General features: G+C 38.5%; 1 pseudogene; it reads left to right on the top strand.

The window, feature by feature from the left end:
- The first annotated feature begins 36,698 nt into the window (after nt 1-36,698).
- LOC145087376 (scarecrow-like protein 15 pseudogene) lies at nt 36,699-38,610 on the top strand (annotated as a pseudogene).
- The last annotated feature ends 105,569 nt before the right edge of the window (nt 38,611-144,179 follow it).

Below are 144,179 nucleotides of genomic sequence, written 5' to 3' on the forward strand. Positions count from 1 at the left end.
TCACAGTTATTCATACTTTTGGAAGTACGTAACGAATCAAGACATGCATTGTTTGTAGATTACCTATGGAGATTAAACATTGCATGGGGATTGCTATGATATTCATGAGTACTTGGAAACTCAGGATTTTAAGTAGCAGATAAACACACGCTTAGAAATCACTTCATGGATTTTATCACGAGTAAATCTAATATCTACTATTCTTAAAGCAGAGATATATAGTTTGTAGTTTGCGAATCAGTTGTGCATTGGTTTACCCAAACCCATCTTGTAATTGGATGTTATAAAGAGTAATTCTATGAATGATTTGGTAGGTAAAGTATATGAATATATAGTCAAAGTAATCTGTTCCTTTTTCCCTAATGTGATATCTTTTGTCCTCTCAATGATTTGATGTTAACACTGTAGTGGTAGGCCCAACCGAGACTAGATTGATGTGTTCAATTAGTATTCTGATAACGTCATCATAAATCAGTAAATCAAGAAACAAAATCTTGGATAATGATATTGGTTATAATCCATGTCTCGTATCCATACGATATCAAGAAGAGCGGATGAGTTGTTGATCACTTATCTTAGGGCCAATGATTGATTTGAATCAGAGTATGGCAATGGATTTGGAAAGCACTCTTTTTTATTTGGTTCAAGGTTGAAGGTTTGTATCAATCGTATACACTTCAAGTATAATAAACAAGAAAAAACTAAACTAAGAAAATAAAAAACGGAAAAGTAAAGAACATGAAGAATTCTCCAAATTGTCTTTCACCAAGAAAGGGATTGTTTTCACCAAGAAAATGGGTTTTCACAAAGATGTTCACGGAGACGAATACATTAGGGTTTCACCCTAATGTTGAATATATACTAATCTATACATGTATAATCCTTGATTGAAGGGATTTAATCTAAGCTATTCTAAGAATCGATCTTCATAACAAAGATATCAGATCTAATATCTATTCTATATTTATCTGTATCATTACCTAATATAGAAAAGTTACACGAAACTACTATCTACACGATGACGCTGATAGAATTGAGACGATGGCGTTGATGCTTATCTTGATTCTGACGTTAATAGTTAGCGTATAGAGTTTAACTCATCAAATTATAAGGTGTGACCTTACAATCTCCTTCTATGTAATGATGTCAAATCTAATCTTCAATAGATTATTCAGCTCGTGCTCCCCCTGAGAGTAAGATTGAAACTTTAAGTTCTTCAACCTTGACGATGCTCCCCCTGAGAAAGTGTGACTTCTAATTTTTGATCCTCACTGGTAGAAGCAACTTTGACGAATAAATGATGAGCTGATAGAATGTTGATATCAACAATCAGCTTGGCTTCCCCTTAGATTTTGCTTTTCTTCAAATCAACATTAAGTAGTTGACAATTTCTCCTCCTGTTTGACATCACCAGCAAATATGGAACTAGAGGAAGTGATCAGTGTATCAAAAATTATAGCCCGTAACCCAGTATGATTGTGATGGCTCTTGATAGTGAAATAGTATTGCGAGATTTCATCAACGTGTGGTTTCATACACTGACTCATTAATCACTTTTAATAGAAGAAAAAGGGAAAGAGTGGTATGATGCATGTAATACATTCTGGTATGAAATGTACCCATCGGCAAAGATTTTTCTAATTCTTATCGGTGTCTGCCTTCATACGCAGAATCATAAAATTCTATAGAAGAATATATGGAGAGAAAGAATTGATGCGCTTGATAAGCTGTGGTGTTTTAGCTTAACCATCAGCATATATTTATCAAACTCTCATCAGCGTATGGTACATTACGCTGAATCATAACGCTTTAAAGAACAAAATAAGTAGAGATCTAGCCAAGAACAAGACGATAGTTGTTCGTTCGAGTCCGGGTCCCACCTGCAACTGCTTTTGTCCTTTGGTCTGTAGTGTGCACAGTATACACCCATTACTCTCTTTTTTTTCTTCTTTTGTCGATTGTAGGATTAGAATTGACAGCTCATTACTGTAATATTTTGTACAGTCTGCTAAAAATGTGAACTTTAAAAATATATCCTCTTTTTTTTGTACGACCTCTTACGTTTGTATGAATCACTTTTTATAGAGCTGCTTTTTTAGTAGAACTCATTTCCATCTTTTTTTTACTTATGGGATGGACTGTAACTAATGTTGAAGGTAAATATAATTGGATATATTTTGGTGACAGGGATTAATGAATCTTGGGTGGTTTCATGATGGTTTGAAAAGATAAAAGTTCATAAAACTTATTTCTTTCTCCAAGTCACTAAATAACTTGAGTTAACTTCTACATGGAAAAGCATAAATAAGATAAGATTTTCTGGAAAATATGAATAGAGATGGGTAAAAAACTAAAAACCCATAAAAACTTATTCTCTCTTCTTTTTTTCCTCTGAAGGTTTTGTAAGATGTATAAGCCATATGGCTGTATGTACAAATAATTGTTACATAGATGGGTTTCCATACAAAAAATCATAGCTAAAACTCTTAAAAACTTATTTTCTTCCTACTTGCTGAGCAAATCTTCAAAATATAAAAGAGAAACAGATCTAAGAAGAGTTTTGTTCTTGAAACTTCATTTTCTTTAGCTTGCTCAACAAGCTATGAAGATATGAACAAGGAACAGATCTGGAAAATTTTTCATTTTCTATCTCTAAGCTTTTAGAGAAAACACTAATTAGACAACTCCAGAAGAGCTTTACAAAGAAAATCATAAAGTGAAGGTGATTTCCTTGTAACATAAGTTGAAAATAAGGTAAAAAATCACAAAAAAATTCTTCTCCTCTAGAGTTGCTGGGATAAACACCAAAATATGAACAAAGATAGAGAAATGGTCGAAAGAACCTCTTCTCTCCCCAAAAATACAAGTAAAAACGGGTCTGAATTGGTGTTTTTAAACTTGATAGATGATTGAGTAAACAAAAAATGTTTGGATCTAAAGATCTGAGCTAAAAATGAAGTACATCTACAGATCTTGAACAAAGAGTGCATCAGATCGAAAGATCTGAAACATAGCTAATCAGATCTGGATAGATCTTTGCCAAGATCCAAACGGATCTGAACTAAGGAGTGTAGAAATGGACAGATCTGAGCAAAACTTAGATGAAAATGATGGATTTTATACAAACAATCCTATGTGTGCATGCAACCCTAATTTGGATCTATGTTTTCACTATTAGATACACAACATTATGAACACATGGATAAAACCCTAATGTAGCATGCTATTTTCAAAATTCATATATAAGGTTATATCACATACCTCTTGTTGTTATATTGCAATAACAACTTAAATCTTCAAACCCTTAGTCTTGAAAGCAAGCACCACAAGTGTAGTGCCTCTAATGGCTCACAAACACCACAAGCAATTGGAGAGGCTATAGGTAGAGAAGGGAGGAGGTAGAATTCGTCCTTAGATGCTCTAGGGATCAAGTGGACGAAATCCTAAGGCCATAAGGGTCTTTATATAGGGTTGGGATTAGGGTTTCAGTCCTTATCCTTATCCAGTTACTTGCCCACCAAGCAACCACAAGATAAGCCTTGAAAACCCTTATCTCTTGGACCTTGGATGATTTTAAGGATATCCTTATCCTTGAATTCGTCCATCCTTTAACAAGGATAACCATTGCCCTATTTTGCAACTATCACATAATTACAATTCAGCCCCTCTAGTTTAATTAATTACACTTGATCACAAAATTAATTCCTAATTAATTATTGACCAATATTAATTAAACAAATATGATTTCTCCTTTAATATATTATTCTTATAACATATTAATAAATCATAATAACCTCTTTCTCTATTTATTTCTCCAGTCCAGTTGCTTTGGTGAAGGCAACCCAAAAGGACCATGCACAATCGGGTCAAGTACTTACCAAATATGGTTACGGGCTTAGACACTAATCCAACAGTCTCCCACTTGGATAAGTCTAGTAACCACCAATGTAACGTACAACTCGATTAGCAATCGTAGCTCTCACAGACGTTGTCGAACTCTGATCTCATCAGTAACTTGTCCTCTAGATAAGGGATCGTATAGTCCTCTGTTTAGATATTGTGCAGACAATCTCATGGAACTAATTGTCCAACAGTTGGTTTCTCGATCTCAGATTCATTTGACATAGAACTTAATTGAACACATCAATTCAGTCCTGACCGGGCCCGACACATAAGTCAAATCAAATCATCGAGCGGCCGTGATATCGCTTTTACCCTCTTAGGATAAAAGTAACAGATAAACTTCGACTTATATGCGTTTATTTATCCACTAATCAACCATACACAACAATGTGTTTTATAACATCAATTTACTGATGCGGTTTCGCATTATCTATGCACAACCAATTAGTAAATAATAAACCATATATCTAGGTTTTAAGACCATATGATATTATTGTCTTGCGATCACTTTTTGTCACATTCCATAAAATGATTCCAGCAAGCGCGGGTTTATTCCAATGCTCAAAACTTGTTCATAAGCACTCATGAATATTGCAGCAAACCTTTGCTATGTCTAATACCTTTTGGACACTCTACATACCAATTCATGACAATCTTCATTCATACCTACTTCCAACATATGAACGATTGTGGACCATTCGAATAATTCGATTATTCTTAATAACTCAATTACTCAGGAAGTCAAAACATGCAAATTGAAACAATAGTTAAACAATCAACATAAGACAGTAACTTTACTTATAAATAATACTCCTTTATTTAATCATCAAAATGTCAATTACATTTATCTATTATATGTAACTAAAACTATCTAATCTAAACTAATATCATCCTTCAGCCCAATGCTCCTAGCGTGCTGCAAGTGCTTAACCATACTCAGTCCCTTCGTAAGCGGATTTGCTGGGTTATCTTCTGATGATATCCTCTTAACTACGAGGTGTCCTTCTCTAATCGATGTCTAATAAAGTGATACTATCTGTCGATATGCCAAGATCTACCATGATCCCTCGGTTCCTTGGTCAAGGCAACCGCTCCTTCATTATCACAGAAAATTTCCATAGGCTCCTTTATGGCAGGCACAACTCCAAGGTCACCAATGAAGTTCTTCAACCATATCGCCTCCTTTGACACTTCGCTCACTGCAATGTACTCTGATTCGCACGTTGAATCAGCTACAGTTTCCTTCTTGGAACTTTTCCAAGTCACTTCTCCTCCATTTAGGGTAAAGACCCAGCCTGATTGCGAACGGTAGTTGTCCTTGTCGGTCTAGAAGCTGACGTCACTATACCCTCGCACCTTCAAGTCATCACTCCCTCTGAGGACTAAGAACCATTCCTTGGTCCTTCGAAGGTACTTAAGTATATTCTTGACCGCAATCCAATGAGCTTTGCCCGGGTTCCCTTGATATCTACTGACCATGCTCAAGGCAAAGGCCACATCAGGGCGAGTACAAGTCATAGCATACATGATCGAGCCAACTGCGGAAGCGTAAGGTACTCGGCTCATCTCTGCTATCTCGGCTTCGGTACTCGGACTTTGAGTCTTACTCAACTTGGCATTACTCTGTATCGGTAGTTCTCTCTTCTTCGAGTTTTCCATACTAAAGCGTTTAGTATCTTATCCAAGTAAGTATTCTGACTAAGTCCTATTAGTCTCTTACTTCGTTCTCTCACTATCCTTATTCCCAAAATATAGGAAGCCTCTCCGAGGTCCTTCATAGCGAAGCACTTCCCGAGCCAGGACTTTACCTCCTACAGAGTTGGGATGTCGTTTCCTATGAGCAGTATGTCATCGACATACAAAACAAGGAAGCTAACTATACTCCCACTGGCCTTGACATATACACATGATTCATCTTTGCTTCGTACAAATCCAAACTCTTTGAATTTCTCATCAAAGCAAAGATTCCATCTGCGAGATGCTTGCTTAAGTCCATAAATGGACTTCTCAAGCTTGCACACTCTATTGGGATGCTTCGGATCGACAAAACCCTCTGGTTGAGCCATGTAAACATCCTCAGCCAACTTCTCATTAAGGAAAGCGGTCTTGACATCCATTTTCCATATCTCATAATCATGAAATGCAGCAATGGCTAGCATCACCCTAATAGATTTTATCTTAGCAACTGGTTAGAAGGTCTCATCATAGTCAACTACGGGAGTTTGAGTAAAGCCCTTCGCCACCAGTCGTGCCTTATACGTGTGCATATTCCCATCCACGTCAGTCTTCTTCTTGAAGATCCATTTACACCCAACCGTCTTACGTCCGGGCACATTGTCAACCAAATTCCAAACTTGGTTGTCATACATGGACTGAATCTCATTGTCCATCGCCTCCTTCCATCTTACAGACTTTGGGCCTGCCATGGCTTCCTTATAGCTGTTAGGTTCATCTAGATTTACTAGTGTACTATCACTAATATACGTGTCCCCTTCGGTAGTAATATGAAAACCATAAAACTGGGGTTGAACTCTAACTCTTTCGGAACGTCTATGAGGTAAGGACCGGTCAATTGGTTCAACCGGAGTTTCCTCCTTGGGTTGAGCGCCAGTGGTAGAGGTTCCTTCATCGCTCGATTCTTGAATCTCTTCAAGATCGATGTGCCTCCCACTGTGTCCTTGTCTTATAAGTTCTCGCTCTCGGAAAACCCCTCTCCTTGCAACGAAGACAACATTGTCACTCGGTCTACAGAAGAGATATCCAAAGGATCTCTGTGGGCAGCCGATGAAAATACATCGCTCACTACGAGGTTCGAGCTTGTCGTGATTCTCTCGTATTACGAAAACCTCACAGCCCCAAACCTTGATATGTGCCAACGAGGGAGCCTTCCCTGTCCACATCTCGTGAGGTGTTTTGGCAACCTTCTTTGTAGGGACTCGGTCAAGGATATGGGCGGCAGTCTCTAATGCATACCCCCATAATGAGATAGGTAGTGAAGCACGACTCATCATAGAACGGACCATGTCTAACAAGGTTCGATTACGCCTTTCTGACACACCATTCAACTGCGGTGTCCTAGGTGGCATCAATTGCGAAACTATTCCACATTCCCTGAGATAGTCGTGGAATTCAAGACTTAGGTACTCTCCTCCTCGATCGGATCGAAGCATCTTGATTTTCCTGCCCAATTGATTCTCCACTTCATTCTTGAACTCTTTGAACTTTTCAAACGTTTCAGACTTGTGCTTGATTAAGTAAATATACCCATATCTACTATAATCATCGGTGAAAGTCACGTAGAATCGGTTTCCATCCTTTGTGGTGGATCTAAAGGGTCCACATACATCGGTATGTATGAGATCCAATAAACCCTCACCCCTTTCACAAGTGCCAATGAAGGGTGACTTGGTCATCTTTCCAAGTAAACAAGATTCGCACGTGTCATCTTCCCTAAGGTAGAATGACTCCAACACTCCATCCTTTTGGAGTTGGGCTATGCGCTTCTTGTTGACATGTCCAAGACGACAATGCCACAAAGATGCTTTATCCATACTATTGGAAGAATCCATACACAACACATCATTTCCTAGGTTATCTACAACCATAACAGTTTCATAAATTCCATTACAAGGCATTGCTTCAAAATATAAAACACCATTAAGATAAGCATAAATTGAACCATTCTCATTATTAAACGAATATCTAAATCCTTGTCTAAACAAACCATGAAAAGAAATTATGTTTCTTGCCGTATCTGGCGAGTAGCAACAATTATTTAAATCTAAATTCAATCCATTACTAAGCACTAAAGAATACACTCCAATCTTGGTAACAGCCGACATTCTTCTGTTCCCCATGATTAGATTTATTCTTCCAAGCTCCACATCCCAATTTCTTCCTAGTCCCTGCAAATCAGAACAAATGTGGTGACCACATGCTGTATCAAGAACCCAAAAAATAGCATGAGATGAATCATTAGATTTAATTGTGTATATACCTGCATAAGATGGCTTGATCATTCCATCCTTGATGGCTTGTAGATATTCCAGGCAGCTTCTCTTCAAGTGCCCTATTTTATGGCAATGATGGCACTCTGCCTCTTTTGGGTTAGGGTTGGGCTTAGCAGGATCAACCTTGGTCCCACTAGAAGAGGAACCATCTTGGGACTTTCCCTTGCGGTGGCTCTTTGATGGAGCCTTCCTCTTCTTTCCTCTTCCCTGCCCTATAGCCAAAACAGGAGCAGCGGATGGATTAGGAGTTGGTGCAACAGACTTGTCCTTAAGGTTGCTCTCATCATTCCTTAGAAGCCCTTGGATTTTGCTTAGGGTGACCTCTTCCTTGTTCATGTGGTAGGTCATCCTAAATTGGTTGTAGCATGAGGGCAAGGAGTGAAGAACAATGTCGATAGCCAAATCTTCCCCAAAGTTGACATTCAACTTGCAAAGACGATCAACATACCTTTGCATCTTTCGCAAGTGCACGGTTAGAGACTCTACACTTCCCATTTTAGCAGTGATCATATTCGTAATGATCTCATAGCGCTCTTGCCACGCGCTTTGGTGATATCTCTCCATCAAGTCTTTATGCATTTCATAGGGATACATGTCCTCATAGGACTTTTGGAATTTGGAGTTCATTGTGGCTATCATGATGCAATGAACTTTCGTTGCATCACACTCATGGATCTCAAAGACAGTCATCTCTTCGGGAGTAGCAGTTTCCGGATTGATCTTTTCGAGCTTCTCATTGAGAACATACTCTTTGTCCTCGTAACGCGCGATAGTGCGAATGTATCTTATCCATTCGCTAAAGTTCGATCCATCGAAAGTCACTTTTTGATAAAGGCTCATTAGCGTAAATGAGCTAGCAGCAGCGTTATTTGCGTTAGACATCTACAAATAGAAAGGACAAAGTTTGATTAGAATTGAATCCCTAATTAAACACCCAAAATGAAAAATTAAAGCTAGGACCCAACAACATTATTTACATATTAGAAAAGGGATTCTGTAATCCAACATGCAAATAATTTAGAGGTAAGTGAATGACGATTCACTAATTCTTCACCTTGAAAACATAACCTTAAGTTTTTTTTATTGAAAATTCCTAGATTTTCTTTGAGATTCATTGAACCTTTCAATGGCATGTTTAAATCTCGATATGCCCCTCTCGTTTGTGACTGGGATGCCGAGGATCACAAAGTGGGTGTGAATAACCATGCAAATCTACATGGTACCTTCATTGTTACAATCACCTATTCGATGTGCCGGTAAACCACACACGCTCCATCGAACTATGACAAACAATGAATCACCCTTTACCACCTTTGCTTAGAACCAATTAGTGTGCCGGTAAACCACACACGCTCCACTAACTTCTTCGTAAGGGTGCAAAGTGTAATTTCATGGGATTGCATCATTTTCACTTTTGCCTAAAGTAACTAGGATTGGGAATTTTAAAAAATGTTTAGTTACTTTATATAGATTCATTATACTTATTAATGAGGAGAGGATTGCCCTATCCTACCCGTTCGGCTAACGACCCTCCATCAGTCAAGAAAGCGGTGGGTGTGAGTGTACACCTATTAAGCGCCATTTTATAGGCAGCAACCTTATACCCACCTTATAGACCGGCTTCGTGAATGAGGTCTACTAACGGTAAGACTAGCATTTTAATTATACATATATATATATATATATATATATATATATATATATATATATATATATATATATATATATATATATATATTATTTATTTATTAAGCTTGTAATAATATAATAGTATAGGGTGTATTTTAAACATTTCAAAAATACTAGGGTTTTAATCTTCAATTTAAAATTTTCGAAATTTAATACCATTTAAATTAAAATTTTAAATATTAAAACTCTTGATTTAATAATTATCACAAATTAAACTATTAATTTAAATTATTAAATCATAAGGGATTATCTAAATCATGAGGATAATTACCATTTAAACAATTAACTTATCCTAATCCCTTTTATCCCTCTAAATTTTGAAAATTATGGGAGGGGATAATTCAAAATCTTTAATTACCATATTTAACTATTAAAAGATAATTACAAGATATGGGATTATCCAAATCCCTAAAATTTACGATCTTATCTTGGGGAAGGAGGCAAATCTCGAAATCTAAGGGTTAAAAGGAAAGGATTCAAAAAACCCTTTCAAGATTTTCGCAAATTAGGGTTAGGAAACCTTAATCTCGAAATCTATGGCCTCCTAGGGTTTATTGGCTATAAACCCTAACTTGTCAAGTTCATACAATTGAATAATACTAATTGAAAAAAAGTTAACCAAAGGCTCTGATACCACTAATAGATTTTATACAAACAATCCTATGTGTGCATGCAACCCTAATTTGGATCTATGTTTTCACTATTAGACACACAACATTATGAACACATGGATAAAACCCTTATGTAGCATGCTATTTTCGAAATTCATATATAAGGTTAGATCACGTACCTCTTGTTGTTATATTGCAATAACAACTTAAATCTTCAAACCCTTAGTCTTGAAAGCAAGCACCACAAGTGTAGTGCCTCTAATGGCTCACAAACACCACAAGCAATTGGAGAGGCTATAGGTAGAGAAGGGAGGAGGTAGAAATCGTCCTTAGATGCTCTAGGGATCAAGTGGACGAAATCCTAAGGCCTTAGGGGTCTTTATATAGGGTTGGGATTAGGGTTTCAGTCCTTATCCTTATCCAGTTACTTGCCCACCAAGCAACCACAAGATAAGCCTTGAAAACCCTTATCTCTTGGACCTTGGACGATTTTAAGGATATCCTTATCCTTGAATTCGTCCATCCTTTAACAAGGATAACCATTGCCCTATTTTGCAACTATCACATAATTACAATTCAGCCCCTCTAGTTTAATTAATTACACTTGATCACAAAATTAATTCCTAATTAATTATTGACCAATATTAATTAAACAAATATGATTTCTCCTTTAATATATTATTCTTATAACATATTAATAAATCATAATAACCTCTTTCTCTATTTATTTCTCCAGTCAAGTTGCTTTGGTGAAAGCAACCCAAAAGGACCATGCACAACCGGGTCAAGTACTTACCAAATATGGTTACGGGCTTAGACACTAATCCAACAGAAAATGCATCAGATCTGAACAAATCTGGGCAAAAACGAGCTTGTAACCAACTTAGGCTTTTGCTACTTGCTCGAATCCGGGATGGCGCCAAATGATGCGACATGGACCTCTGACGATTCTTCTTCTGGTCTTCTGCTGCGGCGGAGATTTGGACATCACAATCAGAGAGATGTGTTAGAGTCGTCCCAGGGACTGTACCACGGGAGCAGACTCCAACGATCAAGTTAGATCAGCTGATAGATCTGAGATGGTCCTCCATAGCTGGAGAGAACTATCTTGGTGTTGGTGGTGGTGTATGGTGGCTGATGGCGGCGGGTGGTGGCTGAACCACCCGGTCGGAGTATAGTGTGGCGGCTGAGCCATGGGGAAGATCCTTCTCCATAGAGGAGATACTATTCATTATATAGGGGATAATTAGGTCAAGGGAATTAGGTCAGGCCTTGGGCCAGCCCAATTCAGGCCCAACTAGCAAGGAGCTTGGCAAGGCCGCCCGTAGGCATCGGGCAGGGCTGGCGGGTGCGCACCAGGAAAGGGAGCACCAGGTCGGGCTGGCAGGAAAGTCCCCAGCAAGACTGGCATGGGAGCACCAGGCATGGCTGACAAGGGAATGCCAGGCGAGGCTAGCAGGAGCGTGCCAGGCCAGGTTGGCGCTCTAGAGTGGTCTAGGCCATGCTAATGGACCATATATCATCAAGTCCCCCCATTCTGGTGTTATTGGTACATGACCAATGACATCGGACTGGACTAAGTCATATAAACCAATAGGATAGTCCCTAACAAGGTTGGCAAGGGAGTCCCCGGCAAGGTTGGTAAGGGAAAGCCAGGCAAGGCTGGCAGAAGCGTGCCAAGCCAGACTGGCGCGCTAGAGCAGTCTGGGTCATGCTAATGGACCATATATCATCAGTCACACTGAGGTGAAATCAGCGTGAATCATCAACAATGATAACCCGTCAGCAATAAATGGTTTAATCCTTACATCATAGAGTTAGTTGCAGTCTAGAATCAAAGATTCACCGTTAATTTGTTATGGTACCATGTCATACCTCAGTCTAGGAGGTCAATGACATGAATAACCCTTTCTCATTTAAGGACCAAACAAGTAATTCTTACATTGATGACTATACAATCAAGGTAAGCCATTGGGTTATGCTCGACGTTTCAGCAAAACATGAGACTTGATGCATATGATAAGCATGCTTTTAGGGATGGAGTCAGGTAAGATAGTTAACTAAGAATAAACAACCAATCCTTTTTATAATTTTTTATTTTCACCATGAAATCTCACTTAGAAAGTTTAGACGATGCTAGACAATCAGTGTGAGGCGGTGACTCAATGATATCTCAGTAGATGGTCTCGCTGATGAGATACTTAGAGAGAGATTTTGTCATATACATCAGCATGCTTCTTGGGATGATGAATTGTCAATAGTTACATACTTGTCTTATAAAATGCCACTGTCAAGTCTTTAAAAATGGTACAAAATAATAAATAATATAAGAATACAAGAAAAAGAGTTAGTCAAACAAGGAAATATTCTAAAAAGGATATTTTTGAAGCCTTTTCAGAAGCATGATAATGACTTGATCCATCAATTCATTTGAATTGAATGGTCATAAATGTACTTCCATTTTCTGAGATATCTATTCCTCAACACTGTCTATAAAAGAATAAGCAAACAAGATGAAGTATATCAAACACAAATACAATTCATAGAAATCAAAGATATAGAATGCCTTTAATAGTTTAGATATTACAAATTGATTCCAAGCTTCATGTTCACCAAGTGAAAGAGATTAGCAGAAAATAATCTTTGTAACCAATGAGTTAACTGGATCAAATCCACGAAATCATCGTGTTGACAAGATTAACATTAGGACATTTGACATTTTATAGGATTATGAGTCAGTAGATGAAAATAAGACTCACAGCATTGATGGTTGCTCCTTTAATCCAAAACAGTGAGTCGAGGAGAAAAAGGGAATTATCAACAAGAATAGGACATGATGCTACTATTCTTCTCAACACGAATAACATTCAGAACATTTTGGATAACTCTAGCTCTTGCAAACTCTAGAGGAAGGAGGTGCATATAGATCTTAGATAGGCCTGAAAGATAGATAAAAGAAAGAGAAGAGAATACTAATAAATATTAGAAGCAAAGCTTAAGCGGAAAATGTAAAGATCTTTCAACATAAAAAAAGCATTTATTTTTGTGTTTTTTGTGTTCATTAGAAAGCAAACAGAAGCAATGTTAATTTAAACAAGCTAGAAAAAAATTAATTCAATTAAAGCATGCCAATATCCGCAATCAATTTGTTTAGATTCTTCTCGTCCAATGCCTTGGTGAAAATGTCAGCCGGTTGATCAGTGGATGTAGAACAACTCCACTTTTCCATTTTGAACAATGTCTCTGATGAAGTGATGATGGATATCTATGTGCTTGGTCTTGGAATGCAGCATTGGATATTGTATCATTTGAATGGCACTGGTGTTATCATAGTATATCGGAGTCTTTAAGAAGTTTAGACTATAATATAAGAGCTGATTTTGAATCCATAGAATCTGAGCACAACACCTTCCAGTGGCTACATATTCAGCTTCAGCAGTAAAGCAAGCCACTGATGTCTGCTTCTTGCTGGACCAACTTACCAATCTATCTCCAAGCATTTGAGCCCCTCCTGATGTACTTTTACGATCAATGCGACATCCACCATGATCGAATTCAGTGTATCCAACCATCTTGAACTCATAATCTCAAGGATACCATAACCTAAGATTGGGTGTATGCTTAAAGTAACAAAAAATTCTCTTTACAGCGTGAAGATGAGATTCCTTAGGACTGGCTTCACAACGAACACATAATATGGTAGCAAACATAATGTCAGGACGTCTAGTAGTAAGATAGATTAGTGAGCCTATCATTCCTCGATATAGAGTTGCTTTCATATCCACGCCATTTGGATCAACGCCAACAGGCGATGATGAAGAAATTGGAGTCTTTGTTGGTTTGTAGTGAAAAACACCATACTTCTTCAGCATATATGCAATATATTTAGCTTGACAAACAAAAATACCATCAGTTTGTTGTTTAACCTGCAGACTTAAAACGAAAGTTAGTTCACGCATCATGCTCATCTCAAACTTCTTATCCATGATCTCAGCAAATTCAGAACTTAGTTTCTCATCAGTGGATCCAAAGATGATATCATCAACATACACTTGAGCAAGAATGATGTAAGATCTTGAATGCTTAATGAACAAGGTGTTGCCAATTTTTTCTCTTTTGTATCCACTTTCACGAAGATATCTCACCAATGTGTCATACCATGCTCTCGATGATTGCTTTAATACATAGACAGATTTATCAAGACGATATACATGATTTGGAAACTCATCACTTTCAAACCCCGGAGGTTGCTTCAGAAACACTTCTTCTTGAAGATCTCCACGTAATAAGGCAGTCTTAGTGTTAACTTGATAGACTTTGAAGTTCTTGAATGCATGAAAAGCAAGAAACAAATGAATTGCTTCAGGTCTAGCAACATGAGCAAACCTTTCATCATAGTCTAACCCTTTCGGCTAACAGAAACCTTGAGCCACAAGTCTAGCTTTGTTTCTTATGATGATCCCAACTTCATCCATCTTGTTTCTGAAAGCCCAGCGAGTGCCAATGATAGTTTTTCCTTAAGGTTTGGGAACAAGAGTCCACACACGATGACGTTTAAATTCATTCAACTCATCATGCATAGCCTTGACCCAGTCAGCTTCTCTCAGCGTGTCAGCGACATTCGTTGGTTCAATCATCGAGACAAAATTCACAAACATGCAAAAGTTGTTGCTAGCTGTGAAACCCAAAACTAAATTATGAGTGTGTAATTTGAATAAAAATCATGAATCAATCACCATAAAGTTCCAAGTAATTTGTAAATCTTTTGTATGTTATTGATTTAGAAGTGGAACATACAAAGAGACTTTTTGAGAAAAAGCTTACCTAACAAGCTAAGCTATATGCTATATATATGAGATAAAATAAAACATGTGTTGAATAAAAAAAACCCACTAAAAAGACTAAAAACTCTTCAATAATCAATACGAAATGCCAAATCAGTTTCTATATCTCCAAAACTCAACACTAACTCTGCTACGAGTAAGAATCCCAGAATTTACATCTCCAATGATTTGAGATTCAGGATGATCTCAAAGAATTCTAGGATCAGGATCTTCATTTGATTTGTTAGGAATAGAATCTTATTGAATTTATGGTTCAACTTCTTCAGAGATGATAGGCTGATCTTCCAAGATAGGTTGTGAGCTGATAATTTAATCAACACCGGGAACAACAAGCTCAATGTCATTTGGCAAGATTTCAGGAACAGGGTCTAAAGGATTGTAATTAAGTTCATTCAGATTTAATGAGGGATGATCAATCCGATCACGAATGAACGAGTCTTCATTAAAATTGAAATGAATTGTTTACTCAACACTTTTCATTGAAATAATGAATACATTGAAAGCTTTAGATATACTAGAGTAACCTAGAAACACTCCTTCATCAGCTTTAGGTTCAAACTTGGAACGTTGATTTGTAACATCCGGTTCCTGGTACGCATTTAAATTTAAGTAATTTCATGATTTGCTCTGGGACTCGGTGAGTTGGAGGCCCAACTCATCGAGTAGACTGGATTTCTGGTCGTGGGGTTAAGTGACATTCGGGAGCCCGACTCGGCGAGTAGGTTTGTTTGGATAAAACCATAATATTTAGGGATTGAACCCTATTTAAAAACCTTAAGTGGTTCCCTTTACAGCCCCCAACACCCTCAGACCACCCCCCACAAAACCCTAACCGTTTTTGAGTGATTTTGAGATCTTTGTGCCATTTTGTGCAAGTTAGAAGGTTGAAGAGATGAAGAAGGAGCTTGGGGATTCAGAAGGAGCAAGGAGATCCAAAGGTTTATCTTCATTTCCTGTTTATTGGAGGTAAAATGTCCGGACCTTGCTTCTCCTTTCATTAGATACTCTTTTTGGAGTAACTTAGGGCTTTTGGAAGCCATTTTGGAGCAATTCTTGGAGGCAACCACGATTTTGGGATAAGAACTTCAGATCTAGAACCATTGGGGGTTCTTGTGGCATAAAGGTGCCAAATTTATTGCCATAAGAACCCCATGCACCATATTAACACCCTTTTAGATCCTTTTGAGCAAAAAACCCCATGCATGGACATCAAGTTCGTAATTTTACGTATAATATGGACCCTAGGAGGTCAGATCTATGATTTGGAAGCACTAAGACCAACTAAAATCGATTGTATAGTTTTGGAAAAAGAGGGAATCATCGAGTCACTTAGGTGACTCGGCGAGTCGGGTCGCAGTTTCCCCCAAACGTCTTCTGGAAATGGTCTTTGGACGAGTTGAAGGAAAATCAGCCTATTGGGGGTTTTTTATGGACTTCAAGCTCGAAGGACTCGACGAGTTCAAGGAGGAACTCGGCGAGTTCAAGGAAATATCCCAACCACATGAAGACAGACTCAATGAGTTCAAGGAGAACTCGGCGAGTCATAGACTAAACACCTTCATACGGATGAAGATGAACTCGACGAGTTCAAGGATGAACACGGTGAGTTAGTTGAAGAAGGTCCTGATGTTTTAGGGAAGGCGAACTCGTCGCACTCTTGCTAGACTCAACAATTAGGGACAAGGCTGTAGCGTTTTGTGGACGTGGGGACACGACGAGTTGGTGGACCAACTCGGCAAGTCTAGTCCACCAGGTGTTGACTTTGACCAGGGTTTTGACATTGACTTTGACTTGGACTTGAGTGACCCTTGTGAGGGTTAAGAGTATAAGATGGTAATTGAGAAGGATTGTTGTGTAGGAATTGAGGCTTGAGCACAGTTGATTTCCGTACCACGGATAGTGCAGACACTACACGACATCGAGGTGACTTACCTTCCAGTAGAGGTGGGTCTACGGCCACAATGCCGACCCACCAGCAGGAGTTGTCTTTAGATGATTATCTTTGTGATCATTGTATAGGTTTGCTACTACCTGATATGACTTATGTGCCAGTATGATATGTTATATGCGATAGTGGTAGTAGGAGGGGAATAGTCCCCGGATTCTGTCGTTAGGACCGAAGGGTAGGTCGGACACCCCAGATATGTCTGACAACATGATTATGATATGTTATTATGTGATAGTGGTAGGGGTGAAACAGTCTTCGTGGTCGGTTGAGATAGATCGGAGGGTAGGCAGGCACCCTAGAATGGCCTGACACAAGTATGTCAGCACCCGAGAATGGCTTGACATGGGTAGGTCGGGCACCCCATAATTTCCTGGCAGTATGTATGATTGTATGGAATGTTGTATGATACGGGAACTCACTATGCTTAGTGCTTATGATTTCCAGTTTTGGTTTCAAGTACCTCTTCGTCGAAGAGGAAGGAGCCGGCAGGGTAGCAGCTCACACACATGATTCTGCATTTGAGATTTCTGGGATTGTACTCTGTCATTATTACTAATTGACGATATGGTTTTAGAGACATGTAACCATGGTTCCATAAATTATTATGATATCAGTAATGTTTTCCTCAAACAAGTTTTATAAGCAATATAATTAGAACAAAAAATTTTGGTCTCGATTTTTGGGATGTTTCATAATCCCTATGATTCAAAATTTAACAGACAAACCTAAAAACATGAAAGTAAGATATGTATGGTTTCCTTACCTTAAGTAGCTCATAGGAAGTTTTCCCAAGACGCTTAACAATGATTGACCGATTTTGGGTATAAAACATTGTGTTGACAACTTCAACCCAAAGAAACAAAGCAAGACTAGCTTCAACAACCATAGTTTTTCCAGCTTCAATGTGTGTTTTGTTTCTTCTTCAGTTGTGCCATTTTGTTGGCGTATTCTAACAGCAGCGAAGTTCTGAGAAATTCCTGAGTTTGAGCAAAATTCTTATAGGGAGGAGTTATTAAAACTCAGTTTCATGATCACTACATAATTGCCTAAATTCATCTAGGGAGGAGTTTCTAAACTGAGTTTGAGCTCTTTCTAGACTCGACGAGTAGGGACGACGTTGTAGCATTTTGTGGACGTGGGGACTCGACGAGTTAGTGGACCAACTCAGCGAGTCTAGTCAACCAGGTGTTGACTTTGACCAGCGTTTTGACCTTGACTTTGACTTGGACTTGAGTGAACCTTGTAAGGGTTAAGAGTATAATACGGTAATTAAGAAGTATTGTTGCGTAGGAATTGAGGCTTGAGAAAAGTTGATTTTTGTACCGCGGACAGTGCAGACACTACATGACATCGAGGTGAGTCACCTTCCAATATAGGTGGGTATACAGCCACAATGTCAGCCCACCAGCAGTAGTTATCTTTACATGATTGTCTTTGTGATAATTGTCTAGTTTGCTACTACCTGATGTGCCTTATGTGCCAGTATGATATGTTATATGCGATAGTTGTAGTAGGAGGGGAATAGTCCCCTGATTCGGTCGTTAGGACCAAAGGGTAGGTCGGACACCCCAGATATGTCTGACAGCATGATTATGATATGTTATTATGTGATAGTGGTAGGGGTGAAACAGTCCCCGTGGCCGGTTGAGATAGACCAAAGGGTAGGTAGGCACCCCAGAATGGCCTGACAGGGGAATTTCAGCACCCCAGAATGGCTTTACATGGGTAGGTCAACACCCCATAATGGCTTGACATGGGTAGGTTGGGCACCCCAGAGTTGCCCGGCAATATGTATGATTATATGGTGTGTGGTATGATGGGGAAACTCACTAAGCTAAGTGCTTACGGTTTCCATTTTTGGTTTCAAGTACCTATTCGTCGAAGGGGAAGGAGCCGGCAGGGTAGTAGTGCATCGCGCACACATGATTCCGCATTTGAGATTTATGGGATTGTACTATGACATTATTACTAATTGACGATATGGTTTTTGAGACATGTAATTATGGTTTATGAATTATTATGATATCAGTAATGTTTTCATCAAACAAGTTTTATAAGCAATATAATTAAAACAAACATTTTTGGTCTCGATTTTTGGGATGTTGCAAGTTGGTATCAAAGCCTTGGTTTGAGGGATTCGGGCACGCCTTCGGGGATGTCTAGACTCAAATCGACGGATTGAAAGATTTTTACAAGAAAATTGTTTTCTAAAATTTAAATAAAAATAATAATAAGTAGTTTTAAGAAAGAACAAGGTGTGTGAATGCGTGCGAACGGCCGATATGGTCACTATGAGTTCGTGGTGACTCGGCAAGTCAGGTCGCAGTTTCCCCCAAACGTCTTCTGGAAATGGTCTTTTATTGGGGTTTGTTATGGACTAGAAGATCGAAGGACTCGACAAGTTCAAGGAGAATTCGGTGAGTCATAGACTAAACACCTTCATACGGATGAAGATGAACTCGACGAGTTCAAGGATGAACTCGGCGAGTCAGTTGAAGAAGGTCCCGATGTTTTGGTGAAGGAAAACTCGTCGAATTCTTACTAGAATCGACGAGTAGGGACGAGGTTGTAGCGTTTTGTGGACGTGGGAACTCGATAAGTTGGTGGACCAACTCGGCGAGTCTAGTCCACTAGGTGTTGACTTTGACCAAAGTTGACTTTGACCAAGGTTTTGACCTTGACTTTGACTTGGACTTGAGTGACCCTTGTAAGCGTTAAGAGTATAAGATGGTAATTGAGAAGGATTGTTGTGTAGGAATTGAGGCTTGAGCAGAGTTGATTTCCGTACCACGGATAGTGTAAACACTACACGACATCGAGGTAAGTTACCTTCCAATAGAGGTGGGTCTACGGCAATAATGCCGGCCCACCAGCAAGAGTTGCCTTTAGATAATTGTCTTTATGATAATTGTCTAGGTTTGCTACTACCTGATGTGTCTTATGTGCCAGTATGATATGTTATATGCGATAGTGGTAGTAGGAGGGGAATAGTCCCCGGATTCCGTCGTTAGGACCGAAGGGTAGGTCGGACACCCCAGATATGTCTAACAACATGATTATGATATGTTATTATGTGATAGTGGTAGGGGGTGAAACAGTCTTCGTGGTCGGTTGAGATAGATCGGAAGGTAGGCAGGCACCCCCAGAATGGCCTGACACAAGTATGTCAGCACCCGAGAATGGCTTGACATGGGTAGGTCAGCACCCCAGAATCGCTTGACATGGGTAGGTCGGGCACCCTATAATTTCCCGGCAGTATGTATGATTGTATGGTATGTGGTATGATGGGGGAACTCACTAAGCTTAGTGCTTACGGTTTCCAGTATTGGTTTCAAGTACCTCTTCGTCGAAGGGGAAGGAGCCGACAGGGTAGCAGCGCATCGCACACACATGATTCTGCTTTTGAGATTTCTGGGATTGTACTCTGACATTATTACTACTTGACGATATGGTTTTTCAGACATGTAACTATGGTTTATGAATTATTATGATATCAATAATGTTTTTTTCTAACAAATTTTATAAGCAATATAATTAACACAAAAAATTTTGGTCTCGATTTTGGGATGTTACATAATCCCTATGATTCAAAATGTAACAGACAAACGTAAACACATGAAAGTAAGAGATTTCTGGTTTCCTTACCTTAAGTAGCTCATAGGAAGTTTTCCCATGAAGCTTAACAATGGTTGACCGATTTTGGGTATAAAACATTGTGTTGACAGCTTCAGCCCAAATTGACAAAGGAAGACTAGCTCCAACAACAATAGTTCTTCCAGCTTCAATGAGTGTTTTGTTTCTTCTTTCAGCTGTGCCATTTTGTTGGCGAGTTCTAACAACAGAGAAGTTCTAAGAAATTCCTGAGTTTGAGCAAAATTCTTCTAGGGAGGAGTTTCTAAACTCAGTTCCATGATCACTACATAATTGCCTAAATTTGTGATCATATAGAACTCCCCATTGCTTAATGAGAGAAATGATTTCATCAGAGGCATGACTCTTCTTTCTTAAAAAGATTACCCAAGTATATCTTGAAAATTCGTCCACAATAACAAGAGTATACTTCTTCCGAACTCTTGACTTAATCGGTACCGGTCGAAGACATCTATGTGGAGGAGATGAAGAGGTTTGATAGTGGAAGGACAAGACTTTGGCTTGAATGAAGACTTGGTTTTCTTTCCTTTTTCACACGATGAGCAAAGATTATCTCTTAAAAATTGCATCTTAGGAATCCTCTTACGAGCTAATTCCCTAAAATCTTTGATATGTTCTTGAAGTTTAAATGAGATAACTTCTTGTGCCACAACCGATTATGATGATACTGATCACGAGAGAAGAAGCAGTGACGGAGAAACTTGTCAACATAGAACATATCAAAAACATAAATGTCATTATGTGGATTAGCAGTCAGAACAATGGCATTCTTTTGATAAACAACCTTTCCTTCTCTCTTGTTAAAGTGAACTTAAAAACCGGCGTCACATAGTTGGCTGATTGCAATGAGATTGTGTTGAAGACCTTTCACGTAAGAGGCATTCTTGATTACAACAGTGTTGCACTTGATGGTTCCATATCCCTTTGTAGCTCCTTTTCCATTATCTCCATATGTAACAATAGGACCATCCTTCTTTATGAAATCTTCCAAAAGAGACTTGAATCCGGTCATATGTCTTGATCAGCCGCTATCTAGATACCAAATATGTTCCTTACCCTGAAACTAAAATATACATTATCTCATTTTGAAATGGTCACTTAAGAAAAGATATTATAACAATCATCAAGGAGATAGTTCAAAGAGTTTCCCGTTTTGATCCACTTATCATTATGAGTCATGATTTTGACAACGCAAGTTGAGTTGTTTTCAAAAGTACACTCGTCGTGTGAGAAGCATCACCACATTGATAACAAACTTTGATTCAAGGATTCTTTACTTTAACATTTGATTTTGATTTCTTTGCAACTGTTGAATTCAAAGAACTTTGATTATTTTAATTAAGAGTTCTTGTTTTAGTTCTGGAACAAGGAATATCCTCAATGGTATGCTCAGATGATACCTTGTCACGAGGCTCATGAAGCATTGAAAAGTCATCTGAAATAGAAGACTATGATTGATCTTCAGGTTTAGATTTGCTAACGGAGCACTGACGAAACATGCTAAAAATTTTGTTTACCGAGTGAATTTCAGCATTACATATAGGAAATTTTAGGAAAATCTTAGTGGAGGGAAGAGCATACTCACGATGAGGAGGTTGGCGGGAAGGATCAAGAGCAGATAATTGAGAAACACATTTGATGTTACCATTAGAGTCAGTGGAGAAATGAGTATCAATTAAAGTTTGATTTATAAAATAAGAACTCACAAATTTATTTTTAAAATCTTTTTCTAAACAATCTACGTTATAGATGGTTTGTTTAGTCTCGACACTTTTTATTAAGGAAACAACACCTTCTATATTGCCTCCAAGAATTTTCTCACACTAATATAAAATCTGAGCATTAATAATTATTGTGACATTATATTGCGAAGAAGCCTAGTTTTCTAAAAACAAGTTGAATGTTTCTAGCATGATCAACAACTTTTTCTTTTTCAGAGTGAAGAAAATTGTTGGTTAGTGAGATACAAGTGTTTTCCTTTTTTAAAAGAGAAAGAGATGTTTCAAAAAAAAGGATACTTTTTCTTTGTTTTTTTAATTCAAATCTGAGAGAGGATCTTTGTTTGATTGAATAATCGAAATGTAAGTGATCAATTTTGTCAATTTTGTCAATTTACCCGATACGCTGAGGTTCATCCCATTCCTTAAGGTTTATACCAGCTTGAGAAGGCTCATCCTCAAGAGTGCCAATGTTGTCATTTTTTATGTTAGCGCAAGACAACGGTTTGGGCCACAAGAAACTTACCTTTTGAAATTTGTCATGTGAGAGGCTTATTTTTCAAAAGAAGATGATAGAATGATCATCATCTCTTGAGGAGTTGAGTAGATTTGAACCAAATGATAGACAGAATAAGTAAGTGAGTTTCCAGTGGCAACTCTCGCCTTTCCATCAAGATTCATCACCCTTTTTCTTCCTTATTGTATCCCAACATAGATTTCTGTTTTAGCTTACTATCAGATGCAACATCATTAGATGATTGATGCATAACGGCGATAGGACCTTTATTGATAATGTCAAGCATATCAAATTCCACGATCTTGAGAGCATCCATGGCCTTTGACTTCCAAGCAGTGAAGTTGAGGTCATCAAACGGAGTAATCTTGTTGCAAGCAGTCAATTTTGGATTGGAAGAGGTCGACATAATTACTTAAGTGTATCAAAAACCTGATCTGATACCAATTGAAGGTTTGCGTCAATCAGATACACTTTCAAGTATAATAAACTAGAACTAACTAAACTAAGTAAGTAAAGAACATGAAAAATTCACTAAATTCTCTTTAACCAAGAAAGGGGTGCTTTTCACCAAGAAAAAGAGTTGTCACACAGACAGTCCCCAAGACGACTACATTAGGGTTTCACCCTAACGTTGAATGTATACTAATCTATACAAGTATATACCTTGATTGAAGGGATTGTATGTAATCTATACTAAGAACCAATCTTCATAATAAAGATATCGGATTTGCTATCTATTCTATACTTATTTGTATCATTAACTAATATACAAAAGTTACACGGAACTACCATCTACACGTTGACATTGATAAACTTGAGACGTTAGCACTGATGCTGATCTTGATGTTGACGTTGATAGTTAGCGTATAGAGTTTGACTCATCAGATCATAAGGTGTGACCTTACAAAGGTTATATTAGCAATTGTAGTTATAGACTTATCCAAGTGGGATACTGTTGGGTCAAGGTGTTTAAGCTCATAACTAAATTGGTATAAACCTGTAATAAGAAGCAGGGTTTCCCTCATAACTAGAAATTGATTAGAATGACATTTGTAGTGAGGGGAACTAATTTATTAGTTTATTATATGACTAATAAATTAATTAGAAATAGATTAAATTAATTAAGAATTGATCAGAATTAATTTGGGATCAAATGGAACTAATTAGAAGTGCAAGGGTTGCTTTGTAATTGCTTAATAGTTTAGCAAATGAGAGATTCTAGAAACCTCTTGGTATGGAAAGTTTCAAGGTGCCTTGTAGGGCAATCTAGAATTGTCTAATTGATATAAGCAAAGTAGATAACTACCAAGATTTTAAATAATATTATTTTAAGTTCAAATCTAAAGTTTCTAGGGTTTCTTAGCAACTGTATAAATGGGTCATTGCCTTGGAATTTTCAGCTAATCAATCTTAGAGATACGCTAACTGAAAGCTACATCCTTTCTCCTCTCTTCTCTCTTTTATTTTAATTTCTAGTTTTGGGCATGAGCCATTAGAGGCGTCATAATTTTGGTGCTTGCTTTCTAAAGATCTACAAGGAAGGAATCAAGGAATTGTTTGCAGTAACAATTCAAAAGGTATTTAACCCTAAAACTAGAAATTTTCGATTATACTGGAGTTCTTGTAGGGTTTATAGTTTAGAGTATGTTTCCTTGAATGTGAAGACATAGATCCTTATAGGTTGCATGTATCCTTAATTGTTAAGTGTTATTTTTCCGCATGTACATGAGTTTTATAACCTATAAAACCCAATAGTTACTCATCTAACATCTTCTAAGTGATTTAAACTTATCTGGGACATTTTCATGAAGTTACCACTTCATATTCTCATATTTTCTCATAATTGACCTTTTTTCCCTTTTGGTCAATATTTGACTAAAACTCAACTTACTCTAAATTTAGGTTCTTATAACTTGTGTCACTTTATGCACGCCCACCAGGCCTGCATGTAGATCATGTAGTGCTTCTTGGCATGTACTTCTGTCGACCCACTTCAGCAAGGGTGCCATGAATCCTTTTTATAAAGTGTCCCCCCTTGAATTGCATATCAAGGAGCTTTGATTATTATCTTTCGTGCGTCCTCATAATTGTCAGTAAGGATGTCTTGTTGGAGATAGTCGAAGAGGGGTCCATCTAGTTTTCTTTCCCAACCGAGAGTGTGTTTACCCGACGCTCGTTGATGCTTCTCTCCACCAATACTTCTACCAAGAATTTATTGGATGGATGGTCGAAGCATGTTGATGAGAACTTACTTAGGGATTCTGCTCGCTTGTTGTCTCCACATAGAATTTGTTTTATTGAAAAGCTCTTGAAGGAGATAATTAACTTCTTGACCTCGTTTACATATTTTCCATCCACCTATCTTTTGTCTCTAAGTCCCTGTTAATCTGGTTCAGTTCTAGCATTAAATCCATCATTTCCACTACGTTGTCTGCCTCGAATTTGCCTGCTAGCCTTAGGCCGACCAAAAAGGCCTCATATTCTGCTTCATTTTTTGACGTGTTTAAAATCAAAGCAGAGTGTGTAGGTAATCTCCTATCCATCTGGACTCTTCGGTATCAACCCTACTCCTGATCCTTCCTTGTTGGATGCATCATATGTATATAGCCTCCATGTCTCTGTTATTTCCAGGTTCTCTATCGTCGGTGCATTATAGGCCTTGGCTTGGGCTTGTATTTTCAAATCCCTAGTATCTCCAATAGGAAATTGGATGGATTTTAGACTTTGATTCTAGCATGGGGATGGTAGCTAATGTTGTGCTCCTCCAAAATTTATGGCCCATTCAACTAGTCGGCCTGACTTCTCCGGCTTGGGGATGATCTGTTTAATTGGGTAGCTGGTCATGACCTCTATCTGGTGTGTTTGGAAGTAGCATCTTTAGGCATCTTTTTGCATATAAAAGTGCCAATACCAGCTTCTATAAGATAGGATAATTGACTTTTGGTCCTTGTAACGCCCGACTAACAAAGTAAATTGGGAGTTATCTTCCCTCCCTCTTAACCGTGAGGACTGAAGATATGGCCTCGGTGGACGCTGACAAAAATACCGAGAGAGTTTCTCCTAGGACGGGACTGGCCGGTGTGGGAGGTTCGTGAAGAGATTCTTTAATTTGTTATAGGGTAGCTTCGACTTCCATCATCCATTGGAAGTTGTTTTCCTCTACGCACTCTTTGAGCATCTAGAAGAGCGGTATGGTTATCTTCACCAATTTGGATATGAAGTGTCTTAACGCTGTCAACTTCCCATTCAACCCCTGCATTCCTCGTTGGGGTACGGAGATTTTGTGTCCATTAGTTCCTTTACCTTGGGTGGGCTCGTTGAATGCCTTCTCTCGTAACGTAGTAACCTAAGAACTAACTTTCATCGACCCGAACGTGCATTTTCTCGGGTTCAGCTTCATCCGAACTGTTTCCAAGGTTTTGAAGATCTATCCGATGTAATTGAACAACGTGGATTTATCGAGTATTTTGATGACCATGTCATCCACGTATACCTCCATATTACGCCTAATTTTCTTAGTGAAGATATAGAGTCTACCAGTCGTTGCAGTAATCAGCCCAAATGACATTTTCTTGTAACAAATGTATCGTGATTAGTGTAGAAGGCTGTTTTCTCTTCGTCTTCTTCGCTCATGAGTATATGATGGTATCCCTTATAGGCATCTATGAAGCATTTCTATTTTAACCCATGAAGTGGTTTTACCTTCTGATCTATCTCTTGGAAGGGGTAACATTCTTTAGGGAACACCTTGTTCAAATCTGAATAACCGACACACATGTGTCACATGCCATTGTGCTTTTTCAACAAGACAAGGTTTGCGATCCATGTTGGGAAGATAGCTCCCAAAGTATCCTACTTCAATAAGTTTAGTCACTTCCACGTTGATCGCATTGTTCTTGTCTCCCCTTGGCCTCATTTTTCTATTTGACTTATTTATTTCCTAGCTTGATGTTCAATTTAGGCTCTATCACCTTCCTGTCGACCCCACCATGTTTATAAGCTTCCATACGAATACATGGTTGTATTTCTTGAGAATCTCTAGCAGTTCTTCCCTCGACATTGGTGGTAGATTGGTTCCTATCCATATTGATTGGTCTTGATATTCAACATTTATGACTTCTCTCTCATTTGGTAGTTCTGATATTGGTCTCTTTGTTTCTATGGTGATGTCTGACGGCTACATAATATGGTGGCATTGTAGTCTTGTTGGTGACATGGCTAGGACTGTCCCTAGGCCCTTTGTTGTACATAATTTTAGAATGCCATGTATAGTGGATGGCCTTGCCCCAAACCTTAGCAACATTGCCCGCCCCAGTATGATGTTGTGTTCTGTCGGGTTCCGGATCACCACAAAATCAATTAAGGTTGTCTTCCTTTTGTACCCTTCATGGATGGTAAGCGTGAAGGTAAATGGATTGTCCCCAGAGGCAACGTATTATGTCTGGTGAATCCTGTCAGTCTTTCTATCATTGGGGTTAGGCGTTCCTTCCATTTGTCTATTAGTAGACAAAAACAATGTTTATATATGATGTATGCAAAAATGCCAGTATCAACGTGTACCCGATGTATATTGGTGTTCTTTATCGGCCCTTGGATGACGAGTGGTTCATCCTAGTGCCATTCAGGAGGGCACAAGTTTGTAGCTGAGGATGACATGTTTAACCTACTTTTGTGACACCATCGAAATCGGTGATGCCCCTCCTGGATTCTCTTTTACAATTGAATTGTATGGCTAGGATTTCTTGGGTCCGATCATTGGTTCGTTTGTTCTCTCTAGGTTGGTCTGCTTCAAACTTGGCACGTAAACTTTTTGCAATTTCCACCTAGTTTCCCTTTAATTGTTTCTCTTCCATTTCTCATTTTAGCATGGCGCAGTTGGTTAAGATTTGCACTTATGGTATTCACAATATCTTGTCATTGTGCCCACGTGCTTTCCAGTAGGTCTGTCCGTCATAGTGTAGATATATGATCGTCACCCCCTCCGTTCTTTTCTATGAAATGGGTGAAACTTTATTAGTGGTCTTCCTCCTTGTCCATGATATTGATGTCTATTTTGGTTGCCTTGGTAGGAGTTGAATGAGTGGTATTGTTTTTCTTGGGGTGTCGCCATGGTGTTCAAGTATGTTGTCTTTGATGCTTCTCCTTCTTCTTACCTTAGGTAGCGCTCTACCCTTTCTTTTAACCCAGTGCGCATATGTGGTTTCTTCCCCCATGAACTTTTGGGATATGGGGCCTGGTAGGAGGCCCCATGTGAAGGATCCTACAATCATTCTATCAGCATGCCCTAGTACGTCCAATGTAGTGTCAATGAAGTGTTTGTAGTAGTCCTTGACTTATTCTCCCTTCCCTTGTTTACCACCCGATGATTGTGTGTGAATTGCCTTCGTATTTTCTCCGTTGCATGAAGTTTCTTATGAAGAGATATTTCAATTAGCCAAAGTTGTAGATACTTCCTAGCCGGAGTGTTTTGAGCCATGTTTCGGCGTTGTCGTCGAGTATTATAGTGAAGTATGTACACCCGAACAGCTCGTTGAGTTTCAATGAGGTTATCGTCTATTCATGCGTATCTATGTGGTTGTCTGGATATGTGGTGCCATTGTATGTCTTCAGATGTGGTACATTGGTTGTATTGGATATTTCATATTTGAGAGGTTCTTTTTCAAATGATGATTTGATGCTTCTTGAGAGGCGGTTTAGATTTAGGATATGGAGGCCATAATGTAGTTGAGGGTGTTGTAGTGGTTTGTATGGTTGCATAAACATGTTGTATGTTGAAAGGGTTGTTTGTGTTGGACTGTAGATGTTTTCTGCTGGTGTTTGTTGTGGAAGAAGGAAGGTAGGTGTTTGTGTGACTGTTGTAGGTGCTAGCATTTGTTGTTGTGGTGGTAAGACTAGGTTGTGTTGGATGAGCGGTGTCTGAGTTAATAGTGGTTCCATTGGAGGGGGTAAAATTTTCCCATTTGACATCATGACTATTGGAGGGGTCATCATACTAAGGGGTTGGATTGGTCTTTGTGGCTTTAACAAGAAATTTGGGAGAGGTGTTGTAGAGATGGATATCATCGGTTTCTACATATCGCTTATCAGTGTAGTGACTCCATTTGAATGTCGGTTGAATATATGGTATCTATGGTTGTTCGAGCTAGCACTGATGGTGTCGCCGAAGTGAGAATAGGTTCTAGTGATGACATTGAACCTATTGGGCTCGTAGGTGCTTCAATCCCTTTTTCGTTGGTTTCATTCATCATTTGAGAGATGGTTTGATGTGTGGTTTTTCATATCATTTCTCACACACTGGATGGAGCCAAATGATGTGTCTCAGATATTTGGATCGAACTCTGATGACGACAGCTGTGGCGAAGATCTGGAAGATCACAACATAAAACAATCCATTAGCCGATCTTCGGGAGGGGATCTGGAGGTTAAGTTAGTGACTTGAGATAGTGGTTATTCAAAGAGTATAAGTGAGAAATAGCTTACTTACTCGTTGGACACGGAAGACATTTTATACTGAGGTCTCACCGATAGTTCGTACGGAGGAAAAAGGCTTCACACCTGACAAGGATCAGGAAATCTGATTAGAAGATCAAGCTCTTTGTCATGTCAGAGCTTGTGATTGGTTCAAGTGGTAATTATCTAAGCATTGCCTTTTGTGACAACCTGAAATTTCTAGCCAATATAACAAATCCTAGTCGAAACTGGTAACCCGTTTTAAGTTAATAAAATATCTTGGAAAATAAAATGTTCAAAAAGTCTCAACTAGGTTTTCTAAATGATAGATATCGTTTCAAGGTTTCCAGAGATATCCAGATCACTCGACTCCGAGTTATAACAAAGAAGTTATGACCAACCGAAGATTCGTGTAAAAACCGACAAAACTTGTAAACGTAAAACGCGAAGTTTCAATACAATAATTATTAGCCTTAGGTGTCTAAACTAAAGTCGTAGATTACATTAAACCGTGAGCATGCATAAAAAGAATGCCCAAATCTGACTTCGTATGAGGAAGTTATGATTTTTCTAAGTTCCAAAGTGGCAGTAGACAGCTAAAAACTCGAAACAGTGATCGAGTGATTTGTGGCCGACACAACCTAAACGAGAATCAAAGATCTCGTCAATGGTAGCACAACGGTAAAAAGTCTGACAGAAACGGACATCGGATGAAGAAGTTATGGATTTTAAACAGACTTTAGATTATTAAAAATATATAATTAAAAATAAAGTCAAAATTTGCCAACGAAGTCTAAACGAGAGTTGTAGAGTACATTCTCACCTACGCGTGCATATAAAGAATGTCAAAAACGGAGCTTGTATGCGAAAGTTACGGATTTTACAAGTTCGAGGCACACATACCAAGACGATTTACGCCCAGCGTACCCTCGTACGCCCAGCATACTCGGGTGCTAGGCCTCGGTTCGTCCACGTCGCTCCAATGCTCCGTCTGAGGATGCAGTAAGCCATGACGCATGCGAACGTCCAACATAACCGAAGTACGCACAGTGTAACGAGTACGCCCAGCGTACTCCGAATTTACGCCCAGCGTAATCCCTCTTTCAGCACCCTATAAATAGGATCCGAGGGTTCCGGCCATTTTTGCTCATTTCCTCCCTTTCTCGCACTGAAGCTCTGCGTTTAAACCCTCTGAGCCATCCCAAAGTTCCGGTTTTCATATCCAAGTTCGGAAGGAAGTTTTACGTTCCCGAGATTCCCGAAAATCCCGAGAAATCCACTTTCTCGAGTACAAGTTCTGCTCGGTTTTCGTCTTGCTTTCTTCAATCTATAAAGTGAGTTCATACCCCTACAAACACACTTTAAATACATTTTAAATGCTTTTTAAATACTTTTAAGGGGGGGGGGGGGGGAATACAAGTAAACACCCGGTTATTATCGTGTGAGAATATCTATCATTTGCTATGTATTCGATATTATTATTTAATCAATCTTATGCGACTTATGATTAGTATACAAATGGATTTACTACACGTTTAGCTGTTTCACCAAACATATTACTTCAAAGGACTTTCTCAAACGTGTTTACATGATAAAACACTTTATCAAACTGTCTTACATACCTTATGTTTCCTTTCAAACGATGTTAGAATCGTGTTTCAAATAAAGGTTTTCTTATACTTAAAACTGTTTTTATCAAACAAACGGCTTTCATATCGTATTACAAACTGACATCAAGTTATTATTTCTTAGTTATTCAACTTTTCAAAGGTGTTACAAAACTTCTTTTATACTTTTATATTGTCAAATGCATGCCTATATATGTATAGTTATATAAGTAATGTTTAAAGGACTTAGGACAGCTAGCTCGCTTTATTTCCTTTTCCTCGTTGGGATGTGGCCTTACGGCATCGGTTATTCGTCCGAATGTCGTCTAAATATTAGTTATATACATCATGTATACATATATAGACATAAAAGTTCCATAAGTTGGTTCAGTACCTTTGAGTAGCAAAGGCATACCTTGGTTATACACATACAATACTAGTAACTATAATAGGTATAGTTAGGAGATACTACTTACTATTCCAAGTACAAGGAATCATACAAGAGTCAGTTCATTCATGAGTCTATGCTAATACATTACAGACTATATGAAATACGAACACATTACAAATTAAAGATACAAATACAAAGATAGTTTACTAGATATTCATGAAATTTTACATACTACAAGTACTATGTCAAGGAAATACTTTCATATACAAAAACAAATGGACTTTTATACGTAAATCTATTTAATACTAAGGTTTGTGAGACATTCAGCTTCACATACTTTCGAGTATGCAGTTAAAGTCCTGTATTATATACCATAATCTCTTGTAGGGAGAGCGTGATCCTTGTGTATAGATCTATACGGGATTGACAATCTCGCACCTAAATTGTTAGCTACAGTTAGACCGGCAGGTATGGGGTGACAAACGTCATAACATTTCAACGCCTGAAGAACGTTGTTACAGGCAGTCTGGGTCATTAGTATGGTTATAAAGCTCACATGGAGTATTAAAAACACGTTGATTTACGGGGTTATCAAATGCCTTAGTGATTTTATACATAGATAAATCTACTATTTTAGGCATGAAAAATACTATTGCATTTCAGTTTTGGGGACTTTTAAACTACCACCCACTTATGGACAAATATTGGAATTCTAAAAGCAAACGTTCAAAACAGTCGGGTCTTGGTAGAAGGCTACTTTTTATACTAGTAGGAAATATGGGATTTTCTAGGGTTTTTCAAACATTTACAACTACTTACAAACATGTTCATTGATACAAACTTTCCTTCAAACATTTACAGGTCTTTCTTTACAGTTTTACAAATCAAAGTCACATAAATATTTATGAACTCACCAGCTTTATTGCTGATACTCGCTTTCAAAATAACTTGTATTCTCAGGTCACAAATAGACAGGTACGACGACCGGGTTTTGTGAAGACGGAGCAGTCAAGACTCGTCTTTTATTTTGGATATTCATTATGTAGATTTATACTATGAAAGAACTCACATGTACTTAAAATTATACTATTAATGCAATGGATGATGTTGTTGCTTGTTTACTACTTTGCATTGTTGTGATACATTACATGACGTCCTCCGCCCCAGAACGTTTCCGCCGTTCTCGGTTTTGGGGTGTGACACCTTTGTCACTTAGAGTTTTTGCCTTTTGTCGTGAGGCAGAAATTTCTGTTGGAGAATGGTGAATTGGGCGGGCTAGCCATGGTGAGGAAGTCGCTTGTGGGCATAGGGCTTCGCTCGCCAGATGTTGTTTGGAGAGTGCCCAGTCGTACCAACAGTCACACACACTCCTTGCTAGAGTGTGAAACAGCGTCCCTCGTCCCTTACCAAGGGGTAGGTTATCAGTTACCCTTCATGAATAAGAAAAAAAAAATCTAAATACGTCACGAAACCCACATGTGGATGGGTGGGGGATATAAAGGTGCTTAAGCATTGACAAGAAAAGTCATACATCTTGGGCTCTACTGACAAAAGATATATTATGATGCAACATATACAACAAAGAAATATATTTAACGTCAAATGCTCGCCCCTATCTAAAGAACCCAATTGAATACTATGAAGCACCCAAGAAGGTGAAGCTCTTAGTGATTGTTGTTGAATATTTTCACATATTAGGTTGAAACAAAGCAACTCATCATAATTATAGGGAAAGCATGATCGTAATTTTATGAAAATATATTATAACCAAGCAGGGTCGGCCCAAAGGGTAGTGAGAGTTGGGTCGTTGCCCAGGGCAGCAATACAAAACAGGGCAACGGATTATGTTTAACTCTTGTAGGTATATCTCAAATGGCGGCAATTTTCAATCGGCAAAAAAATGCACGCCTTATAAAGAAGTCGAAGAGACTGAGAACTACGAGGAGGGTGAGAGAATGAGGTATTTGAGTATTTCTGGTTATAGGGGCATCATTTTTCTCGAATTTTCCCTAGTTTGGTTATTACCAAAGAGTTGAAGACGAAGGAGACGAATGAGCGTAAGTAGAAATCAGAACGATGTCACTTAGGTAACCCGAATGCCTATCGATTAAAATAGGCATAAAAAGGATCGATATTGTCTGAAAAGGTGCAGCCATGCCTGAAAAGGGGAAGCTTTGCGACTGGTTTTCAATCACCAGATGACTCGTTCACCACCCCTGTACTGTTTTTTCTCTCAATCTTATACTTTAACTGTTGTCAACTTGATTTTAGAATTGTTGGTTCAGTGGAACCCCATATTAGTATTTTATCAATTTGATCAATGCATTTCCTAATCTCAGAAGTTCATTATACTAACACTAGGCCTTTGATATTTGGACTTTTGAGTGAACATTTTCCGTTAGTAGGTAGCAATGTATAAAAGTGATTGTGGAATTGACAAAAGTATTGATTTTGTGATATTCTTTATGTGTTAATGGCATTGAAATGTTGTTGCATATGTGTTAATGGTATAAAAGTATTAGAGGCATTTAATTGTTTCCTTAATTTTCTTGTAATTACAAAAGATGTTGTTTTGTTGTATATGAACATCATGAACAATTAGGGCTCTCTCTGGGTAGTTATTTGTAGAATGTTTTTTTTTAACTAGAGTTGTTGTTTGTTGCATATGATCAGATTTCGTCATAAAGTGTTGTTATATTAAGATTTCTCACTTTATGATGGGTTTGAACTCAGAAAGGTAATTGGCGTGAGTTCTTGTTGAGTCAACAGTTTGGATGAGAAACCAAGAAGAAATTGACAACTTATTGAAGATTGGTTGTTAACTAGTTTTAATCAGCAAACAAGAAGGAAATCGGAACTGATTTCAGGTTTTTTTCTTCTATGGTCAAGCTTTGTTTAATCCCTGCAAGGAATGGGAATTCCATCATTGATCCAGATCATTTTTTTCATTTGTCTAAACAGTAAATAGTCGGTTGCAGAAGAGGAGATGAAGTACAACATCCAGTTAGAAACTTGAAGAAGGATCGATTGAGTGAAAAAACTTGAGAGATATAAAAAAACTCAAATAAATCTAGAGTTTATAATGGTATTTTAGTATTTTATAAATAAAAAGTAATGGAATTCAATTCCCTTACTTGGTGGATGGAAAGTTAATTTCACTTGGTGGGTAGGTTTTTTTAGGAATTTTAAAGCTAATTCAATTCCTGAATTATTTTGAACTGAGCATGATTTTTAATGGAATACAATTCCAATTCCTATGAATTCAAGCAAACTTCACTTGAGTGTTTTGCTTTAGAAATTTATATGGCATATTAACTTGTTTAACCTGTACTGTCAAAGCATTGGCCCGATGGGCATTATAATTTTTCTTCGCCCTGGGCATAAGAAACCTTTGGACCGGCCTTGTAACCAAGTTAGGCGACAATATAACTAACAATAATTGTCAATTTGCAGGAAAACCTAATGAAAGATAATAGGGTATAGGGCCAAAACTATGCATATACCTTCAAGAAGTACCAAGCCATGGATAAGTACCAAACCATGGACAAGTAACGAATCATGGATAAGTACCAAACCATCAATAAGTACAGAACAATGGGGAAATAACAACTAAAGTACAGTATGTCGTCACTACAATACCAAAGGACATGGGAAGTCAAAGAAATACAACCTGTATGATAATAGATGATTGACAGATCCTTACACTTACGAGGAACAGTTGTTTAATAGCTACTAAGTACATTAACATGTACCTGCGGGCACCTAGCCATAAATACGACAAGACGGTGAACCTGCTCGGTACAAGAAGAGGTCGCCATCTTTTTGTCACGCCTATAAATAGGTAACCTAAACCACCTTCACAAGGTACGTAACAATCGATATCCAAAACGATTCAATACGCGTTTTACTTCCCATAATATCCCAAAGTCCTTACTGACTTTATCATTGGAGCGTGACCCGGAATCCCTCCCGGTCATCGACTTATGAATTGTTTGTGTTTCCAGATTAATTGGCAATCGAGAGCTTATACATCTAGCTTACCCAATAGAAGACGGGCCACCTAGTGACACATCAAGTGGTGCCAACAAGTGCATTATCCCTCACATTCAATAATGTTTCACTTCAGTGGCTTATCCTCAATTTAATGGTCAGAACGAGGTAACCAACAAGACCAAGATAATAATACCAAAGAGGCGACTATGCCAACCTATAAGAAGACGAGTGGTCGACCCTCTTTGTGTTTTGTGGGAGAATACGACAACCATCAGAATAGGAACCTAAGAAACACACTTCAATTGGACATATAAATCTGAAGCCATACACTCACTTGAAGAGATCCTAGTTTCCCCATGGTAGTAGAGTTTGATAAAGACTAGACATGACATGATTTAAGGATAAATTTATACATAATTGAAGAATAGCATGAGATATCAGTAGATAACAGGTAACGTAAACTACTACTCTCGTTACACTCCTGCTTGATGTATATTCTCACCTCCAATCTACCCTACTTTGATCGCCAGAGCGCAATCCTCCATCAAAATATGGGAAACTCTTTTCTTTTGATCACATGTCTCGAACACACCCGATTTCCTTCTCGAAAGCCACCACAAATCATTCTATGAGTCACATCAATTAATAAAATAATATATTATAGAATATGCGTTCTAAACCAAAAGATCATCCTAAACCTTGATGATCATAAAATTATACTTGATTAGGCATCATCATGTAAGAAGATATGAATCTATAGAATAGGTCCCAAGTTTAAGTATGTCGATGGGTCGGCCGAAGGTGACATATACTATTATTTTCATATTAACATGCATATTTGATTTGTTATGATTATACATAATATTAAAAATATATATATACTATAGATAGTGAATATTAGAGTATTACTCGAATTCAGACACGTTTAACTATAAGATTGTAACACTAACTAAATCCATTGTCTACGAAACAACAGAATTTCACGTTTAGGTTTAAAAAGTGATTGAAATTTGGAGCTTGGAGTAGGAGGTCAACCCACTTAACTCTAAAAAGAGGCAAACAAAAAGAATCCACAAAAGGCAAAGGTGTACTAGCTTATGACAGATTTAAAATTGTCAAAGACAAGACAGATAGCTTTATTAAATTGTACGATGTGAATTGAAAGTTGTAAATCTACTGGGTTTTGGTAACACTTTAAAGCAAAAGTTGTTTATTTTTTATAAAAAATCTTGAGGAAGAAGCTTCGGTGATATGGCTTAATCAATCAATCTTCTGACTCCTCTGCTCAACCCTGTGTTGTCAATTCAGTGTCCCTCATGTCCATTAACATGGCCGTCCATACCCCACCACCACCACTTTTACCGGTTACAAAAGCTCATAATCATCACCTCAGGAAATCCCCTTTACCCACAACACCCCTTTCTTCATATTCAATTATAAAACCTCTTGAAAATTCAATTAAGAAGAGGAGTGGAAGTTTTACGTACCTGCATTACGTTTGAGGAATGAAATTGCCCTTCGCTTCATCGCAAAACAATCTTAATTCTAGCAACGTCAAGCAGCAAGTTGCCGGTGGTGGTATTGGAAGTAATCGATACGAACCGAAATCGGTGCTCGACGTGCGACGGAGTCCACCTAGTCCGATTACTGGTAAGGCGTCGGAGTTCAATTCGGTTGATCATAATATTGTTGTGTTTTCGTCGGAGGAGGAACAGTTGCCGTTGGATAATATTGAACATGGAATGATCCATCAGTTTGAAGAATGGGATTCTCTCATGAAGGAATTGGGTCTTCATGATGATTCTACTAAATCTGCTTACCCTCTTGATCTTCCTGAGCTGCCTCCGATACACACCGAATCGGCTGCTCCGGCGACGGCTCTGTTCTTTCACTCGGATTTCGAAAACTTGAATCCGAATCTTAACGCGCTTGATTTTATGAGCCAGGATGATGACGATAACAGTAATAACAATGGAAACGGGTTTGATTTCGTGGATGAGTTGATCCGGATCGCGGAGTGCTTCGAAACTCGGTCTATCCAAGTAGCTCAAGTGATAATGACGCGACTCAATCAGCGCCTCCGTGCGCCTACCGGAAAAGCGCTTCAAAGAGCTGCTTTTTACTTCAAAGAAGCACTTCAATCTCTACTCACCGGGCCAACTCGGATGACCCAGTCTTCTTCTTCGTCAGAAATTGTACAATCGATCGAAGCGTACAAGACGTTTTCAAACGTCTCGCCGATTCCGATGTTCTCTGACTTCACCGCGAACCAGGCGATGCTGGAGGCGGTGGACGGTGCGATGATCGTGCACGTCATCGATTTTGACATCGGCTTGGGCGGACACTGGGCGTCGTTCATGAAAGAGATCGCGGAGAAGGCAGAAGCTCGAAAGGTTCATTCACCGGCTGTCAGAATCACAGCTATTATTCCGGAGGAGTACGAAATGGAATCAAAATTGATCAGAGATAACCTCTGGCAGTTCGCTCGTGGTCTAAAACTCCGATTCGATATCGATTTCGTGTCGTTTCGAACTTTCGAATACTTGTCGTTCAAAGCGATTAAGTTCATGGAGGGAGAGAAGACGGCAGTTCTCCTCTCTTCAACGGTCTTCCACCGTATAGGCGCCGGTTTCATCAACGATCTCCGGAGAGTTTCGCCACATGTTATCGTTTTCGTCGACGGCGAAGGATTGATGGGAAGCGAAACGTCGTTCTTCCGTCAAACGGTAATCGACGGGCTAGAATTCTACTCAACGCTGCTAGAATCGTTAGAGGCGGCGAACATTGGTGGTGGCGGAGGGAGTGACTGGATCAGGAAAATTGAGATGTTTGTGCTGCTGCCGAAGATAACTGCGGCGGTGGAGGCGTCGGGTCGTCATGTGCCGTCGTGGAGGGAGGCGTTCAGTAGGGCCGGCATGAGGCCGGTGGGGTTGAGTCAGTTCGCTGACTTTCAAGCGGAGTGTTTACTGAGGAGGGTACAAGTCAGGGGGTTCCACGTGGTGAAACGGCAAGCGGAGATGGTGCTGTGCTGGCATGATAGGCCCCTCGTTGCCACGTCAGCATGGAGGTTTTAGCCCTTTACGTAAAGTTAATAGTCTATTACTGTCATAGGCTTCTATTATCTTTTTTCTACCCCTTTTGCATATTGTGAAAAATAAATTTCTAAAGGAGGGATAATATTGTGGTGTCTTATAGATTAGAATAGCCAAAAATATTTGACAAAAGTTTGATGTACGATCTTTCTGAAACTAAAATAGAGTTATATGTTTCTAACTAAATTTGAAGCGCATCGAGATCCATGATAAATATGATGGTTGAATTAGTACGCAGGAATTTCATTGAAGCAAACCAGTAAGAAGCTAGAGTTACCAACCAAACAAAAAATTAGAGCGTCCAATCGTCCATGTATATAGAGTTTTTGGTTAAGTTTTTTCGTTGATATCTCATCACCAATTTAACATCCCCAAAATCTCAAAACATCAAATACAATATTAGAATTGTTTTCATAAACTTATTTACCTTGACCCGTAAACTTTAAATATGAGACCAATCAACTTTAATTTATAGGGAAAATGACTTTTGAGGGTAATTAACTTTTGCGTTTGTACTCATTTGGTCCCTTTTCTTTTTTTTGTATTCAATATACCATCGAACTTGTTGTTGATGTTTACCATAGCCCTTTTGACCGGCTTTTGACCTGTGATAGCCGGTCAAAGGGTTATGGTGAACACAGACAACAAGTTCGATGGTATATTGAGTACAAAAAAAAAAAGAAAAGGGACCAAATGAGAACAAACGCAACAGTTGGTTACCCTCCTGATTCATTTTCCCTTTACTCATTTACAACAAATCCCACATCATTTCCTACTGATATTAATGACTTTTATGAGATTCATTCTTGTTTCTCTTCAAAACATAACCTACGAAAGGACATTATTCATACAGGTACAACTTTGTAATGCACTTGAATATTTATTAGGGGAATCTTGACTAAGCAGGCGCATTTCATGACTACATTTACATTTCCAATCAAATAATTTATCGTATCATGGATTCTAGACAAGTCTACAAACGAGTGGAATCACAAGTGCTATGATTTTTGAGTTTACTTAGCTTTAAGATCGAACTCATGGGATAAGATACAACATCAGTATGTACAATACAATTGTGTATTGTACATACTGATGTTGTATCTTATCCCATGAGTTCGATCTTAAAGCTAAGTAAACTCAAAAATCATAGCACTTGTGATTCCACTCGTTTGTAGACTTGTCTAGAATCCATGATACGATAAATTATTTGATTGGAAATGTAAATGTAGTCATGAAATGCGCCTGCTTAGTCAAGATTCCCCTAATAAATATTCAAGTGCATTACAAAGTTGTACATGTATGAATAATGTCCTTTCGTAGGTTATGTTTTGAAGAGAAACAAGAATGAATCTCATAAAAGTCATTAATATCAGTAGGAAATGATGTGGGATTTGTTGTAAATGAGTAAAGGGAAAATGAATCAGGAGGGTAACCAACTGTTGCGTTTGTTCTCATTTGGTCCCTTTTCTTTTTTTTGTACTCAATATACCATCGAACTTGTTGTCTGTGTTCACCATAACCCTTTGACCGGCTATCACAGGTCAAAAGCCAGTCAAAAGGGCTATGGTAAACACCAACAACAAGTTCGATGGTATATTGAATACAAAAAAAAGAAAAGGGACCAAATGAGTACAAACGCAAAAGTTAATTACCCTCAAGAGTCATTTTCCCTAATTTATATCATTTTATCCTTATTCAAATTTGGTCTATCTATAATTAAATTAGAACAAGATAACAATATATGTATTTTGAGTAATCCACTAAAATGACAACGCAAAGACACCTTTTTAAATTAGCTCCAGATCGAGAACTGATTTAGTGGAAAATGAGAAACTGGAACCGAACCGAATATCTTGGTTCGAGTTCTGTTCTACAAGTATGCTTTATAGGAAGTGTTCGGTTTCGGACCGGATCCGAAAATCAAAGAAACGAGAACTGATTTAGTGGGAAATCGAGAATCGAGAACCAAACTAAGAGTGCGTTTAGTTGTGGAAAAATGAGTTGTTTTCCGGAAAAAATTTCCAAGAAAAATGAGAATTTTGAAAACGCGTTTAGTTCGTATATTTTTCTAAATTTTTCACGAAAAATGAAAATTTTTCGTTTTCTAAAATTACAAAGAAGTTAAAAATTTTTGAAAAAACTGATAATCATTGTTTTCCATATTTTTCTAATTCCAAAATTTTTCTAAAATATAAACACACACACACTCTCACCTCATCCACCTCTACCTACCCCCATTTAACACCCCCCCCCCCACCTACCCACACAACCCAACCCACAAACACACACACACACACACACAATTTTTTTATAGCTTATGACTATATGTTTTGTTTTTTTTTTTTTTGACCATTTATTACCATTAAAGTAGTAAACTTTTTTGTTTTTTTTTTTATTTTGACCACTCAATATATATTGAGTGGTCAATTTACTTTCACAACTAATATATTTACCTCTTATATATTAACCACATTTCAAATTACCTTTTTAATTTTAATTTAGTTTTAAATATTTTTTATTTCTTTACTAATTAATTATTTCTATTAACTATTTAATAACATCTTATTTATAAACGTAACTTTTATGACGATAATATATTATTTTTAATGTTTTTAAAATATTATTTGTGTTTAAAATAGACTAATTAAATGAGGAAATTTTATAAAACATTTTAGAAAGATGAGGGTAAATTAGTTAAATTTATGAAAGCTATGTAAATAAGCATAACCATTGCATTTCCTTCATCTTCGAGAATCATATTATGCAATATGATACAAGTATACATCATCTCACTCATTTTCTTCTCTTTAACAAAAACTTCAAGGTATTCAGTACATGCCAACGCTTTTTAAGAGCACAAAAGGCTCGTTCTACATATTTCCTTGCCTTCTCTAGAACTTTCTTAAACTTTAACCTCTGTCGATCATTAGGACAATATAATTTCTTCACAAAACAAGAACGCTCCGGATAGATCCCATCTACATGATAATACCCACACCTATAAGACGTTCCATGCATAACAAACAATGCATCTGGTGCAGTCCCATTATACATGTCGTCGAATATCAGAGACATGTTAAGAACATTTATGCCATTCATCGAACCAACATAATCAAAGAGTGTCTACCATATCCACAAATCCCGTGAGGCCAAGCTTTAAGTATGATGGTTGGATAACCATCATTACCTCAGATGTATTGGCCTTTATATGTATTTGGTCAATTGCCACATTCTTAGTGGAGGCAGTCTAGGCTTCATATGTAACGTCCAAATTTTCAGAATAAGATTTTCATTTTTAAACTAGCAGAAACATTCATTTTTATAAAGGTACATTCAAAGAAAACTATTGGTTTATAAACTGAAATCCATAAATTAGAGTTATAGTGAAAGTATTGCAGACTCAAATCATAAAACCACTGATGTATGTGTGTACAGTCACGGCTTTGCATTCCCATGAACTAATAAAACACTTGAAAATCATTTAATCCATAACTGTAAGCCAAAACTTAGTGAGTTGTCTAAAATATCACATATAACAAAACATAACTAAACATATATAACAACTATGGATTATCAGTAACCCCAAGTCATCAGTGACTCAAATACTACATATTAGGGTTATCAGAAACCATGAGTCATCAGCGACTCTAGTAGCAATTTTGGTTATCAGCAACCCTGAGTCATCAACGACTCACATACAACACATGATATAAGTAATACAATCATAATACTCACTTGAGCTAAACAGCCGAAGCACACCATCAATCCCATCATAAAAACAACTAACATAAGCCATCTAACGACAATCGTACCAATCCTTATATAAATACTCAATTCTACCCAAGTTTGACTAAAAGTTAAATGGTCAAAAAGTTAACTCCTGGTCAACCAAGTGTGTCGGGTCAATCATTTTTCCAAAAGGGATTTTGACTTATTCCATTAAGTTAAACCTCCAATTTTTCAAAAACCAAGATCTAAACTTTAAGTCTTAAAGAGTCCAAGAATGCATCTTTATCGACTTAATCCATTAAGTCAAAGCCCCCAACTTTCAGATCTGAATCAACATGATGTGTAAATGGATGAAGTTTTGAAATTAATCCATAATAATACCACAAGCTTTCAAGATCTAAAACCTTAAGCTAAGAAATGTCCAAAACCCATTTTCTTCATGCATGGAGTAAAGAGAGTTATTTCATACACTCATTACTCCACCAAATCACTAGATCTGAACTTTAAACATGAACCGAAACACAAGGAGTTCTTCAAACTCTATGGAACAAGTAACAAAGGGACCACAACTCATTAAAATGGACCAAAACACCAAGTTTCATAGATATAATGATGAAACATAATAAATCTTGGATCTTTAAGGTTTAACAAGGTACAAAACTAGAGAGAGAGAGAGAGAGAAAGAGAGAGAGAGAGAGAGAGAGTTGAATACTCTAAATTCAAAGCTTCTTTGAACAATCTTCCTTGTTTATTTCAATCAAGAGCACCAAAAGACCATTAAAAGAGTACCAAAATGGATTTAGGATAGAGTATGAGTTCCAAACACTTTAATGGAGGCTATGGTTTCATTAGAGGTGTTCTAGAAAAATTGGAGGTTAAAGACGATGTGTAACACCTATTTTCCAAAATGTATCAATTGGTGACCTGAAAGAGTCAAAAGTGTGGTTTTTAAGGGAAAAAAATTGTCACGACATGGTGTATGGAATTTCATGAAATGACATAGTTTCTGAGGGACGCATTTTTTATTGGGCACCATGATATGGCGGGTAGTGTGCCGTGTCACCTAACTGTGGCAGCCTAAGCCCATGATTTTTAGGTTTTTACTCATATTTAAGAATCTTAATTTATGGATTAGGTCTTCTCCATCAACCTCCATATTCTCATTTTAAAACCCTAGCCTCCATGCATGATTGAGAGCTTTTTTACTTGATTGCAGAGCTTGTTCTTGGATTTTGGTGAAGCTTGAAGAAAAAGGAAATTCATATTGGTGCAAGGATGTAACGCTAGGGTTTCAGGGCTAAGCATTTTTGACAATGTAATAGTCTAGGCCAACTCTTGTAACTCTTTTTGAAGTAATAAAGATGAAATATTTGAGTATTATGTGAATTATGTGTATTTATGTGCTTATTATTTAATTATAAATGTATAATTAATAAAGAATAAAAATAAGCGTCAAAATTAAAGTGTAAGATAAGCCTGATATCTTTATATAAAGTTGTAGTGGTCGAAACAAGGATTCCGGGGATATAAAGAACGCTGAAATCCGAGTTATAACGAAGAAGTTAGACCCATTGAAGTTTCGCGACGGAACCAACACGATACCGGGAAGCGTAAATAGTAAATTTACGATAGAGCAAGATTTAGCCTTAGCAACCTAAAGGGAAAATGACTCTTGAGGGTAATTAACTTTTGCGTTTGTACTCATTTGGTCCCTTTTCTTTTTTTTTGTATTCAATATACCATCGAACTTGTTGTTGGTGTTTACCATAGCCCTTTTGACCGGCTTTTGACCTGTGATAGCCGGTCAAAGGGTTATGGTGAACACAGACAACAAGTTCGATGGTATATTGAGTACAAAAAAAAGAAAAGGGACCAAATGAGAACAAACGCAACAGTTGGTTACCCTCCTGATTCATTTTCCCTTTACTCATTTACAACAAATCCCACATCATTTCCTACTGATATTAATGACTTTTATGAGATTCATTCTTGTTTCTCTTCAAAACATAACCTACGAAAGGACATTATTCATACATGTACAACTTTGTAATGCACTTGAATATTTATTAGGGGAATCTTGACTAAGCAGGCGCATTTCATGACTACATTTACATTTCCAATCAAATAATTTATCGTATCATGGATTCTAGACAAGTCTACAAACGAGTGGAATCACAAGTGCTATGATTTTTGAGTTTACTTAGCTTTAAGATCGAACTCATGGGATAAGATACAACATCAGTATGTACAATACACAATTGTATTGTACATACTGATGTTGTATCTTATCCCATGAGTTCGATCTTAAAGCTAAGTAAACTCAAAAATCATAGCACTTGTGATTCCACTCGTTTGTAGACTTGTCTAGAATCCATGATACGATAAATTATTTGATTGGAAATGTAAATGTAGTCATGAAATGCGCCTGCTTAGTCAAGATTCCCCTAATAAATATTCAAGTGCATTACAAAGTTGTACCTGTATGAATAATGTCCTTTCGTAGGTTATGTTTTGAAGAGAAACAAGAATGAATCTCATAAAAGTCATTAATATCAGTAGGAAATGATGTGGGATTTGTTGTAAATGAGTAAAGGGAAAATGAATCAGGAGGGTAACCAACTGTTGCGTTTGTTCTCATTTGGTCCCTTTTCTTTTTTTTTTTTGTACTCAATATACCATCGAACTTGTTGTCTGTGTTCACCATAACCCTTTGACCGGCTATCACAGGTCAAAAGCCGGTCAAAAGGGCTATGGTAAACATCAACAACAAGTTCGATGGTATATTGAATACAAAAAAAAGAAAAGGGACCAAATGAGTACAAACGCAAAAGTTAATTACCCTCAAAAGTCATTTTCCCCAACCTAAACGAAGGTCATAGAATACGTTAAATTGAGAGCGTCCATAAAAAGAACGCCCAAATCTGACTTCGTATGAAGAAGTTATGATTTTTCGAAGTTTCGGCTTAACAATGTACAACCCGAAATTCGAATATTAGATCGAGCGGTTTTTAGCCGACACAACCTAAACAAGAATCAAAGATCTCGTTAACAATAGCATAACGAGAAAAAGATGGGCGAAAACGGACGTCGAATGAAGAAGTTATGAGAATTTAACGGACCAATCCTGTCCCAACATGTTAATAATATAACTTTTAAAATAGAGCCAAAATTAGCCGACGGAGTGTAAACAAAAGTTGTAGAGTACGTACCCACCTTCATGTGGATATAAAGAACATCGAAAACGGAGCTCGTATGTGAAAGTTATGATTTTTAGAAGTCGGAGTATGAATTTGCGAAATTTGTTGCGAGGTGGTGACGTGGCTCAATCAGGGCCGTCGCTTGCTAAACACGGAGTCACTTCGGATGATGACACGTCGCTTCACATTACGCCCAGCGTCCGAAATGGAGTATGCCCCGTGTAACTTCGGTCCTGACCCCCTTCCGAGTGCGAGCCAGCTGTGCACCGCTGGCAACCTTATCCGAGACTACGCCCAGCGTAGCTCCTCCGACGTGCAACGTAGATCCGAGCTTCGCAACCTATAAATAGCCACGAGGATTTCCGAACTTTTCACACATTTTTCACTTCTCTCTCTACAATCTTTCTCTCTCTAAGTGCCCTAAGCCTCCTAAAACCCTTGGTATATCCCCTTAGCTCCCTAAGGAAGCCCCGAGGCTCCCGGAGTCCCGAGAAAAAGTGTCTTTCGGTTTCGAAACGCTGCTCCAAATAAAGTCCGGTTTTCTTTAAAATCCGCTATAAGTGAGCTATGCTTATGCAATTTTTAATATAGCATTCAAATAATTATAGTAATGTTATTAGGTCCTTCAAATAATTATTTGGGCTATTATTATGAGTTATATTGAGTGTTATTTAACGCTTATATAATATTAATAATAGTCAGACTATTAATTTGTCGCGGTTATCATTAGACTAAACCCTAGTGATATTGGGACTAGGTTTTATCGAAGGAAAATTGTTTTGAGAGTATCGAAGCTTTGTCCGAGTGCTGAGCACCACCTTTCAAGTGAGTGCATAGTTACTTTTAGCTTACACATAGATATGAAGTATTTTATATAAATTACGTGCTATGTGTGCATATTATCTGAATATTTGTTATCTATGTTGGATGAACGTTTTTATACACGTTTTCAATGATTTAAACTGTATATGTATTTTATATCTACGAAAATGTTGGGGTAAAACATGGGTAGATGTAATATGTGATGTGTGATAAAATGATGAGAGGCCTCGATGTTGATGTTGTTGATTCTGTCATCCTGCGGAGTATGGATGACGACCACGGACTCTTCTAGACAGTCCAGTGGAACACTAGCAGGCTCGCAACCTATAGGTGTTTGTGAACGATGTGGTCACCGGTGTACTCCATCCCCCACATGGTTGCCTTTAGGACATTTATTGCTGAGGAATCCCCTTAGCAGTAGTGTCCATCCCGATGATGATCCTTAGTCTAGGTACCTTATGATAGGTGTTTAGGGACGTAAAGTGAGGATAACGGGAATGGGTAATCGTGTTATTGTTGATTGATGAAATTAATAAACTTATTTATTATGGGTTGAAAAACCTATGTGCTCACCAGGCTCCTAAGCCTGACCCACTCAGTTTCTTGTATTACAGGTAGTGGCGCATGAGCATAGATGTGATGTTTGGATGAGGGATTACGGATATAGGCATGTAGATATGAAATAATGTAGTAAGGCTTATATTGTACTGTTTATGCTTTTAATCTGTATCGAACATGATATCCCAAGTCTTTTAATGAAATACATTTCTTTAGAAATGATTTTGATAAATCTTTATCATATTTTGGTTTGGGACAAATTCTGCAACACTTTTATTTAAAATGTTACTCTGATTTTTGAACAAAGCATAAACAAAATCGGTCTTTTCTGGCCGTGATTTTGGGGATGTCACAGTTGGTATCAGAGAATTAGTTTAAGCGAACTAGGAATTTGTAGGATTTCTAGACTTAAACTTAGAAAGCTAAGCGATGATTGTGAGGTGAGCACTAGCTTATTTTAGGAATTGTGCCTAAAATGCTTTTATGTGCTAAATGTTTTGTGCATGATATGCTGTTATTTGTTCGGATTTATGGTCTGTTGCCGAACGGATCTGGAAACCTTATGTGTTTAGGATTCTAAACGTATGACTACGATATTAGAACTAGCATGTAAACGTTTCGGAGTGATAATGATGATTTAAACATCAGTCCTAAATAAAGATCTAAATTCACCTTATTCGGTGTATAGATCAAGATGGGAAGGACCCGTAGCGGAAACGTAAACGCAAATGGAGATAGGAACCAACCTCTAGTGGTTCAGCAAATACCTGTTGTAGAAGAAGTTGCACCTGAGCCAGTCACCATGGCTGGAGTTCAAGCCATGATTCGGGCTATGCTAGCTGAACAAAGGGAAGAAATGAGACAGGTGTTCCACGAAAATAGGGATGAACCTACCATACATATTGAGCCGACCAAGCCAATTCCCAAACAATCTGAGGAAGGGAACTATAGCCACCAAGTGAGTCAAGTAGGGACTCAAGGTGAGCAAAGGGATGGCCCAGAAAGGAGAAACAACAAGGATAGGCGAATGTACAAGAATTTCTTGGGTGCGAAACCACCAAGTCTCTCAGGAAGCCCAAGGCCTGTTGAGATTATGGATTGGATCTCTGAGATGGAGATGGTGTTTGAGAGCTGCGACTACAGCGAGAAGCAGAAGACTGTCTTCATTGTGAGACAATTGAAACGTGGAGTCTTGAGCTGGTGGAAGCTATTGACGGATAAAATGCTGCGAGGAGAAGCTCTGAAAATGTCATGGGATGAGTTCTTGGAACAACTGAAGGCACATTACTGTTCGGAGATAGATCTAATTGATCTGAATAATGAGTTCCAAAACTTGAAGAAGGGAAGAATGAGCATCGACGACATGCTGCTGCATTCAAAGAAAAGATGAAGTTGTTTCCATACTTAGTGCCAACCAAACTTTCCAAAATTGAGAAGTTCGCAAACGGACTGCCAGCCGACTTTGGCCCAACAGTCAAGATGGCAACCACTCTAAAATCAGCCGTTCGAGCGGCTAAGAATGTGGAGACCCAACAAAAGGAAAGAGGTCTAGAAATGGCTGAGGTTGGTGAGAAACGAAAGTTCGATGGATCCTCGAAGGCCAACAAGAAGAGTAGATTCTCAAAGTCTGGTTCGAGAGGAGGAGGATCAGAAGCGAAGTGGTGTGACAAGTGCAAGAAGAAGCACTCTGGGAAGTGTGATGGAGGCGTCACTTGTTTCAAATGCGGAAAACCTGGGCACTATGCCAATGAATGCACCCTCACCCAGAAGGCTTGTTATGGGTGTAATGAAGAAGGGCACATTTTGAGGGACTGCCCGAAGAAGAAGGAGGCAGGAAGACCCAACATACCACCAAAGCCGAAGGCGAGAGCCTTCCAGATGACGCTCGAGGCTGCGAAGGAGGCAGCAGACGTCGCTTCAGCTACCTTTCTTGTAAATGGTTTGCCTGCAAATATACTGTTTGATTCCGGAGCCAACTACTCTTTTGTGTCGCATAACTTTGGTGGGAAATTAGCATTGCCTGTAGAAAAACTTGATAATGCCCTGATTGTAGAAGTTGCCAGTGGCAAATTCGTACCTGTTAGTAATCGTATTAAGAACGTAGTCATCGACCTAAAAGAAACGAATTCCATGAGGAGCTATTACCCATGGAGTTAAAGTGTTTCGACATCGTTTTTGGTATGGATTGGCTTAGCGCCAACGATCCCGAGATATTATGCCGAAAGAAGATAGTAAGGGTAAGCCCACCCGGGAAGGAATCATTTATGGTGTACGGGGACAAACACATAATGAATTCTGGAATCATCTCCCTGATGAAAGCCAGGAAATATTTGTCCAAAGGATGTGCATCATACTTGGCATTTGTAATCAATGCTAAGAAGGAAAAGAAAGAGGTGCAAAATATACCGGTCGTATGTGATTATCCGGAAGTCTTTCCCGAAAATCTTCCCGGATTACCACCTGATAGACAAGTGGAGTTTCGTATAGACTTGTTACCAGGTACAACACCGATAGCAAAGGCACCTTACCGATTAGCACCGACGGAGATGAAGGAGCTTATGACGCAACTTCAGGAGCTGTTGGACAACGGTTTCATTCAACCTAGTTCATCGCCCTGGGGAGATCCGGTGTTATTCGTGAAGAAGAAGGACAAAAGCATGAGGATGTGCATAGACTACCGAGAGTTGAACAAGGCAACGGTGAAGAACAAGTATCCATTGCCAAGGATTGACGACTTATTCGATCAAATACAAGGTTCGAGCTACTTCTCAAAGATCGATCTTAGGTCGGGATATCATCAGCTGAAAGTGAGAGATTAGGATATTGAGAAGACTGCATTTAGAATGAGATATGGACACTACGAGTTCTTGGTTATGTCCTTTGAACTAACCAATGCTCCAGCAACATTCATGGATTTGATGAATAGGTTTTGTAAACCATTCCTCGATAAATCTGTGATAGTGTTCATCGACGACATTCTGATCTACTCGAAAAGCCAGGAGGAGCATGGCAAGCATCTACGAGAAGTGTTGGAAGTATTGAAGAAGGAGAAGCTTTACGCTAAGTTCTCTAAGTGCGACTTTTAGATCTGAGAAGTCCAATTCTTGGGTCACATGGTTAACCAGGAGGGAATAATGGTTGACCCAGCAAAATCGAAGCTTTAATGAAGTGGGAACAACCAAAAAGTCCCACGCAGATTCGAAGCTTTCTAGGATTAGCTGGCTACTACCGACGATTTATCCAAGGCTTTTCTTCGATAGCTTCTCCATTGACAGCTTTGACTCACAAAGGAGCTACATATACGTGGAGTGAGAAACATGATGAGGCATTCGAGAAGCTAAACAAGAAGTTATGTGAAGCACTGATACTTTCTCTACCCGATGGAGTTGAAGACTTCGCGGTCTATAGTGACGCATCCGGAGTCGGGTTGGGTTGTGTTCTGACCCAAAGAGAAAAGGTGATAGCATACGCATCTCGACAATTGAAAGAGCACGAAAAGAACTACCCCACTCACGATTTGGAGTTGGCGGCGGTAGTATTTGCTTTAAAGATATGGAGGCATTATCTCTACGGCACGAAGTGCAGGTTGTTCACTGATCATAAGAGTCTCCAGTATCTCTTTAATCAGAAGGAGTTGAACATGAGGCAACGACGCTAGCTAGAGTTACTCAAGGACTACGACTATGAGATACTTTACCACCCCGGTAAAGCAAATGTTGTTGCTGATGCTCTCAGTCGGAAAGTCAACCTTGAAAGGAAAAGGCCAAGAGCGTTGAGAATTGAATTCGTCTCGACGATTGTGGAAAGTATCAGGAAAACTCAGCAAGAAGCTTTAGAGAAGAATGACCGAAAAGAAGAACGTTTGGGAAAAACGTTAATGTTCGGTACAAACAGACGAGGACTGAAGGTATTCCAAGATCTGATTTGGGTACCTAAGACGGGAGGAATAAGAGACCTTCTGATGGAAGAAGCACACAAGACCATGTACTCGATTCATCCCGGTAGCGCTAAAATGTATAGGGACCTAAAACCCTACTACTAGTGGCCGACAATGAAGCTCGATGTTGCGAATTATGTGGCCAAGTGTGTGACATGTGCGAGAGTTAAGGCACAACATCAGAAACCGTACGGGAGTTTAGAACCTTTACCTGTACCCATGGGTAAATGGGAAGACATCACTATGGATTTTGTGACTAAACTGCCCAGGACGAAGAACGGACACGACATGATTTAGGTAGTCGTGGATCATTTCACCAAGAGTGCACACCTTATAGCAGCCAACGAGAAGTGGTCTATGGATAAGCTCGCAAATGTTTACGTGAAGGAAATTGTAAGACTTCATGGTGTTCCTCTTACAATTGTATCAGATCATGATAGTCGTTTCACGTCGAGGTTTTGGAGGAGTCTACAAGAGGAGTTGGGTACAAAGTTGTGTTTGAGTACTGCTTACCATCCGTAAACTAATGGTCAAAGCGAAAGAACGATTCAAACACTGGAAGATATGCTGAGAGCATGTACCCTCGAGTTCCAAGGGAACTGGGACGAGCACTTACCTCTGGTAGAATTCTCCTACAACAACAGTTTCCACTCGAGCATCAAGATGGCACCTTATCAAGCCTTGTATGGACAGAAGTGTCGTACACCGTCTTGTTGGCTTGAAGCCGGAGAGAAGCAGTTAATGGGCCTCGAGATAGTCCATGAGACTGCTGAGAAGTTGAAGGTGATTAGGGAAAGAATGTTAGAAGCTCAGGATCGTCAGAAGAGCTATGCTGACAAGAAAAGACGACCGATGACCTTCGAAGTTGGGGATTAAGTTTTGCTAAAAGTCTCACCGTGGAAGGGACTTATAAGATTCGGGAAACGAGGAAAGCTAAGTCCAAGGTTTATTGGACCGTTCAAAGTTCTTCAAAAGATTGGGAACCAAGCTTACAAACTGGAATTGCCTGAAGAACTCGATGATATTCATAACACTTTTCATGTGTGTTATTTGAGGAAATTCACAGGAGAAGTTCCCGACATAATTCCAATCTCAGAGTTAAGGATGGATGAGAATAAGAGGTTGATCGAAGAGCCTGAGGAAATTATTGACCGTAAGACTAAGAAGTTACGACGCAAGATGGTCGACTTAGTGCTAGTCCGATGGAAACATTCGAATGGGCCGAATCTCACTTGGGAAACAGAGGATGACGTGATGAGTCGCTATCCATATCAGTTTGCTGATGCATGATTCCGTATCCTAAAGGGGAGAGAACTGTAACGCCCAGGTTTCAGGGCTAAGCATTTTTGACAATGTAATAGTATAGGTCAACTCTTGTAACTCTTTTTGAAGTAATAAAGATGAAATATTTGAGTATTATGTGAATTATGTGTATTTACGTGCTTATTATTTAATTATAAATGTATAATTAATAAAGAATAAAAATAAGCATCAAAATTAAAGTGTGAGATAAGCCCGATATATTTATACAAAGATGTAGTGGTCGAAACAAGGATTCTGGGGATATAAAGAACGCCGAAATCCGAGTTATAACGAAGAAGTTATGACCCGTTGAAGTTTCGCGACGGAGCCGACATGATACCGGGAAGCGTAAATAGTGAATTTATGATAGAGCAAGATTTACACTTAGCAACCTAAACGAAAGTCATAGAATATGTTAAACCGAGAGCGTCCATAAAAAGAACGCCCAAATCTGACTTCGTATGAAGAAGTTATGATTTTTCGAAGTTTCAGCTTAGTAGTGTACAGCCCGAAATTCGAATATTAGATCGAGCGGTTTTTAGCTGAGACAACCTAAACAGGAATTGAAGATCTTGTTAAGATTAGCGTGACGAGAAAAAGATGGGCGAAAACGGACGTCGGATGAAGAAGTTATGAAAATTTAACGGACCAATCATGTCTCGGCCTGTTAATAATATAACTTTTAAAATAGAGCCAAAATTAGCCGACGGAGTCTAAACAAAAGTTTTAGAGAACGTTCCCACCTTCGCGTGGATATAAAGAACATCGAAAACGGAGCTCGTATGTGAAAGTTATGCTTTTTAGAAGTCGGAGTATGAATTTGCGAAATCTGTTGCGAGGTGGGGATGTGGCTCAATCAGGGTCGTCGCTTGCTGAACACGGAGTCACTTCGGATGATGACACGTTGCTTCGCATTACGCCCAGCATCCTAAATGGAGTACGCTCCGTGTAACTTCGGTCTTGACCCCCTTCCGAGTGTGAGCCAGTTGTGCACCGCTGGCAACCTTATCCGAGACTACGCCCAGCGTAGCTCCTCCGACGCGCAACGTAGATCCGAGCTTCGCAGCCTATAAATAGCCGCGAGGATTTCCGAACTTTTCACACATTTTTCACTTCTCTCTACAATCTTTCTCTCTCTAAGTGCCCTAAGCCTCCTAAAACCCTTGGTATATCCCCTTAGCTCCCTAAGGAAGCCCTGAGGCTCCCGGAGTCCCGAGAAAAAGTGTTTTTCGGTTTTGAAACGTTGCTCCAAATAAAGTCCGGTTTTCTTTAAAATCCGCTATAAGTGAGCTATGCTTATGCAATTTTTAATATAGCATTCAAATAATTATAGTAATGTTATTAGGTCCTTCAAATAATTATTTGGGCTATTATTATGAGTTATATTGAGTGTTATTTAACGCTTATATAATATTAATAATAGTCAGACTATTAATTTGTCGCGGTTATCATTAGACTAAACCCTAGTGATATTGGGACTAGGTTTTATCGAAGGAAAATTGTTTTGAGAGTATCGAAGCTTTGTCCGAGTGCTGAGCACCACCTTTCAAGTGAGTGCATAGTTACTTTTAGCTTACACATAGATATGAAGTATTTTATATAAATTACGTGCTATGTGTGCATATTATCTGAATATTTGTTATCTATGCTGGATGAACGTTTTTATACACGTTTTCAATGATTTAAACTGTATATGTATTTTATATCTATGAAAATGTTGGGGTAAAACATGGGTAGATGTAATATGTGATGTGTGATAAAATAATGAGAGGCCTCGATGTTGATGTTGTTGATTCTGTCATCCTGCGGAGTATGGATGATGACCACGGACTCTTCTAGATAGTCCAGTGGAACACTAGCAGGCTCGCAACCTATAGGTGTTTGTGAACGATGTGGTCACCGGTGTACTCCATCCCCCACATGGTTGCCTTTAGGACATTTATTGCTGAGGAATCCCCTTAGCAGTAGTGTCCATCCCGATGATGATCCTTAGTTTAGGTCCCTTATGATAGGTGTTTAGGGACGTAAAGTGAGGATAACGGGAATGGGTAATCGTGTTATTGTTGAGTGATGAAATTAATAAACTTATTTATTATGGGTTGAAAAACCTATGTGCTCACCAGGCTCCCAAGCCTGACCCACTCAGTTTCTTGTATTACAGGTAGTGGCGCATGAGCATAGATGTGATGTTTGGATGAGGGATTACGGATATAGGCATGTAGATATGAAATAATGTAGTAAGGCTTATATTGTATTGTTTATGCTTTTAATCTGTATCGAACATGACATCCCAAGTCTTTTAATGAAATACATTTCTTTAGAAATGATTTTGATAAATCTTTATCATATTTTGGTTTGGGACAAATTCCACAACACTTTTATTTAAAATGTTACTCTAATTTTTGAACAAAGCATAAACAAAATCGGTGTTTTCTGGCCGTGATTTTGGGGATGTCACAAAGGAAACAAGGAGCTAGCTTGGATCCATCAACATCTTCTAATTTCTGAGTTATTGAAGGTATAAAACTCATACCTCCACCTTTGATCTTCTTATTTCAAGTTTGAGTTCATTTTTGGATGGTTTTTGTCCCTTCCATGGATGCTCTTGGAGTTTGAGGAACTCCAGATCTTTTTGTGACTCTTAATTGGTCATTAGGTTTCTACGAATGAGAAAAGAGTCATGTTGTAGCACCTGGTTCTTGGTACGTATTCTTTTATTAATTCTTTAAAATATTTTGCATTTTGGCCTTGGACTCGGTGAGTTGAAGGACCAACTCGCCGAGTAGAAGCGGGATGAGACGCAGGGTTTAAGCAGTGGACTCGACGAGTCGGGTCCCGGACTCGGCGAGTAAGCCCTGTCTGGACAAAAACCCTACCCTATTTAAACACTTTAACTCGGCCTCCTTCATCCCATTTACTCCCAGAAGACCCCCATAGCAAACCCTGTCCGTTATTGAAGCGATCTAAGGCATTTGGGGTGATTTTGGTGCTTTTGTGATCCAAGGAAGGAAGGAAAAGCTTGAAGGATCAAGACGAGGCTAGAGTGATCCGATTTTGGAGCATCATTTGCAGTCTACAGAAGGTATAAAGTCTATACCTTGTTTGTTCTTTTGATAGATCCCATTTTGTGGAGTTTTAGGGCTTTTCTAAGCCATTTGTGTCACTAACCATGATTGCAAGCATGGTTGGGGGTTGATGTTTCAGATCTAGGTCCTTAGAGGGGTTACAAGACAGAAAGGAGTGGCTTTTGCACTCAAAGAAGGCCCCATGCATTGTAAGAGCTTGTTTTAGGACCTTTTGAGCTCAATGTCCCATGAAAGCACGTAAGGGTTGTAACTTTACGTGCTAGATCGGTTGTAGAAGCATAGACCTATATTTTGATCAAGGGTTGTACATCAGAAATCAAAGATTTAGTGAGAAGATGTGGCCGACTCGACGAGTCCATCCTTGGATTCGGCGAGTCCAAGGTTTCTGTCCCATATCAGTTGAGGGTTAAAAGGACCCAGTTGAGTGTGGAAAAGTTTTAAGGAGTCTCGGGGAGTGACCCAACGTTCTGGGCCAATCCATTGTTGTGGAAATTCATGGGACTCGGCGAGTGCATGAGCAGACTCGGCGAGTCCAAGGCAATCTTCTTAAGTATGAAGATGAACTCGACGAGTTGTTCATCTACTCGGCGAGTCGAGGACAGAACTTGTTCATCAGTAGATGGTGAACTCGACGAGTTGTTCATCAACTCGGCGAGTCAGATGACTTTTCATGTGATGTTTATATGAGGGAAGAACTCGTCGAGTTGACGGCCCAACTTGACGAGTGGAGTCATGGATGAGGACGAGTAAAGGGTGAGGGACTCGGCGAGTTGACGGCCGAACTCGGCGAAGTGTTCTAAAAGGCGCGCCATGGCGTGAAGCGCGGCGTCGCCGTTACGAAAAGCTTCATAAAGTTGCTGTTAGGCGTCGCGCGTGGCAAGGCGTGCCATGGCGCGTTATGGCGTGTTATGGCGCGTGTTTTTTCGTTTGAGACACGTTTTTTTTGCTCTTTTTATACCTTTTCTAATCGGACATACAAGTATTGTGTTTTTTATTTACTTTCTATTATTAGCTGTTGATATAACACTTCTAAAAACTAAGTATATTTGATATAAATTTATATTTATGCGGTAATATAATTATAAATGAATAAAAAATCGCCGCCTTACATCACGCCTTGAAAAACGCCATGGCTCGCCATAACTCGTTAAGCTTGAGACTTGGCCTTGCCGCCACGCCACGCCTCACGCCTTCTAGAACCTTGGGTCAACTTGAAGTTAACTTTGGCTTGGACTTGATTAGGGGTAGAATAGTCATTTTACCCTAAGAGTAGATGTCAGTTTATGAGTAAGTGTTTATGGGGGATTGTAGCCGGAAGATTTCCGAAGCAGCCGCAGACAGAGGCTTCCCACAAGGATTATCAGCAGCTACTTGTTCGAGGTGAGTTACCTTCCAGTAGCGGTGGGTCTACGGCCACAATGTCGGCCCACCAGTAGGATTCGTATGTTAGATGATTGTCTTTGTGATATTCATCTAGGTTTGCTACTACCTTATATGTTATATGCTGGCATGATATGTTATATGTGATAGTAGTAGAGTTCGGTTGTTAGGACCGAAGGGCAGGTCAGACACCCCAGATATGTCTGACAGTACGTGATGATATGTTTATATGCTGGCATGATATGTTATATGTGATAGTGGTAGTAGGAGGGGAATAGTCCCCAAGTTCGGTTGTTAGGACCGAAGGGTAGTTCGGACACCCCAGATATGTCTGATAATATGTTTATGTTATGATATATGTGATAGTAGCAGTAGGGGGTGGAATAGTCCCCGAGGGTCGGTTGTTAGGACCGATGGGCAGGCCAGCACCCCGGAATGGCTTGACACGGGTAGGACGGCACCCCAGAATGGTCGTACCGGGTAGGTCGGGCACCCCCAGAATTGCCTGGCAGTATGTATGCTATGTGATTGTATGGTATGTGGTACGATGGGGGAACTCACTAAGCTTCGTGCTTATAGATTTCAGTTTTGTTTTCAGGTACCTCTTCAGCGAAGGGGAAGGAGCTGGCACGGTAGCGGCACATCAGATACACACATTGTTTTCCGCACTATGAGTTATTTTGGGATTTGTACTCTGACATTACTATGTTTTTTTTACGATTCGGTTTTCATACACGAGACATGTTTTTATGAAATGATATGATCGGTTGATATTTTGTTACAAATGTTTTGTAAATCACTTAATCAAAAAATGAAATTTTTGGACGTGAAAATTGGGTCGTTACTGTTGGGTTTTGAGCATTCTAACACTCCTAAGTGTACATGCAACCCTAAATACCTTGGATCTATGTTTTCTCTATTATACATGCAAATAAGAACATCCAAGGTATTATCCTAATCTAGCATACAAATCAATGCATGTAACAAGATAGAATACATACCTTTTGATGTCGCTTGATGTCTTCAAGCTTTAAGAGCTTAGCCCCAATAGTGTGGAAGCCTCAAGTGGAATCACAATCACCAAAACACTTAGAATAGCTTGAGAGAATTCTACAACTCATGAAATCGGCTAGCCCTTTCCTTTCACACACTAGTGTGATACTAGTTGCACATTTTGTCAAGAATAAGATCTTTATATAGTGTTACAATTAGGGTAAACCCTAATTGTTATGACTTTCCATTTCCTTGGATCCATGGGTACAAATACACCATGGAGCATCCATGGACCATCCTATGGGTTTTAGCCCAACTTGATTATCCATGGAGCATAGCCCACTATACAAGTATGGATGATTTACACAATCAACCCATATATTTAATTAGTCTTCTTTTGATCACTTAATTAATCCTAGATTAATTCTTGATCAATACTAATTAAATAATCTTATTATTCTTATTATTAATATACTAGAACTTATAATATATTAATAACCATAAGTGTCTTATTTCTCTTATTATAGTCTATCCAAGTGCATGATGGTATGCAACCCAAATGGACCATGTCGGGTCGGGTCAAGTCTTACCAATTATAGTTATGGACTTAGACATTAATCCAACAGTCTCCCACTTGGATAAGTCTAAAACTATTATTGCGTATGACTTCAGGAACCAACCGGCAATCGTAGCTCTCAAAAGCTTCTGTCGAACTCTGACCTTGTAGATGAACTCTGACCTTTGTCAGTGACTTGTCCATTAGATAAGGGATCATATATTCCTCCATTCTAGATATCATATGGACTGAGACATGGATTATAATCATTCTCTCTGTCCATTTGTTGGTTCCCGATTTCCGATTTATGACGATTGACTATTTGAACAAATCAAATCAGTCCTGGCCCAGCCGAGCACTTCCATTTGTCATCATCAAATCATCGAGGGGCCCACAGATATCACTTTTATCCCGAAGGTAAAAGGAACGGATAAACTTCGACTCATATGGCTTGTTCTACTACTTGTTGAATCATACACAAAGGCACGTTTTATAACACCGAGTTACCGTATGCGTTTACGTGCAATCAATGTACTATCAACTCATAGTAACAACTCATATCTCTAGGTTTGAAGAATATAAGATATTATCGTCTCATGATCACTCATGATAAAATCCATGAAGTGATTCCAATGAGCGCGGGTTGAATCCAATACTCAAAACTTATGAGCACTCATGATTGTTGTAGCCTTGTCCAACACCTTAGACCTCTACAACCCATCATGACAGTCTTAATTCATATGTACTTCCAACATATGACCGACTGTGGATGGTTTGAATAACTTAGTCATTCCGGAAGAATAGCCCAGTTTATTCGGGAAGTCAAAACATGCAAAATGAAACACAATAATAATTGAATCCAATATGGTATCAACCCTTTGAACATAAATAAAACACCTTTTATTTATCACCATATGATTACACATTATTCATTGTATACTGTTTCAGCTATCAACTTTATTCTTGAATTTAAAACAATAGTTGTCCCATGCTCCAAGCATGTACACTATGTTTTCTTAAACACTAGTCATGCCATACACCAAGTATGCATACTATGTTTGTCTATGATCTTTACTTTGTGAACTAGATCAATTGAACATAACTTCAATGATTCTCTTTTCACACTCCCAAATCCTTACTGCAAATGCAAGAATTCCAAATTCATGCCATTTACTGAAATCTGTTAGATTCTAAACTTATATGCATTGATCCTCTTGTAACGATTATGCACAAACTCACAAAGACTTGGCAACAATCATTACAGAGTATTCCAAAGGAGATCAACTCCTTGGAAATATTATTCTTGCATTAAGTTTCCTTAATCTTAAACAGATTGAAAAATTCTAACTTTGAAACATTTCCAGATTCCATTTTGACTATCACTTATGAACAAGAGTTGCCTCCTTACAGATTATGTCAATATGGTCCTTCCAGAATTATCACTATACTTCCAACTGTCCTTGAGCAACGAATCTTTGGAAAACCTTAGATTGTCCTCGACAATTGTTTAATCCTTTTAGTCATATCCAGTTCTAAACCTTTTCCCTTCTTAATGCCCCAGGCATTTGGAAAATTTTAGAAAGGATGAATATAGCACATTGAATCGATCCTATATCCGAAGCATATGGGACACGATTCATGATGTCTAACATAAAGACTAAACCAGTCTTTTGCTATAATATGTCCATTTCAATTTGCCAAGTTCTCATAATTCAGATTATGAAAAGGGATGCCGTAATCATAATCGAATTTTAGAACGCAAATAATGGACCCATATACAGAATTTCCTTATGTTGAGCCATTCCAACATGAAATTCATATATATATATATCCTTGACTAAATGATTAAAATCTCACGATCTAAGCTTATAGATTTGAGATGAAGTATAATTTCCTCTCCCTTAATTATAGCAAAACAACTTTTCCCAATTGAAACCTTTTGTTTTCTATAATTAACATTGCTAACTTGCAATACTTATCATAATTATCATGCTCCCACTAACATGATGATTATTAGCATAACACTTATGCTCCCACTAGCTTTGACATGTACTCAGAAATCAGCTGGACTTCTAGAAATCAATACTTCATTGACTTTCTTACCAAAGTTCAGATTTCTGATACTAGATTGTTTTGATAAAACTTTATCAAAAATCATACACCTTCCCTTAGATAGCACACTTGTGTGTCTAAACAGTTATGAAGAGGTATGCCGTAATCATAATGGTTAGACCTTTTTGCCACTTCTCACAAGTCCATATTAGTGTGCCGGTTAACCACACGCGCTCCATTAACGACTTTGAGAATGCAAATATCACAATTGCTATCTAGATAAAATCTACTTAGTGAAAGTGTTTCCTCACCATCATTTTCATGAATCGGAGAGAAACCTTATGACACTTAGATTTATATGGTGTATGAGTTCCTATCCATGTGAATGGTCAAAATCATAGTCACAAGACAAGGATAATGACAAACCCAAACTCATATGGATTGAACTCAATCTTAATTTCTTGCCACCTGGCAGCTCAAGGGCCTGCCATTGCTTCCAAGTTGTTATGCAACCAATTGAGAATTCTAAGAACTCATATGCAAAGCCAATTTTAACTGGAATGGGCATAGAACAAGTCAACACGATAGGTTATAAACCTCAAGTCGTGTGCTAGTGAAGAACTTCAGGTTTTATTCTTGATTAGTTCTTGAGACTTTCAAGACCTTTAAGACTCCCACTATCCTCTTGACCTATAAGACTTCCTTGTCAAATATCCAAGAGATAGTGTGGATTCTAATCAAGACAAACACTTCACCCATTTGGCCTAAGTTGATCTTTGTTTTATCCAAAACATCACAACTTACCAATTTCAAATGTACAAGAGTAGAAAACTTTTACTCTTACATTTGACAAGTGTTTTAAACCTTCTTTAAGACATGTCACTCATGTTACAATCTTGGAGTATGACTCTAAGACTTGTATTGGCACGAAGTATGACTCATCTACTTGATTTAACCATTTCAACAATTCAAGATCCCTCTTCTTAGTCATAAGAATGCACTAAGATTTTCTTAGAGAACTAATTGTGATATGGTTTCTTAATCATTAAGATGATCACAAAACTGATACTAAAGTACTCTCCCATCTTTTCAGATTTGAGAAACTTTTATCCTTCTGCCTAATTTGATTCTTCTTATTCGCTCTGCCATACATTGAAACCTTTTCCAATGTCTCAGAGTTACACTTAAGCTTGTAAGTATAATCATATTTACTGAACTTAAGTAAATCATGACGAATAGTCTTATCAAACTTTTGTGGTGGACTTAATCAGTGCACAAGAATGTGTACTCGATCCCTTAGTCCTTTACTTGACTCACACATCCATGTGAACAAGTAATTAGTCTTAATTTTCCAAAACTTGAAAGTTCTCATTCATCATGTTATACAACTTGCATGATTCCAAGTTCCGGTCCAATTGAAACTTGGGTGATGAGAATCTTTCCTTATTTGGTAAATTTTGACATTACAACAAATGAAAGAATCAATTTCATATTTCCACTCTTGCTATTGATGGAATCATATAAGCAACAAAAGTTTCCACAGATGCCTTTGTAAGGATATTTTAAAATAAATAAAATCAAAAATTTTCCTTTTATTTTAAAAACTTTGCGGAAGAACTTATCCTTACAATCCATATGAAAACTTGTTGTTATCTATTCCTAAGCAATATCTCATAACTCCTAAGAAGTAGCTCAAGAATCCGATCTTCAAACTATGCGATAGAAATCCATCTACGCCATCAGATTCAGCATATTCTTTCTTTAAGTTTCTTTACTTTTCTTTGATTCTTAAAACATCACCATGTGACCCAGTCACATCATGTATCAAGAATCTCAGAATAGAAACTTAACAGAGTTAGATAGTGGACTTTACCTGAAGTAGAGTTAAACTTATTGACTTTAACAGCCTAAGGTAAATTTGGCAGCTTCGCAACCAATGCCCCTTCCTTTGGCAATATAAACATATGGACCCTTTGATAATGGTACACGAGACTATCACAGACTTGGCTTTTCTCTTTACCATTTGGTCAACCGAGTTGACTATGGCCGATCCCTTTCCACTGGGAAGAGAGAGCTTTACTAGATGTCCAATGTCATCATTGTCAATGTCCATAAAGTTTTAGGAAGTTGATCTTAGCAAATAGATAAGATCATTAAGGGTCTTGTCATAGTCTGTTTCATAGGTGTCCCAAAGGAACTCACTATGTGACTTAGAAAGTGATTGAACCACCAACTTTCTCAAGACTTTGACACCCAACTCTCCCGGCTTGTCAATATGTGACTACATCTCCAAGATGTGACCACACCTTGACCTTGCCTTGCCAATTGGGCTTGAGTGACCTTAAACTTTTTCAAGAACTTGTGGGTTAGGGAGAATAATTGGAGGAGGAGAAAGAAGTATGATATCCATGGGACATCATCTTCATTAGGAAACCTTGTTTCAAGAGATTTGGGAAGATCATAGGTGTCTAAACCAGACATCTTTTGGGAGATATTCAAGATAGTTGATTTTAAGTCCTTAATATGACACCCAATATGAAATATTAAGGCTAGGACCCAACAAACTATTTTATAACTTAGAAGAGGTATGCCGTAATCCAAGCTATAAAATATTTGAAGGTAGGTGAATGACGATTCACCAATTTCCACCAAGATAAACGAAATGTATTATTAGGTTTTAATTGGTTTTGAAACTCCTAGATCTTTGAGATTCATTGAACTGTTCAAAGGCATGTTTCAATCTCGAGTGTGCCCTTCAGGTTTTGTGACTGGGATGCCGAGGATCACAAAACAAGGTGTGAAGTAACCATGCAAATCACTTGGTACCCTTAATAAATTACCCCTCAATCGATGCGCCGGTTAACCACACACGCTCCATCGATACTATGATAAATATTAAGTCACCCTTTACCTACCTTGTTAAGTCCAAGTTAGTGTGCCGGTTAACCACACACGCTCCACTAACGACTTAGACAAAGTGTAAAGTGTAATTTCATGGATTAGCACCTTATTCACATTTTTCCTAAGTAACTAAGATTGGGTATTATTAAGAGTTTAGTTACTTAGTATTTATCATTAATACTTTTAATGAAGGGAGAATTATAGTCTTGTCAAACCCGTTCGGCTAACGACCCTCCACCAGTCAAGCAAGCGGTGGGTGAGAGTGGACACCCATTAAGTTGCCATTTTATAGGCAACAACCTTATACCCACCTTATAGACCGGCTTCGTGAATGAGGCGTACTAGCGGTAAGACTGACTTTACTCTTATACATATATATATTATTAACTTATAATATTATAAAGTATAAGGGTTGAATTTTAACTTTTAAAATTCTAAGGGCTAACTTGGAATTAAAGTATTCATAAGTGAAAACTTTTTCAAATTCCAAAACTTGAGGGCAAGTTTTGAAACTATTCAAAACTAATTAATTCCATAACTTATGTGTTTAAAGTAGTTTTAATCCAAAAAATCTTCAAGTTCCATAACTTGAGGACAAGTTATGGAAGACTTTAAACTAATAAAAGAACTAACTTTTTCTTTATTTTATAACTTATGGATTTAATTATGGTTACATATTTTTCTTTTAATGAAGTGACTCTTGAACTTCCATAACTTGAGGACAAGTTATGGAGTCATAAAAAAAAATTATTCAATGACACAAGACTCTTCATTTTGTAACCATTGCCAACTCTTATGAATTTTATGAGTCTTTAATGTGACTCTTCATGTAACTTGAGGACAAGTTACACTAACACATTTTATACTCAACTCTTAGATTAAAATGGATTGAAAACAACTATTTCACTCAACATTTCTATTAATCTAAGCAACTCATAAGAACAAGATAATTCAAATCAAACTTTTTCATGTAATTAGTCTAAACCTTAAACTAATACAAAACAAGAATCTATTGACAATTATCTTTGAAAATGGATTAGCATGAACATTACCACATCAAAAATAAGTTTATAAGTTCAAAAACAACTTAGGGTAATGTTCCTAGTCCATTTCTAGCCAAAAACGTCGAATATATGCTGTCTGGGGCTCCTACTGGGCGAGTGCATGAACCTACTCGGCGAGTAGGATGATTTTACTCATGGACTCGGCGAGTTCATCAGTGGACTCGGCGAGTCCAGTGCCCAGAAAGCCAGAAAATCGAGTTTTTCAGCATTTTTCAGCAATTTGCATCAAGTATAAGAGAAAGCAAGCCTAGGCTCTGATACCACTGTTGGGTTTTGAGCATTCTAACACTCCTAAGAGTACATGCAACCCTAAATACCTTGGATCTATGTTTTCTCTATTATACATGCAAATAAGAACATCCAAGGTATTATCCTAATCTAGCATACAAATCAATGAATGTAACAAGATAGAATACATACCTTTTGATGTAGCTTGATGTCTTCAAGCTTTAAGAGCTTAGCCCCAATAGTTTGGAAGCCTCAAGTGGAATCACAATCACCAAAACACTTAGAATAGCTTGAGAGAATTCTACAACTCATGAAATCGGCTAGCCCTTTCCTTTCACACACTAGTGTGATACTAGTTGCACATTTTGTCAAGAATAAGATCTTTATATGTAACGCCCGTGTTTCTGGGATTGCCATTTTTAGCAATGTAATAGTCTAGGTTAACCTTTGTAACCCCAATTTGAAATAATAAAAATGTATTATTTGTGAATTATGTGAATTATGTGATTTATGTGTTTATTTTCTTAATTATTATAATTTAATGAATTAGGAATAAACTAAGCGTCAAAATTAAAGTGTGAGATATGCCCGATATCTTTGCATAAAGTTGTAGTGGTTGAAACAAGGATTCTGGAGATATAAGGAATGCCAAAATCCGAGTTATAACGAAGAAGTTATGACATGTCGAAGTTTCGCGACAGAATCGGCACGACGTCGAGTGACATAAAATATGAATTTAAGATAGAGCGATATTTAGCCTTAGCGATCTAAACAAAAGTCGTAGATTTCGTTAAACCGAGAGTGTGCATAAAAGGAACGCCCAAATCTGACTTCGTATGAACAAGTTATGATTTTTCTAAGTTTTGACTTAGCAGTATGCAGCCCAAATACTCAATTTGAGATCGAGCGGTTTTTAGCCGAAACAATCTAAATGAGACGCGAAGATCTCGTTGTTAGTAGCGAAACGATGAAAAGTTAGGCGAGAACGGACGTCAGACGAAGAAGTTATGAATTTATAACGAAGTTTTTCTGTCCCGGCCTTCTAAAAATAAATAATAAAAATAAAAGTCAAAATTAGCCGACGGAGTCTAAATGAAAGTTGTAGAGTATGGTCTGACCTTCGCGTGGATATAAAGAACGTCGAAAACGGAGCTCGTATGCGAAAGTTACGCAACTTAGAAGTTCGACGAGTCAATTACGCCCCGCGTAATTGCGTACGCCCCGCGTACTCAGTCGGATGCAACTTGTCTGACCAATACTCGAGTGCCACCAGTCGACGCACGCAGTGACGTCAAAGTACGCCCTGCATAACCGAGTACGCCCCGCGTACTGAGTACGCCCTGCGTAATTTGAGATTACGCCCCGCGTAATCCCAGACCCTCAGCCTATAAATAGAACTCGAATTCAGCCATTTTCTCTTGTTCAAACTCTTCCCTCTCTCTAAGTTTTGCCTCAAATTGCGTGCCAATCATATCCCGAAGCCCCGGTATCATTCCCGAGCCCCGAAGCAAGATCCGAAGCCCCGAGGATCCCGAAGAGCGTTATTCCCGAGCCGAAGCCCTGCCCGCGAGGAGCCCGGTTTTTGTGAAGATCTTCCAGATCTACGGAGAGATACTACTTCTATAAGCCGTAGTGCTGTCGGATCATCTTCTGATCAAGTGAGTGTATAGTCCCTTTTCAAAACGCAATATTATGAAGTATTTAATATAAAATACGTGCTACGTGTATATATTTTGTGGTTATATGTGTGAATGTATATTCACTCTCTTCTATCTCATAGGTCTGATATATTCTCTATGAAATACGTGTTATGTGTGTATGCCTCATCTGTTATGTGGAATATGTATTGATTAAAGCATGCTATACAGGTTTTTAAACAATGTATAAAAATGTATATTTTTATCTACTAATATGTTGGGTAGAACATGGGTAGATAATTGGTGTGAAATAAACAGATGAGAGGCCTCGGTGTTATTGGTGTTATTCTAGTCATTCAGCAGAGTATGGATGACGACCACGGACTATTCTAGACTGTCCTGTGGAACACTAGCAGGCTCATTACCTGTAGGTGTTGTGAACGACGTGTTCACCGGTGTACTCTATCCCCCACATGGTTGCCTTTAGGACACTTATTGTTGAGGAAGCCCCTCTGCAGTAATGTCCGTCCCGATGAAAATCCTGAAATAAGTTCCTTATAATAGACGTTATTTTTAGGAACATAAGGTGAGGATAACGGGAATGGGTAATCGGGTTTATTGTTGATTGTTGTAATTAAATATAATTATTGTGGGTTTGAAAACCCTATATGCTCACCAGGCTCCCAAGCCTGACCCACTCAGTCGATTTGTATTACAGGAAGTGGCGCAAGAGCTTAAGATGGGCGAATCATCAAGTTGTTTTTGTTTACAAGTCTGTATATGTATATATTCGTTGAACGACTTGTAATGTTATCGTTTATGCTTTGTGATCTGTATCGGAACATGACATCCCGACCTTTGATTTATGAAATGAAATCATATTTCTATATGAAATGTTTTGATAAATATTTATTTTATCATGTTTTGTTTTTGGGAACAAATTCCGCATCTCTTTTAAAATCAAACGGATTTACTCTGAAAATGTTTTAAAAAGCATAAATGAAATCGGTCTTTTCTGGCCGAGATTTTGGGGATGTCACAGTTGGTATCAGAGCATTAGTTTAAGCGAACTAGGAATTTGTAGGATTTCTAGACTTAAACTTAAGATGCTAAATGGAGATTGGGAGGTGTGTGTCTGATAAATTTAGACACGAGCACTAGTTTATTTTAGGAAAGTTGCCTAAAATGCTTTTATGTGCTAAATGTTATATGTTGCCATATATGATATTGTTTGTTCGGATCTACGGTTTGTTGCCAACCGGATCTGAAGGTTTATGTGTTTAGGATTCTAAGCGTATGTATACGATATTAGAACTAGCATGTAATCGTTTGGAGTAATAAGGTGAAATAATTCGGTGTGTAGATAAAAAATGGTGAGAACAAGAAGCGGAGTTGGAAATGCTGATGAAAACAGGAATCAACCGCCTGTAATTCAACAAGTACCTGTCGTAGCTGATGCACCTGAGCCGATAACAATGGTTGGTGTACAAATGATGATTCAAATGATGTTGGATCGTCAGATGGAAGAAACAAGACGCCTGCTTAGGCAGAATCGTGAAGAACCGTCAATTCAAGCGGAAGAGCCCAAGGAGAATGGAAGGCAGTCTGAAGGAGAAAACTTTAGTGGAATCATTGGTCAAGACGAACAACCAGTGGTTAGACGCAATAACCAGTATGGAGGAAATGATGGTCGTGGGTGCAAGTATAAGGATTTCATGGCATCCAAACCACCATGTCTATCCGGCCCGACGCCGGTACAAGTTATGGACTGGGTCTCCGAAATGGAGACTATGTTTGAAAGTTGCGAATGCAGCAACAGGCAGAAGACCGCTCTTGCGATCCCTCTGCTAAAATCTGGCGTGTTGAGTTGGTGGAAGCTGTTAGCTGACTCTATGCCCAAGGGAGAAGCAAGCAAAATGTCTTGGGAAGACTTTGTGGAACAACTAAAACTGCAATACTGCTCCGAGCAGGACCTTCTGGAAATCAGTAATGAGTTTCAGAATCTGAAGAAAGGGAAATTGAGCGTTACTGAATACGCTGCAAGTTTCACAGAAAAGATGAAGTTTATCCCATATTTGGTGCCTACAGAACTCTCTAAGGTCAACAAGTTTGCCCTTGGACTACCAGCGGACTATGGTCCAATGGTTAAGCAAGCAACCACATTGAAAGCCGCCATCTGGGCTGCTAGAAATGTTGAGACCCAGATCAGGGAAAAAGGTCTAGAAAGGTCAGAGGTTGGTGAGAAGAGGAAAATCGATGGATTTTCAGGGTCCAGCAAGAAAAGTAAATTCTCGAAGTCTAGTTCGAGAGGAAGTGGAGGAAAGGTAGAGGCAAAATGGTGCGACAAGTGCAAGAAGAAGCATCACGGGAAGTGTGGCGGGGAAACCACATGCTTCAAATGTGGAAAGCTAGGGCATTATGCCAATGACTGCACCTTCACCAAGAATGTTTGTTATGGTTGTGGTGAGGAGGGGCACATCTCAAAGGATTGTCCGAAAAAGAAGGAAGCAGCAAGACACAACATTCCGCCAAAGCCAAATGCGAGAGCATTCCAGATGACACTGGAAGCTGCTAAAGATGAAGCTGATGTCGCTTCAGGTACCTTTCTCGTTAACAAATTGCCTGCCCAAATTTTATTTGATTCTGGAGCCAACTACTCCTTCATATCGCATGAATTTGGTAGAAAACTAGCTTTGCCTGTTGATAGACTAGATAATGCTTTATTAGTCGAAGTTGCTAGTGGCAAGTTTGTACCTGTTAGCCATCGTATGAAAAACATCTTAATTGATCTGAATGGAAATAAGTTCCACGAGGAATTATTGCCTATCGAACTTAACGGTTTCGACATCGTTTTGGGAATGGATTGGCTTAGCGCCAATGATGCCGAAATTTTATGCAAGAAGAAAATAGTGAAAGTGAACCCGCCTGAGAAGGAATCGTTTATGGTGTATGGAGATAAACGCAGAGTAAATTCTGGGATCATTTCTCTAATGAAAGCCAGAAAATGTTTGACCAAGGGGTGTACATCATACTTAGCATTCGTGATCGATGCTAAGAAGGAAAAGAAGGTGATGCAAAATATTCCTGTTGTGTGTGATTATCCGGAAGTATTTCTCGAAGATCTTCCTGGATTACCGCCCGATCGACAAGTGGAATTTCGTATCGACTTGTTGCCCGGAACAATGCCAATTGCAAAAGCACCTTATCGATTAGCACCGACAGAGATGAAGGAGCTAATGATGCAACTTCAGGAGTTATTGGACAAAGGTTTCATAAGACCTAGTTCATCACCCTGGGGAGCTCCGGTGTTATTCGTAAAGAAGAAAGATGGAAGCATGAGGATGTGCATTGATTACCGAGAGCTGAATAAGGCAACAATAAAGAATAGATATCCATTGCCAAGGATTGATGACCTACTCGACCAACTACAAGGTTCAAGTTATTTCTCAAAGATCGACTTGAGGTCAGGATATCATCAGCTAAAAGTAAGGGAGCAGGATATAGAGAAGACCGCATTCAGAACGCGATATGGACACTATGATTTCTTGGTTATGTCGTTTGGACTAACCAATGCTCCAGCAGCATTCATGGATTTGATGAACAGAGTTTGTAATCCGTTCCTTGATAAATCTGTGATAGTGTTCATAGATGACATTCTGATTTATTTAAAAAGCCAAGAGGAGCATGGCAGACACTTACGAGAAGTGTTAGAAGGCTTGAAGAAGGAGAAGTTGTATGCGAAATTCTCCAAATGTGATTTCTGGATTCGTGAAGTCCAATTTTTGGGTCACGTGGTCAACCAAGAAGGGATAATGGTTGATCCAGCGAAGATCGAAGCTGTGATGAAGTGGGAACAACCGAAAAGTCCCACGGAGATCCGAAGCTTTTTGGGATTAGCCGGATATTACCGAAGGTTTATCCAAGGCTTTTCTTCGATCGCTAGTCCATTAACAGCTTTGACCCACAAAGGAGCTACTTATGCTTGGAGTGATAAGCATAAAGAAGCATTCGAGAGACTAAAGAAGAAACTATGCGAGACACCGATACTTTCTCTACCCGATGGGGTTGAAGACTTCGCTGTTTATAGCGATGCGTCTGGAGTTGAATTGGGTTGTGTTTTAACCCAAAGAGATAAAGTGATCGCATATGCGTCTCGACAATTGAAAGAGCACGAAAAGAACTACCCGACTCATGATTTGGAGTTGGCAGCAGTAGTTTTCGCACTGAAAATATGGAGGCATTACCTCTATGGCACGAAGTGCAAACTTTTCACTGATCATAAGAGTCTCCAATATCAGAAAGAATTGAATATGAGGCAACGACGCTGGCTGGAATTACTTAAGGACTACGACTGTGAGATACTTTACCACCCCGGTAAGGCCAATAATGTTGCTGATGCTCTCAGTCGGAAGGTCAATCTTGAAAAGAAAAGGCCAAGAGCGTTGAGAATTGAAGTTGTCTCGACTATTTTGGAAAGTATAAAGAAAGCTCAAAGCGAAGCTTCTGAGAAAAATGACCGAAAGGAGGAACGTTTGGGCAAAACGTTGGTGTTCGGTGTAAACAATCACGGACTGAAGGTGTTCCAAGATCGGATTTGGATTCCTAAGACAGGAGGAGTCAGAGATCTTCTGATGGAAGAAGCTCACAAAACCATGTACTCAATTCATCCCGGTAGCACAAAAATGTATAGGGACCTGAAACCCTATTATTGGTGGCCGACGATGAAGCTCGACATCGCGAAGTATGTGGCCGAGTGTGTGACTTATGCAAGAGTCAAGGCACAACATCAGAAACCATACGGGAGTTTAGAACCATTACCTGTACCTATGGGTAAGTGGGAAGACATTGCTATGGATTTTGTCACTAAACTGCCCAGAACAAAAAGTGGTCACGACATGATTTGGGTGGTCATCGATCGATTCACTAAGAGTGCGCATTTCATAGCAGCAAAGGAGAAATGGACTATGGAAAAGCTTGCGAATTCTTATGTGAAGGAAATTGTGAGGCTTCATGGTGTTCCGTTAACAATTGTGTCGGATCGTGATACTCGTTTCACCTCACGATTTTGGAAAAGTCTACAAGAGGAATTGGGTACCAAGTTGTGTTTAAGTACAGCTTACCATCCGCAGACTGATGGTCAGAGTGAAAGAACGATACAAACACTTGAAGATATGCTGAGAGCGTGTACCTTGGAATTCCTAGGTAATTGGGATGAACATTTACCTTTGGTAGAATTTTCCTATAATAATAGTTTTCACTCGAGCATAAAGATGGCACCTTATCAAGCATTGTATGGACAGAAGTGTCGTACGCCGTCTTGTTGTCTTGAGGCTGGGGAAAAGCAGTTTATGGGGCCGGAGATAGTCCATCAAACTGCTGAAAAGTTGAAAATAATTAGGGAGAGAATGTTAGCAGCTCAGGACCGTCAAAAGAGCTATGCTGACAAAAAGCGAAGACCGATGACTTTTGAAGTTGGAGATTCGGTTTTGCTTAAAGTCTCGCCGTGGAAGGGACTTATAAGATTTGGTAAAAGGGGAAAGTTAAGTCCAAGGTTTATTGGACCGTTTAAAGTTCTTCAGAGGATTGGGAACCAAGCTTACAAGCTCGAACTACCAGAAGAACTGAATGGAATTCATAACACTTTCCATGTGTGTTATTTGAGGAAGTTCATGGGAGAAGTTCCCGACATAATTCCACTTTCGGAGTTGAGGATCGATGAGAACAAAAGGTTGATTGAGGAACCGGAGGCAATCGTTGACCGAAAGACTAAGAAATTGCGACGTAAGATGGTTGAGTTAGTGCTTGTCCAATGGAAACACATGAATGGGCCGAATCTCACCTGGGAGACGGAGAGTGACATGATGAGTCGCTATCCGCATTTGTTTGCTGGTGTGTGATTCCGGGGACGGAATCATTCTAAGGTGGAGAGAATTGTAACGCCCGTGTTTCTGGGATTGCCATTTTTAGAAATGTAATAGTCTAGTTTAACCTTTGTAACCCCAATTTGAAATAATAAAAATGTATTATTTGTGAATTATGTGAATTATGTGATTTATGTGTTTATTTTCTTAATTATTATAATTTAATGAATTAGGAATAAACTAAGCGTCAAAATTAAAGTGTGAGATATGCCCGATATCTTTGCATAAAGTTGTAGTGGTTGAAACAAGGATTCCGGAGATATAAGGAATGCCAAAATCCGAGTTATAACGAAGAAGTTATGACCTGTCGAAGTTTCGCGACAGAATCGGCACGACGTCGAGTGACGTAAAATATGAATTTAAGATAGAGCGATATTTAGCCTTAGCGATCTAAACAAAAGTCGTAGATTTCGTTAAACCGAGAGTGTGCATAAAAGGAACGCCCAAATCTGACTTCGTATGAACAAGTTATGATTTTTCTAAGTTTTGACTTAGCAGTATGCAGCCCAAATACTCAATTTGAGATCGAGCGGTTCTTAGCCGAAACAATCTAAATGAGACGCGAAGATCTCGTTGTTAGTAGCGAAACGATGAAAAGTTAGGCGAGAACGGACGTCAGACGAAGAAGTTATGAATTTATAACGAAGTTTTTCTGTCCCGGCCTTCTAAAAATAAATAATAAAAATAAAAGTCAAAATTAGCCAACGGAGTCTAAATGAAAGTTGTAGAGTATGGTCTGACCTTCGCGTGGATATAAAGAACGTCGAAAACGGAGCTCGTATGCAAAAGTTACGCAACTTAGAAGTTCGACGAGTCAATTACGCCCCGCGTAATTGCGTACGCCCCGCGTACTCAGTCGGATGCAACTTGTCTGACCAATACTCGAGTGCCACCAGTCGACGCACGCAGTGACGTCAAAGTACGCCCCGCGTAACCGAGTACGCCCCGCGTACTGAGTACGCCCTGCGTAATTTGAGATTACGCCCCGCGTAATCCCAGACCCTCAGCCTATAAATAGAACTCGAATTCAGCCATTTTCTCTTGTTCAAACTCTTCCCTCTCTCTAAGTTTTGCCTCAAATTGCGTGCCAATCATATCCCGAAGCCCCGGTATCATTCCCGAGCCCCGAAGCAAGATCCGAATCCCCGAGGATCCCGAAGAGCGTTATTCCCGAGCCGAAGCCCTGCCCGCGAGGAGCCCGGTTTTTGTGAAGATCTTCCAGATCTACGGAGAGATACTACTTCTATAAGCCGTAGTGCTGTCGGATCATCTTCTAATCAAGTGAGTGTATAGTCCCTTTTCAAAACGCAATATTATGAAGTATTTAATATAAAATACGTGCTACGTGTATATATTTTGTGGTTATATGTGTGAATGTATATTCACTCTCTTCTATCTCATAGGTCTGATATATTCTCTATGAAATACGTGTTATGTGTGTATGCCTCATCTGTTATGTGGAATATGTATTGATTAAAGCATGCTATACAGGTTTTTAAACAATGTATAAAAATGTATATTTTTATCTACTAATATGTTGGGTAGAACATGGGTAGATAATTGGTGTGAAATAAACAGATGAGAGGCCTCGGTGTTATTGGTGTTATTCTAGTCATTCAGCAGAGTATGGATGACGACCACGGACTATTCTAGACTGTCCTGTGGAACACTAGCAGGCTCATTACCTGTAGGTGTTGTGAACGACGTGTTCACCGGTGTACTCTATCCCCCACATGGTTGCCTTTAGGACACTTATTGTTGAGGAAGCCCCTCTGCAGTAATGTCCGTCCCGATGAAAATCCTGAAATAAGTTCCTTATAATAGACGTTATTTTTAGGAACATAAGGTGAGGATAACGGGAATGGGTAATCGGGTTTATTGTTGATTGTTGTAATTAAATATAATTATTGTGGGTTTGAAAACCCTATATGCTCACCAGGCTCCCAAGCCTGACCCACTCAGTCGATTTGTATTACAGGAAGTGGCGCAAGAGCTTAAGATGGGCGAATCATCAAGTTGTTTTTGTTTACAAGTCTGTATATGTATATATTCGTTGAACGACTTGTAATGTTATCGTTTATGCTTTGTGATCTGTATCGGAACATGACATCCCGACCTTTGATTTATGAAATGAAATCATATTTCTATATGAAATGTTTTGATAAATATTTATTTTATCATGTTTTGCTTTTGGGAACAAATTCCGCATCTCTTTTAAAATCAAACGGATTTACTCTGAAAATGTTTTAAAAAGCATAAATGAAATCGGTCTTTTCTGGCCGAGATTTTGGGGATGTCACAGTTGGTATCAGAGCATTAGTTTAAGCGAACTAGGAATTTGTAGGATTTCTAGACTTAAACTTAAGATGCTAAATGGAGATTGGGAGGTGTGTGTCTGATAAATTTAGACACGAGCACTAGTTTATTTTAGGAAAGTTGCCTAAAATGCTTTTATGTGCTAAATGTTATATGTTGCCATATATGATATTGTTTGTTCGGATCTACGGTTTGTTGCCAACCGGATCTGAAGGTTTATGTGTTTAGGATTCTAAGCGTATGTATACGATATTAGAACTAGCATGTAATCGTTTGGAGTAATAAGGTGAAATAATTCGGTGTGTAGATCAAAAATGGTGAGAACAAGAAGCGGAGTTGGAAATGCTGATGAAAACAGGAATCAACCGCCTGTAATTCAACAAGTACCTGTCGTAGCTGATGCACCTGAGCCGATAACAATGGTTGGTGTACAAATGATGATTCAAATGATGTTGGATCGTCAGATGGAAGAAACAAGACGCCTGCTTAGGCAGAATCGTGAAGAACCGTCAATTCAAGCGGAAGAGCCCAAGGAGAATGGAGGGCAGTCTGAAGGAGAAAACTTTAGTGGAATCATTGGTCAAGACGAACAACCAGTGGTTAGACGCAATAACCAGTATGGAGGAAATGATGGTCGTGGGTGCAAGTATAAGGATTTCATGGCATCCAAACCACCATGTCTATCCGGCCCGACGCCGGTACAAGTTATGGACTGGGTCTCCGAAATGGAGACTATGTTTGAAAGTTGCGAATGCAGCAACAGGCAGAAGACCGCTCTTGCGATCCCTCTGCTAAAATCTGGCATGTTGAGTTGGTGGAAGCTGTTAGCTGACTCTATGCCCAAGGGAGAAGCAAGCAAAATGTCTTGGGAAGACTTTGTGGAACAACTAAAACTGCAATACTGCTCCGAGCAGGACCTTCTGGAAATCAGTAATGAGTTTCAGAATCTGAAGAAAGGGAAATTGAGCGTTACTGAATACGCTGCAAGTTTCACAGAAAAGATGAAGTTTATCCCATATTTGGTGCCTACAGAACTCTCTAAGGTCAACAAGTTTGCCCTTGGACTACCAGCGGACTATGGTCCAATGGTTAAGCAAGCAACCACATTGAAAGCCGCCATCTGGGCTGCTAGAAATGTTGAGACCCAGATCAGGGAAAAAGGTCTAGAAAGGTCAGAGGTTGGTGAGAAGAGGAAAATCGATGGATTTTCAGGGTCCAGCAAGAAAAGTAAATTCTCGAAGTCTAGTTCGAGAGGAAGTGGAGGAAAGGTAGAGGCAAAATGGTGCGACAAGTGCAAGAAGAAGCATCACGGGAAGTGTGGCGGGGAAACCACATGCTTCAAATGTGGAAAGCTAGGGCATTATGCCAATGACTGCACCTTCACCAAGAATGTTTGTTATGGTTGTGGTGAGGAGGGGCACATCTCAAAGGATTGTCCGAAAAAGAAGGAAGCAGCAAGACACAACATTCCGCCAAAGCCAAATGCGAGAGCATTCCAGATGACACTGGAAGCTGCTAAAGATGAAGCTGATGTCGCTTCAGGTACCTTTCTCGTTAACAAATTGCCTGCCCAAATTTTATTTGATTCTGGAGCCAACTACTCCTTCATATCGCATGAATTTGGTAGAAAACTAGCTTTGCCTGTTGATAGACTAGATAATGCTTTATTAGTCGAAGTTGCTAGTGGCAAGTTTGTACCTGTTAGCCATCGTATGAAAAACATCTTAATTGATCTGAATGGAAATAAGTTCCACGAGGAATTATTGCCTATCGAACTTAACGGTTTCGACATCGTTTTGGGAATGGATTGGCTTAGCGCCAATGATGCCGAAATTTTATGCAAGAAGAAAATAGTGAAAGTGAACCCGCCTGAGAAGGAATCGTTTATGGTGTATGGAGATAAACGCAGAGTAAATTCTGGGATCATTTCTCTAATGAAAGCCAGAAAATGTTTGACCAAGGGGTGTACATCATACTTAGCATTCGTGATCGATGCTAAGAAGGAAAAGAAGGTGATGCAAAATATTCCTGTTGTGTGTGATTATCCGGAAGTATTTCCCGAAGATCTTCCTGGATTACCGCCCGATCGACAAGTGGAATTTCGTATCGACTTGTTGCCCGGAACAATGCCAATTGCAAAAGCACCTTATCGATTAGCACCGACAGAGATGAAGGAGCTAATGATGCAACTTCAGGAGTTATTGGACAAAGGTTTCATAAGACCTAGTTCATCACCCTGGGGAGCTCCGGTGTTATTCGTAAAGAAGAAAGATGGAAGCATGAGGATGTGCATTGATTACCGAGAGCTGAATAAGGCAACAATAAAGAATAGATATCCATTGCCAAGGATTGATGACCTACTCGACCAACTACAAGGTTCAAGTTATTTCTCAAAGATCGACTTGAGGTCAGGATATCATCAGCTAAAAGTAAGGGAGCAGGATATAGAGAAGACCGCATTCAGAACGCGATATGGACACTATGATTTCTTGGTTATGTCGTTTGGACTAACCAATGCTCCAGCAGCATTCATGGATTTGATGAACAGAGTTTGTAATCCGTTCCTTGATAAATCTGTGATAGTGTTCATAGATGACATTCTGATTTATTTAAAAAGCCAAGAGGAGCATGGCAGACACTTACGAGAAGTGTTAGAAGGCTTGAAGAAGGAGAAGTTGTATGCGAAATTCTCCAAATGTGATTTCTGGATTCGTGAAGTCCAATTTTTGGGTCACGTGGTCAACCAAGAAGGGATAATGGTTGATCCAGCGAAGATCGAAGCTGTGATGAAGTGGGAACAACCGAAAAGTCCCACGGAGATCCGAAGCTTTTTGGGATTAGCCGGATATTACCGAAGGTTTATCCAAGGCTTTTCTTCGATCGCTAGTCCATTAACAGCTTTGACCCACAAAGGAGCTACTTATGCTTGGAGTGATAAGCATAAAGAAGCATTCGAGAGACTAAAGAAGAAACTATGCGAGACACCGATACTTTCTCTACCCGATGGGGTTGAAGACTTCGCTGTTTATAGCGATGCGTCTGGAGTTGAATTGGGTTGTGTTTTAACCCAAAGAGATAAAGTGATCGCATATGCGTCTCGACAATTGAAAGAGCACGAAAAGAACTACCCGACTCATGATTTGGAGTTGGCAGCAGTAGTTTTCGCACTGAAAATATGGAGGCATTACCTCTATGGCACGAAGTGCAAACTTTTCACTGATCATAAGAGTCTCCAATATCAGAAAGAATTGAATATGAGGCAACGACGCTGGCTGGAATTACTTAAGGACTACGACTGTGAGATACTTTACCACCCCGGTAAGGCCAATAATGTTGCTGATGCTCTCAGTCGGAAGGTCAATCTTGAAAAGAAAAGGCCAAGAGCGTTGAGAATTGAAGTTGTCTCGACTATTTTGGAAAGTATAAAGAAAGCTCAAAGCGAAGCTTCTGAGAAAAATGACCGAAAGGAGGAACGTTTGGGCAAAACGTTGGTGTTCGGTGTAAACAATCACGGACTGAAGGTGTTCCAAGATCGGATTTGGATTCCTAAGACAGGAGGAGTAGAGATCTTCTGATGGAAGAAGCTCACAAAACCATGTACTCAATTCATCCCGGTAGCACAAAAATGTATAGGGACCTGAAACCCTATTATTGGTGGCCGACGATGAAGCTCGACATCGCGAAGTATGTGGCCGAGTGTGTGACTTGTGCAAGAGTCAAGGCACAACATCAGAAACCATACGGGAGTTTAGAACCATTACCTGTGCCTATGGGTAAGTGGGAAGACATTGCTATGGATTTTGTCACTAAACTGCCCAGAACAAAAAGTGGTCACGACATGATTTGGGTGGTCATTGATCGATTCACTAAGAGTGCGCATTTCATAGCGGCAAAGGAGAAATGGACTATGGAAAAGCTTGCGAATTCTTATGTGAAGGAAATTGTGAGGCTTCATAGTGTTCCGTTAACAATTGTGTCGGATCGTGATACTCGTTTCACCTCACGATTTTGGAAAAGTCTACAAGAGGAATTGGGTACCAAGTTGTGTTTAAGTACAGCTTACCATCCGCAGACTGATGGTCAGAGTGAAAGAACGATACAAACACTTGAAGATATGCTGAGAGCGTGTACCTTGGAATTCCTAGGTAATTGGGATGAACATTTACCTTTGGTAGAATTTTCCTATAATAATAGTTTTCACTCGAGCATAAAGATGGCACCTTATCAAGCATTGTATGGACAGAAGTGTCGTACGCCGTCTTGTTGTCTTGAGGCTGGGGAAAAGCAGTTTATGGGGCCGGAGATAGTCCATCAAACTGCTGAAAAGTTGAAAATAATTAGGGAGAGAATGTTAGCAGCTCAGGACCGTCAAAAGAGCTATGCTGACAAAAAGCGAAGACCGATGACTTTTGAAGTTGGAGATTCGGTTTTGCTTAAAGTCTCGCCGTGGAAGGGACTTATAAGATTTGGTAAAAGGGGAAAGTTAAGTCCAAGGTTTATTGGACCGTTTAAAGTTCTTCAGAGGATTGGGAACCAAGCTTACAAGCTCGAACTACCAGAAGAACTGAATGGAATTCATAACACTTTCCATGTGTGTTATTTGAGGAAGTTCATGGGAGAAGTTCCCGACATAATTCCACTTTCGGAGTTGAGGATCGATGAGAACAAAAGGTTGATTGAGGAACCGGAGGCAATCGTTGACCGAAAGACTAAGAAATTGCGACGTAAGATGGTTGAGTTAGTGCTTGTCCAATGGAAACACACGAATGGGCCGAATCTCACCTGGGAGACGGAGAGTGACATGATGAGTCGCTATCCGCATTTGTTTGCTGGTGTGTGATTCCGGGGACGGAATCATTCTAAGGTGGAGAGAATTGTAACGCCCGTGTTTCTGGGATTGCCATTTTTAGAAATGTAATAGTCTAGTTTAACCTTTGTAACCCCAATTTGAAATAATAAAAATGTATTATTTGTGAATTATGTGAATTATGTGATTTATGTGTTTATTTTCTTAATTATTATAATTTAATGAATTAGGAATAAACTAAGCGTCAAAATTAAAGTGTGAGATATGCCCGATATCTTTGCATAAAGTTGTAGTGGTTGAAACAAGGATTCCGGAGATATAAGGAATGCCAAAATCCGAGTTATAACGAAGAAGTTATGACCTGTCGAAGTTTCGCGACAGAATCGGCACGACGTCGAGTGACGTAAAATATGAATTTAAGATAGAGCGATATTTAGCCTTAGCGATCTAAACAAAAGTCGTAGATTTCGTTAAACCGAGAGTGTGCATAAAAGGAACGCCCAAATCTGACTTCGTATGAACAAGTTATGATTTTTCTAAGTTTTGACTTAGCAGTATGCAGCCCAAATACTCAATTTGAGATCGAGCGGTTTTTAGCCGAAACAATCTAAATGAGACGCGAAGATCTCGTTGTTAGTAGCGAAACGATGAAAAGTTAGGCGAGAACGGACGTCAGACGAAGAAGTTATGAATTTATAACGAAGTTTTTCTGTCCCGGCCTTCTAAAAATAAATAATAAAAATAAAAGTCAAAATTAGCCGACGGAGTCTAAATGAAAGTTGTAGAGTATGGTCTGACCTTCGCGTGGATATAAAGAACGTCGAAAACGGAGCTCGTATGCAAAAGTTACGCAACTTAGAAGTTCGACGAGTCAATTACGCCCCGCGTAATTGCGTACGCCCCGCATACTCAGTCGGATGCAACTTGTCTGACCAATACTCGAGTGCCACCAGTCGACGCACGCAGTGACGTCAAAGTACGCCCCGCGTAACCGAGTACGCCCCGCGTACTGAGTACGCCCTGCGTAATTTGAGATTACGCCCCGCGTAATCCCAGACCCTCAGCCTATAAATAGAACTCGAATTCAGCCATTTTCTCTTGTTCAAACTCTTCCCTCTCTCTAAGTTTTGCCTCAAATTGCGTGCCAATCATATCCCGAAGCCCCGGTATCATTCCCGAGCCCCGAAGCAAGATCCGAAGCCCCGAGGATCCCGAAGAGCGTTATTCCCGAGCCGAAGCCCTGCCCGCGAGGATCCCGGTTTTTGTGAAGATCTTCCAGATCTACGGAGAGATACTACTTCTATAAGCCGTAGTGCTGTCGGATCATCTTCTAATCAAGTGAGTGTATAGTCCCTTTTCAAAACGCAATATTATGAAGTATTTAATATAAAATACGTGCTACGTGTATATATTTTGTGGTTATATGTGTGAATGTATATTCACTCTCTTCTATCTCATAGGTCTGATATATTCTCTATGAAATACGTGTTATGTGTGTATGCCTCATCTGTTATGTGGAATATGTATTGATTAAAGCATGCTATACAGGTTTTTAAACAATGTATAAAAATGTATATTTTTATCTACTAATATGTTGGGTAGAACATGGGTAGATAATTGGTGTGAAATAAACAGATGAGAGGCCTCGGTGTTATTGGTGTTATTCTAGTCATTCAGCAGAGTATGGATGACGACCACGGACTATTCTAGACTGTCCTGTGGAACACTAGCAGGCTCATTACCTGTAGGTGTTGTGAACGACGTGTTCACCGGTGTATTCTATCCCATATTTGGTGCCTACAGAACTCTCTAAGGTCAACAAGTTTGCCCTTGGACTACCAGCGGACTATGGTCCAATGGTTAAGCAAGCAACCACATTGAAAGCCGCCATCTGGGCTGCTAGAAATGTTGAGACCCAGATCAGGGAAAAAGGTCTAGAAAGGTCAGAGGTTGGTGAGAAGAGGAAAATCGATGGATTTTCAGGGTCCAGCAAGAAAAGTAAATTCTCGAAGTCTAGTTCGAGAGGAAGTGGAGGAAAGGTAGAGGCAAAATGGTGCGACAAGTGCAAGAAGAAGCATCACGGGAAGTGTGGCGGGGAAACCACATGCTTCAAATGTGGAAAGCTAGGGCATTATGCCAATGACTGCACCTTCACCAAGAATGTTTGTTATGGTTGTGGTGAGGAGGGGCACATCTCAAAGGATTGTCCGAAAAAGAAGGAAGCAGCAAGACACAACATTCCGCCAAAGCCAAATGCGAGAGCATTCCAGATGACACTGGAAGCTGCTAAAGATGAAGCTGATGTCGCTTCAGGTACCTTTCTCGTTAACAAATTGCCTGCCCAAATTTTATTTGATTCTGGAGCCAACTACTCCTTCATATCGCATGAATTTGGTAGAAAACTAGCTTTGCCTGTTGATAGACTAGATAATGCTTTATTAGTCGAAGTTGCTAGTGGCAAGTTTGTACCTGTTAGCCATCGTATGAAAAACATCTTAATTGATCTGAATGGAAATAAGTTCCACGAGGAATTATTGCCTATCGAACTTAACGGTTTCGACATCGTTTTGGGAATGGATTGGCTTAGCGCCAATGATGCCGAAATTTTATGCAAGAAGAAAATAGTGAAAGTGAACCCGCCTGAGAAGGAATCGTTTATGGTGTATGGAGATAAACGCAGAGTAAATTCTGGGATCATTTCTCTAATGAAAGCCAGAAAATGTTTGACCAAGGGGTGTACATCATACTTAGCATTCGTGATCGATGCTAAGAAGGAAAAGAAGGTGATGCAAAATATTCCTGTTGTGTGTGATTATCCGGAAGTATTTCCCGAAGATCTTCCTGGATTACCGCCCGATCGACAAGTGGAATTTCGTATCGACTTGTTGCCCGGAACAATGCCAATTGCAAAAGCACCTTATCGATTAGCACCGACAGAGATGAAGGAGCTAATGATGCAACTTCAGGAGTTATTGGACAAAGGTTTCATAAGACCTAGTTCATCACCCTGGGGAGCTCCGGTGTTATTCGTAAAGAAGAAAGATGGAAGCATGAGGATGTGCATTGATTACCGAGAGCTGAATAAGGCAACAATAAAGAATAGATATCCATTGCCAAGGATTGATGACCTACTCGACCAACTACAAGGTTCAAGTTATTTCTCAAAGATCGACTTGAGGTCAGGATATCATCAGCTAAAAGTAAGGGAGCAGGATATAGAGAAGACCGCATTCAGAACGCGATATGGACACTATGATTTCTTGGTTATGTCGTTTGGACTAACCAATGCTCCAGCAGCATTCATGGATTTGATGAACAGAGTTTGTAATCCGTTCCTTGATAAATCTGTGATAGTGTTCATAGATGACATTCTGATTTATTTAAAAAGCCAAGAGGAGCATGGCAGACACTTACGAGAAGTGTTAGAAGGCTTGAAGAAGGAGAAGTTGTATGCGAAATTCTCCAAATGTGATTTCTGGATTCGTGAAGTCCAATTTTTGGGTCACGTGGTCAACCAAGAAGGGATAATGGTTGATCCAGCGAAGATCGAAGCTGTGATGAAGTGGGAACAACCGAAAAGTCCCACGGAGATCCGAAGCTTTTTGGGATTAGCCGGATATTACCGAAGGTTTATCCAAGGCTTTTCTTCGATCGCTAGTCCATTAACAGCTTTGACCCACAAAGGAGCTACTTATGCTTGGAGTGATAAGCATAAAGAAGCATTCGAGAGACTAAAGAAGAAACTATGCGAGACACCGATACTTTCTCTACCCGATGGGGTTGAAGACTTCGCTGTTTATAGCGATGCGTCTGGAGTTGAATTGGGTTGTGTTTTAACCCAAAGAGATAAAGTGATCGCATATGCGTCTCGACAATTGAAAGAGCACGAAAAGAACTACCCGACTCATGATTTGGAGTTGGCAGCAGTAGTTTTCGCACTGAAAATATGGAGGCATTACCTCTATGGCACGAAGTGCAAACTTTTCACTGATCATAAGAGTCTCCAATATCAGAAAGAATTGAATATGAGGCAACGACGCTGGCTGGAATTACTTAAGGACTACGACTGTGAGATACTTTACCACCCCGGTAAGGCCAATAATGTTGCTGATGCTCTCAGTCGGAAGGTCAATCTTGAAAAGAAAAGGCCAAGAGCGTTGAGAATTGAAGTTGTCTCGACTATTTTGGAAAGTATAAAGAAAGCTCAAAGCGAAGCTTCTGAGAAAAATGACCGAAAGGAGGAACGTTTGGGCAAAACGTTGGTGTTCGGTGTAAACAATCACGGAAGGTCGTGGTCTTTCGTTGGGGGCCTGAGCAGCAGGCCGCATTCGAGACACTGAGACAGAGATTGTGCGAGGCGCCAATCTTATCCCTGCCAGAGGGCATGGAGGATTTTGTTGTGTACTGCAATGCGTCCATCTCAGGTTTGGGCGCAGTATCGATGCAAAGAGGGCATGTCATCGCCTACGAGTCGAGGCAGTTGAAGCCTCACGAGGCGAACTACCCGATGCATGATTTGGAGTTGGGGGCTGTTGTATTCGCCCTCAAGATTTGGCATCATTACCTCTATGGGGTTCGCTGTACCATCTACACGAACCATAAGAGCTTGAGGTACCTCATGGATCAGCCGAATCTAAACATGAGGCAGCGTCGGTGCATGGACATGGTAAAGGATTACGATTACGAGATCCTTTACCATCCGGGAAAGGCCAATGTGGTCGCCGACGCGCTTAGCCGCAAGGCAGCGCTGATCAGGGATATCTGCCTGAGGATGACGGTGGTGACTCCGCTGTTGGAGCGGATTCGGGAGGCCCAGCAGGAAGCCATGAAGGAGGAGCATCGGAAGAGCGAGCGGATAGTGGGGCAGGTTTCCTCCTTCGACTATGACAGCCGAGGATTGCTGACACTACATCGTAGGCTGTGGGTGCCATACCACGGGGGTGCGCGCCAAGTTCTGATGGAGGAGGCGCACAAATCTCGGTTCTCCATTCATCCCTGGGCGACGAAGATGTATAGGGATTTTTGTCTGGATTAATGGTGGCTCTGCATGAAGCGGGATATGGCATGGTTCGTGGAGCGGTGCTTGACCTGCAGGAAGGTCAAGTCTGAGCATCAGAGGCCTCACAGCAAGATTCAACTGTTGGATATTCCACTGTGGAAATGGGAAGACATCACGATGGATTTTATCACCAAGCTTCCTAGGACCACGCGGGGAGTGGATTCGATCTGGGTCATCGTTGACCAATTGACCAAGAGCGCCCATTTTATCCCGATTCAGGAGAGCGTCTCGGCCGAGAAGTTGGCCGACATCTATATCTAGGAGGTGGTGGCGCGGCACGGTGTGCCAGTTTCTATCATTTCAGACATGGATGTGCGGTTCACTTCCAGGTTTTGGAAGAAGTTTCATGACGAGTTGGGTACTCGTTTGCATTTTAGCACCGCCTTTCACCTGTAGATGGATGGTCAAAGCAAGCGGACCATCCAGACCCTGGAGGATACGCTGCGAGCATGCGTGTTAGATTTTGGAGGTAGTTGGGATACCTACCTTCCATTGGCAGAGTTCTCCTATAGAAATAATTATCATGCGAGCATTGACCGTCCTCCCTTCGAGATGCTATATGGTAGGAAGTGCAGGACCCCGATATGTTGGGGCGAGGTTGGCCAGAGGGTAATGGGGAGCACTGAGGTAGTGCTCAAATTAACAGAAAAGATTCAGCAGGTCCGGAGTAGGCTTCAGACTGCTCAAAGTTGGCAGAAAAGCTATGCCGATAAGCGCCGATCAGACCTGCAATTCCAGGTCAGGGATATGGTTCTCCTAAAGGTGTCGCCATGGAAGGGCGTTATCCGATTCAGGAAGCGGGGCAAGTTGGGCCCCAGGTACATTGGACTGTTCAGGGTTATAGCCCGGGTGGGCAAGGTGGCGTATAGGCTGGATCTGCCAACCGAACTCAGCCAGATCCACAGCACTTTCCATGTTTCTCAGCTGCGAAAGCGTCTGGTGGACACCTCAGCAGTGGTACCCTTGGAGGACATTCAGGTGGATGGCAGCCTGAACTACATTGAGCGGCCAGTAGCAATCCTCGACCGGAAATCGAAGGATTTGAAGAACAAGAGAGTGGAACTCATGAAAGTGCAATGGCAGCCCCGGAAGGATTCGAAGTGGACTTGGGAGCCGGTGGACGAGATGATGGGGCATTACCCCGAGCTGTTTCAGGATCGATCAGCAGACTTCGAGGACAAAGTCTAAAATAAGTGAGGGAGATTTGTGGCACCTGGTTCTTGGTATGTATTCTTTTATTAATTCTTTAAAATATTTTGCATTTTGGCCTTGGAGTCGGCAAGTTGAAGGACCAACTCGCCGAGTATAAGCGAGATGAGACGCGTGGTTTAAGCAGTGGACTCGACGAGTCGGGTCCCAAACTCAGCGAGTAGGCCCTGTATGGACAAAAACCCTAATCCGAGGGTTTGCACCCTATTTAAACACCTTAACTCGGCCTAATTCGTCCCATTTGCTCCCAGAAGACCCCCATAGCAAACCTTAGCCATTATTGAAGCGATCTAAGGCATTTGGAGTGATTTTGGTGCTTTTGTGATCCAAGGAAGGAAGGAAAAGCTTGAAGGATCAAGAGGAGGCTAGAGAGATCCGATTTTGGAGCATCATTTGCAGTCTATAGAAGGTATAAAGTCTATACCTTGTTTGTTCTTTTGATAGATCCCATTTTGTGGAGTTTTAGGGCTTTTCTAACCCATTTTGGTCACCAACCATGATTGCAAGCATGGTTGGGGGGTTGATGTTTCAGATCTAGGTCCTTATAGGGGTTACAAGGCAGAAAGGAGTGGCTTTTGCAATCAAAGAAGGCCCCATGCATTGTAAGAACTTGTTTTAGGACCTTTTGAGCTCAAAGTCCCATGAAAGCACGTAAGGGTTGTAACTTTATGTGCTAGATCGATTGTAGAAGCATAGATCTATCTTTTGATCAAGGGTTGTACATCAGAAATCGAAGATTTAGTGAGAAGATGTGGCCGACTCGACGAGTCCATCCTTGGACTCGGCAAGTCCAAGGTTTCTGTCGCATATCAGTTGAGGGTCAAAAGGACCAAGTTGAGTGTGGAAAAGTTTTAGGGAGTCTCGGGGAGTGACCCAATGTTATGGGCCAAGCCATTGTTCTGGAAATTCATGGGACTCGGCGAGTGCATGAGTAGACTCGGCGAGTCCAAGGAAATCTTCTTAAGGATGAAGATGAAATCGACGAGTTATTCATCAAATCGGCGAGTCGAGGACAGAACTTGTTCATCAGATGAAGGTGAACTCGACGAGTTGTTCATCAACTCGGCGAGTCGGGTGAGTTTTCATGTGATGTTCATATGAGGGAAGAACTCGTCGAGTTGACGGCCCAACTCGACGAGTGGGGTTATGGATGAGGACGAGTAAAGGGTGAGGGACTCGGCGAGTTGACGGCCCAACTCGACAAGTGGGGTCAACTTGAAGTTGACTTTGGCTTGGACTTGATTAGGGGTAGAATTGTCATTTTACCCTAAGAGTAGATGTCAGTTTCTTAGTAAGTGTTTGTGGGGGATTGTAGCCAGAAGATTTCCGGAGCAGCAACAGACAGAGACTTCCCACACGGATTATTAGCAGCTACTTGTTCAAGGTGAGTTACCTTCCAGTAGCGGTGGGTCTACGGCCACAATGTCGGCCCACCAGTAGGAGTTGTATGTTAGATGATTGTCTTTGTGATATTCATCTAGGTTTGCTACTACCTGATATGTTATATGCTGGCATGATATGTTATATGTGATAGTAGTAGAGTTCGGTTGTTAGGACCGAAGGGTAGGTCAGACACCCCAGATATGTCTGACAGTACGTGATGATATGTTTATATGCTTGCATGATATGTTATATGTGATAGTGGTAGTAGGAGGGGAATAGTCCCCAAGTTCGGTTGTTAGGACCGAAGGGTAGTTCGGACACCCAAGATATGTCTGATAATATGTTTATGTTATGATATATCTGATAGTAGCAGTAGGGGTGGAATAGTCCCTGAGGGTTGGTTGTTAGGACCGACGGGCAGGTCAGCACCCCAGAATGGCTTGACACGGGTAGGATGGCACCCCCAGAATGGCCGCATAGGTAGGTCGGCACCCCAAAATGGCCGTACGGGTAGGTCGGCCCCCCAGAATGGCCGTACCGGGTAGGCCGGGCACCCCAGAATTGTCTAGCAGTATGTATGCTATGTGATTGTATGGTATGTGGTACGATGGGGGAACTCACTAAGCTTCGTGCTTACAGTTTTTAGTTTTGGTTTCAGGTAGCTCTTCAGCGAAGGGGAAGGAGTCGGCGCGATAGTGGCACATCAGACACACACATTGTTTTCCACACTATGAGTTATTCTGGGATTTGTACTCTGACATTACTATGTTTTTTTTTTACGATTCGGTTTTTAGACACGAGACATGTTTTTATGAAATGATATGATCGGTTGATATTTTGTTACAAATGTTTTGTAAATCACTTAATCAAAAAATGAAAATTTTGGACGTGAAAATTGGGTCGTTACACATGTTTGGGACTATATTGTGTTCTTGAGCAAGTTTTGGACAAAATAAGGACTTAATGGACTTAGGGTTGTAGATCTTTCCTTGGAGTGAGGTCCTAATGGATAAAGTTGGAAACTTTATCCATTAAGTCAATGGGAAGGATTAGATCTGAAGTTTTGAGCCTTGATCTATAAGGATTAAGTTCTTAATGAAGACTTGTAGAATCTTCCAAATGACCACGACGTGGCCAAGGAGGGTTGACGACGTGGCGATGTCCTGCATGTCATCTATTTTGTCATGTTATTCCCACAATATGGCGAAGAGGTCACCACGTCGTGGTGGTTGCTGACTTGGTTGACCAGTGACTTTTGACTAGTTTGTCTTGGGGTCAAACTTAGAGGATTTATCTATTTTTTGTGTTAGTCGGTTCGCGGGATTGAGCAGTGCCATTTATAAGAGTATTGTTGCGCCTCTCCAGTTCTTTAGTTCAAATGAGTTTCTCACTATACCACATATCCCATTTTATATCTTTTGCATGGTAGGATAAAGGTACTGTTAGAGTACATGTATGCTAGTTGACTAGGATAACTCCTTGTTATGCATGTGCAGTGTAGGACATTTAGTGTCATGGTATCTTAGACCGGTAGGGTCTTGCATGTGGGTCGTATGATACTGTTAGGAGTTACATTTGGTTAGGGTAACTAAGAAAGGCCAGTTATCAAGATTATGTATGTTTGACCAACGAATGACTTAATTGAGAAATGGTCAATGGCAGGGTAACTAGGGAAGGCTAGTTGCCAAGGGTATGGAATATGCTAGTATATGTTATGTGTTAGGTTACATGATTATGAGGTAATGATAACATTGGTTATATGTAGTTTAAGTTGGATAAATTGAGAAATCTTGGTCTAATACTTTATTATGATGTTCTTGTCTGATTGTTCGCTCTCGGGTGGATCAACTGTTCGACTATCTATTTGATCCATGACAACATATGACTTTATGAATTTTTTGAAAGTCTAGGATCTGACCCTTGAAAATTATATGAAAGACCAGGATCTGGCCCCTAGAAATTATATAAAAGACCAGGATCTGGCCCTTGGCAATTATATGAAAGACCAAGATCTAGATCTTGACAATTGTATGAAAGACCAAGATCTGGCCCATACAATTGTAGTAAAGAATAGGATCTGGTGCATAGAGCTTGTATGTAAGACCAAGATTTGGCCCTTGAAAATGGTAAAGAAAGACCATGATTTGGCCCATGGTAAGATGTGACTGTAAGACTATGATTTGGCCCATGGAAAAATGTGACTGTAAGATTGTGATTTGGCCCACAGAATTCACTTGGGGTTAGAGTGGACTCGTTACATTATATATGATTATTATGTATGTTTTATGTACGTTAATAGGAGAGTTGTCAGATTGGCGTTGGAGTCGAAATCTTGTGTGGATGCATTGTATATATGATGGAATATCTGGTATATTAGGGAACTCACTAAGCTTTATACTTACAGTTGTGGATTAAACATTTTGCAGGTCATTCGTCAAAAAGAGCTCAGTGAGACTATACACACACATCGAAAATAATGATTTCCACTTTCTTATAATTCATCTCTGGTAATACTTTGGTTTCTAAATAATGAATGTCACTTACGGATTTTAAGTTGAAGGTTTTAATCTGTTAATCTTTTTCAATTTGAAAAAATCTTTGTGACTTTTGGGACATTAGAAGTTGGTATAAGAGCCTTAGTTTGGAGGATTCGGGCGCCCCTTATGGTGTGCATGAACTTAAACTGAAGACTAAGTGATTTTCTAAAGAAGCTTTTGAAAGAGAATGCTTTTATTCAAGAAAATGATTTTCTGAAAAGGCTATATTACAATTAGAGGATGCGATGTGTACAGTCAACCGAAGTTGTCGGTCGGAGATCAAGAAGTGAGTAATTCCCAATATACCCATATGATTTTGTATTTGTGATACGAATTGTTATGCATGCTCTATAGTTAGTGGATCTGTTTAGGATTGTATGCAAGAGTTACCCGATTTGTATATGAAGGTTTGTGTTATGATCGGATATACTTCAAGTATAAACAAGAAAGGTAAAACTAATATAAACAAAATAATCAACAAAAAGTAAATAACATAGAAGTTCTCCAAATGTTCCTTTCACCGAGAAAAGAGGCTTTGTCTTCACCAAGAAGACAGGGTTTGCCACAAAGACAATTAACACAAAGCCACAAACTATCACACACCTCTCCACATTAAGGTTTGCCCTAATGTATTATATATACTAATCTATACATGTATATCCCTTGATTGACAAAATTTGTATCTATACAAGGAAACGATCTTATCATAAACATACAAGATATGATATGTTCTATATAGATCTATAATAATTGCCTAATATACTAAAGGTAACAATAGAACAACTATAAGATGACGCTGTTGAACTTGTTAAGCTGGTGTCGGCGCTGTCAACTTGTAGACGCTGACACTGATGGATCAACATTGTTATGTGTTTGACTCATCTGATCATAAGGTGTGACCTTACAACCTCCCCCTATCTGATGATGTCAAAACTAATCTTATTCTTCAGAGTCATCAGAAGAGCCATTATAGAACTTGTCAACTTCTTTAAAATTTTCAAGCTTTACCCATCTGAATTGATCAAGTTTCAGCTCATCTAATCTTCTATTCAGCTCCAGTGATATAAACACGCGATACCCTTTTTCCAGCTCATAGTGACCTAGCCCTTCCAAGCGAAGATGAAACAAGTGCTCAGTAAGAGCAGAAGGAAGGTCATCAGTGCATTGAAAGCACATTTGATTTTAACCGTCGAGATAGAAAACCCCATGCTCTGGTTCTAAAATAAACATGTATAGAATAGGTTGAAACTAGCTGGTAATGCATTACTGATGTATATGGTACCATAAGGAAGAAGGAACTTGGTATTTTTGAACTGTCGGGGAGTGCCTGTTCTTCTTGACCAGGTTGATCTAGATGAACTCGCTGATGAACTAGCAGATGGTACCAGGTTTAGTTTCTTCACTTTATTGAGAATTTTTTGAATTGCCAACTTCACTTCTTGGGCATGAACACTTTTATGCTTGCTGATGATTTCAAGAATCTACATCCACTCACTATAGACGAATTTGACTAGTTCACGAGCAAACACAACTTCAGTGTATTCATACACAACTTTCTTTCTTACCATGTGAAGTTTTAGTGACTCAGTCCTTGGCTTGGTGCATCTTAGTTTGATAATGGGATCAGGCTTTGTTCTTCGAGTCAATCCGTCTCCAAACTTCTTTCTACCAATCCGATCATAAAGATTTCAAACAATGTGTTGTCTTTCTTGTTGTTGAAGATATTCTTAACCTAATCATCACAGCGGAAAACAAGTTCTTGAACAAGTTTGGTAGATAGGTGTTCTTGTTTATGCTAACTCGCTTAGATAAAAAGTGTGCTTGCTTTTCTTTTGAGGAAGGGCTAAAGCATCACCAGCTGCAGAGGAACTTCCAACTTCAGAGTTAAAAAATCCCCATGAGAAGGAAACCTTTATTTTTCTTGGATTAATTTGGGCACCATCATCAGAATCAATGTCACTATTTGTTCCTTGAGGAACCTCTTGAGTAAACTCCACCTCAAAACAAGAACCAAGCTAAATAATGATTAATGGAACAACAGAAATAGCAGCTTGTTGCATGAAACCAAGATCCAGAAACCCTTAAAAGTCATCAGTTTCTAATTGGTCACTAGCGTCTGGAACATTATCTGGAATAGGCTGATCAGAAGCAACATCATCATCATGAGTATCAGCAACACCAATCGGCTCTAGAGGAACAACTTTAGCTTCACTTCTTTCATTCATCTCATGTTGAGATGTAATAACCATTTACATTGGCTGAGGACCCTCTTGATAGTTATCCCCTATTTTGGCAGTATCAGATTGGGAAGATATTTAAGAAGAGGAGAAGTAGTTTTTCGAGGAGGATGTGATGGTGGAGGAGGGTTGGTTGATGGAGGAGGAGGTGGAGGAGGGTTATCACCCGAATCATCGCTTGGGCTCCTGCCATCGTGATTGGCTCAGGCGTAGCTGCTACCTTTGATGCATGCTCAATCACATGTCGTTTACTAGCATTAGCATTTCCATTAGCGTTTCCGAATCAGCTTTGAGTTCTCACCATGTCGATCTATACCCCAAATCATACGTTCGGTGTGCAATGACGAGAATTAAGATAGGGAAAGCTTTATTTATGACAGACATGTAAATCTCCTTATCATTTCGAAAAGTTATTGTAACATTCTGTTTATTTAATAAATAAATAGATAAAAATTGATGAACGATAGTCTCCCTAAATCTATATTATTTAGTGGATTGTTGGTTTTGGGAGCCAAACATTATAAATTGAAGTATTTGGGGGGTTAAAGTGTAATTTCGGGACTTGTTTCGCAAAGGATTTTAGAAGTTAGGGTGTTTTTAGTATCATTTGGACCTAATATGAATGGACTTATGGAAGCAAGGGCTAAAAAGTAAATTTTGACCTAAGTTGAAAAGGTTTTGTGGAGGGTGGTAATTATTGGGATTTAATTTAGATAGATTTTGGGAGGCAAGGGTCAAATGGTAAATTTCGGATTCAATTTGTAAGTATTTTAGATGGCTGGGGTTAAAAAGGTAAAATATGGATTTATTTTAAAAGAAATGAGGGAAGGGGGGGGGGGGACTAGACTTGTTATTATGGAGAAAAGTTTATGGGGGTCAGGGTATATAAACCCCTCACCCCAGTGAAACCCTAACCCTAAAATAGGAGCAATCGTCACCCCCCCTATGCCTCCCACCGCCAGCCGCCACCCTATTCCCTTTTGCTTTTCCGACCGACCAAGCCACCGAAGGACCAAGATGACCGGCGAACCACTACTTCTGGCGAAACCATCCATCGGTGTTGTTTCACAGCCGATGGCCGCCGCTGTCGATGACGTCGTTGGGGGGGGGGGGGGCTCACTGTCTTTGTCGCTGCTGCTTCACTCCATCTTTTCTTCTCCCTCGGTTCTTCGAAGCACCACCGCCATAGTCACATCTTCTCTCCATCTGCCGCCAATTGCTGCCGCCGTTGACTGTCGTTGTTTTGTCTCTTGTGTTGTTGCTGTCGTTGCCAACCGCCACCAGGAGGGTGGCCGGATCCGTTCGCAAGCAAGAAATCATGTGGGTGTTTGTTTTTGATGTAGTGTGTGTTGTGTGTGTAGTTTGTTTGGCTGGAAAACCAAGAACCGCCACCACCACCACCGTGAGGTGGTGGCTGCCACCATCTACCACCGTCGGCCACCACAAGGTGGTTGTGTGTGTGTGTTAGCTTAGTGTGTGTGTGTGATATTTAGGTTTTTGTGTTGTATGGTGGAATCGATAAATGAATAATGGAAAGAAATCTCATAACCACCACCCTGAGGTGGTGGCTGCCGCCTCTTGCCGCTACCGGCCGCCGTGTCGGGTGGCGGTGTGCCTTGTTGGTGCTTGGACAAATGGTTTGAAACCCTAATGGGCCTAGTGAAACTCTAACGGGCCGAATGAACCCTAATTGATCAAAAGACCTAGCTATTGTGCCTATTGGGCTATGATTGGGTTGGAAACCCTAATTAGGATTTAAAAAACCCTAATTTTGGAATCATGGGCTTGGACATATCCGGACCCACATTTGGGCCATTGGAATGGAATTGTGAATTACACCCAATCACACCATATGACTTATCTAGTAGAGTGATGGACTTAATGGATTAAGTCCTTAATGAGTTAAGTGAGAAACACTTAACCCTAATTTTCATTTTATGTGAAACCCTAATTTCACTTGGGCTTTGTTTTGGGCCTCTCTATTGGGCTTTGGTGTTTGGGCCAATAATGGGCCATCTAAGAATAATCATATGGACTAGAATATGTTGATGGGCTTTAAGGTAAGGCCCATGTGTGGGTTTGGGCCTAATTTGGAAAATTGAGCCATAGATGGGCCTTCATGATTATGAGATGTTGGGCCATTAGATATGGCAAATGTTGGACTAGACTAAATGGTTAGGCCTTTGAATAAGATTATGTAAATGTATGGGCCCAATTTGGAAAATTGGGCCATATGTTGGGCTTTGGCCCATTACTTGAATATTGGGCCTTCGGTGTGTGAGTTAGAGCTTGGGCTTGGAACCCAATTATTAATTGGGTATTGTTTGATGTTGGCAGTTCGAGAACCTGTCAACCGACAACTGGATTTGCATCCGTGGGACTTCAGTAGTGCGAGGTGAGTCTTCTCACCATACCAATGGGTCTAAGGCACCAAGGCCAGACCATTTTATGATATGTGTTACACTAGTTGTAGTAGAGATATGTGGTATGATAGCTTGCTTTATTCTAGGTTGTATGCTAGTGATTTTGTTATGTTTGCATGAAAGACCATGGGGGAGCCCATGACACTTGAATGTAAGATCATGTGGGGGAGCCTATGGTTGTCTGGCAGGGAAAAACCATGGGGGGAGCCCATACAACTTAGGTGTAAGACCATGTGGGGGAGCCCATGGCATCCTTATGCAGGGATTTGTGGTAGAGATAGCTTTATAGCTAATGATATATGGTAGAGATAACTTTATAGCTAATGATATGCGGTGGAGATAGCTTTTATAGCTAATGTTATGTGGTAGAGATAACTTTTATAGCTTATATGATATGTGGATTGTGATAGAATAGCTTGTATAGCTAATATGGTATGTGATATGTGGTAGAGCTAGCTTGTATAGCTAATATGATATGTGGTACGTGGTAGAAATAGCTTTAACAGCTAATGTGGTTTATGATATGTGGTAGAGATAGCTTTTATAGCTAATATGATATGTGTTATGTGGATTGTGTGTGGGGTATGCTCTGGGGGACTCACTAAGCTTTGTGCTTACGTTTTACAGTTTTGGTTGTAGGTATCATCGATTTGGAAATGAAGGGCTTAGATAGATCGCAGTGCACACACCTATGATTTCCGCAAAGAATGATTTTAGGATGAACTCTGATAAATGTTTTACTTAACGATGATTTGAAATGTTCGGAATAAATGGTATCAATGTTTTAACTATTTAAAAATAAAATTTTTACCCTTGATTTTTGGGTCGTTACAGTTACATGCAAGTTCTAATACCGTAATTAAACGTTTAGAAATATAAACACGTAAAGTTTCCAGAATCGGTTGGCAATAGACCATAGATTCGATCAAATAATGGCATCATAAAGCATCACAAATCATTTAGCACATAAAGGCATTTTAGGCATCTTTCATAAAATAAGCTAGTGCTCATGTCTACTTAGGTGCACTACCTAAAATATATTAGACACACTCCTCATGATCATCGCTTAGCATTATATGTTTAAGTCTAGAAATCCTACATATTCCTAGTTCGCTTAAACTAATGCTCTGATACCAACTGTGACATCCCCAAATTCACGGTCATTTTAAAATTTTTATTTATGCTTATTTGAAAATCATGTTGGGTTTTCAGCATTCTAACACTCCTAAGGTGTACATGCAACCCTAAATACCTTGGATCTATGTTTTCTCTATTATACATGCAAATGTCAATTTTCCAAGGTATTACCCTAACTAGCATACAATCATCTGTACTAGGATAACAAAACTAGATAGAATACATACCTCTTTGTTGTAGCTTGATTCCATGGAGCTTAAGAGCCTGGTGCCCCAAATGTGACACCTCAAATGATTCACACAATATCATGAACATTTGGAATAACCATGAGAAGAGATACTTGACCCTTAGAAATCGGCTTGCCCTCTTGTGTATGCACTAGTGCCAATTTCACCAACCAATGGGGTCTTTTTATAGTGTGGCTATTAGGGTTACACTATGTAACTCATGACTTTACCCATTCCTTATGCTCCATGGGTTTTAACCTCCATGGAGTATCCATGGATCACCACATGGGTTAAACCCAACATAAGGAATCATGGATCATAATCCCACATATATAAGAATGAATGATTTACATAATCAATCCCCATATATTTAATTATTCTCTTTTGATCACTAAATTAATTCCAAATTAATTCTTGATCAATACTAATTAAATGATATGATTTCATATTAGTATATTAGAACTTATAATATATAAATATGTCACAAATATCCTCTTCTCACAAAAGGTTTATCCAGATGTTCCGATGCCATGCAACCCAAATGGACCATGTCGGGTCGGGTCAAGTATATACCAATTATAGTTATGGACTTAGACACTAATCCAACAGTCTCCCACTTGGATAAGTCTACTAACTATTATTGCAAGTATGACTCCAACCTGACCAGCAATCGTAGCTCTTAAAAGTCGTTGTCGAACTCTGAATAAATCAATGACGCATCCATTAGATAAGGGCTCATATATTCCTCCATTCTAGATATCATATGGACTAAGACATGGATTATAATCATTCTCTCTATCCATTTGTTGTTTCCCTATTTCTGATTTATGACGACCAACTAATTGAACAAATCAAATCAGTCCAGGCTTAGCCAAGCACTTAGGGTGTCATCACTAAATCATCGAGGGGCCCACAGATATCACTTTTATCCTTATCAGGTAAAAGGAATGGATAAACTTAGACGCATATTCTTGTACTAACTACTTGTTGAATCATACACAAAGGCACTTTTTATAACATCGGGTTACCAATGCGTTTTCTTGCAATCAATGTATAACCAACTCATAGTCAACAACTCATATCTCTAGGTTTGAAAAATATAAGATATTATCGTCTCATGATTCACTCGTAATAAAATCCATGAAGTGATTCAAATGAGCGTGGGTTGAATCCAATACTCATAACTTATGAGTACTCGTGAATGTTGCAGAAGATCTTGCTATGTCCACTACCTTGGACATCTAAAAACCAGCTTCATGACAGTCTTGATTCATATCTACTTCCAACATATGACCGACTGTGGATGGATTGAATAACTTAGTCATTCAGGAAGAACGACCTAGTTATTATGGAATTCAAAACATGCAAAGTGAAACACAAGAATAATACTAATCCTATATGGCCCCCAAACTCTTGAGTGTAAATAAAAACCCTTTTATCTAAGCACCATATTGAGTACTCATTATTCATTGTTTCGATTTTATCAACTTTATACTTGAATTAAAACAATAGTCATGCCATGCACCAAGCATGCACACTATGTTTACCTATGGTCCTTTCTTTTGTGAAATAGATCAATTGAACACAACTCCAATGATGCTCATTTCACAATCCAAATCCTTTTTGTAAATTTAAGAATACCAAACTCTTGCCATTTACTGTAATCTGTTAGATTCTAAACTTATATGCAATGATCCTCTTTTAATGACTATGCACAAAAGTCACAAAGACTTGGAAACAGACATTACAAAGTATTCTAATGGAGATCAATTCCATGGAAATGAAGTCTCATATTCAAAGTACACTCCTTTGAACATCCTTCTTTGCATTAAGTTTTCTAATCTTACACAGATTTAGAGAATAACTTCCACCTATGGTAACAATTCCATATTACCATTTTGACCATCACTTCTGAACAAGAGTTACCTCGTCTCAGAATATGTCAATATGGTCCTAACTATATACTTCCAATTGTCCATGAGCAACCAATATTTGGTAAACCTCAGATTGTCCTCGACAATTGCTTAATCATTTTAGTCATATCCAATACTAGACCTTTTCTCCTCTTAATGCCCCCAAGCATTTGGAAAATTTAGAATGGATAAATATTATAGCACATGTAATCAATCCTATACCCGAAGCATATGCGACACGATTCATGCTATAAAATTTTTTATTTGCCATGTTCTCACAATTCGAACTATGAAGAGGGATGTCGTAATCATAATCGAATTTTGAGAATGCAACATATATAGAATTTCCTTATGTTGAACCATTCCAACATAACATTCATATATATCCTTGACTAAAGTTGATTAAAATCTCAATCTAAGCTTGTAGTTTTAGAATGAAGTATAAAATCCCCTCCCTTAATTAAAGCAAAACAACTTTTTCAAAGCAAATTGAAACTTTTGTTTTCTATAGTTAACATTGCTAACTTGCAACACTTAATCATAACAATCATGCTCCCACTAGCATAATGATTATTATCTTACTAGCATAACAGTTATGTTCCCCACTAGCTTTGACATGTACCCAGAAATCAGTTGGACTTCTAGAAATCAATACTTTATTAACTTTCTTTCCAAATTTCAGATATCTTATACGAAACGCTTTGATAAGATTTTATCAAAATCATACACTTTTCCTTAGATATCTCACATGTGTGTCTAAACAATTATGAAGAGGGATGTCGTAATCATAATTTTTAGACCTTTTTCCATTCTCATTAGTTAGTTTTCCGGTTAACCACACACGCTCCACTAACGACATGAGAATGAAAATATCACAATTGCTATCTACTTAAAATCTACTCAGTGAAAGCTTTTACTCAGTCTCATTTTCTTTCCACCTGGCAGCACAAGGGCCTACCATTGCTTCCAGGTTGTCATGCGAACAATTGAGAACTCATAGAACTCACAAGCATAGTCAACTTTTAACTGGAATAGACACAAAAATAAGAATATGTCAACACGATAGGTTTACAACCTCAAGTTGTGTGCTAGTGATTAAACCATAGGTTTCATTCTTGATTAGTTCTTGAAACTTTCTCAAGATCTTTTAAGACTCCCACTGACCTCTTGACATATGATATTCTCTTTGTCAAGAACCATTCCTTGACAAAAAAAAAATATTCAATAGTTAGTACGGATTCTTAACAAGTTAAGCACTTCTAACAATTGGTCTTAGTTGGTCTTTGTTTTATCCAAAACATTACAACTAACCAACTTCAAATGTACAAGAATAGGAAACATCTTACTCTACATTTGACAAGTGTTATAAACTTCCGAAAGATTATGTCACTCAAGTTACAATCTTGGAGTATGGCTCTAAGACTTGTTTTTGGAACGAAGTATGATTTATCTTTTGATTTGACCATTTCCACAATTCACGATTCCTCTCCTTAGCCAAACGAATGCACTAAGGTGTCCTTAGAGGACAAATTGTGATATGGTTTTATAATCACTAAGATAATCATAAAATAAGATACTAAACTACTCTCCCATGTCTTCAGATTGGAGAAGCTTTTATCTTTCTGCCTAATTTGATTCTTCTTATTCATTCTATCAATCATTGAAACCTTTCCAATGTTTCAGAATTACACTTAAACTTGTACGCATAACCATATTTACTAAACTTTAGTAAATCATAATGAATAATCTTAGCAGCCTTTGTGGTGGAATTGACCAGCACACAACCTAATGTACCCGATCCTTTAGTCCTTCACTTGACTCACACATACATTTGAACAAGGACTTAGTCTTAATTTTCCAAAGATGAAAATTCTCATTCATCATACTATACAACTTGCATGATTCCAAGTTTCGGTCCAATTGAAACTTCGGTGATGAGAATCTTTCCTTATTTGGTAAATTATGACACTACCACAAATGAAAGAATCAAATCCATTTTCCAATATTGCTATCAATGGAAACATATAAACAACAATTTTTTCACAAATTTCATTGTAAGGATACTAAAAATAAATAAATCTAAACTCTTTTTTTTCTTTTTTTTTAAAAAACTTGTGGAAAAATCTTATCCTTACAATGCAACTACATATGGAAACTGTGTTGTTATCTATTCCTTAAGCAATCTATCATAACTCTTAAACAACAACTCAAAATTTTAATCATCGAACCATGCGATCGAAATCCATTTTCGCAATCAGAATTAGCATATACTTTCTTTAAGGTTTCCTTTGATTCTTCTAAAACATCAAAATGTAATTACATTACATCATGTATTAAGAATCTTCAAAAGAGACTTCATAGAGTTAGATAATGGACTTTTACCTGAAGCAAAGTCAATCTTTTTTACTTTTACCATCCTTATGAACTTTCAGGTAAATTCGGCAGCTTCGCAACCAATGCCCCTTCTTTTGGAAAAGGAAACATATGGACTTTTTGGAAATGGTACACTTGATTGTCTCAGACTTAGCCTTTCATTTTACCATCGGTCAAATGACTTGACCATGGCCAATCCTTTTCCATTGGGAAGAGAAAGCTTTTCTGGACTTCCAATGTCCCCATTGTCAATGTCCAAATAGGTTTGGGAAGTAGATTTTCTAGTCTAGTTTGCTTTACCAATGCTCCAAATCATTGTTGATTTAACAACATCAAGCAAATAGGTAAGATCATGAAGGGTCATGTCTTAATCTGTCATCAGGGTGTGACTAAAGAACCAAGTCAACAGTCAGCTACCTCGAGACTTTGACACCCGACTCTCCCGACTTGGCAATAGGTGACTTAACCTCCAAGATGTAAGAACATATAGTATTTGCTTGCCAAAAGGGATTGAGTGACTTAGAAATTTTCAAGTCTTGAAACTTGTGGGATAGGGAGAATAATTGGAGGAGGTGGAGGAATTGAAGCATGATTTCCAGTCCCATTAATGTACAACAAAGGGATTAATCTTTCACCTTGATTGTCATGTGGGATATCATCTTCAATAGGAAATCTTGTTCCTAAAGATTTGGGAAGACCATAGTTGTCTTAACTAGACATCTATAACGGGAGAAATTTAAGTTTAGTTGATTTAAAGTCCTTAATATAACACCCAATATGAAATATTAAGGCTAGGATCCAACAACCTATTTATAATCGGAAGAGGGATGCCGTAATCCAACCTATAAAATAGTTGAAGTTAGGTAAATGATGATTTACCAATTTCCACCATGAAAACGAAATATAATTAAGTTTTAATTGGATTTGAAACTCCTAGATCTGTTTGAGATACATTGAACTTTCAATGGCATGTTTGAATCTCGATTGTGCCCTCTCAAGTTCGTGATTGGGATGTCGAGGATCACAAACAAGGTGTGAATAACCATGCAAATTAACATGGTACCCTCAACTTTATCACCTAATTGATGTGTCGGTTAACCACACACGCTCCACCAATCTATGATAAACTTAAGTAACCCTTCCCCACACATTGTCAATCCGATGTTAGTGTGCTGGTTAACCACACACGGTCCACTAACGACTTAACAAATGTGCAAAGCGTAATTTCATGGGTTAGCACCATTTCACATTTTCCTAAGTTACTAAGATTGGGAATTTATAAGTGTTTAGTTTCTTAGTATTTATCATTATACTTTTAATGAAGGGAGAATTATAGTCTTTATCCTACCCGTTCGGCTAACGACTCTCCACCAATCAAGGAAGCGGTGGGTGAGAGTGGACACCCATTAAACTGCCATTTTATAGGCAGTAACCTTATACCCCCTTATAGTCTGGCCTCGTGAATGAGGCCTACTAACGGTAAGATTGACTTTATCTTATACATATCTATATAATTAAAATTATAATAATAGTATAAGGGTTGAATTTTAAACTCTTAAAATTCTAAGGTTTGATTTGGAATTAAAGCATTCATAACCAAAACTTTACAAATTCCAAAACTTCAGGGCAGGTATTGAAACTTTTTAAAACTCTTGGATTTTTCATAACTTATGAGTTTAATTAAAGTTTTAAATACTTTAATGAAGAAACTCTTGAACATCCATAACTTGAGGACAAGTTATGAAGTCCATAAAACTATTTATGAGAAAAAGACTCTTCATTTTGTAACCTATGACACTTTTATGAGTTTTAAGATTTATAAATGTGACTTTTCATATAACTTGAGGACAAGTTACAAAAACACATGTTATGAACTACTTTTAGATCAAAATGGATTGAAAACAACTAACTCATAATTTTTTTCATTAATCTAAATTAACTCATAAAAAAAGGTAACACAAAAAACTTTTGGTAATCCATAACTTGAGGACAAGTTATGGACTCCATACAATTTCATAAAGATCAAGAATTACACTAACAAACAATTTGCATATAATTCCTATAATCTACCAAAACTCATAAGCATGAATAGTCCATATCAACAACTTTCAAGAATCATATAAAAATATATAAAGCTTGAAACTTTGATAATGACTTTGAAATTGGTTTACCATAATCATTACCACATCAAAAACAGGTTTTATAAGTCCAAAACATTTTAAGGTACTGACTCTAGACCAATTTCAGCCTTAAAACTCGAAGATATGTTGTCTGGGGGTCAAACTCGTCGAGTGCATGAACCAACTCGACGAGTTGGATGATTTTACACATGCACTATTGGGTTTTGAGCATTATAACACTCCTAAGGTGTACATGCAACCCTAAATACCTTGGATCTATGTTTTCTCTATTATACATGCAAATGTCAATTTTCCAAGGTATTACCCTAACTAGCATACAATCATGTGTACTAGGATAACAAAACTAGATAGAATACATACCTCTTTGTTGTAGCTTGATTCCATGGAGCTTAAGAGCCTGGTGCCCCAAATGTGACACCTCAAATGATTCACACAATATCATGAACATTTGGAATAACCATGAGAAGAGATACTTGACCCTTAGAAATCGGCTTGCCCTCTTGTGTATGCACTAGTGCCAATTTCACCAACCAATGGGGTCTTTTTATAGTGTGGCTATTAGGGTTACACTATGTAACTCATGACTTTACCCATTCCTTATGCTCCATGGGTTTTAACCTCCATGGAGTATCCATGGATCACCACATGGGTTAAACCCAACATAAGGAATCATGGATCATAATCCCACATATATAAGAATGAATGATTTACATAATCAATCCCCATATATTTAATTATTCTCTTTTGATCACTAAATTAATTCCAAATTAATTCTTGATCAATACTAATTAAATGATATGATTTCATATTAATATATTAGAACTTATAATATATAAATATGTCACAAATATCCTCTTCTCACAAAAGGTCTATCCAAATGTTCCGATGCCAATGCAACCCAAATGGACCATGCCGGGTTGGGTCAAGTATATACCAATTATAGTTATTGACTTATACACTAATCCAACAAATCAAAGCATTCATTTTAAAGAATAATATTGCGGAATTTGTTCCCAGAAAACATGATAAATATATTATCAAAGAATATCTGAAGAAATGTAATTTGTTTATATTAAAACATCAGGATGTGATCGTCAATACAGAAACATAAGCATAAACAGACCTTACATTCATTTACATTAGTGATTTAAATCTCCTTCAATCTCTTAGTGTAATGTAGCTTCGTATCGACACATGTGATACAAATAAACTGAGTGGGTTAGGTTGGGAAACCTGGTGAGTACATAGGGTTTTCAACCCACAATAATAAAGTTATTATGTTTCATCATCAAACAATTAACCCAATTACCCATCTCCTTTATCTTCTTTATTCTTAAGGATCTACCCTAAAAATCATCTATTCTTCATTTATTCATTCCTAAGGACTGTCCTAAGGAATAGGTACAAAGCCCATCGCTGCCAATGGCGCAGTTGCCAATGTTATCTATTAGGCACACCTTCCAATGTTATCATTTAGGCGCAACTGCCAGGATTATGACGTTCTCTATTAGGCGCAGCTGCCGATATTATCTTGTAGGCGTAGCTGCTAGGATGTTTAGAGTACATCGTAGTTCAAAAACATCTACATGTTGTGGTGCAACTGCTAATGTTCATCTATAGGCACTAAGTCCATTGCTTCCAATCTTAATCTATATCATCTTTCATCCCTCATAATTCATCTACCCATCTTTACCCAATATTTTTATAGGTATAAAATACATATATAGTTTACATCAAATAAAACGTGTATATTCGGTTCATCCATCATAGATATCAAGAACACAGATAATATGCACACATAGCATGTAATTTATATTAAATACTTCATATCTATGTGTAAGATGAAAGTAACTATGCACTCACTTGTTAAAGTGATGATTCCAAACTCGGACAACGCTTCGCTTCTAACAATTCTATTTTCCTTCAACGAAACCTAGTATCATTATCGCTAGATTTTAGTCTAATATTTATTGCGACTGTTTACGAGTGATATTGTTTTATAAGTGTTAAAAAAAAATACTTTTCAACCACTATGTACAGACAGGGGCCAAACATGAAATACTTGAGGGCAGGACCATTTTGGCATTATAGCACTTGTGAAATCCAACAACTCTATGTGGCCCTTCAAACTAGATTCCCCATACCGAGAGTAGTTAAAAGATATTATAATAACACTTTTTATATTATAGTTTATAATATATATTGTTTATAAGTTCATAATAACGATATTGAACTTAAACATAAGCTATACTTAAAGTAGGGTAAGCATAACTCACTTACCCGGAGGTTTGGCTAGGAACCCGACTCTGTGGGGGCAGAACTTCCAAGCCGAAAAGCTCTTCTTCTCAAAGCCTTCTGGCGCTTCGGGACTCGCCTCTTAGTACATGGTAAGTACTAAGGGTTGGGAGTGGTTTAGAGAGAAGTTAGAGAGAGAGAGAGAGAAAAGGGTTTAGGTGTGAGGAAAATAGGGTGCCCTCGCATGGTATTTATAGGGGGTTGATCCTCAGTACGCAGGGCATTCCTCGGAGTGACGTTGCGCATTCCTGGTATGCTGCACATAGGAGGGGCACATGTTGCGATCCGAATATGAGGCTGTGGTGTGCAAGTAATGGTCCAAATTTTGCCACGACACCCTCTTCGTAACAGCACCCTACCGATTTCTAATTTCCGTAACTTTCGTATATTAGCTCCGTTTTCGACGTTCTTTATTTCCACACGTAGGTGACGATGTAATCTACAACTTTCGTTTAGACTCTGTCGGCTAATTTTGACTTTATTTTTTAAGTTATATTTTAACAGGTCTGGACAGGTAAAGTCCGTTAAAATTTTGTAACTTTGTCATCCGACATCTGTTTTTATCTTTCTTTTTATCGTTGAGCTCCTATTAATGAGATCTTCACTTCTCATTTAGGTTGTGTCGGCTAAAAATCAATCGATCTATAATTCGAATTCCGAGTTGTGCACTACTATGCTAAATCTTAGAAAAATCATAACTTCCTCATACGAAGTCAGATTTGGACGTTCTTTTTATGCAAGCTCTAGGTTGCGACTTTAGTTTAGATCTATAAGGATAAAAAGTATTTTATCACAAAATCACTTTTTACGTCACACTGTGGCATGCCGATTTTGTCGCGAAACTTCGACAGGTCATAACTTCTTTGTTATAGCTTGGATTATTTATATATACAGAACCCTTGTGACATATACTATAACTTGATTAAGATTATTCATTCTAAATAATCTTGCATCAAAAATTCATTTTTGACACTTATTGTCACTAAATTGACTAGCCCGAATCTGCGGGCATTACAATTATCTCCCTCTTAGGATGATTACGTCCCGGAATCATCAACAAAATAGGGCTTGTATAATGAATCCATACATTATCTCTTCCTCCTAGGTAATAACCGTAACTTCTATGTTCCTTTGAATGAGTATCTAACTCTTGGACTTCTTGACTGCAGGTGGTGCTTGATCTTGCACTGGCTCTTTATCCTTATTGGAGACTTCTTCTTCTTCTTCGTAGCAATCTTAAGATAAGTTCTTTCCTTCAATTATTGTAACAGAATGATTGGTCATGTTCTAATGACCTCTCATCGAATGATGCAATGCTTAGACTTAGGTCTGTTTGAGTTAGATCCCAAAATGGATGATACCTTTATTCATTTTCTAATGTGATATAATCACGTTCTATCATGTAGCATTTCTAGCTACAAGTTTCTTACTTTCACAGTGATTGTGATACTTCTATTGATCGCTTCGATTATCTTTCATTTCGATTTTCTAGCTTAATTCAGATGCTACATCAAACTTGGGTCTCTGAACCATGTAACATAGTCATCTTAGTTGGACTCGGTTTGATATGACCACTAGGGTCGAAATAACAATCATCTTTTTAGTCATTACCGAAATGATGGTAACGACTGACATGAATAAAACATAATCAATTATTAGCACCGTGGTAACCTTGTAAATTTCCCTGATCCAAGTGTGAGTCCTATGCTTCCGGTAGTATAAGCCTCTACTACCATTCACACCTACACATACTCATCCCAAGTATTGTCTCACACTTTTCCAAGTCACCATAAAAGAATTTCACGTAGTCATTTAACACATCGGATAACATAACTAAGGTTTATATTATTTTTTGAAATATCTACATAGGTATTGAAGTTCACCCTATACTATGCCAATTATAATAGACTACACCATATGATACCATCTATATGGATACTTTATTGATCCTTACTCCTAATCCCTTGTCTCCTCGCTTGCTTCATTAAGGATCATCTGGAATGCTCTTGCCTTTGGCTTCGGCGGTATGTTTGGCTTTATAGCTCTTTCCCTCTTTGGGAAGTCTTGCTTGAATTTCCCTTCTTCATTACATCCGTAACACACCCTTTTTTTTAATGTACACTCATTGGTGTAATGCCCGGTCTTCCCATACTTGAAACAAGTCACCTCCTCATCAAATTTTCCACAGTCTTTGTTTATGCACTTCTCATACCATTTTTCTTCACCTCCTCCTCCTCCAGGCTTTGAGAACATGTTGTTCTTGTTGGACTTTGAAGATCCTTCGAATTTCTTCTTCTCTCCAACTTCAATCTTGTTGGTGGTTCTACCTTTGATCATTTCTTCAACAGACTAAGCAACCCAGATGGCTGCCTCAAGAGTAGTTGCCTGTCGTACTGGCACTGTGTACTCCCATGGTATTCCATTTGCATACTTATCAATTTTTTTAGCTCATCAGGGACAATGTGCAATGCAAACTCCATCTTGTTTGTAAAGGCATTGGTATACTCATCAATGGACATGTTGCCCTTTTTTAACATCAGAAATGGATTCTCCAGCTCTAGCATGTTTTGGGATGAGCAAAACTTGTGTTTAAAGTGTACCAATAATTTTGCCCATGTTAGTTGTAGTGGCTCATTGGGGCTTATGATCATTCCCAAAGTGTTCCACCAACGAAAAACGCCACCTCTAAATTGACGCACAACATAAGTAGTTTACAGCTTGCCCTTGCAACCACATGTTATGAAAGCTAGATCCATCTCGAAGATCAAGTCCATAACTCCGATTGGATCTTCTTTCCCAGTAAAATTTGATGGTTTTCAACTTGTGAAGTCTTTATACTTGCATCCATTACATTCAATTTCTTCATTTTTGTTATTTCTTCTAATCATTGACGGTTCAGCTTGACTACGATTCTACTGTAGTTTCCTACTTCTGACTGTCCTTCATTCAGCTCAGGTTGAACAATAGGTACAGTAGGTTCATCCCTATTAAGCAACATTTTCCTCATCTCCTCCCTTTGTTCGGCCATCATGGCCCGAATTATCGCTTGGACTCCTGCCATCATGATTGCCACGGGCGCAGCTGCTACCTATGGCGCGCGCTCAATCACAGACCGCTGATTAGCATTAGCATTTCTGAATCCACTTCGAGTTCTCACAATGTCGATTTATACCCCAAATCAGACGTTTGGTGTGTAGTGACGAGAATTAAGATAGGGAAAGCTTTATTTATTATAGACATGTAAATCTCCTTATCATTTCGAAAAGTTACATGCCAGTTCTAATACCGTAATTAAAGGTTTAAAAATCAGAACATGTAAAGTTTTCAAATCTGGTCGGCAATAGACCATAGATTCGATCACATAATGGCATCATAAAGCATCACAAATCATTTAGCATATAAAAACATTTTAGGCATCTTTCCTAAAATAAGCTAGTGCTCGAGTCTATTTAGGTGTACTACCTAAAATATATCAGACACACTCCTCACGATCATCGCTTAGCATTCTAAGTTTAAGTCTAGAAATCCTACAAATTCCTAGTTCGCTTAAACTAATGCTCTGATACCAACTATGACATCCCCAAATTCACGATCATTTTAAAAATTTCATTTATGCTTATTTGAAAATCAGAGTATTCATTTTAAAGAATAATATTGCGGAATTTGTTCCCAGAAAACATGATAAATATATTATCAAAGAATATCTTAAGAAATGTAATTTGTTTATATTAAAACATTGGGATGTGATCGTCAATACATAAACATAAGCATAAACAAACCGTACATTCATTTACATTAGTGATTTATATCTCCTTTAATCTCTCAGTGTAATGTAGCTTCGTATCAACACCTGTGATACAAATAAACTGAGTGGGTCATGTTGGGAAATATGGTGAATACATAGGGTTTAAACCCAAAATAATAAAGTTATTATGTTTCATCATCAAACAATTAACCCAATTACCCATCTCCTTTATCTTCTTTTTTCTTAAGGATCTACCCTAAGAATCATTTATTCTTCATTTATTTATTCCTAAGGACTGTGTCACAACTAGGAAATTATATGCGTTTGTAACATTAATAATGAAAATAGTTGTAACCATGACTCAAAAACATGTATGATGTTTATTTAATGACAACAAAATTCCATCAAAAATGCTATACAAACACCTCAAATAGTCAATCGAGGGTTGGAAAGTCTAAAAATCTCGGTTTAAGTCCAATATGGACTAGGATTTTCTTATTGGGCCTAATGAACCAATAAGTCTCCAATTTGACAAGTTTGGGCTTAGAATTCTTAATTGGGCTCTAATTCAACCCACCTTCATGAGATTTAACATTTTGGGCCATATTGGGCCTAAAATGGAATAAACTACTCCAATAAGCCTTATTGGGCCATAACAAATCTAATTAGCCCTAATAGGTCATAAATCCATTCTTTTATACAAAAATGGGCCGTGAACTACCCTAAAGGCCCAATGGGCCGAAAACTTTTCTATGGACTTCACATTTACGAGCAAGACCAAGAATGGGCCCAAGATGATTCCTTTTCTCTTTCTTTAGCCCATTTCGGCCCAACACCATTTAACAAAAAAATGAAATGGAAGGGGGGGAGTTGACTTTGGAGGTGCCACCTCCATATTATCCCCCATGCAACAAGGTAACTATCACATATACCCATGCAATGTCACCTTGTAGCATCCATAAATTTTACGCCAAATTTAAACCTTTTCAATCATAAATAAAAACCAAATAGTATTGTTTACAAAATATTTTCAAATCATTTTCCATCAGAGTGTCTCAAAAATCATAACATAAGGATGAGGAACGGTACGGTCATGCCTTCGCCTTTCCATGATCTCTTGAAGTACCTGAAACAATAAACTGAAAATTGTAAGCCCGAGGCTAAGTAAGCTACCCCTAAAATACCAATACCACACTGACAATACCATATCAGTAATAATCAATCAATCATCATGCATACTGGGCCATCGGCCTGACTGGACCGCCCTACCGGGCCTACAGTTCGTCTGAATCTATCCCGAGCCTTTGGCATGATTGGTCCACCACGTGGGCCTATAGTCTCCCCGGACTGCTCATAGGGTATATTGGCCTTCAGCACAAAGCAGGACCGCCTCAACCCAACCACCAACAAATAAGCATGTGCGCATACTATCATATACATGCATATACAAACATCGAACATATCTGTCACACTGATCATCAATCATAGAATTCTCCTGTAACTAGAGTATCGACCTAGCAGGTCACTAACATACCAATCATGACGGATCATAAGAGCATAACATACTGTCTACCCCGATTCGGATCTAACAGATCATAACCACATGTAGCATACCATAACAATAACAACTAAAGGGTCGGCCTTGGTGCCGTAGACCCTATCGATATAGTGAGGATAACTCACCTTGCAGATGTCGACTCGAAAGGCAAACTCCAACTCTCGGATCACTTGACACAGAATCCACCACCTATCGTTATAGTACAACATACTCATAAGTCCTTAACCTTATAAGGCACTCCATAACCCACTAGTAAATCCCTGGTCAAAGTCAAAGTCCTCAGTCAAGGTCAACAGTCCATGTTGACCTTAACTCGCCGAGTTCCCTGAAGTACATTCCAGCTTGCCGAGTCATCAGAGTGGCTCGTCAAGTTCCTTTGATTCTCGATCAAACTTAAAGGCCATCTGTCGAGTTCCCTCCTTGCAACTCGACAGATGCACACTCATACATATCCAAGAGAAAACTCATCGGACCCATCGAGTTGTTCTTCAACTCGTCGAGTTTATGGCAATCTTCATCGGACTCGCTGAGTTGTTCATCCAACTCATCGAGTTCACGGCCATCTTCATGTGACTCGCCGAGTCCATTATGTCCTTCTTTTCCATATAGACATATTTTGAGCCATGCAGCGGCTTTAACTCATAGATCCAAGCTTCTGGGGCATGCTTATCACGTAAAGTTTCAAACTTTACGTGCATGCATGGATATAAAGGCTCTATATGTCTATTTTAAGTTCTTAATGGAACTTCATGCTCAATAGGGACCTTAATCACAACCAAGACTGTGACTTTATGCTTCTAGAGTCCAAGGAGGGTCTAGATCTGAAGTTACAACTTCAGATCTAGCCCATAGCTCATCATACCAACTTGAAAATCCATAAAAAGCCCTAGAAACCCAACAAAAAGGAAAAAGGGAAGTAAGGATGACACTTTAATACCTCCAAAGGATGCTAGCTGAGGTAATTCCTGCTTCCCACTCCTTCTTTGCTTCAATTTCCTTTGCACTCTTAACTTTCTTCCTCCAAGATTCTCTTCTCCAAGCTGAGAATTGGGGCATTACACACCTCACCTCTCCCCCCCCCCTCTCTTCTTCTTCTTCTCGGCCGGGAACCAAACACACACACACACACACATCCTTCCAAATCCTCTCCAAACACTCTTAAAGATCATTCTCTTCTTCTTCCAAGATCTCGAAATTTTGCTAGAGTTCTAAGGATCTTCATCAAGTATTTCCAATCTTTGGTAAGTTATTGTGTAACTCCAATACTTTTAATTCAAGTATAGTCTAGGAATCTCACTTTAAACCACTCTCATTCGTGATTTAAGCTTCTAAAGATCATCTTGGATTCGAAACTCTCTTCAAGAAGTGATCAAGGCCGAAACCTCCATCTTTTCTTCACAAAAATCAAAACAACAAACCCAAGGTGAGTTCATACCCCTTATTTTCATTTTTTTACAACGTTTTGGGGGAGAATACAAGTACTATGTGTTGATCTATGTGTGTATGCTTGTTATATGTGATTTCTTAGGGTTATGTTGAGAGAACATGATATTATTTGCTAAATCTTGTAATCTATGGCTAAAGTGTGAAGGATACATAAACAAATAACATAATAAACAACTTACTTCAAAGATCTAAGGGTCTTTAGGCTCAAGAAGTGAAAACAAAGTCAAAATCCTTATAAGTGTCATTTTTGCAAAAATAACAAAGATTTGGGTAAAATATAATACTTTCGGTTCTATAAGGATAAAATGGTATTATTCACATAAAAATCAGACTTTTATGAAAATAACACTTTTCTAGGGGTCAAAAACATAAATTTTAGCTTACTGGGCATTAATTTGGGCCTCACGGGTTTTTGGGCCCAAAGTTGCGAAAAAATGAAGTGTTGAGGGACTGAAATGGAAAACATAACAAACTATGAGTCTAAAATTGGACTAAAAATGCAAAGTTTTTGATTTTGGGGTCTAAATTGTAAAACTTACGGAATTTGAGCCAAAAATGTAAATTTTTTTTTACAAATAAAGGCTAGAAATGACAAATACAATAGTTTTGGGCTAAAATTATTATATAAATAAAGTTTGGGTCGAAAATGTCAAGAAAAATGTTTTAACGACCAAAACTGTCAATTTTCATAAGAAGGTACTAAAAGTGCCATTTTTATAGATAAGGGAGCTGCAATGGTCAAACTAAATGTTTTTGGGCCGAATAGACAAATATTAATTTTTGGGTTAATAGTGACCCGTGGCCAAAAATGTCTCGCCATGGTCGTGGCTTATACCTGTCACGACATGGCGAGTTAATAGTGACCCGTGGCCAAAAATGTCTCGCCATGCTGTGGCATCCCCTATAAACCAAACTTTAAGTTAAATATGATGCACCTTTAAATTTTGGATGTTACATAAAAGTCCGTCATTCTGAAATAAGAAACTATCCGAAATCGGATGTTACATCCTAACATTCCAGAGAGGCCATGTACATTTTTATGATGAACATATAACTTTTGGATGTCACCACAAGTAGGTTTATGCAAATATCGTGGACCATACAATCTCATGACATATTTAAAAAATGTGTGAAAGTTTTCTCGTGCAATACGTTCGAACATCCTAAAATTCTCATCTAGTGTATTAGCGGAAGTGATATATGCTAGTTGACGAGGTGCGATTGTGTATTTTTGCAAATGAGTAAAACCTATTGTACAACCAACAAATGAGTAAAATTTTGTGCATATGGAGCCGACGACGAAAATAATAGCCTTGAAAAGTCGCATGTTCATCAAAATAATCTTGCATGAGGCGTTGATGAACAGTTTCATGGTTTCTTGTATGTATCTTCTTTTTCCCCGTTTAGCAGTTTCGATATTTTGTTGACGTAGTTATTATACCTTCTTTTTAGCAGATTGAAAAACCTCTATGATCTATTATCGATTCTAACACCACATCAAAAAAAAAAAAAAAAAAAAAAGAGAGAGAAAAAGAAAAAAGAAACTGAAGTTGAAGATGAAAATAAAGATGACATTTTTAGAGAGAATGAGAAGTATATAACCGTACGTGAGGTTGTAGTTATAGGTATTAAAAAAAAAAAAAAAAAAAAAAAAAAAAAAAAAAAAAGAAATTGTATTTTAGTGAAAGAGTCGTTAGCTCATTGGTTGAAGGAAATGGGTTAAACTTGGTAAGCACCTGCCAAGTTACCATTTTGAGCAACACATTCCTAGGTGACGACACGTAGTTTGCCGAGTATAGCTAGGCTTCGCCAAGTGTTGCCGAATCCCACTCCTAGCCTTATAGTCTAAGTCAACAAATAATATGTTAGATCCTGACTCCGGCTAATGTTGCATGACAATAAAACATCTGAACTGAAGCAAAATGTGCCTAAGGCTAAGGCTTAGGATGTTATCACAACTATTGGTGTTGAAATTTAATGAGGATTGAGGACCAAATCTTAGAAAAATTTAAATTCATATGCTTACATAGGTTACTTAGAAATCGACGGTTATTCATAAAATTCATGTGTAGATAGAGAAAATTAAAAAAGAAAAGCTTAATAGCCGTTGCATTTTAAGAAACGAAACCACAGAAGAAAAATGATATGTGAATTGATTTGTGGGCCGAAAGAACTCAGCCTAACCCTAACTAAGTCTAAATTCCTAATGTCATCGGATTTCATGGGCCTTATAAAATATGCACAAAAATACGTTTGTTAATGAATTTGATTTGATCATTATATGTTTCAGGAATAATGCTATGTTATTATTTAATAATATATATTACATTAATTTGCAGAATTTAATTATTAGTTTAAATATTTTTAACGGACTAATCACAAAAATAACAAAAAAAAAAAAAAAAGAAAGAAAGAAACAAGAGAGAATATATATATCGAAATATATCCATCCTACAATGAAAGTCTATTCATTGGGGTATGAAATTCTATACAAGAGGTATGGGTTAAAATCATAACAGTTTCAAATCATGACACGTGTGAGTCTTGTTTACTTGGGAAGATGACCAAGTCACCCTTTACTGGCACTTGTGAAAGGGGTGAGGGTTTATTGGATCTCATACACACCGATGTATGCGGGCCTTTTAGATCCACCACAAGGGATGCTTGCTGCTTCTACGTGACTTTTACACATGATTATAGCAGATATGGGTATATCTACTTAATCAAGCAAAAATCGGAAACCTTTGAAAAGTTCAAAGAGTTTAAGAATGAAGTGGAGAATCAGCTGGGCAGGAAAATCAAGATGCTTCGGTCAGACTGAGGAGGAGAGTACCTAAGTCTTGAGTTTCACGACTATCTAAAAGAATGCGGAATCGTTTCGCAATTGACGCCTCCGAGGACGCCACAATTGAATGGTGTAGCTGAGAGACGTAATCGGACCTTGTTGGACATGGTTCGTTCTATGATGAGTCGGACTTCGTTACCAATAGCTTTCTGGGGGTATGCCTTAGAGACTGACGCCCACATACTTAACTTAGTTCCCACCAAGAAGGTTTCCAAGACTCCTCACGAGATGTGGACAGGGAAGGCTCCCTCGTTGGCACATATCAAGGTCTGTTTTGCGAGGCTTTCGTAAGACGAGAGACTCACGACAAACTAGAACCTCGTAGTGAGAAGTGTTATTTCATCTGCTATCCGCAGAAGTCCTTTGGCTACCTTTTCTATAGACCGAGTGACAATGTTGTCTTCGTTGCTAGAAGAGGAGTTTTCCGAGAAAGGGAATTGATAGGCCAAGAAGACAGTGGGAGGCAAATTGAACTTGAAGAAATTCGAGATCAAAACGATGAAGGAACCTCTGACACTAGCACTCAACTTGAGGAGGAAACTCCTGTTGAACCTGTTGACGAGTCCCTACCTCTTCGACATTCCACTAGGGCTAGTGTTCCACCCCAGTTTTATGGTTTTCATATTACTACTGAAGGGGATACATTTATTGGTGATAGTACACTAGTAAATTTGGATGAACCTAGCAGCTATAAGGAAGCCATGGCAGGCCCGGAGTCTGCAAAATGGAAAGAGGCTATAGACAGCGAGATTCAGTCCATGTACGACAACCAAGTTTGGAATTTGGTTGATAATGTACAGGGCCGTAAGACAGTCGGGTGCAAGTGGATCTTCAAGAAGAAGACGGACATGGATGGGAAAGTGCATACTTATAAAGCGCGATTGGTTGCGAAGGGCTTTACTCAAACTCCCGGAGTTGACTATGATGAGACCTTCTCACCAGTTGCGAAGATAAAGTCTATTAGGGTGATGCTTGCCATAGCTGCGTTTCATGATTATGAAATATGGCAGATGGACGTGAAAACCGCTTTCCTTAATGGAAAGTTGGCTGAGGATGTCTACATGAATCAGCCAGAGGGTTTTGTCGACACGAAGCATCCAAATAGAGTATGCAAGCTTGAGAAATCCATTTATGGATTGAAACAAGCATCTCGCAGATGGAATCTTTGTTTTGACGAGAAGGTTAAAGAGTTTGGCTTTCTGCGAAGCGAAGATGAATCTTGTGTGTATGTCAAAGCCAGTGGGAGTATAGTAAGCTTCCTCGTATTGTATGTCGACGACATACTACTCATAGGAAACGATATCCCAACCTTGCAGGAGGTCAAGTCCTGGCTTGGGAAATGTTTCGCTATGAAGGACCTCGGAGAGGCTGCTTATATTCTGGGAATAAGAATAGTAAGAAACAGGGAAAAGAGACTGATAGGACTCAGTCAGGATACATACTTGGAAAAGGTACTAAAGCGTTTTAGTATGGAAAATTCCAACAAAGGGGAGTTGCCAATCCAAAGCAATACCAAGCTGAGTAAGACTCAGAGCCCGAGTACAGAGACAGAGATAGCTGATATGAGTCGATTACCTTACGCTTCCGCAGTAGGCTCTATCATGTACGCTATGACTTGTACTCGCCCTGATGTGGCCTTCGCTTTGAGCATGGTCAGCAGATATCAAGGGAATCCTGGTAGAGCTCATTGGGTTGCAGTTAAGAATATTCTTAAGTACCTTCGGAGGACCAAGGAATGGTTTCTAGTCCTCGGTGGGAGTGATGACTTAAGGGTATGAGGGTACAGTGACGCTAGTTTTCAGACAGATCGGGATAACTTCCGATCGCAGTCGGGCTGGGTCTTTACCCTAAATGGAGGAGCAGTGACTTGGAAAAGTTCCAAGCAAGAGACCGTAGCAGATTCAACGTGCGAATCAGAGTATATTGCGGTGAGCGAAGCGTCAAAGGAGGCTATATGGTTGAAGAAATTCATTGGAGACCTTGGAGTTGTGCCATCCATAAAGGAGCCGATGGAAATTTTATGTGATAATGAAGGAGCGGTTGCCTTGACCAAGGAACCGAGAGATCATGGCAGATCTCGACATATTGACAGAAAATACCATTTCATCAGACATCGGGTAGAAGAGGGACTCCTCGTTGTGAAGAGGGTATCATCAGAAGAGAACCCAGCAGATCCCCTTACGAAGGGACTGAGTAGGGTCAAACACTCGCAGCACGCTAGGAGCATTGGGCTGAAGGATGATATAAGTTTGGATTAGATAGGAAATGTGTAATAGATAGTTTGTACTTGACATTCGATGAATAAATAAAATTGTGTTATTTATGAGTAAAGCTACTATCTTATGTTGGTTATTTATCTATTGTTTCCATTTTTTTGCATGTTTTGACTTCCTGAATGATATGATTATTAAAAAGGTCCACAGTCGGTCATATTTTGGAAGTAGGTATGAATCAAGACTGTCATGAATTGTTTGTAGATTGTCTAAAAGGTTTTGGACATAGCAAAGGTTTGCTGCAAAGTTCATGTGTGCTTATGAATATGTGTTGAGCATTGGAATAAACCCGAGTTTGCTGTATCACTTAGTGGTGTTTTATCTTAAGTGATCGCAAAGCGATAACATCATATAGTCTTAAAACATAGAGATATGGTTATTGTTTGCTGGTTGGTTGTACATTGATAATGTGTAAACGCATCAGTAACTTGATGTTATAAAACACATTATTGTGTATGATCCATTAGTAAATAATAGATGCATATGAGTCGAAGTTGATCTGTTCCTTTTATTCTATGAGAATAAACGTGATATATTGGCCACTTGATGATTTGGTTTGACTTATGTGTCGGGCCCGGTCAGAATGAGATTGATGTGTTCAACTAAATTCTATGTCGAAAAAATCGGAAATCAAGGAACTACTACCGGACAATAAGTATTGTCAGCATGATATCCAGAACAGAGGATTATACGATCCCTTATCTAAAGGACAAGTTGATCAGAGTTGACAGCAAAGTATAAGAGCTACGATTGCTAATCGGATTCTGAAGTCATATGTGAGATATAGTTACTAGACTTATCCAAGTGGGAGACTGTTGGAATAGTGTCTAAGCCCGTAACTATATTTGGTATGTACTTGACCCGGTTATGCATGGTCCTTTTGGGTTGCCTTCTCCAAAGCAACTTGACAAGGTAATTTAAGGAGAAAGAGAGAGTATTATGATTTATTAATATATTATAAGAATAATATATTAAAGGAGAAATCATATTTATTTAATTAGTATTGGTCATAAATTAATTAGGAATTAATTTGGTGGTCAAAAGAGATTAATTGAATAGAGGGGTATAAACTGTCAAATGTATGATAGTTGAGTTTTTGGTTAAGGAAACCTAATGGGCTTAAGGGGGAACGAAATTATGATGGGTATCCATCATATTTTCGTCCAAGGGCCTTATTCCAGAAGGTTCCATGGGCTGCTTGGTGGCTAAGCTGTCCATTAGGGTTTAGAGTGAAACCCTAGTAACCTGTAAGTATAAATATGACCCCTAGGGCATGAATTCAGCTACCACTTGATTCTAAGAGATCCCTAGGCCGAATTCTAGCCTCTCTCTCCCTCTCTCATATTACCTTCTTGCTTGTGGGGTTTGTGAACCATTAGAGGAGTTGCATTTGTGACTCTAGGCTCAAAAGAAGAAGATATACAAGATCTAAGTCAACTATTGAAGAGGTAAACATCTAGATCTGATTCTATATGTTAATTTTGTTGTTTACATGCTAGATTAGGGTTTGTAAGTCTTGGAATCAAAGCATGTTCAATAGTGAAACCTAGATCCAAGCATTAGGGTTTGCATGAGCACATAGGAATGTTTCTTATGCTTAAGATCTATCAGCTATAACTCTGTTTGACCCTCTGGTCAGTGTGTCTCAGTAGGACCCTCCAGTCCCATAACTCTGTGGACCCTCTGGTCCTAACTCTGTGGACCTTCCGGTCCTAACTCTGTAACTCTGAAACATAGATAGCATAAATCACATAGAAATAATGCAGTGTATCACATCATATAAATAGCATACAAAATACTTTGTCGCATAACTCTAATTACCACTCTAGGTAAAGTATAGTGAGAAGACTCACCTCGGATGAAGAACAACTCCTATAATCATTGTTGCTACGCACCGGACTCTAACTCTGCGACAAACCCACAATAATCTCAATTAGGAGCTAAGTCCAACCTCTCACTTATTGGGTCTAAAGATAGACCACCTAACGGTCCATTAATGCCCTAAGCCCATTGGGCCCACCAAAGCCCAATAATAAATGGGCCCTCACATGACCCAATTCCCAACCAAAAAGGCAAGTCCAAACCAAAGGCCCAAAGCACATACATACACTTTTCTAGTCCAAGACTCTATTAAATGAGGTCCAAACTCCCGGCCCAACACTCAAGGCCGAACACAATGCTTAGCCCAAAACCCCCCCAGAAGGAGTTACGCAGGGCGTACCCCCTGGTACGCTCAGCGTACCCAAACACTCAAGAAATTGATCGAGGACCCCAACCCGGTACGCGGGCGTACTGGAATTACGCGGCGCGTACCTTCCGACTTGCTTAATCCATTTTCTGGGTCTTAACCCGTTAAGACCTTAGCTCAACTCTTGGATCTGGACTGCTTAACATCTCTTACTCCATAAAGTTAACAACTTTAAGCCTTTGCATGGCTGATAAGGTCACAACACATAAAAACTCCTACTTTCTTAAACCAAAATGCTAATAACTCATGCATGGGTAGATTCACAGGATCAAGGCCTTATTTTTATGGTTCTCCACCACTATAAACACTTAAAAGGATAGGTTATTAACTCCCAAAAGCCCACAAGAACACAAACAAGCTCATCATGATCACTCACAAGCTCAAGAACGGATATTAGGGTTTGAGAGGGTTTATTAACTGAGGAAGGTGGCTAGAAATGAGACCATCTCTTTCTTTATATAGGGGCACTTCACTCAATTAGGGTTTCCTTCTGTGCCTAGTACGCCCAGCGTACTAGGTGGCTCTTGCTTAAGAAACACGTGCATCTGTACGCTAAGCGTACGCATACGTACGCCCATGGTACTTCACTGCCAAAATCCCCACTTAGGGACTTATCTTGCCAGCTCTCCCAAACTTCCATAGCATCTTTGAAATGACTCGAATTCCAAAAATTCTCATACCTACGGAAAGGTAATGAGATGCCCTACGTTTCTAGCAACTCGCCTCAACCCGAGACCCCCTTGCCCCCGACTCGTGGCCCATGAACCTTAATCATGGATAATCTGAAGCCGGATGTTACATAAATTTTTTGGGATATGTAGTTTATATATATAGAAAAATTATTACCTAAATGATTTTTAGGGCTTAAAGTTGGTTCAAATTCAAATTAGCTCAAATGATAAACAATTTAGCTTACTTGTTATGGCTAACTGAATACGTCTATAGTGAAGAATAAATGATTTTTTAATCTTTATTATATTTGTCTTTGAGGGGCCCTTTTTTTCTTTTCGCCCCAGGCCCCATATACATTTGGACTGGCCCTGGCAGCGCGTTCACTGTCTGCACTCAAAAACCCTAAGTGTGAACTATTTAAACAACATATGACCCAAGGCTCTTCATTCTCAGCCTGCATTGCACCTTAACCCTCTTTTCGAAACCATAACCCTAATTGTGAGTGTGTGAGCTTGGAATACCATCTTTGAGTGTATTTTGGTGTTCTTGAAGAAAAGTAATCACCTTGGTGTCTCATTGATCAAGGAAGAGCTTTTGGATCCAGGTTCTCCAACTCATTTGCAAGTCTCAGAAGGTATAAAGTTTATGTCTTGCTATTTTATAGCTTCAGATCTAGTTTAAGGCTTGGTTTGGGCTTCTTATGATCATGTGGATTCTCTTTATGAGTTTGAGCCACTTCAAGAGCCTAGTATTGAAGATCCTCACGTTTCTGAGGAGTTAGAGCCATAAAAATGGTAACTTGATGGTTGAGGACCAACCACCCAAAGGTTTTGGGTCTTGGTTTGTGGATTAGAAGCTTTAATGGATGTTTGGGTCCTTTTGGCCATGCAAAGGTGCCAAGTCAAGGACTTTATAGATTAAGACTCTGTTAGGAAGCTATTTTGAAGATATAAGTTTTGGAATTAAATATTAAGACGTAAAGGTGATTTTTGGTCTCTGGCTGGGAAAGCTGTGCGTAAGGATGGGGAACGCCACACGTTCCTGCCTGGTGTCCCGACGGATGGTCCGGTGATGAACGCCCAACGTTCGTGTCACTAGAGGACTTTTGGGCTTTTGGTCTTCGACTTGGTTTTGGGGTTGGGCCTTCTGTATTAGGCCATATGTGGACTAAGCTGATTGAATTTCCCAATTTCGGCCTAAGGAGTTAGGGTTGGGCCCAATTTAGAAAATTGGGCCATTGGTGGGCCATTATTAGGCTTGGGAAGTCTACCTAGTATTGGGCCTTTCATGTTATGGTTTTGGGCTTTAGGCATGAACCAAATTAGATTAGGGGTAAAATGGTCATTTTTACCCTAAGAAGGATTATTGGGTCTTGATTAAGTGTTATTTTAGTACTGATAGCTCTGGGAGTCGAAGGATCAGCAGTTCGGGGATTTGCCAGTTAGCAGCCAGAGAATTATCCGGGGGACTTCAGCAAAGCGAGGTGAGTTTTGCTCCTGTTTGAATGGGTCAAAGGCACCAATACCGACCCATATATATACGTTTATATGTTTTCCGGATTACGATCCGATGTCGGGCGATGCCTAAGGAATGTTTGTTATGCTTAAGGTCTTTGTGATTCTTGCAAGTGTCGGTATTTATATGTTTCTGGATTACGATGTGATGTCATGTGGTGTCCGAGGAATGTTTATATGTATGCTTCCCAGACTAAGGTCCGATGTCGGGCGGTGTCCGAGGAATGTTTATATGTTTGTTTTCGGACTACGGTTCGATGCTGAGTGGTATCTGATGACTATGTGCGTGTTAGATTATACTTGTTGCCTGTGTGATACTTGCATGTGCCTGGTAGGGAGGTGAGTGTGGGCAGGGTCCCGTATCTCGTCACTAGCTAAGTGTGGACAGGGTTCCATATCTCATCATTAGTAGAGCAGGGGCGGGGCCCATGGTGGAGCAATTAGTACTGTGTATGATTCTTTTTGTACTAGCATGATTATATAATATTGTTTGTGTGTGTATAGTGGGCGAGGCCCAATGACAGGCGGGGCCTGGAAGAAACATATTTGTATACTGAGCGGGGCTCAATGCCAAGCGGAGCCTGATGCCGGGTGGGGTTCGAAGAAGTTGTGCGGATTAGATGAAATATTGAAGACGACTTGAAAAAAAAAATACATAAATAATTGATAATAATACAGTTATACATTTAAAATACATAAACATCTATATAAAAGCTTTTAAAAGAATACATAAATATGTAAAAATACATATAAATACGTAATACTTAAAAAGCACATAAAAATACACAAAAATAGGCAAAATACATATAAATATGTAAAAATACGTTTATACATGTAAAATACATAAAAATACAGTAGCATCTATATGAAAGACTTAAAAATTTCATAAATACGTAAAAATACATATAAATACATAATACATAACAAAACACATAAAAATACGTTAAAAATATGTAAAATATTTTAAAAATACATATAAATACGTAAAAAATACGTTTATACATTTAAAAATACATAAACATCTATATAAAAAAACTTAAAGTATATAAATACATATAAATTCGTCATACATAAAAAAAAATACATAAAATATATGTAAAATTATTAAAAATACATATAAATACGTTAGAAAAATTCGTTTATATATTTAAAATACATAAATGTACATAAACATATACATATAAAAACTTTTAAGAAAAATACATAAATACGTAAAAATAGATATAAATACATAAAAAATACGTTTCTACATTATATACAAATTTTGACGAAATTGCAGAAAAGTCTCATTATTTTGGAAAAATTAACGATTTTGTCCCATGACCTACTGAACATGTCAAAAATGGTTAAAGTGAATAAATTAGCCGGTTTCTTGGGTTTTTTTTATTTAAATTTTTAAAAAGTCAGGATTTTGTTGTTAAAAAAAATTATGACTTTATTAAAAAATTTCTCAAAATATTTGGATTTTTGTGAAGATTTCTCTATTTATAATTATTAAAAGTTGTAAGTTAAATTAAATTGCAATAAAAATATAAAATCAAAAAATCAAAAATCAAAATTCAAAACAAATTGTCTAGGACATACATGAATATTTATGGGGTATAAACTGAAATATTAAAAGAGTTATAAACTTTACAAATCAATCATTATTTAAATAATAAAAATATAAAAAATAATCGTTTCAATGATTACAACATATGTCAAATATGTCATTCATTTGTCTAATCAGAACTAGTATTTGAGCATGCGCTTTGTCGCGGGTTCTTTCGTGTTTTTATTACGTATTAGGAATGAGAATTAATTAAATCAGTATAACGTATTACATTTTATTGTAGTGCCATACGTATATTAGTGTGAGATAGTGAAGCCCTCAAAAAAATTTGTTTAAAGAATAAAAACGCATCTTAGTGGCTTAAGATAGTAAAACCCTACTAATGACATATGTTGTATAAATACTTTTAGTTTGCCCACCGCACATTGCGACAGGTCGTAGAAAAGTATTAAGGTCGGTACCATTGTACAAACATACGTTGCAACATGTATTTACAAAAATATAACTTTTCAGGATAGAAAATGAAAAAAAAAAAAAAAAGGAAGTTAAAGTGCAGCAGATGGCAAAAGAAATGATTAACCTAAAAAATGGTATAAAGGCGTAATAACATATTGATTATAATGGTAAAAAGCGATAAAAAAGAAAAGAAAAGAAAGAGGTTGCAAATGGCAAGTTAATTGAATTGTAAGGGCATAAAATGAAAAAAAAAAAAAAAAAGACACAAAAAACAAAGGTTGTAAGTGTAAATTGGATAGACGGTTTATGAATAGAAAGTAAAAGTGTAAAGACTATTTTTGCAACTTAAGCTCAAAACAAATTAACAATTGAAACGAAGCAGTTAATTCATTTGCAACTTAATTCATTTGCAACTTAATTCATTTGCCGTTTCCAAAAAAAAATTGAAACGGAGCACATGAAACCAACGGAAATCAGTGCCTCGTATAATATGCATTACAAAATTACTTATACATTATATTTTAGGCTTGAAAGAATGGAGTGCGGTAAGAATGATATAGCGCCTATGTGGCATAGAAAACACCATCCCCTATGCGGTTTGGGGAGTGCGGTTTGAGATGTGTTGTCATTCTTGGGAGCGATCATTTCTCTCTCACTCTTCCTCCCTCTCTGTATCTCTCCCTTCCTTCTTTTTCTTCTCTTGATGGTATACCACTCATTGAGTGTGGTAAATGAGTGTGGAAAAATATGGGAGTGTGACACCACTCTTTCCGGTCTTAGGTGATGTACTTTTAGCTAGAGTATATCTTACATTGAGAATTTAGTAATTGTATATATTTATAATTTCATTCGTGACATTAGAATTACCCTTTGCAAATAGTTAAGAGCATGTGGTATGAGTCACCACAACGCCGTTAGATGTGGCAGCTCATAACGGCATGATAACATCAAAAACATCATCCCTTTCTTGTTGCATCTTGATGTATTTTTTTTTGTCTCAATGACAAGAAGAAACGAGATCATCTATTGGCTGTTAAATTATCTCTCTCTATCTTTCTCCTCTTAAAATGTGTTATAACTTATAACACCATGAACACCACCCTTCTTCTTAATTACTTCTTGTTATAATACCACCAAAACGGACCCACAGCTAATACCTAATAATCTAATAAAAGACTGAAGTGGAACACTTTTGGTTTTCGACGGAGATATGGCTATACCCACAAGCCTAACCAACCCAAAAACCGTCACTATCAAGAAAAGCCGTGGAAGCCTGCTACCCACAAGTCTTACCTACTTGTGCTATCGTCACCTTTTCACTTTCTTCTACGTACCAACTCCCCTTCCCATCCATTATTTCTACGACCCACATTGCGACACCATCAATGTCATCTCTTCTTTTCGAGTGTTCTAGTTATAGTAAAATAATTATGTGTTAAATGTAACAGATATTTGTACTTTTAGTAATTAAAAAGTTCTTGTGCTTTTTTAATAATTAGCTAATAGTGAAGTTCTATTACGATTTTAACTTAATTTAGAGATTATTGGTTTAATATGTTAAGTTTCGCATTGGGTGCGTATTATAAATTATTGGAGTATGTATGTGATCAAGTATTACATTTTCATGTATGGTTTCATAGGTTTTTATATCGAATCAATTATCAATAAAAAAAACACATTAAATACGACCAATCGACCATTATACAATGACGTCTTACAACCTAACAAACTAATGAAAGTAATTTACTCAAATTAAGTTACATACTTATATGATTATTCTTTTAGCTTAGATTTTTTTTTTTTGAAACGGCAAACTATTCTACTCCTAATCTAATCTTAAATACCACTTATGTCTCATACTGAGACTTGAACCCATAACCTTTCGTTTGAGAGAATCATTCTTTACTGTTAGGTCAAAGATGATCATAAAATTAATAAATAGATGTATTTAATTATAAAATTTACATGATGATAATATGGTAACCAGCTCAAGCGAAAGAACAAAGTTTTGTAAACGAATTAGATATCCTTTTCATTCCATCAATATCACGAAGTAGGAGTTTTGAAATATCCGGTATAATTTGCTGTCTTGCCTCTCTCAAAAAGTCCTAAAATGTGAATTTTATATATTTGTCTATTTTCATAATTAAAGGTATAATAAGTCTTAGGGTAATTATTTTTGTCTACAAGATCCTTTTATTTTCGACTTTACTTATAAGGATTTTTAATAAGCAAAAAAACTATAAAATCTTTCAACAAACCACTATGCATCAAGTCAAATCTTAATATATATTTTTGTTCCAAATTGTTAAAATCAGATAAAATATAGAAAATTTGATGTCTTTGTGTGTAAATGATACATATACAAGTAAAAGAATAGTTAACATTACAAATGAGCCCCAAATAGTTGTGGACCCAAAAAAATAGTTTAAGGATAATACAAACCGACTAACCACATAAACTGCATGAGTTATGTCGTGGCTAGTGACAATAAAGTAAACCATATAAACTGACTAACCACGTAAACTGCATGAGTTATGTCGTGGCGAGTGACATTAAAGTAAACCGGACTGTCGAAAATAATATGTTACAACCTAGGATTTGATAAAGGAACTCCATCAGGCGTAGCAAATCGATGAGCCAAATCGCATTTTAAGGTTTTAATACCAACATAGTCGTCACCAATAATAATCATATCATCTACATATAGAGATAGAGAATCTGACTTGCATGCATGTATCTAACAAATAATATCAAATCATGAGTACAAAAACAAAACCAAAAAAGGTAATCATTTTAGATAACTTCTAAAACCAAGCTCGGGGAGCTTGTTTAAGATCGTAAATAGGTTTTTGAAGGCGGCATACTTGCCCCGGTTGTTGAGCAAAACACGGTTGAGGAGTCATGTAGACATCCTCATGAAGATCATCATTCAAGAACACATTATTGACATCCATCTAGAAGATCTTACACTTTCGAATTGAAACAACTATTATTAGAGTATGAACAATCTTTATTTTGGCAACTAGGGTAAAGGTATCCTAAAAATCTATATCATAGTTTTGCGAATATCCTTTCGCAACAAGTCTGGACTTATACCGATCAACTTAACCATCAAACTTGGTTTTAATCTTGTACACCTAACGATAGGGGTGAGCAAAAACCAAACCGACTAATAAACCGCAACCGAAAAACCGAAACCGATGCAAAAACCAATGGTGCGGATTTAATTTTTGCAAAAACCGAAGGTCAACGGTGCGGTGCGGTTTCTATCCTAAAAACCGCTCCACCAAAACCGAACCGCACCGCAAGCTTGTGTGGTAATAAATCAATCAATGTATATTATATACATGCTATTTAAAATAGTTATAAATGATAATATATTTATTATATGCTTATTTTGTGTTTGCATAAGACTATATGAGATGCAAAAGAAATGTTCTATTGTTAGCCAAATGTACTAATCGATTACATGTAATAAGCTTGTAACAAATTAAGTCAAAATCAACCAACCTTCAATTATTAATTAGTTTGTGAGAGTGGTCACAAGTTGTATTTTAAGCGACTTACAATTTTTGATTATGTAATTTTGTTTTGAGCTGAAAATGAATGTATTAAAAAAAAACAGCACAATACAAGCTTATATGCACATGGTTTTCAGTTCTTACAGTTTTAAAAAACCGCACCAAAAAACATAAAAAAAAACTGCACCAAATTCTTAACACGGTTTAAAAACCGAAAAACCGAACCATTGCAAAACCACACCCAACGGTTTTAAGAATGCAAAAACCGCACCATGCGGTTTGCGGTTCGGTTTGGTCTGAAAACCGCACCAAACCGCACCATGCTCACCCCTACCTAACGACAACCAATCATATGCTTTTCGGATGGGAGTGGAACAAGATACCATGTATGGGTCTAATGAAGATTCATAAGCTCCTCAAGCATAACATTTTTTCAAAGTGGATCGGAAACAACCTATCTTTATGACTCAATTCGATTGGACTTACAAAGTGGTGGAGGATCCATAGTCTTAACAATTGGAGGAGCAATCTCAGGAGCAAGAGGACCAGAGGTAGTGTCTAATGTTGTGAGTGTATCAAGAACTGGGTCCTCCGATGTTATGTCTTTAGTGTCAATATCGAAAGGATGATCAATTCACGTATACCTAGTCGTGTCATGTCATATGGTCGAGCAGGAATAGAGAAAAACAAAATATGCTCCAAAAAAAGTGACATGTTGTGAGATGTAGAACTTCTGATTCACTGGATCAAAACACATATATCCTTGATGACTAATACCATATCCCAAAAAGATACATAAACTTGATTGAGAAGATAACTTGTTCCGCTTAACATGCATACCGAAAATAAAACAAGTACACCCAAAATGGTAATAAGGAGTAATCTAGTAAGTACCATATAACTTTTCAAATGGAGACATCCAATAATGTGAAGTAAGGATTCAATTTATGACATATACAACGGTTAGAAGTGCTTCTTCCCAAAAATGCACTAGGAACCTTAGAGGATAATAATAAGGAGCGAGTAGTCTCAATAAGATATCTATGTTTTTTTTCTCTGCAGCATCATTTTATTGAGGGGTATCGATACATGACGATTGATGAATGATGACATCAGATACAAGTAACTGCATGAAATCATTAAAGGTATACTCCTTAAAAGTCAAAATAAATTCACTATATAACAACTGAGTGTTGTGTGACTAGAGATCTAAAATTTATTGTTTGATTCATGTTTGATGTTCTTAATTTTGCATATCATTTCATTGAGATCCTATAATGGATCAAGGTTTGCATTCCATTGTCGATATCAGTTTTTATAAATGGGTTACCATGAGTGGAGTTTATGTACATAAAGGGTTGAGCCAAGATGTCCTATAACACCCCATGTGACATCCTCATTTTCACGGTCAGAAAAGACCTTTTTTTATTTATGCTTATTTTAAAACAGATTATTCTTTATATTGCGAAATTTGTCCCATAAAAAGTATTTCCGAATAAATGTTTTTCATTTATTATTAAAAACTTGAGATGTCATAACTGATACAATAAACATAAGCATAAACACAATCAGTACTGGCCTTACAACATCTAATGGTGTACATTTCCTCGAATCTCTCATCATATTCAAACATCAAATACCTTCGTACCATTACCTGTGATACAAAGAAACTGAGTGTTTCAGGTTGGGAAATCTGGTGAGTACATATGGTTTTCAACCCATGATATTATAACTTTTGATTATATTTTTTAGCAAACAAATATCCCACTTACCCATTCCCGTTATCATCACTTGCTAATCCTTTTAAATAATGATTCCTAGTGATCTCTGCTAAAGGATCTTTATCAGGATCGATTGTCATCTAATCTTATTTAAACATCTAGGCACAACAGCACGATAGTAATTTGTGCACAACATGGTAGTGCAATAGTACTTTGGGTAAACACAACAATATGACAATACTTTGGTTACAACACAATAGTTCACAACTAATTATTTTTCACAACCTTTTACTAACTAATATTTTCCTAGATGACTAGACACAGCAGATCACATCTTATTATTTTGTACAACCCTTTACTAACCACTCACAACTTATCATTTATTATTTCACACAACCATTTACTAATCTATCACAACTTTTCATCTATTATTTACACAATCCTTCACTACCCAATCATATATTAAGTATTTTTAATATACAACTTAATCAAGTAATAGTCATATCATGTTACATAGATATATTAAGCACAACTGAACATCACACATAATATTTAAGCATTTAGAATACTTGTATCTATGTGTAAGCATAAAGTAACTATGCACTCACTTGTTAAAAGTGGATTATTGGTGAATTCGATAGCGCTTCGCTTAACACCTTGGTTTTTCTTTCGATGAGACCTAAGTATGATTAATACAAAGTCTTAGTCTAATGTTCCTTGTGACAAATGTTAGTCTAGATTCCTCACTAATCCCAATGTCTACATCAAGATCTATCAAGTAAGGAATAACTAGGTAGGATCATATCGTAGGTAAGGTCCATTAGGTATATATAATATATTGTTTGAAAATCTCAATCTAAACACCTCATTAAATCTAGCCTAGACATCACTCTCATAAGTAGATCAATCAGTATAATGACTTGGAATCACTAATAAATATTTTTTTATAGATTCATAATAATGACTATGAACATAAATATAAGTTACACTTGAAATAAAATAAGTGTAGCTTAACTTACAGAGATTTTAGTGAAAACTGATAAATTGCATGGACATAACTTTGAAACCAAAACACTTATTTCTATGGGATCTCAAATGCTCCAAAGACTCGCTAAAGGGGCGCGAAAAGGATTCTAGAGGTTTTGGGAGTGAATAAGTGAAGAAATGAGTTGAAAACGAACGAATATATAGGGAGTATTAGAGGGTTTGTTGCACACCCTGTACAAGACACGTCTTCGTGACTTTATGACATGTCACTGTCTGGGCCATGCCACATTTCGCCTTGTCTGGGCTACGTTGCCTGGCAATGCCACATGTCAAGCATTTAGGTAATTACGTGTCACTCTCCTATGGTGCTACGTCACCTAGTCTTCACGATAGAGGGGTCGTCTGATATTGCCACGTGGCACCTCCTTGTTCTTAATCTCCTCCGGTGTCATCTGCTTCATCAAGGACCATCTAGAATGCTCTTTCCTTTGGCTTTGGTGGTGTATTCAGTTTTGCAGCTTCTTTCTTATTTGGACAGTCCTTCATTAAGTTCCCTTCTTTTCTACATTGAAAACATACCCTCCCATTGTACCTGTACTCATAAGAATAGTGACCAAGCCTTCCACATTTGTAGCAGGTCAGTTCTTCTTTGCATTGTATGAAGTGCTTCCTTCTGAAACTTTTACACCACTTTGCTTTGTTGATGTCACCAGACCTTTTGTCATTGTGTACGGACTTTGAAGATCCCTCAAACTTCTTTTTCTCTCAAGTTTCAGTTTTCTGCAGACCTTTTTCCTTTATCTAGGTTATATATTCCTGGCTACCTAAATGACTGCTTTTAGAGTAGTTTCTAGCTTCACCGTTGGCCTGCAATCCACTAGTTTCACCAAGTTAGGAACTAGCTTCATCTACTCAGTGAAAGCTGCAACATATTCGCTGAAACTCATATTTCCTTTCTTCAGATTCCGTAATTCATTGTTGATCTTCAAAAGATCTTTCCCATAGCAATATTGCATCTTCAAATCCTCAAGGAAGTTATCCTAAGACATCTTAATGGTTTCTCCCCTTGGCATAGTATCAGTCAATATCTTCCACCAGCTTAACATTCTAGTCTTTAGTTGTCTGATTGCAAGGATAGTCTTTTGTCTATTTTTGCATTCATAACTTTCAAATAGCATTTCCATTTCATAGATCCAATCTACAACTTCTACTGGTGTTGGGCTTCTAGAAAGACTTGGTGGTTTGGAAGCCATGAATTCCTTGTACTTGCATCCATATTTTTCAAAATCCCATCAGGGTTGTTCCTCCTAACCGTTCGTGGTTCAGCATGGCTAGCAATTTGACTATAGTTTCCTTCCTTTGACTATTCCTCATTCAGCTTAAGTCGCACAACTGTTGCATTAGGTTCTTCTATATTCTCCCAAAGTAGTCTCCTTGTTTCCTCCATCTATTGGTCTATCATGGCTTGCATCATTTCCTAGACTCCTGCCATCGTGATAGGTTCGAATGTAGGTGCGATGACTGGTGCATGACCAATCACTCGCTTAAGCTCAGGCAGTCGGTTTCCATTACCGTTTCCTAAGATGCTTTGTGTTCTTACCATGATGTTCTATACACTAGAACAATCGTTCAAGGTTCCAAAATCACGAGTATATTATGATAGAGAGGATTTTAGTTATTTTTAGATGCATAATCCTCCTTATCACCCTGAAAAGTTATATGTCAGTTCTAATACAATAAGTAAACATTTAGAATCCTAAACACATAAGTTTCCTAATCCAGGTCAGCAACAGACCTTAAATCTAGTCAAGTAATAGCAATTTTGGCAACCTAAAGCATGCTATAAATCATTTAGCACATAATAACAAGTTATGCATCTTATCCTAAAGTAAGCTAGTGCTTGTGTTAATTCAAGTGTATTACCAAAAATATAATAGACACATATCATATGATCATCACTTAGCATTCTAAGTTTAAGTCTAGAAAACTTCAAATATTCCTAGTTTGCTTAAACTAATGCTTTGATACCAACTGTGACATCTCCATTTTCACATTCAGAAAAGTCCTTTTTATTTATTCTTATTTTAAAACAAAGTATTCTTTATATTGCATAATTTGTCCCATAAAAAGTAGTTCCGAAGAAATGTTTTTCATTGATTATTAAAAACTTGGGATGTCATAACTGATATAAGAAACATAAGTATAAATATAGTCATTACTGGCCTTACAACATCTAGTGGCCTACATTTCCTTGAATCTCTCATCAGATCCAAACATCAATATATTCGTACCGTTACTTGTGATTCAAAGAAACTGAGTGGGTCAGGCTGGAAAACATGGTGAGTGCATACAGTTTTCAACCCACAATATTATAATTTTTAATTATATATTTTCCAGCAAACAAATATCCCAGTTACCCATTCTCGTTATACTCACTTCTTAATCCTTCAAAAATGATCCCAAGTGATCTCTCCTAAAGGATCTTTATCAGCAACAATTGTCATCTAATATTCCTTAAACATCTAGGTACAATAGTACGATAGTACTTTGTGCACAATACAACAATATGATAGTACTTTGGGTAAATACAACAGTATGATAGTACTTTGGTCACAACATAACATGTCACAACTTATTATTTTACACAACCTTTTACTAACTAATATTTTCCTAGATGACTAGGCACAACAGTTTAATAGTACTTTGGGTGAGCACATTAGTACGATAGTACTTTAGGAAGCACAACTTATTATTTTGCACAATCCTTTACTAACCTATCACAACCTCTCATTTATTCTTTAACACGACCTTATACTAACCTATCACAACTTATAATTTATTATTTCACACACCCCTTCACTACCTAATCATATATTAAGTATGATTAATATACAGCTTAATCAATTAATAGTCATATCATGTTGCATAGATATATTAAGCACAACTGAATAGCACACATAATATTTAAGCATTTAGAATAATTGTATTTATGTGTAAGTAGAAAGTAACTATGCATTCACTTGTTAAAAGTGGATTATTGGTGAATTTGACAGCGCTTCGCCTAAAACCTTGACTTTTCTTTCGATGAGGCCTAAGTATGATTAATAATAAGTCTTAGTCTAATGTTTTTGGTGACTAATGATAGTCTAGATTCCTCACTAATCCTAATGTCTACATCAAGATCTATCAAGTAAGGAATAACTAGGTAGGATCATATTGTAGGTAGGGTCCATTTGGTATACAAAAGATACTGTTTAGAAATCTCACTTTAAACACCTCACTAAATGACTTGGAATCAATCCTATAAGTAGATCAATCAATATAATAACTTGGAATCACTGATAAATCTTATTTATAGATTCATAATAACGACTATGAACATACATATAAGTTACACTTGAAATAAAATAAGTGTAACTTAACTTATAGATATTTTAGCAAAAACCGGGAAATTACACGGACAAAACTCCGAAACCGAAAGACCTATTACTCCGGGATCTCAGATGCCCGGGAGCCTCGCTAACGTAGTCGAGAACTAGGGTGAATTGGGACTATGGGTGCAGAAAGGATTTCAGAGGTTTTGGTAGTGAACGGGTGAAGAAATGATTTGAAAATATGTGAATATATACAAAGTATTAGAGGGTGTGCCACACACCCTATTCAAGATGTGTTGCGCCTTTATGATGTGTCGTTGCCTGGGCCATACCACATGTCGCCTTATCGTTGGGCCACATCGCCTGGTCCGGTGGAAGACTCCTTCACCAACAATGTCATTTGTCAAGCATTTGTGGTGCGACGTATCACTCTCTCCTATGGTGCCACGTCACTTGGTCTTCGTGAGAGATGGGTCGTCCGGCATCACCACGTGGCGCTTCCTGGTGGTGCCACGTCATCACAACAAGTAATTTCCTGAAATATTCGAACGACCATAATTATAGCATAGGAGCTTCGTTTTTGAAGTTCTTTATAAACCCAGAATCCTCTTGACAAGCTATTCAACTTTCCTTTAGGTTTCAACAAAGAATTATCACTCTAACTAAAATTCATATTTAGACCGACTTAAATTGTTAAAGTCCGTGCGAAATTCACATCGCCTTCATACGAACTCCGTTCTCAATTGTCTTTACATCGACGGGTTCATATTCATGAGATCTTCAATTCTCATTTAGATTGTTTCGACTAATAATTAACCGTTTTGAATTTCAATTTTTGTGTCACCACTTTTGCACTGGAGCTTCGAAAAATCATAATTTTCTCATACGAAATCAAATTTGGACGTTCTCTATATGCACGCTCTCGATTTTATGATTACTACGACTTTTGTTTAGATTGTTTAGGCTAATAAGCAGTCTTTATAAAATTCACTTTTTACAACGTGCATAGCCGTGTCGGTTTAATCGTGAAACTTTGAAGAAGTATAAATGTTTCATACGAAGTCAAATTTCAGAGTTTTTTATATGCATGGGTCACATCTGTTATAAATTTGATTAAGAGTATTTATCATAAATAATCCTCTATCAAAATGTTGTTTTATCGCTTATTATATCTTAATTGTTTAGTTCGAAGTTGTGGGCGTTACAAACCACCTCTTATATCAATATTCAGGACACCTAGAAGATATGTTAAAATAGATTTGGTTGCAACCAAGAACGATCAGAATCAACTAGGTCCAATATCCAAAAACTCTTTAATATTTCTTCCAAACATTCAACACGCCCTCTGGATAAACCAAATAATTAAATTCATAAATAGTTAACTCAAATAAAATCAACCCAAACACAAGTGTAAATAACTAATTTTAATAATACAACTACAACAAATATTACTGGGGGACACTCACCATGAGGAAGATGTGTCCCAAGACCCACCAATTTTTTTTTATCTATTTACAATTTATATAGAAATTGTTTAGGATCTATTTTATAGTGGTGGATAAAAAAGGAAAAGAGAGGTATGTACTATAGACAACAAAAGACATAACATATTTGATGGCAAAAATGACTCCCACATCGATTTTGCAGGAAGAAAGTGGTGGGAGTTTCCATTATATATAAATGATGCTTTTTTCACACTTTCACACCATGAAGTCTTCATGCATTCTTCAGTCATTTTACTCCAAGTTTAAGTTGAGTTTAGTCAAAAAAAAATTAAGGAATGACTAGTGTGGGCTGGGTCCTTTCACGACCAACTTTTATGCATGTTGAACCAGTTATTTTTCTGTTTGAACCGGCCTTGTTGAACCTGATTTTCTTTTAAATCAGTGTAGTCAAACATCTTTTGGGAACCATGTGGTTTTTTTTATAGATTCTCCATTAACTATTACTAAACCCAAAATACACCCCCTCAATATCAAGACATAACTATACCATTTAGGGAGAAAATCTATCTTCCGGTCATGACTATTCAAAGAAGTCTTGTATGACTTCTAAACCTCTAAAATCTTCATCCAATTCTATGCAAAACTCGTGTCTAGGAAATGCATGTCCCAAATATAGTATGTAAGACGAAAATGTCTTGTGATTCCTCCCCAAATTGTCGGAGATAAGGGTAAAGCAAGGACAAGGATATGTATGATGGTTGGGTTTCGGGTACAGGGTCGATGACTGCATTCCTCGTTTTCCACCCTTATATAGTAGTCAAGTCTGTATCATGCGTTTGAGCCCCTGTAGACTTCTTCATATCCTAGTTTTATGTTATCTATTTCCATTGAAGTTTTAATGATTTTGTTAAAAAAACATAATTAATTTATGTATTAAAATTCTGATAATATAAAACATGTTTAGTTGCTAATTTAAGTTTTCTCCTAATAAATAAAAACATGTTAGCATATACGTTATTATCCCACATGTTTATGGGCCCTTTAGGCTTTAGCCCATTAGAGTTTTGTCTTAGCTAGTATTTATTCTCCCATTTCTAGGGTTACTGTAGCCATTTCGTTTTTTAATCTGTTTGATGCTTCTTCGCTACTGATGTTCATTTATTTGTTGGTATTTGTTTGTTGTTGTTGTTAGTTTGTTGTTGTTGTTAGTTTGTTGTTGTTGTTGTTCGATTAGTTGTTTCTGTTGGATTGTTGCCCTTCTCATTTTCAGATTGCTTATCTATTGTTGTGGTTTTTTATCCATTGCCAACATGACTGGAAAGGACGATTCCCATCAGTCAATCAGTACTGGACTAGGTGAAAAGAATTATATGTATTAAAGTTATGTTATGAGGAACTTCCTTCGTGAGAAGAATATGTGGGGCTATGTCACTCGGACTAAAGCCAAACCCTCAGTGCCTCAAGTTGAGAATTTTGATTTGTTGATTGATGCTTGGGAGATTGATAACTCCAAAGTCATTACTTGGATTAACAATTCTATTACATAGTCTACTGGTATGCAATTAGCTAAATATAACACAACAAAAGAAGTTTGGAATCACTTGGACAAACTGTACACTCAGTATAACTTTGCTAAATAGTATCAGTTAGAATATGATATTCGTGCTCTTCAACAAAGTGACTAGGGTATTCAAGATTTCTATACTGCTATGTCTGATTTATGGGATCAGTTGGCTCTTACCAAATCTAAAAAGTTAAAAGATTTTGAGTCTTATATTTCTAGGAGGGAAGAACAACGTTTGGTCTAGTTTTGATGGCCTTGCATTCTGATTTTGAAGGCCTACGTGGAACGATTCTTCACCGCTCCCCTTCCCTTAGTGGATTTTGTTGTTTATAAGATGATTGCTGAAGAGACTCGTATCAAGTCTCATGCAGATAAAGGGTTTAAAGGAACCTCCATTCCTACGTCCATTCCTGTTGTGCTTGGTGTTTCCTATAATTAGTCTCGACAAACTCCAAGGGTTGCATATGATGAGTTTGCATTCTATAAATAGAAAAATCATTGGAAAGCTCAGTGTCCATTGTTAGTTAACAAGGGTAAATATGGTCAGCCTTAGTCGGGACAACAAAATAGGTATGGTCAATAGAAGTTTCAGCCACGTTCCTATGGTACCCCTCCATGGACACCTCATCCTCCACAGTTTGTTGATGCTACTACACCACCAGTTGACACCTCTTCATTTTAACACTCATGATATTTCTAATTGAAGTGCTTGTAAACTGGCAAAATTCTTTGTTCTACCTTTTAGTAAAAGTATGTCTTATTCTATTGCTCCTCTTGATATTATTCATTTTGATGTGTGGAGTCCTGCACCAGTGTCCACAAAGGGTGGGTCAACTTATTATGTATCTTTTATAGATGATTATACTCGATATACCTAGGTTTATCTTATGAAACGCATATCTGATTTCCTTGGCATTTACAATAATTTTAGAGCTCTTGTTAAAACTCAACATTCAGTTGTGATAAAGTGATTTAGGTGTGACTTAGGGGTGAATATACATGTAATGATTTTATTTATTTACTTGCTTATGATGGTACCATACACCAATCATTGTGAACTGACACTCCTCAACAAAATGGTGTCGCGGAACGAAAACACTGTCATATTGTTGAGATAGCCTGCTCATTGCTCCTGTTTGCGTAGGTCCCTAGCGCCTTTTGGTTAGAAGCAGTCTTAACTGATGTTTATGTGATTAATCATATTTGTACTTCATTGAATTCATGAATGTCTCCTTTTGAGAAGCTATATGATCACCTACTAGACTACTCTGCCTTACGAGTTTTTGGATGTACTTGTTTTTTTCTTCGTCCTCATGTTGAGAGGAACAAGTTGGGGCCAAAATCTGCTATTTGTGCATTTTTAGGGTATGGTGTTGGACATAAAGAATACTGTTGCTAAATAGTAATAGTTAGAATATGATATTCGTGCTCTTAAACAATGTGACCAGAGTATTCAAGATTCTATGCTATTATGTCTAATTTGATGGATCAATTGGCTCTTACAGAATCTAAAGATTTAAAAGATTTTGAGTCATATATTTCTAGTAGGGAAGAACAACGTTTGGTCCAGTTTTTTATGGCCTTGCATTCTGATTTTGAAGGCCTATGTGGAACGATTATTCACCGCTCCCCCTTCCCTCAGTGGATTTTTGTTGTTTATGAGATGATTAATTGTTGAAGAGACTCGTATCAAGTCTCACGCGGATAAAGGGTTTAAAGAAACCTCAATTCCTACTTCTATTATTGTTGTGCTTGCTGTTCCTCTAATTATTCTCGACAAAATCTAAAGGTTGCTTATGATGAGTGTGTATTCTGCAAATAGAAAAATCATCGGAAAGCTTAGTGTCCATTGTTAGTTAACAAGGGTAAATTTGGTCAGCCTCAGTCGGGACAACAAAATAGTTCTAGTTAACAAAAGTTTCAGCCACATTCCTCTGGTACTCCTCCATGAACACCTCGTCCTCCATAGTTTGATGCTGCTGCTACACCACCAGTTGACACCTCGTCATTTAAACACTTGTGATATTTCTGATTGTAGTGGTAGTAAACTGGCAAAATTATTTGCTTTACCTTTCAGTAAAAGTATGTCATGTTCTACTGCTCCGTTTGATATTATTCATTCTGATGTGTGGGGTCCTGCACCAGTATCCACAAAGGGTGGGTCAACCTATTATGTATCTTTTATAGATAATTATACTCGATATAACTAGTTTTATCTTATGAAACGCACATATGATTTCCTTGGCATTTACAACAATTTTTGAGCTCTTGTTAAAACTCAAGATTTGGCTGCTTCAGTTGTGACTTAGGGGTGAATATACCTCTAATGATTTTACTTAGTTACTAGCTTCTGATGGTACCATACACTAACATCGTGTATTGACACTCCTCATCAAAACGGTGTGGCAGAACGAATACACCGTCATATTGTTGAGACAGCCTGCTCATTGCTCCTATTTGCGAAGGTCCCTAGTGCCTTTTGGGTAGAAGCAGTCTTAAATGATGTTTATGTGATTAATCCTATCCATAATTCATTGAATTCAGGAATGTCTCTTTTTGAGAAGCTATATGGTCACCTACCAGACTACTCTGCTTACGAGTTTTTGGATGTACTTGTTTTGTTCTTCTTCCTCATGTTGAGAGGAACAAGTTGGGTCTGAAATCTGCTATTTGTGTATTTTTGGGGTATGGTGTTGGACAAAAAGGATATTGTTGCTATGATCTTGTGAGTCAGAAGTTATATTTTTCCCTGCATGTCACTTTTTTGGAAAATATTCCTTTATACTTGATTCCTACTACAGCTCACAATGTAACGAAGTTAGATGTTCTACATATTGATCCTTTCGATTAGGAGATAGAGGCTCGATACCCATCCATGCCACCTGATCATTCAGATCATGACATACCCACTTTTTCAGAGAGTTCCTTGACTCCTCCTGCTCCTGAGTCTGCTCCTTCAACTTTTAAAATTGAAGATCCACATCCACCACTACCCCTTAGGAGGTCTATTTATCCTATCAAGTCCACCAAGATTCCAGATTTTGCTTACTCTATGTATTCAGGACCATTTGCTTCATTTATAGCGAAAATCCATCATCTATCTGAACCTAAATCATATAGATAAGTTGTATTAGATCCTCTTTGGCAGAATGTTATGGCTGAGGAACTCATAGCTCTTTATCGGACTTATACATGAGATTTGGTTTCTCTTCCTCCTGGGAAACATACGATTGGTTTTGTTGGGTATACAAGAAAAAAAAAAGTTGATGGGTCTGTTGAACGGTACAAGGCCAGACTTGTAGCAACAGGGTATTCCTAACAGTACAATTTTGACTATGAGGAGACCTTTGTCCTAGTGGCAAAGATAACGACAGTTCATACTATGATTGCAGTTGCATCCTTTCGAAAGTGAAAGATCTTTCAAATGGATGTCAAGAATGCCTTTTTGAATGGTGACCTCCATGAAGAGGTTTACATATCTACTCCCCTAGGAATTCGGCACCAGCCAGGTGAGGTTTTTCTTCTTCGCAAAGTTTTGTATGGTCTCAAGCAAGCACCTCATGCTTGGTTTGATAAATTCACCACAGGGATTACCTCTATTGGATTTGTCCAAAGTAATCATGATTCGACTTTGTTTGTTAGATGCTCAAGTTCAAGACAAATTCTTTTGTCCTTATATGTAGATGACTTGATTATTACTGGTGATGACCATGTTGGTATTGAGTCTTTGAAGCATAATCTAGCTCATCAATTTGTGTGACATCCCCATTTTTACGGCCAGAAAAGACCGATTTTGTTTATGCTTTATAAAAATCAGAGTACTTCTTTAATAAAAGTGTCGCGGAATTTGTCCCCAGAAAAACATGATAAATACGTTATTAAAACATTTTCGAAGAAACGTATTTTATTCATTTTAAAACGTTTGGGATGTCATCGTCAATACAGGAACATAAGCATAAACAGAACTTACATTCATTTACACTAATGATTTACATCTCCTTTATTCTCTCAGTGAATTATGTCTTCGTTATTGATACCTGTGATACAAAGAAAACTGAGTGGGTCAGGCTTGGGAGCCTGGTGAGCATATAGGGTTTTCAACCCACAATAATACATTTATTATATTCAATTATCAACAATCAACCCAAATACCCATCCCCATTATCTTCTTTAAGGTTTTACCCTAAGAATCGATTATACTTTCTTCATTCATTCCTAAGGGTTTACCTGAGGAACTGGCACACAGTCCATTTGCTACCACGGTTTATACAATAAGTACTACGTCGCATAGTCACCAGGGTTCATACAATTGGCACTACGTCTCATAGACACCAGGTCTTACACAGTAGGCACTACGTCTCATAGTCACCTGGGTTCATACAATTGGCACTACGTCTCATAGTCACCAGGGTTTACACAATAGGCACTACGTCTCATAGTCACCTGGGTTCATACAATTGGCACTACGTCTCATAGTCACCAGGGTTTACACAATAGGCACTACGTCTCATAGTCACCTGGGTTCATACAATTGGCACTACGTCTCATAGTCACCAGGGTTTACACAATAGGCACTACGTCTCATAGTCACCTGGGTTCATACAATTGGCACTACGTCTCATAGTCACCAGGGTTTACACAATAGGCACTACGTCTCATAGTCACCTGGGCTTACTCAATAGGCACTACGTCTCATAGTCACCTGGGCTTACTCAATAGGCACGAAGTCGCATCGTCACCAACTATTCCATCTACCCATGTTCTACCCAACATTTTTTGTAGATATAAATACAAACACAATTTAAATCATTTAACACCCGTATAAAAACATCAATTCCAAATCCATCTCAAATAGATAATTAATATACAACACATAGCACGTATTTCATAGCTAATACTTTGTATTTATGTATTAGGAGAAAGTAACTATGCACTCATGCATCTAAACAACAATATATATAAATATACACATAACACGTATTTTATAAAATACTTCATATTTATGTGTAAGATGAAAGTGACTATACACTCACTTGATCAGAAGATGATCTGACAGCACTACGTCTTGCAGAAGTAGTGTCTCTTCGTAGATCTGGAAGATCTTCACAAAAACCGGCTCCTCGCGGGCAGGGCTTCGGCTCGGGAATAACGCTCTTCGGGATTCTCGGGGTTTCAGATCTCGCTTCGGGGCTTGGGAATGATACCGGGGCTTCGGGATATGATTGGCACGCAAATCGAGGCAAAACTTAGAGAGAGGGAAGAGTTTGAACAAGAGAAAATGGCTGATTTCGAGTTCTATTTATAGGCTGAGGGTCTGGGATTACGCGGGGCGTACTCTCAAATTACGCAGGGCGTACTCAGTACGCGGGGCGTACTTTGACGTCACTGCATGCGTCGATATGTGGCACTCGAGTATCGGTCAGGCAACTTGCATCCGCCTGAGTACGCGGGGCGTACTCAAATTACGCGGGGCGTAATTGACTCGTCGAACTTCTAAATTGCGTAACTTTCGCATATGAGCTCCGTTTTCGACGTTCTTTATATCCACGCGAAGGTCAGACCATACTCTATAACTTTCATTTAGACTCCGTCGGCTAATTTTGACTTTTATTTTTATTATTTATTTTTAGAAGGCTGGGACAGAAAAACTTCGTTATAAATTCATAACTTCTTCGTTTGACGTCCGTTCTCGCCTAATTTTTCATCGTTTCGCTACTAACAATGAGATCTTCGATTCTCATTTAGATTGTTTCGGCTAACAACCGCTCGATCTCAAATCGAGTATTCGGGCTGCATACCGCTAAGTTGAAACTTAGAAAAATCATAACTTCCTCATACGAAGTCAGATTTGGGCGTTCCTTTTATGCACGCTCTCGGTTTAACGAAATCTACGACATTCGTTTAGATCGCTAAGGCTAAATATCGCTCTAACATAAATTCACTTTTTACGTCATTCAGCGTCGTGCCGGTTCTGTCGCGAAACTTCGACAGGTCATAACTTCTTCGTTATGATTCGGATTTCGGCGTTCTTTATATGCACGGAAACCTTGTGACATATACTACAACTTGGTTAAGATTAATCCTTCTAAATAATCTTCCATCAAAAAGTCATTTTGATGCTTATCGTCTCTAAATCGACTAGCCCTGATCTACGGGCGTTACAATTATCTCCCCTTAGGATGATTACGTCCCGGAATCATCAACGAAATAGGGCTTGTATAATGATTCCATATGTCATCCTTCCATCCTAAGTAATCACCGTGATGCTCAATCTTGCACCTGCTCTTCGTACTATGTTGGCTTTCAATCATAACCTTTGAGTTACAAAATAGGTCCTTATTGAGGACTCCTTTTTCTTCTCAGGATAAATACTTTCCTTTATCTGTTGTAACAGACCGATGGGTCGTGCTCTACTGACATCTCATCGCATGATGTAATGCTTAGACTTTGGTCTCTTAGAGTTAAATTCCAAAATGGAATATACTTTCCTTCATATTCTAATGTGATATAATCACATTTCAGCACATAGCATTTCTGCCTACAAACTTCTTTTAACAACGAGCGCGACACTATCAATCGCATTAACTTCAACCTTCTGACTTAAGTCAGATGTTACATCTAACTTGGTCCTCTAGACCACGTAACATACTCCTCGTAGTCGAACTCAAATTTAAACATGACCACTAGGGTCGGAACAAGAACCATATTACTAGTCATCACCGAAACAATGGTAACGACATACCAGAATAAAATGGAATCAATCACTAGCTTCTTGGTAACCTTGCGACTTTCACTGATCCAAGTGCGAGTCCTGTGCTTCCGGTAGTATATGCATCTACTACCTTTCACACCTACTCATACTCGTCCCAAGTATTGTCCCGCAGTCGACCAAGTCACCATACAAGAAAACCACAAAACAATTTAACACATACGAATGTGTCCAAATAATCATAAACAATTTCCCTATACTCTACTAGGACTTCTTTATTGCTCGATCTTCAATCATCAACTCTAATTCCACTCTATTGGTGATGGAAATACCAGACGATGATACAACTTCAAGAATTTCATCAATCGTTCCATCATCCTGCCAATCAAATGTGTACTTCAGATGTACCGTACTCCTCTAAATGTTCCGTTATTTTATCAGACATAAAATAAAGGCATGACACCACTCTTACGATATCTTCCGATAGGTGTCATTCACTATCATAATCCCTTTTCATTTCCTTCATTTACTCAAATCTCTACAAGTCTTCACCATGACCTCTTGTACAACCAAGCAGACATTTGGTGTACCAATTGAGAATTTTTAAGATAAGAAAGTTTTTTTTTTTAATTACGATAAACGTATAAATCTCCTTATCACCCCGAAACGTTTACATGCTAGTTCTAATTTCGTAGTCGTACGCTTAGAATCCTAAACACATAAGGTTTCCAGATCCGGTCGGCAACAGACCATAGATCCAAACAAATAATAGCATCAATATAGCTATCACACAAAACATTTAGCACATAAAAGCATTTTAGGCATCACTCCTAAAATAAACTAGTGCTTGTGTCAATTTAGGTGTACTACCTAACATATTTTAGACACACTCCTCACAATCATTACTTAGCATTCTAAGTTTAAGTCTAGAAATTTCCTACAAATTCCTAGTTCGCTTAAACTAATGCTCTGATACCAACTGTGACATCCCCATTTTACGGCCAGAAAAGACCGATTTTGTTTATGCTTTATAAAAATCAGAGTACTTCTTTAATAAAAGTGTCGCGGAATTTGTCCCCAGAAAAACATGATAAATACGTTATTAAAACATTTTCGAAGAAACGTATTTTATTCATTTTAAAACGTTTGGGATGTCATCGTCAATACAGGAACATAAGCATAAACAGAACTTACATTCATTTACACTAATGATTTACATCTCCTTTATTCTCTCAGTGAATTATGTCTTCGTTATTGATACCTGTGATACAAAGAAAACTGAGTGGGTCAGGCTTGGGAGCCTGGTGAGCATATAGGGTTTTCAACCCACAATAATACATTTATTATATTCAATTATCAACAATCAACCCAAATACCCATCCCCATTATCTTCTTTAAGGTTTTACCCTAAGAATCGATTATACTTTCTTCATTCATTCCTAAGGGTTTACCTGAGGAACTGGCACACAGTCCATTTGCTACCACGGTTTATACAATAAGTACTACGTCGCATAGTCACCAGGGTTCATACAATTGGCACTACGTCTCATAGACACCAGGTCTTACACAGTAGGCACTACGTCTCATAGTCACCTGGGTTCATACAATTGGCACTACGTCTCATAGTCACCAGGGTTTACACAATAGGCACTACGTCTCATAGTCACCTGGGTTCATACAATTGGCACTACGTCTCATAGTCACCAGGGTTTACACAATAGGCACTACGTCTCATAGTCACCTGGGTTCATACAATTGGCACTACGTCTCATAGTCACCAGGGTTTACACAATAGGCACTACGTCTCATAGTCACCTGGGTTCATACAATTGGCACTACGTCTCATAGTCACCAGGGTTTACACAATAGGCACTACGTCTCATAGTCACCTGGGCTTACTCAATAGGCACTACGTCTCATAGTCACCTGGGCTTACTCAATAGGCACGAAGTCGCATCGTCACCAACTATTCCATCTACCCATGTTCTACCCAACATTTTTTGTAGATATAAATACAAACACAATTTAAATCATTTAACACCCGTATAAAAACATCAATTCCAAATCCATCTCAAATAGATAATTAATATACAACACATAGCACGTATTTCATAGCTAATACTTTGTATTTATGTATTAGGAGAAAGTAACTATGCACTCATGCATCTAAACAACAATATATATAAATATACACATAACACGTATTTTATAAAATACTTCATATTTATGTGTAAGATGAAAGTGACTATACACTCACTTGATCAGAAGATGATCTGACAGCACTACGTCTTGCAGAAGTAGTGTCTCTTCGTAGATCTGGAAGATCTTCACAAAAACCGGCTCCTCGCGGGCAGGGCTTCGGCTCGGGAATAACGCTCTTCGGGATTCTCGGGGTTTCAGATCTCGCTTCGGGGCTCGGGAATGATACCGGGGCTTCGGGATATGATTGGCACGCAAATCGAGGCAAAACTTAGAGAGAGGGAAGAGTTTGAACAAGAGAAAATGGCTGATTTCGAGTTCTATTTATAGGCTGAGGGTCTGGGATTACGCGGGGCGTACTCTCAAATTACGCAGGGCGTACTCAGTACGCGGGGCGTACTCGGTTACGCGGGGCGTACTTTGACGTCACTGCATGCGTCGATTTGTGGCACTCGAGTATCGGTCAGGCAACTTGCATCCGCCTGAGTACGCGGGGCGTACTC

The sequence above is a fragment of the Lactuca serriola genome, chromosome 2 (genome assembly GCF_051521515.1).
Source record: "Lactuca serriola cultivar US96UC23 chromosome 2, Lser_US96UC23_V15, whole genome shotgun sequence".
NCBI lineage: Eukaryota > Viridiplantae > Streptophyta > Magnoliopsida > Asterales > Asteraceae > Lactuca > Lactuca serriola.